General features: G+C 39.8%; 1 protein-coding gene across 4 annotated transcripts; it reads left to right on the top strand.

Annotated features, from left to right (window-relative positions):
* Nucleotides 1-10,697: 10,697 nt before the first annotated feature.
* Nucleotides 10,698-78,541, top strand: CEP120 (centrosomal protein 120). Of its 4 annotated transcripts, XM_037509450.2 has the most exons (21): nucleotides 10,698-10,756; nucleotides 11,012-11,089; nucleotides 14,972-15,128; nucleotides 16,988-17,102; nucleotides 19,708-19,849; nucleotides 26,575-26,723; nucleotides 34,728-34,925; nucleotides 43,035-43,262; nucleotides 44,235-44,451; nucleotides 45,487-45,664; nucleotides 48,807-48,956; nucleotides 49,475-49,657; nucleotides 51,392-51,488; nucleotides 51,583-51,735; nucleotides 52,294-52,383; nucleotides 57,711-57,803; nucleotides 58,604-58,765; nucleotides 59,598-59,720; nucleotides 66,835-66,933; nucleotides 74,804-74,949; nucleotides 77,719-78,541. In XM_037509450.2, the coding sequence occupies exons 2-21, from the start codon at nucleotides 11,041-11,043 to the stop codon at nucleotides 77,951-77,953; spliced, it is 2,964 nt and encodes a 987-aa protein (XP_037365347.1). In that variant the 5' UTR covers nucleotides 10,698-10,756; nucleotides 11,012-11,040; the 3' UTR covers nucleotides 77,954-78,541. The 4 variants fall into 4 exon arrangements, with proteins under 4 accessions (XP_037365347.1, XP_037365349.1, XP_037365350.1 ...); XM_037509452.2 differs by lacking the exons at nucleotides 74,804-74,949; nucleotides 77,719-78,541 and adding an exon at nucleotides 69,051-74,472; XM_037509453.1 differs by lacking the exons at nucleotides 74,804-74,949; nucleotides 77,719-78,541 and adding an exon at nucleotides 68,194-69,044.
* The last annotated feature ends 65,638 nt before the right edge of the window (nucleotides 78,542-144,179 follow it).

A 144,179-nucleotide genomic window follows, 5' to 3' on the forward strand; every position in this document is an offset into this window, starting at 1 on the left:
TACAATGCATGTTAAAAAAGGGTTCTCTTATTCAAATGTTTCCAAGATGAAGTTTATACCTTCTGAAATAGTGACCACTGCTGACCATAGCTCTGTGAGAATTGTCTATTCTCTGCCACTGAGACAGGGACAGTAGTGCTGTAGTTCATCCTGAATGAATTGTTCTCTACCAAGAGTCATGGTTTTAGGTGAAGTTCAGAACCAACAAAACACACTAGGTTTGGCTGATTTCCTTAGCAATAGAAGAGATGCAATCTTTCTTTTTCCTTGAAGAGATTAAAAAAAGACAATATTTATTACAGCGTTTGTGAACACAAAACGTAAACTGAAGAGAGACTGACACCAATAGCCAGAGACAGTGCTCTATTCCTATATAAGCATTTATCATGGCTCCTCACATTCTAAAGTTTTTTTCTGTAGCAGATATTCTCCATCTTTTTAATTCCATCATCCATTAGCTCCAACATAGTTGCTAAGAGTAATTAATTTCAAACATAGGAGCAAATCAGTAAGGGGAGGGAAATTTAAAAATAGACAAATATGCTTCTAGATGCTTTAGATATCCCACCACTTTGATAATTACTGCTCTATAATATGTTATTACCTCCTATTGAATATTCAAAACAGCATGACAGGCAGCTACATATGTATCTATATATGTGTGCATATTATATGTGTATATATGTGTTTCTATCTGTATATAAACTTGAGCTATAGTCTATTAAACATTGTTAGCACTACCGGCCTCCATTGTCCCTTCTCCTTTTCTAACTAAATCTTAACTTACTTTTGTGTCTCAAAATACACATGCTAGAGGGAAAGAAAGTTGACTTCATATCCCATCTCAGAGCAAGGTCTGGTAGGTTTAAGGGTGACCTTAACCCCTTGCAGCAGTGACTAGTTTAGGAATTGGCTCTTGGAAAGTCAGCTGGCATTCCCCTCACCAGAGGCTTGTTCAGAAATGAGCATGAGGGCTGAAATGAGCCAACTGCTTGGAAAGAAATATCCTTGCTGTTAGGAAAAAGCCCCCAAAAGAGACTTTCTCTTTCTCTATAAGTCATTATGTGCAGTTATGAAGACTGGGATGGCTTCAGTCTCTCCCTAGTGAGGAAAGCTGGGCTGAGAAGGAAACAACTCAAATTAGAGAGACACATGAGGTACTCGAAGGCACTACACCAACTGTGGATTCCCCCACTTCTAAAGTACCAAGTGCGGGGCCCCCCTGGTGGAGCAAGAGGTTAAGATGCAACCTATAAAACTACCACAGCCACTGCAGCACAAGTTGATCCCCGGCCAGGGAGCTACCCACATGCCGTGGCAGACCTCTCCTGTCTCACCCACTGCTCCCCTCAGCAGTGTATTTCAGTAGATCTGCCTGTTCTGGTCCCCACTCTGTCTCTAGTGAATCCTCTCACCCTCCCACACATCTGGCCTGTACCCCAGTTCTTGTATGCATAAATAATCTCTTTTTTTAAAAAAAGATTTATTTATTTATACATACAAAAACTGGGGTATAGGCCAGAGATGTGGGGGGGGGGAGAAGATTCACCAGAGACAGAGTGGGGAACAGAACCGGCAGAATAACTGAAACACACTGCTGAGGGGAGCAGTGGGCGAGATAGGAGAGGTCTGCCGCGCCATGTGGGTAGCTCCCTGGCTGGGGATCAAACTCGTGTGGCAATGATTGCGGACAGCTTCATAGGTTGCGTCTTAACCCCTTGCACCACCAGGGAGGCCCCATAAATAATCTTTAAAAAAAAGAAAATAAAGTACCGTGTGTACACATCCTTATTGTGCAATCCACTTGGGGGTAGGTTTTCAGTTGCTTAGCTGAAAGCATACTAATACTATACAGCCCCAGTAATATTGAAGAATAGCTCAACATACAGGTATATCATCTCATCACAGTTAATTCTAATTTCAGTGTGAACTGAGTTTCACTTCATAACTTGAAATGAATAGGGAAAGAAAAGTTGCTTAATTGCTGTAACTATTGATTTAAGTTAATCATCTGAAATAGCATCTAAAATATTAATTCTAAAAGTGTCCATTAAATACAACATAATATGGTCAGGTTATAAGAAGGCTTTTAGCAATCACAAAATGCCAATGGTCTTATAGCAAATCTCAATAATAGGATTTGTGCTTAAACTCTGTTTTACCTGAGGTGTCCTTGAGATATGATCTTAAAATATCAATGCTGATAAGAAATGATTAAAATACATTTCTCTGTGAATAATTTATATATCACATCATCAAGTTGAGGAATTACATTGAAGAGAGATTTCAGTAACTATAGTCTCATAAAAATAATACTTATGCTTTTAAAAGTGGCACCTTTTTAGATCATTCATTCCTTTAAATTTATTGAAATATTCTTTTTTTTTAAAGATTTATTTATTTATGCATACAAGAGCTGGGGTACAGGCCAGAGATGGTGGGGGGCTGTGAGAGGATTCAGAGACAGAGTGGGGAACAGAACAGGCAGAATGACCAAAGTACACTGCTGAGAGGAGCAGCGGAAGAGTCAAGAGAGTCTGTTGTGCCTTGCGGGTAGCTCCCTGGCCAGCTGGGGATCGAACTTGTGCTGCGAACAGCTTCATGGATTGTGTCTTAAGCCATTGCATCACCAGGGAGGCCCTATTGAAATATTCTTAAATAAAAACGTTAATACTATAAAAGCAAAAGCAGATCAGCTTAAAAAAAAATCTATTTTGGGCCTCCCCTGTGGCGCAGCGGTTGAGCGCTGGGTTGCGAAGCTGCCCGCACCCTCTGCAGCTCCGGTTCGATCCCGGGCTGCTCCCCGGCTACCGAAGGAGGGTCCCACATGGCGCGCAGACCTCTCCTGCTTCCCGCTGCTCCCCTCAGCAGTGTACTTCGGTCCTTCTGCCTGCTCTGCTTCCCTGCTCTGGATCTGGTGAATTCGCTCACCCTCCCGCGCTTCTGACTGTACCCAGTGCTTGTATAAATAAATAAATAAATCTTAAAAGAGAAAATCTATTTTTGTTCCATAACTCTTATGTCTATGAAATCAGTACTTTTAATGGTATGGGGAGAAGCAGAGGTGGTTTAAAAAAAGAAAAGAAACAGATGGGAGGAAATCCATGTGAGGATTTTCTAGAAATTAACCACATTGAAAGTTTATGTTTTGAAGGCTAGTTAGGTAGTGATCTTCAGAAGGATATATTTCAATGGAAAATCTTCAAAGGTGCTTGTTTGGGGATTTCCATTTTCTCTCCATTGAACTCAACAGTATTTCTTTTGCGGCCCACAGTTCTATGGGTACTTTGCCATCCATCCTCCATTACTTGCTTATATTTACCTTGCCAGATTCATACATTCCTATACATTATAATAGCATGTGGCCACAGAGGAAATAAAGAATTCAGGCTAGCTGAATATTGATCATCTATTTTTAAATTTATTTCTGTTTTGCTGACACAAGAAAGTAGGTGAAAGAAATAAGTCCACTAAAAGAGCAGGCTCATAAATTAAGAGACAACATATTAAATTGACTCTATTTTATGTGTGTGTAATAATGGTTGAGATTTTAGAATGAGTTGTATTTGCTTTTTTTTAAGGATTTATTTATTTATGCATACAAGACTGGGGTACAGGTCAGAGGTGCGGGGGCTGAGAGGATTCACCAGAGAGAATGGGGAACAGAACAAGTGGATTGACTGAAAAACACTGCTGAGGGCAGCAGCAGGCAAGTCAGGAGAGGTCTGCAGCACCAAGTGGGTATCTCCCTGGCTGGGGATCAAACTCGTGCTGCAGAGGCTACAGATAGTTTCACAGTGCTGTGCTTAAGCCTTGTGCCACCAGGGAGCCCCTGACTTGTTATTTTAAAAAGGATTTGGGTGTACTGTGTCCAAACTGTTGAAATTCCCAGCAAGAAAATAATAACAAATAAGTGTGTCTTTTTAACTTTACCCTGCAGAGTACTCATCCTGTTGTTATGTCCATATAGTTTCATAGCAATAACAAAAATTAATTGTTTTAGTAAACCACTGCCTGGATGGAGGACAAAACTATAAAATCCCATGTATTGGTATAATGCAAGTGATATTTAAATAGGAATTATCAGAACAGGGTGACAACTACATATTTTAAAAAATGTATGTAGAACATGCCACTCTTTTTTTTAAAGATTTATTTATTTATTTAATTATACAAGAACTGGGGTACAGGCCAGAGGAGCGGGAGGGTGAGAGGATTCGCCAGAGCTGGAGTGGGGAACAGAACAGGCAGACTGACGAAATACACTGCTGAGGGGAGCAGCGGGCGCTACAGGAGAGGTCTGCCGCGCCATGTGGGACCCTCACCGGCCTGCCAGGATCAAACTGGTGCTGCAGAGGCTGCAGACAGCTTCACAGCACGGCGCTCAACTACCTGTGCCACCAGGGAAGGTAAACCACTGATTTTTTTTTCTGTGAATTCTGCTGAAGTCTAGATTTGCATCTAGTTCTTTCTTTCAGTACCCTTGTCACTCATTAAAGTAATAATTCTCTTTATAGGTCAAGTTTCTGTGGCACTGCCAATGAAAACACTAATTCAGCATAGATGTTTAATATCCTATCTCTCTTTTCCTTTTAACTTCTAGCTTCCTCCCTCTCATCATAACACTTGTAGAATAATTGTATGTTTCACGGTTAACCCACTCACTTTCATTGCTGACATCCCAGCTAAAGCACCTGCTTACAATTTATCTTAATCTTTGAGAAAATTATCAAACCATCATAGTGACTATTTCTTTTCTTCTCCAGTCCAATAAATCATTTTTTATATTGTGAAAAGATTTCTGACACAAATAGATTATAAAATGTTTCTTAGCATACCAGAGAATCGTGGGTCCCCTCAGCACAAGAGAATCTCACAGCAATATGTCTTGATCTGGACAAAATGATGTCATCTTCTTTGCCTTGTGCATGTTACAATTAGCTCTCTATTGCCCTCTATCACCAGTGCGGGTAGAATTCTACCACTGTGTGAATTTAGATTTATTTATTTAACAAGAATTTATTGAGCCTCTACTATAAATGTGCTCAAGATTGTCTTCCAAGCACTTAATACAGGGTGCTGCATAAAAATAGACCCCTTCTCCAATTTATTGGGATTACATGTACTGATTTTTGAAAGATTAGTTATTTCGGGTTAATATTTGGATAGGCCAATCAGTATTGACATGGATAATCTTAGCCAAAAATCTTTTTTGGTAAATCCGTTCTTCCTCCGGAGTCAACTTTTATGTGAGACACTAATCTTTTTTTTTATTAAAAAGTAATTCACATCTATAACAATTTATAGAGCTTGCTAACATTCTATTATCATTCTCCTAAGAGGACCTCTCAGCTAAACATCCAGCCATTTTAATAATGTCAGCTTCCCTAAAAACTTCATTCATTGTAGTAAAAGTACAATGATGTCAGCATATAAATAGGTTAACTTTATTATTTTTTTATTTTTATTTTTTATTTTTTTTATAGAGGCATGTTTTATTTATTTATTTATTTGTTTGTTTGTTTATACATGCACTGGGTACAGTCAGAAGGTGGGAGGGTGAGAGAATTCACCAGAGCCAGAGCGGGGAGCAGAGCAGGCAGAAGGACCGAAGTACACTGCTGAGGGGAGCAGCGGGCGGCAGGAGAGGTCTGCTTCGTCATGTGGGATTCTCGCCTGCCAGCCGGGATCAAACCCATGCTGCAGAGGCTGCGGACAGCTTCACAGTGCAGCACTCAACCTCCTGCACCACCAGGGAGGCCCGCAAGGACTTTTTTAAAAGGTTTACCAAGTGACCCCTTCACTGGAGCATGTGGGCGGGGAGAGGGGGGGCTGGTTGAAGGGTGAACATGTAGTCCAAAATAAATGTCTTTGAAGTGTCAGTCTTTATCTTTAGAAATCACACAGAATGTTTATTGTATCAATGTAGTCTCACTTTTTTTTAGTATAAAAACAATGTTTTCATTTATTACCATTGACTAACACTGTTGCTTCACAGTATTACATAGGGGTTTCTATCCCAGGTTCCTGGCACAGCTTCTGTTCTCAACTAATAGTCTGTATTCCTATTTGAGAATAACTGGGGTTTTAACACACCAATCCTTTCCGTCATCTCTGGATACACTGTCAGTGGGTACCTTACTGACAGTAGTGGGTAACCCATGTGGTCACTTCTTACAAACCCCGGGAGAGGTGGCTGAGGGAGACATGGCATCTCTTTGTCATCCTCTGAGTCATGGGAGACACCTCCAAACAACAGACAATGTCCCCATTCAACATCCTGTTACTTGGTTACACATGTTAAAATCTGCTTGGAAATGTACACAGTGTGCAAAAGAAAGTATTATGTTGGCAGCACCTACCTCTAGTGCTTCCAGAAAGACAGTTTGTGATTTAAGTAACTGTGCAGAGATGAAAGCTCTGCTATACCACTGGGGACCTGGTGCTTCTGCGCTGTGGCTGGGGGAGCTGCTCGTGCTATTGTTTAGGGATGTGGGTGGGGCTTGGGGAGGCTTCTATTGTCTCTGAATCCAGACCCTATGTTTAGAAACTTTCCCTGAATTCAAGGGAGGGGTTTTTTTTGTTTGTTTGTTTGTTTTGGCTTGTTGTTACATCGCTGTTGCTATTCATTGTAACCCAGAGAGGTAGGGAAAAGTTTTCTACTCTTCAGGTGTACTTATAATATCAGCATTAAAGAGATCCCTTGTGCCAGAGATATCTTGCAATAAGGACTCTCTGTTACCATTTACTGGATCAGACTCCTGTGGGCCAAAATAATCATCCCAAAGCCTGGGGAATTTCTTTAGCAGACAGATGAGTAGATTGGCACCAGCAATTCCTCCACTATTGGCTTCAGGGTTTCCAAAGGAAGCTTTTTAGAGGAAAAAAATCGACAGACATCAGACATTACCTAATAGGTGAATCAAAGCCCCACAATGTCACATAGTGTTTCTCAATGTCACCACGTTGCAGTGGCAGGCCTTTTACCCCAGCATCTAAAATCTGCTCTCCCCTCTACCCCTAAAGGATGCCATTTCAAGTCTGCTGCCCCTAGAATATGAACAGGCTACCAGTGGCAGAGGTTTTCCAAAGCAAATCTGAGCACCATTTTCTTTGGTCTGCCGCCCTTCCCCACAGATCCAGATGTATTCTCTAGCTCTGTTCATTCTTTATGGAGTAGGGGCATATTTTCATCCTCTATACTTTGCCTTGGAGACATCTACTGTGACACCCACATGGCAGGGTGGATCAAAATTCATCCTAGCCTGAAGGAAGCCCATGAAGCTTGTGGTACAAAGAAACGAGTTCGAGAAATGTTGCTTTTCTGTAGACCCCTAAATTGAACATCAAACTCCTTCTGCCAGGCAGTGGGAAATTTAACCTCAGTCATCACTGGGGTTATCGTCTCCACACAGAATACCGTACAAAGGTTCTCCGGCATTTACAAATAAGACATTTGTAAAGTTTTTCCCTTGCTGCCACTGATAAGCTCTCCATCCAACCCTTCATGGTTACATGAAGCCTGATGAGCTTGCTGACCCTGTGAAGTCAGGGATGTAAGAACCTGTGCCAAATTGGGGCCCAAGGTCTCACTTCCTTAGGTACCCCATGGTACTCTTTCCATTGGAATCACATGGAATCATTGCTCTGGACGCCATTTGTCTGGAGTGTTTTAAACCTCTGATAACCTTTGTCTAAGCAGTGTTTTAAACCTCTGATAACCTTGTATTTTGCTTGTTATTATTGATTTGTTTGCAAATTTTCTTTCCCTGTTGTTACCGTGGACATGTGTATTAGACCTCTCAGCAGATAATATGGTAAATGACATCATTGGAATTGCATCCACAAAACTTAGACTGTGGTAAATTCTACAGGGTAAATGATCAGTTAAGTCAATGAAGTTCCAAGGCAAAAAAAAAAAAGGTAGGAGTGAGAACCTATGGGTTAAAAGAGGCCAGAGTCAGGCTCATTTAGGGCACTGTATTTTGCAATAAAATTATACTCAGGTATGGGTGTGTTTAGTGTGTGTGTGTGTGTGTGTATGTATACACATATACATGAAATCTTATATATAAATATTATGTATACATTTATATATATATAAATCATATATATATATATATATATAGCCACGGGGACAGACCTTAAGGCAATTATGCTAAATGAAATAAACCAGATAGAAAAAGATAAATACTGTATGATTTCACTTATATGTGGAAGATAAAGAAATGCAGAAATAGAACAACTCTTAGATTTTAAACGCAGAATGGGGGCCTCCCTATTCTGAATGGGTGGTGCAGGGGTTAAAGATAGCACTAACAAGCTATTGCCAGCCACTGCAGCACAAGTTTGATCCCTGGCCGGCCAGGGAGCAACACATATGGAGCAGCAGACCTCTCCTGTCTTGCCCACTGCTCCCCTCAGCAGTGTATTTCAGTCAATCTGCCTGTTCTGCTCCCCGCTCTGTCTCTGGTGAATCCTCTCACCTCCACACCTCTGGCCTGTACCCCAGCTCTTGTATGCATAAACAAATACATCTTTTCCCAAAAATCTTATCTATGTGATAAGGAGCATCGCTTCCCACAGGGCCTCAGCACTATCACCTCTGTGGTCTGAGTTCAGTCCTGGGCAAGGGAGCTGCCCACATGGCACAGCAGTCCTATCCTGTTTTGCCCGCTGCTCCCCTCAGCAGTGTATTTCAGTTAGTCTGCCTGTTCTGTTCCCCACTCTGTCTCTGGTGAATCCTCTCCCCCGCCACCTCTAGCCTGTACCCCAGTTCTTGTATGCATAAATAGATAACTCTTTCAAAAAATAAAACCAGAATGGCTGTTATCCAAGTGGAAGGGGATAGGAACACAGGTTGAAAGGATAAAGCGGACAGTTGCATGGTGTGTATAGAAACTAGACTTTTGGTGATGTTCATAATGTAGCACTTACAAGGGTTGATGAACCAAAGCACAGCTGAAACTTATGCAGTATATTAAACAACCCACATTACTGCAATAAAGAATTAAGAATACAGGGCCTCCCCGGTGGCGCAGCGGTTGAGCGCTGGCTTGCGAAGCTGCCCGCAGCCTCTGCGGCGCCGGTTCGATCCCCGGCTGCTCCCCGGCCACCGGCGGAGGATCCCACATGGCGCGCAGACTTCTCCTGCCACCCGCTGCTCCCCTCAGCAGTGTACTTCGGTCCTTCTGCCTGCTCTGCTCCCTGCTCTGGCTCTGGTGAATTCTCTCACCCTCCCGCGCTTCTGACTGTACCCAGTGCATGTATAAACAAAACAAACAAACAAAATAAATAAATAAAACATGCCTCTATAAAAAAAAAAAAAAAAAAAAGAATTAAGAATACAAATACATTATGTTGTGCAACTTGTTTGCATCCTGAATCAAATACTCCATCTAAAAAACAATTATTAGACAATCAGGGAACTTTGGCATGTATATTTCATTGAATTAAGGAATTATGATTAATTTTTTAGGTTTAATAATGGAATTGTGATGAAGTAATATTTCAAGATTTTTTAAAAAGGTTTTTATCTTTTGGAGGTACATATTGAAAGAGATGAATTGATACGCTATCAGGGATTTCCTTCAAGATAAAGCAAAGAAGATGACTGATCCTTGTTGACAATTCAAACTGTGTTCTGGGCACCTGCACGTTCATTATATTTAGTCTGCCTGCTTTCGAGTCTGTTCGACACTCCCACCAAAGAACGCATTGTTTCACGAAGAGCCCAAAGTTCACCACGCTGAACTTACATTGAATAATACTTCATTTCTGGAAGGCTTCCGAGGGGGCCTGAGAAGGTCTTAGAAGCAATCATTTCCAGTGCAACCTCTATACCCCCTTTCTTCTGGCCCCAAAGCAGGGAGGTAGGGAGTGCAATTGCTCTCTTTTTCTCTTCCTCCCGCGGCCCACCCCAGCTCAGTCCAGTTGCACGGTAGATCACCTCCCAAATCCAATGTCTCCTAAATAAAGTCTGAAGCTTAGAGGGGGGGTGTCAAAAAAAAAAGATCTGATGACAGGATGTAGATGCCTGGCCTTAATTTTTGGTCTTCATTTTGCAAATTACGTCCTTTGTAGTCGGGAGCTAAAGAACCTTTAATTCCCCTGCTCACGTGACAATGTTTTGTTTTAGAGTAATGTCTAATGTACAGGAAATTCTGGGGGCGTTCACGTCACTGTCAACAGTTACAGTAATTACCGTATTGACGCTAATAGATTCCGAAGAAATCCACTTGAGGGGCCGCGCGAGGATCATTTTGGGGGGATATTAGAGTTCTGATCTGAGTCACTATTTTCCTATGATTTGATTTTTGAACTGTTGACACAACGGGGCGGAACGGAGCTACGTTGCGTCGTTTGCATTCCTGCTGCAGCAGCTCCTGCGCATTAAGCGGAGCCTGCGCTACACCCGCTCCTGGTCGGGCGGTCAGGAAGCGTAGCCGGCGGTAGCGCGCCTGCGCAGTCGCTCCCTCCCGCTCGCCCGCCTTCCCCCGTCTGGCCGGCAGGGGGCGCTGTGGATTAGTGGCGTAGTCGCCTCCCTCGGGCTCTGGAGCGAAGCGTAAAAGGGCAGGAGGCGCCGCGGATGGAGGGGCGTTCTATCCTCCGCTCCCCTGGTCTCTATCACCCTTTGTCCTCCAGCCTTCCCCGGGCGCTGGGCCTGCGGGCCTGGTTGCTAGGCGGAAGCGGGGCGCGGCGGCGGCCGCTGCGGCTGCCCGGGCGTTTGAAAAAGCGGCTGAGCAGGCGGCAAAAGGTCCCCTGGCGGCGGGCTCGCCTCTCCCCGCGGACGGGCCCGGCCGGGTGGCGGCGCGGCTTTCACTCCGAGTCGGGGCGCGCGTCGGGCGGCTCTGGCGGCCCCGGGCAGGGGAGGCGGACGGGCTGCGGGCGCGGAGCCGCGGCGCGGGGTCCTGGCGGCCAGGGCCGTGGGCGGGCGCGGGGGGCCCCCCGGGGGTCCTGCCGGGGGCGCGGGCCGCCCGCGGCTCACCCCGGTCCCTCTTCCCCCCAGCAGACCCCGCCTGCGGGCCGCGCGTCGCGACCATGGTCTCCAAGTCCGACCAGCTGCTCATCGTCGTGTCCATCCTGGAAGGTGAGCGGCCCGGGGCTTGCTTTTGGGGGGCTGCTGCTCCCCGGATTTGAAGGGGGCCTGTGAGGCTGAAGCTTTGTTCACCCTGAGTGAGGACCCTGTCATCTCTGCTTTTCGGGTCCCCAAGGACTGGTGCAAAGTTGTGCGTAGAAAGGGCTGTTAGGCAATTGATTTAAACATTCCTCCAGGGAGGGTGAGAGCTATTAGGGATGGATGATATTTAGCACGACGAGCCGTGGCCCCAGAGAGGTGGAATAAAACGATTTCCCTCAGAAGCTGCAAGTCGATGAGAGAGAGCCTGGGAAGCACGTTTGCTTCAGGGAGGCCCAATAATAACCCCCCTCCCCTTTTTTTACATTCATTTTATTTTATTATATTATATTTTATTTTTTATATAATTCTTACATCATTGTATGGGGAATATAACCCAAATGAAAATGCATACATTGTGCAAAAATGAGAAATGGTGGTTATACCCTTTTTAAGAACTTTGCTTTCACGCAAATACATGTTTCCTGCAATTTTAAGATTTAGTGCGGAGACGCTCCCTTTGTCTTTTTTTTTAATTTAATCTTTATTTTTTTCATTTTTATTTTATGTATTTTTTGCATCATTTTTCATTTTTGCACAATGTATGCATTTTCATCTTGGTTATAGTCCCCCCATACAATTCCCACCTCCCTTATTTTGACCGTAATCGTTTTTGATCCGAGACCTAGAGGGCTGCGGTTGTGGTTGTCAAGGGGGCCTGTTGTACGCATCTTGAAGTTTGGTTGGTTGCACGACTGACGTTTGTTTATCAGGGACTTGGTGGCAGACACTGTTCTGGGAATCTAAGAATGAAACAAGTTCAGGTTCTATCAGCTGAAGGTGTAGCTTGACAAATGTAATAACCATTCGTAAGTGGGTGGTAAAGGGAATGACCGCTCTGTCAGGGCAAAATGGGGAAGGTTTCCCAAAAGAAGTGATACTTAATTTGGGTCCTTAAGAAATATTAGAAATTTATCAGGTGAAAAAAAGCAAGGAAAGACATTCCAGTTAAGGGAAGAACAAAGAGCTCTTAAAGTGTTTAAAAAAAAAAACAAAAAACACCAAGGACTCTTCTGCTATTACCTAATTCATTGTGCTCAAAGAGCAGAGAGTAGGATAGTGGAGGGCACGAATAAGGTGACAAAAAGGAGTTATCTTGAATGGGTCTGAGTGATAAATAGCGATTTGTTTTACCCCCATGGTAGCTAGTGGAGGCCTGGCTTTATTTGGTGGGCGAGAGGGAAGAAAACATTCTAAACCTAATTTTTGAGTTTGGAAACAATAGGCTGATCAGATGCCATAAAGAATTAGGGCAATTTTAACTGTTATGTTGCTGATTGTTTAAAGAAGGGACTGAAACCCACTTGTAATTTACTTAGCAAAAGCATTTGCTTTTGGAACAGCGTGGCCTGTGCAGTGAGGAAACACATACAGGCTCTTTTTCTCTTCAAAAATGTAGATCTACTTGCAAAAGTCAGTGTTCAACTCCTAGTATCTTGGCATTAATAAAGTAGTAAAAATAATTAAGGGGTTGAAAACACACTTTGGGGGTTGGGGGTGGGTATCATGACTGAATTGGCTTGCGTGGTAAGTAAGCTTTAAATAGTTCAGGATAGAAGAAAGTCATTCCAGGAAATTGGACACATCAATGTAAGTGTGAGCATGGAGGGTAGAACAGTGAAGAGGTCAGCAGGATGACCAGGAGAGAGGGGAAGAAATATTTAGAAATCATGGTGAGAATAAGCTTTTAGTAATTAAAATGAGTGGACCATGGAGGATCTTGAAAGCCAAGGAGTTTAGATTTATTGTGCAAAACAGTAGGTGGCCAAATATGTTCCTAAATAGGAGAATGTCTTCCATAAGTTTAATTTAGTAGCAGCATGCAGGCAGGAGAGCCTGGAGTTGGGAAGGTGCTTCAGGGGTCATGACCATAAACATCTAATACTAGCATGTGGTCCTAGTTTCAAACTAACTGATGGCTGTATTTCCATGCCAGGAACCTGTTATTCTCATCCTGAATTCCCTCTCCACCCCCTTTTCAAAATGGTCACCAAGCGTTGTTGATTTTATTTTTTAAATAATAGAAAGTGTGGGGCCTCCCTGGTGGTGCAGGGGGTTAAATTTCAGCACTATGAAGCTGTTGGGCAGCCACTGCAGCACGAGTTTGATCCCTTGCCAGCGAGCTAACCTGCATGGCTCAGCAGACCTCTCCTTTCTTGCCTGCTGCTCCCCTCAGCAGGGTATTGCAGTAGATCTGCCTGTTCTGCTCCACTCTGTCTCTGGTGAATCCTCTCACCGCCCCGCCCCCACCTGTAGCCTACACCCCAGCTCTTGTATGCATAAATAATCTTTAAAAAAAATAGGTGTAACGTAAAACTCTTAAGTGATTGCTTTAATTGTGAATGCCCTGGCCAAGGATCCTCATTATCTACTTCATCTGTTGTAATAATCTTTTCAGTAGTATGTTTCATATTACTATCTGGGGATAATCTTTCTGAAGTGCAAATCTAATTTTTTTTAAAGACTTCACCCTAAAGGCTGTACTTCTTCAAATAGCGTACTTAGCCTTTCATGGTCGACTACCTTTTTAGCCTCATCTCCCCTCCTGTGGTATCTTCGTAAGTTGTTTTGCAGTTTCCTCATGATGCCATACATGTCCTTTATTCAAAAGAAAATGATTGTGTTTGTACTATGAGCAAAATTTGGGCTACATAGTAATTTCTGAGGTTGAAAAAGACAGGGTTTCTGTTCAAGGTACTCATTGTCTGTGGTTATAGTAATGAGAGTCTGGCTGGAAATATAGCTTTTCTTGACATACATGAAATTCATTTGGGGAACCTAGTGATATTTTCGAACAGCTAAAAATGAGGTCCAGAGAGAGGCCTCGGGGAGTGCTAATTGGGAGAGCTTTGGCATATGTGTTAAGATTCCTAATAGGGAGCTTCAGATGAAAGCCTCAGGTTGAAACACAGGTTTGCAATCAAGATCTTTCTGACCTGCTTGATTCTTAATTTAGGCATTTGTGGGTAAAAGCAGGGATTTATTTAACCTTGGTGAGACTCACCAAGATCATGTCCACCACACCTATAAACAGCTTGATAACAGTATAAGATTCTCAGTGCTTTTTCCTTAGTTCTTGAGCTACCTCTATTGAGTTCGTTTTCCCCCCTAAACCCTCAATTCCTTTGAGGCATCGCACTGTCTGCCATGATGCTTAACTCTGAAGGTAGAGTGAAGGAACAGGTGGCACAAATGAAAAGTGATGTCGAGAGAATGTGCTAATATTTCTTGAGAATATACACTGTTGTCCTTGAAAATAGAACGAGGACAGGGAATTGAATGAATACATATTTTTCTTTGGCTTATTTGCAGACTTAATACCTGAGTTAACAGGTATGAACTTTGAAACTGAAAATTGATTTTGTTCTGTATTAACTACTAGTATGGTAATATCTAAAATTGGTGTAATTACATTTTGATCGCTAAATGTTAATGAGTTTTGCTACTCGAAGTGGGAACCACGCACAACATTGACATCACCTGAGAGCTTATTAAATATGCACTCACACCCTAGACCTACTTAACCAGAATCTATATTTTAAGGGATCCCCAGGCTATTCAGATGCGCTCTCTGGCTGAGAAGCATTAATATGTAAATCATTAGCTTTAAATTTCATTCACATTTCCTGTGAATCATGAAATTGAGTGTATGTGTACATGTGTGTTAATAAGGTAGTGTGTAGAATACATAAGTCATTGTCTTAATATATATCCATTTTTAATATACATGCTAAATGATCATATTTAACTTTTGTATACTTCTGATTAACCAGTAGCATTTTTTTTTTTTGCCAGGTCGCCATTTCCCCAAACGTCCAAAGCATATGCTTATAGTAGAAGCAAAATTCGATGGAGAACAATTGGCTACTGATCCTGTGGACCATACTGACCAGCCAGAATTTGCTACTGAGTTAGCCTGGGAAATTGACAGGAAAGCACTTCATCAGCACAGGTGACTGTAGTTTTCAATTCTATCCTTTTGGGGGGCTGTTATAAATAAATAGATCAATTTATATCCCTTACTGTGGCAATAAAAATATTTGTTGAGCATTTGTTTTAATGTGCCAGGAAATTTTCAGAGTACTTTGCAACAACTTTATTTATACAGCAGAGCAATCCTATGAAGTAGGTATTATTTCTCCTGTATTATAGATGGGAAAACTGAAGTCTAAGAGGTAAAGTAACTTGCCTAAGTCAATGGAAGAATCTGAACTCCAACTCGAGCCTGAACTTTGAAACTTTAAACTAGTTTTCTTTTTTTTCCTTGCTAATTTGGGAGAATAGACAATCTGGAATTGCCATAATCATGCCTGCCCAATAATTAATGAGCTAGAATTCATTGAAACTTTAATTATTTTATTGTATATTGTATCTACAGTGTCCAGGTTATATAGAGGTATTCAGTGAAAAGTTATGAAAGCAATTATATAAGAAACTCTTACCTTTGCTTTTCGACATTGAAATACTTTATTAGTACATAAAATAAAGTTATTGCCTCATATTTTATGATCTCACAACCAGAAGGAAATAAGAACAGTAATTTTTTTTTTAAAAAAGCATTCCTGGGCCTCCCCTGGTGATGCAGGCGGTTGAGCACCATGCTGTGAAGTGCTTGTTTGCTGCTGGCCAGCATCGAGGGTCCCACATGGTGCAGCAGACCTCTCCTGTGGCGCCTGCTACTCCCCTTACTCCCCTCAGTGTATTTCATCAGTCTGCCAGTTCTGTTCCCTGCTCTGTCTCTGGTGAATCCTCTCACCCTCCCGCGCATCTGGCCTGTACCCCGGTTCTTGTATAAATAAATAAATAAATCTTTAAAAAAAAAGCATTCCTTAAAAAAGGACTAGAAGACATATAATCATGTCATACTTGCTCTTTCTAGTATTAAATCTAATCAGAACGCAAAGTTCAAAAAATTAAAGCGAGACATTTCTTTTATTGCTACAAAAATCTACCACCACATGGATTTATTTGAAGGGGTGTTAAATTCTCAGATATCAAAATTGTGTATTTTCTTTCACTGACTTCTGGGATATATGTTTATAGACAGAGTCTTGATATGAGATAGTAATGCCTGCATTAGTGGTTGTGTTTCCAATTGTTTTAGTGCTAGTGGTAATACTCGGATTATCCTAGACTGAGAAAATAACAGGGATAAGCTGAATATATAAATGATCATTTTGTGGCCAGGTTACATTTGATAGTCATCCCACTAGGTAAAATTGATGGCAATATCTGATCCACTTATGGTGTGAGCCAGTGTAGAGATTCCAGATGCAAAAGGAGCTCATGTCACACCAGTGAATGCCACACTTATAGGACATTGTTGTGTGCTGCCTTACATTGTTGTTCATCTAATTTTAGTTATTTATGACTTGTGGGTATTTAATTCTTAAGTTTATTTTGTGGGTTTTGGTTTTTTTTTTAGCTGTAATAAGCTATAAACATGTATACTTGTGGCTTTATGTGTGTGTGATACTATAAGAAAAACAGTTCTAACTCAATGTTGAGATTTCATGATAATTGTTTAATTTAAAAGAGATCTTTATATTACAGAAACATTGACCTAAATGAGCCTCTGACATGAGGGAAACTATAGTTTTTAACATGATTTGTATATCACTTAGTTGGTGATCAATAATTAGACATAATTAACAGTTCTTGCCAATTGAAGAATGTTTTAGATGTACAGAATAGATATAGGTAATTCAACAAAATTATCATTGTCTTGATTGTAAGCAGCTTTATCAGGGGTAATAGAAAATCAATTTGATGTTCAGCAAAAGCTATCTTACACTTCAATTGTTGTTACAGGTTGCAGCGTACTCCTATCAAACTTCAGTGTTTTGCCTTGGATCCTTTATCCTCTGCCAAAGAAACTATAGGTTACATTGTTCTAGACTTAAGAACCGCTCAAGAAACAAAGCAGGTACAGTCCTTTCATTGTTTTGTTATGACTATATTGATTTGAGTGTCAGATTGATGGAAAATACTGGACCTCACAGATCAGGGACTTGAGTCCATATGGCAGTTCTTATGTTTTCATTCGTGAATGGTTTAAAAATCCTGACCGTTTAGTCATGCCTTTGCTCTAGAACCAGCTTTCGGAAAGAAACTACCTTAGTTTAACATATTCAGTTCCTGAGCTTTGCTTTCAAAGGTGAGGTCCTTGCTTCACGGAATGGTCAACACTCTCCGTTTAGCTGTGCAAGCTAGAAATACAGAAGTCTTTACACCTTCCCTATCCAGTTGTTTTCTTTTTTTCCTCCTGATCTTTTCCCTATTCTGAATTTCCACTGCTGCTCCCCAACCTAAGCCGCCATCATTTCTTACCTGGGCTGTCATAGTAGTCTAGTTACTTTTCCTGCTTCTCACTCCTTGTGTTCCTTACATAATGGAGTAAGTGAACGTACCAAAACACATTTATGTTCTATGTAAACAGTATACACACACACACACACTAAACAGAAAAAAGGAAAGCACAAATGCAGGGTTTTGATTCCTGTGTCTCTGCTTCTTGTACTTCAAAATGTTTAAGTCATTTTATCTTTCAACTTTTTTTGTCCAGGATTCACTTTAGAAATGCTTACTTTCACTTATCTTAATGCCTATTTTGTCACAATTTTCTTAAGAAAAAAACTAAAAAAAACTTTCACTTTTTATTTTCCTATATTCTTGATTTGACTTGTGAAAAAAAATTTGTTAATTACTATCATTATTGCTATCATAATTGCAATGACATTTGCAAATTAGCCAGGTCCAAATATGGACTCGTTCAAAACAAATAGCAGTTTTCAAAATACTTTAAAAGAGTACATCTTCCCCTTCATCCTTGGGTGCTCATCATCTCTCTCTTTCTCTAGCCCTAGGTCCAGAAAATGGTTTCCTTTCTTTAGTCCTAAACCAGGGTCCCTGATTATGCCTCTCATGTTTCTCTTATCGACCCATTCTGCTGCACCTTGCATGTGACTGGTAGGCGCTTCTGCAGTCACTTCGTTACAAAGAAGGAAAATCCTCATAGGCTGACATCTGAGATGAGCTTATGTCTCTGAACATTTTGGCACTTCTTTTTCCCCTTGCCTAAGTGTTCAGGACCCTTCATCATCATTGTGTGATTAAAGTTTAGGAAGAATGTTTCAAAATAATGTGAATTTTAGTAAAACCGAACGTCTTACTTTCTTCAGTTTGCCAGCAGAAATATTTGAAATTAGCCAGTAGAAAAATAGATTTTCTATAAAAGATTATACATGTAGAAAAAGCCAGAATTATTTTTCTGAGATACATAACAGACATCCATAAATTCTTCAAGTAGCTATAAATCTTTTCCAGCTTATACTTGATACTAGAAAATAGCTTTCACAAGAAATGCAGCCACAAAGTATAGTTTGAATTTCTGTCTTTAAAAAAATTTGGTTGTGGATTTTTCGGAAATCTGTTACCTAACTATCCTATTTTACCTGTCAGACATAACTTGAATATAAAATAGAAGTTTTTGTTTTGAGCAGTATAAACATATATACTACTTTGCTTTAATTTAACAGTAATCAGAGTAAGAACAGCATTCTTACTTGGCACTGTAATACTAAGCATTGAGGTGGTGTCCCTGCTGACCAGTGGTTCTATACTATTGATAGAGGAAGTCAAGGACCATGAGATTTGGCAGGCGTCTTTGGGTACTAGAATTTCTGAGGGGGGATCAGTCAGGTAATTTAGGATATTTTATTTTGGTAGAAGAACTCTGTATTTCCCACTGAAGTAGGTACGTGGTTCATGACCCCAAATTCTATCATTTGGTTTTATTTTAGTATTTTCTTAGTTGCTTTTTTTTTTTTCCCAGTAACTGGGATATAGGCCAGAGATGTGGGAGGGTGAGAGGATTCACCAGAGGCAGAATGGGGAGCAAAACAGGCAGACTGACTGACATATACTGCTTAGGGGAGCAGTGGGTGAGACAGGGAAGGTCTTCTGAGGCATGTGGGTTGTTCCCTGGCCGGCCGGGGATCGAACCCGTGCTGCAGAGGCTATGGATAGCTTCACAGCGCTGCGCTCAACCGCCTGCACCACCAGGGAGGCCCTTCTTAGTGTTTTTATTCACACTGAAGTTTTCTTTTCCTTATTTGATATAAATACAACATAGCAGAGAAGTGGCAGGCAAAAATACTTAACATAAAAAGTAAAAAAAATAGGAATTGGGGAAAAAACCGGTGGTCTTTTTTGTTGTTTAAGAGGTGAGTTTGGGACATAAGAGGAAAAGTAAAAGGAAATATATTGTTTTCTTCCCATTTACATGTGAAAGGTAATGGAAGTAAGGCAGACAATCTAAACTTTTCCTTACTGCTTTCAAGGGAAAATTCAGATGCCTTCTAGGGAAAATTAATATCCTTTGAGGAAAATGAAGAAAAAGAATGTTGAGAGGAAAAAAACATTGAGAAAGTACAGGAAATATATTTAGACCCTTATAGAACATTTCCCACTGTTTATTTTCCAATAACAATTAAGGTGTTATGTTGTTTTGTTTTGTTGTTACTCTGTAGGCACCAAAATGGTACCAGCTGCTGAGTAATAAATACACCAAGTTCAAGTCTGAAATACAGATAAGCATTGCTTTGGAAACAGATACAAAGGCGCCAGTGGATAGTTTTAAAGCAAAGGGAGCTCCCCCTCGTGATGGAAAAGGTTTGTGCATCATCTCTAAGGGTATTCTTTGAAAAATTCCATTTTTGGACTAGAACTTTAGGAAGGGGGAGAGTATTGTAGGCAGATAGATACAGGAGTGTCAACTGATTGTGTTCTACTGCATGGGACAAATGACGTGACGTTACATTAGCAACATTTGTTCACAAAACTTAGAAATAGGGAAAAGATTTTTTTTTTTTTTAGTTTGGTGTATATCAGAACAAACTAGAATTTTGTCTATTTTTTTTAGTTATTTTTTAATTTTATATATTTTTTACATTGTATGCTTTCTCATCTCTGTTATAGTTCCCATGAAATTCCCACCACCAATTCACCTGTGTCCCATCACCATAGTCCCTTGTGCTCTTCCCACCCCTGGTGGTTTGATCCTATTCCCGTCTTCCCCCCCTGCAAAATACCTATGGTTTATAGTTGCTTGTTGATTTTGATTTTCGCTTTATTATAATAACTTTTTTTTTAATCCCCTGATCCCTTATTTGGATCCTTAACATTTTTCCTATAAGTGAAATCATCCAGTATTTTTCTTTTTCTTTCTGGTTTATTTCAGTGAGCATGATCCCTTCAATGGGATGAGTTTATCTTTTTCGATTGCTGAGTAATACTCCATTGTGTGTACATACCAGAATTTTGTATTTTCAAAAAAAAAAGCGGCTTAGGAAAATTTTCTTCCTAGGAAGAGTTCCGGAAAGCCAGAAATGATTATGCTGTTCTCTGTTAACTCAACTATAACTTAACAAAAACTTCATGTTTGTTTCTTTTTTAATCAGTAAACTTTATTTTTAGGGCAATTTTAGGTTGACAGCAAAATGGAGTAGAAAGTATAGTTTCCACATAACCTGTAGCCTCCCCCACCTTTTCTCCTTGCCACCAAAACCTCACTCACTGTCAGCTTCCCTCACCATGGTAGTACGTTTGTTTCAAGTGATGAATCTACACTGACATTTCATTATCACCCAAAGTCCATAGTTTACATTAGGGTTCACTGTTGGTGCTGTACCTTACCTTGGCAATGCATGGTGTTAGTATCCTACACGGTAGATTTGGTTTCAATGCCCTAAAAGTCCTCCTGCTGTCCTGCTTCAGCCCTTCCTCCCCTCTAACCTTTGGCAGCCACTAATCTTTTACTATTTCCCTAGTTTTGCCTTTTCTAGAATGTTCCTATAGTTGGAATCATAGTACATTGCTTTTATAGATTACCTTCTTTCACTTAGTAATGAGCTTTTCATATCTCTCTATGTCTTTTCATGCCTTGATATCCTCATTTCTTTTTAGCACTAAATAATACTCAGTTCTCTGGATTTACTATATTTGATTTTCCGCTCATTGACTGAAAGGCATGTTGGTTATTTCTAAGTTTTGGCAATTAGAAATAAAGCTGTTAACATTCCTGTGCTTATTTTTGTGTGGTCATTAGTTTTTAGTTCATTTGAATAAATATTGAATGTGATCACTAGCTCTTCTGGTAGAAATATGTTTAGTTTTATAGGATACTGCCAAACTGTTTCAAAGTAAATGTACCATTTTGCATTTCCACCAGTAATGAGTGAGAGTTCCTGTTGCTCCACTTCATTGTCAGCACTCGATTATGTCAGTGTTAGAGGTTGACTAATGTAATATATATGTCCTGGTATCTTGCTGTTGTTTCAGTGTTTATTCCCCTAATGATATATGGTATTAACATCTTTTCATATTCTTCCTTGCCATCTGTGTGTCTTTGTTGGTGAGCTTTCTGGTCAGGTCTTTTCCTATTTTTAATCAGTAGCTTATTTTCTATTTATTGAGTTTTAAGAGTTTTTGAATACATTGAATACGTTTTGAATAATAGTTTTTAGCAGATTTGTCTTTTGCAGATGTTTTTTCCAAGTCTGTCTGTTTTGCCATCCTCTTGATAATATCTTTTATTAGCAAGCTTCTAAATTTTTGTCAAGACCAGCTTATCAATTCTTCCACAGATCATGGCTCTGGTACTCTATCTAAGAAGTCATCATCATACCCAAGGTCATCTATGACTTTTCTAGATAATCTTTTCTGTTAACTTCTTGGAATTCACACTTAGTTCTGTGATCCATTTTGAGTCGGTGCATTTTGAGTTGATTTTTGTGAAGGGTGTAAGGCCTGTGTTTAGAGTATGTTTTGTACATGTTGATCTCCAGTATTAGCACCATTTGTTGAAATGACTGCTCCATTGTATTACCTTTGCCTTTTTTTGTAAAGATTTATTTTTTATTTATTTATGCATACAAGAACTGGGTGTAGTCCAGAGGTTCAGGGGTGGGGTCTGTGAGAGGATTCACTAGAGACAGAGTGGGTAGCAGTCTACTGAAATACACTGCTGAGGGGAGCAGCATGTAAGACAGAAGAGGTCTGCTGAACCATGTGGGTTAACTCCTTGGCCAGGGATCGAGCTCATGGTGCTGCTGTAACTGAGACTTTAACCCCTGATATTAGTCAAATACTTGTGTCAGAGAATATGTTAGGAGATATTCCCTCTGCTTCTATCTTCTGCAAAAGATTGTAGAGATTGGTATAATACCTTTCTTGCATGTTTGGTAGAATTCATCAGTAAACCCAGTCTGGTCCTGATGCTTTCTATTTTGAAAAGTTATTATTGATACAATTAAATGGTACAAGGCTATTCAGATTATTTCTTATGTTGGTAGATTTTTGTCTTTAAAGGAATTGATTCATCCATTTCTTCTAGCTTCTCGAATTTGTGGGGAAAAATTGTTCCTAGTATTTACTTATTCTGTTAATGTCTGTGGACATCTGTAGTGATGTCACCTTTTATTTCTGATATTCATACCATGTGTCTTCTCACTTTTTTCGCTTATGTACTGGCTAGAGAGTTACTAATTTTCTTCCTGTCTTTAGAGAACAAGTTTTTGTTTTTTAGATTTCCTGTGGTGATTTTCTATTTTAATTTAATTGATTTCTGAGTTTTTTCCACTGAAGTAATATTGTATTATGTTAAGTTTCAGGTGTGCATCATTAAATATCATACTGTGTACATAATACATAAAGCTCACCACTAAAAGTCCCATTCTGTTTTTCGCCGTACAATTGTCCCCTTTTCCTTGACTTTCCCACTTCTTTTCCTTCTAGTAACCACTAACTTTTCATGTAGTATAAAACTTTGTTTTGTTTAGTTCATCCATTTGTCTTGTCTATATACCACATATAAGTAAAATCATACTGTGTTTCTCTTTCTCTGAGTTATTTTACTAAGTATAATACACTTTAGGTTCATCATGTTTTTGCAAATGACAGAATTGCATCTTTATATAAATATATTTATATATATAAATAGTAATAAAATATGTATTTATAAATATATATGTATATCTGAATAGTATTCCATTGTGTAGATTATAGTTCTTGGCTAATGTTGCAATACACATGGATATTTGTAGACTGCAACCCATTCTTAAGCTTTAAGTATGTAAAATTGTAGAATTTCCACTATACATGTGAAAATATAAATCATACAGTATTAATATTCACTTAGTGTTACTTTAAATAGCAATAAATACAAGCTGTTATACTGTATAATGTGACGCTTTGTACTAAGTAAAGCACAGTATCTGATTGCTTTTTCCTTTTCTGTTTTTTATACTTTCCACCAAACTACTCATGCTACTCAAACTACTCATGCTCATACCCCCTCTATTTTCCTCCCTCATTCTTTCCCTCCCCACTCCCATTCCCTCTGGTAACCATTATATTCTCTTTTTGTTGGGTTCAAGATTCATTTCCAATAGTTTTTTTTTTTTAAAGATTTATTTATTTTTATACAAGAACTGGGGTACAGGCCAGATGCACGGGAGGGTGAGAGGATTCACCAGAGACAGAGCAGGGAACAGAACAGGCAGACCGAAGAAATACACTGCTGAGGGGAGCAGCGGGCGTGGCAGGAGAGGTCTGCTGCACCATGTGGGATTCTCGCCGGCGGACCAGGATTGAACCCGTGCTGCAGAGGCTGCAGACAGCTTCACAGTGCGGCGCTCAACCGCCTGCGCCACCAGGGAGGCCCCATTTCCAATAGTTTTTGAGTCTGAGTATTTCTTGGGTATTTATAGTCCTCAGAGAAGTGAAATCATCCGATATCTGTGTTTCACTTTTTGACTTATTTCACTCCACATAATGTTCTGGACTGGTGGGGAAGGAGAGTATGTTCTAGAGCACTTTCTGTGTTGTCTTCCTTGTAGCACACTGGCTCATTGGCTGCTGGCTTCTTCTTCACCAACAGCGTTTGTGTCCATTCTCTCTCCATGGTCTCCTGTGCTGGGTCAGCTGCCCTGCTCCTGTGTCCTTTGCCCTGGAGCCACGGGTAGTCTACTGGTCTCTGAGGTGTTTGTCTTACGTGATACTGTGTGATTCTTTGAATTGTGTCTCTTTCTGTCTCCTTGTTAATTATTCCTTTTGGGAGGAAAGGAATGTCCTCTGTCACCATCTTGGTGATGTGACTTTCCTATACTGCCTCAGTTGTAGTTTTTATTATTTCTTCTGCATACTTTAAATTTAATTTCTTTCTTTTGTTTTCCTAAGATGGCAAGTTAGAGTATTGCTTTCTTGTCAGTGTTTTTTGTTGTTGTTGTTTCCTTTTTGTCACTTAGTATACCCTGATTTTTTTTTTTTTAAAGGTGGCTGTGATATACCTGGCAAAAGGAAATTAAGCCTTTAGTAATGGAGTGGTAAAGTGCATGGGAGAAGAAACACTCCATAGTCCTATAATTAGGTTTCAGTTATTGGGGAGCCTGTGCCTTTGTCCTGTTGGGGTTTTTCTGATAGTAGATTGAGGTTCTACATCTTTGGCAGGAGCAGCGTAGAAGTGATAGTCCTCTCATTGCATCTCATCAGGTGGTGCACAGTTCTTATTTGTTCAATGACTGATGATGTTCACTTAGAGAGCTTAATTAAGGTGGGGCATGTCTGTTCTCAACTGTGAGCTCTTTCTTTTCATTTACAAATAATAAATACTTGGAGAGACAGAATTATAATGAAAATATTCATTTCTCATTTAGGCTTCAGTGGATTCATTCACTCACTTTGTGTAAGTGTGGACTTAGGTTTTCTCTATGTAGTGGGTTCAAATCTTTAACTCAATCATTGTTTGTTCCAGATGTGAGCAGTGGGAGTTCCTATAAAGTGCTTCTTTTTCCTTTGGACTGTCTCCATAATTCTTTAATTGTTTTCTTGTTTTCTTGCATAAGATGTTCCATGCTCATGTTAACCTTTCTCTGCTTGAGCCTTCGATTTGCTGCTTAAGGAACCTCGTTTTCTTCTAGTAAATGATGTTTAGTAGTGAGGACCCAGGTGCTAGGAATGCCAACTGCTACCATATCCCTGTTCCCAGTTTTAGGGGAAAAAATTAGGGAATTTGTGCATGTCTTTTCATATACTTGCACACACATGCGAGTATATATCTATACATACACCTTTATATCTCTTTTTATACATGCATATTGAATAACATACACGCACATTATACCTTCAGCCCATCTAATCCTGAGCAAGATTTACTAGTTTCCCCTTTCCATACCTTTAACTCTTCCCTCACAGTAAGAGACCTGTCACAGTTACTAAGTTCACATCTAAGCTCTGCAAACCTTACTATTTAATAGGCTGCCTTTTTAGTAAATTGTCAGAGACTATGCTAAGTGCTTTACTTTTGTTATTTAATTCATCTTCTCAACACTGGAAAAGTATTATAGAAGGAAAATGGAAATTAAAGGAGATTTTATAGTTTCCCCGTAAATTGTAAATGGCAGAGCAGTGATTGGAACCTTGGTCTGTGTGACGTGTCTGTGCTCTTTACCACTATGCTATTTCAGCCAGTGTTGCAGTAAGTATATTTCTTCAGATTAACTGCTAAAAGAAGATTGCTTGTTTATAGGGTATACATATATAAAATATGATGAGCCCTGATGTATTGCCCCCCAAAATGTACTAGTCTATACCTACCAACGTGGAGAATGCTCACTTCCCTACTTTATCCTGAATACTGACTATTGTCTTATTTTAGTTGCATTTAGTGGGTTTTTTTGTTTGTTCATTTCCAGCAATTTGAAAAAGCCATCCCTCTTTTGTCTCTTCATATTAAAGTCAATTATTCTGGTTCTCTCCTCAAAATTGTTTCATAGTTTTCTCTTATAATATTCCAGTGTTTCAGAATGGCACTTGGGGAGGTCATTTATGATGTGGCCTCTGCTCATCCTCCAACATCAGCTCTTTCTGTGTCAGTTCTCATGTCTGTGACTCAGCGCACCAGGCCTAATTCACTTTCCTAACAACCTGCTTTCTTGCTTCTGAGTCATTGTACATATTGTTCCTTCCTCCTGGAACACTATTTTTCCATTCCTTCATTCTCTATTTTGTCACCTTTCTCTTTTTAGCAAATTTTTTTTTCAGTTCCCAGTTTAGATTTACATCCTTCAAGAAACCTATAATGCCTTTTCTATTTGACTTACTCAGTCGAAATTTTAAAAATGTAATCTTCTTTTAAAATACGGCTTTTATGTGCAGAAAGGGAGTTGGGGGTTAAATAAGATTGCTTTGGAGAATGCCTGAAAAAATCAAAGGAAACCTTGTTGCGCTCTACCCATGACAACTTTCGGCATATTACGAAAGCATTGCTAGCTTTCAGAATTTTATAATGATTTATGGCAAGCTGTCATGTAGTTTAATTATGTTTTTTCTCCATAAAGTACCTGCCAGCCTGTCTGGACTTGACCCCAAGGACATAGTGGCCGTGCTGAATGAGGAGGAAGGTTACCATCAAATCGGACCAGCACAGTGTTGTACTGACTCCTTCATTATGTCTGTGACCATCGCATTTGCCACCCAGCTGGAGCAGGTAAGACTTTCTCTGAGATTTCTCTGAGATTTGGTAATCCCATGGAAGCTCCAATGTATGAAGAACTTGAAATACTTAATTTTTATTTATATTTTTTTAATTAATTTTTTTATTATTTTATGTATTATTTACATCAGTCTTCATTTTTATACAATGTGTGCTTGCTCATCTCTGGCATAGTCCCCGTGAAATTCCCACCACCCATTCACCCATGTACCATCACCATGATCTCTTGTACTCTTCCCACCTCTATTTTGATCCTACTCCTTCCTCCCCACTGCAGAATGTCTCTGGTTTATAGTTGCCTGTTGATTATGATTTTTACTTTATTATAATTACTTTTTTTTTCCTGATCCCTTTTCGGATCCTCTACATTCCTCCTTAAAGTGAAATCATCTGGTATTTTTCTTTTTCTTTCTGCCTTATTTCACCGGGCATGATCCCTTCCAGCTCCATCCATGTTTCTGTGAATGGCAAGAGTTTATCTTTTTTGATTGCTGAGTAATACTCCATTGTGTATATGTATCATTTTTGCACAGTGTATGCATTTTCATCTTGGTTATAGTCCCTGTACAATTCCCACGCCCCTTGTTTTAATCTTACCCCTCCTCCCCCCCATAGTGTTTCTGTGATTTATAGTTGCTTGTTGATTTTGATTTTTACTTTATTATAATTAGGTTTTTTCCTGGTTCCTTATTTAGGTTTTCTAAATTCCTGCTATGAGTGAGACCATCCGGTATTTTTCTTTTTCTTTCTGGCTTATTTCGCTGAGCATGATCCCTTCCAGTGCCATCCATGTTGCTGCAAATTGCATGAGTTTATCTTTTTTGATTGCTGAGTAATATTCCATTGTGTATATGTACCACATCTTCTTGATCCAGATCTGTTTTGGGGCATTTATGTTGTTTCCATAGCTTACCTATTGTAAATAGTGCTGCTATTATCATAGGGGTGCAAGTGTCCTTTTGATTTAATGTTTTTGTGTCCTTTGGGTAGATATGTGGGAGTAGAATTGCTGGATCCCATGGAAGCTCCATTTTTAGCAGTTTGAGGGACCCCCCCTACAGCTTTCCATACTGGGTGGGCCAATTTGCACTCCCACCAGCAGTGTAGGAGAGTTCCTTTTTCTCCACATTCTCGCCAACATTTGCTGTTGCTAGTTTTTTTAATATGTGCCATTCTCACTGGTGAAAGATGGTAGCTCATTGTGGTTTTGATCCGCAGTTCCCTGATTAAAAGTGATGTTGAACATTTTTTCATATGCCTGTTGGCCATTTGCATTTCCTCTTTGGAGAAGTGTCTTTTTAGCTCTTGTGCCCATTTTTTAAAAAAATATTTATTTATGCATACAAGAACTGGGGTACAGGCCAGAGGTGTGGGGGGTGAGAGGATTCACCAGAGACAGAGTGGGTAACAGAACAGGTAGACTGACTGAAATACACTGCTGAGGGGAGCAGTAGGCAAGACTGGAGAGGTCTGCTGCACCATGTGGGTAGCTCCCTGGCAGGCTGGGGATCAAACTTGTGCTTCAATGGCTGCGGATTGCTTCATAGGTTGCGTCTTAACCCTTGCGCCGCCAGGGAGACCCCTCTTGTGCCCATTTTTTGACTAGGTTGTTTACTTTGTTTTTGTTGAGTTTTATCAGCTCTTTGTGGATCTTTGTGATCAGTGTCCCCATTATCAATAGTATTGCGTGCAAAAATTTTCTCCCAATTAGTAGGGTGTCTTCTTTGTCTTGGTGAATGTCTCTTTTGCTGTACAGAAGCTCTTTTTTTTTTTTTTTAGATTTATTTATTTATTCAAGCACTGGGTACAGTCAAAAGCGTGGGAGGGTGAGAGAATTCACCAGAGCGGGGAACAGAACAGGCAGACTGACGAAATACACTGCTGAGGGGAGCAGCGGGCGCAGCAGGAGAGGTCTGCGTGCCATGTGGGACCCTCCCCGGTGGCTAGGGATCAAATCGGTGCTGCAGAGGCTGTGGGCAGCTTTGCAGCCCAGCGCTCAATCGTTGTGCCACCGGGGAGGCCCTGTACAGAAGCTGTTTAATTTGATGTTGTCCCAGCTGTTTATCTTTTCCTTCACTGTCTTTGCTTTGGGTGATGTGTCTTTGAAAATGTTACTGAGTGTATGTCATGGAAAGTTTCACCTATATTTTCTTCTGTACATTTTATGGTTTCAGGTCTTATGTCTAGTTCTGTAATCCATTTTGACTTGGTTTTGTGCCTGGTGTGAGGTAGTTGTCTAGCTTCATTCTTTTGCATGTAACAACTCAGTGTTCCCAGCACCATGTATTGAACAAACTTTCTTTGTTCCATTGCAGAAATATTTAATTTTAAGTCAACTCTTTAGATAGCAAAAGATTTACAAGATTTTTTTTTACTTTTTAAAAAGAATTTTTTAAAAAGTTTTTCATATAAGCAATTTTGCTTCAGGAAAAGAATAAATTTAGAAGTTCTTGGTAGTAATAGAATAAATGTCAGGATTTATAAGGAAGATGGACATGCATTGTTTTCTGTTGTACTAGGCGGTATTTAAGGATAAATGAAAGGATTTTTTCTAACTAGGGAGTAACCTAGTGTTTGAAGAAACGTGCAGTGTTTGGAACACTGTTCAGTTATACCTTAAGTGCTGTCAAGTCTAGGATTAGATGACACATTATTCAGAAGCTACCAGAAGAAGGTGCTTAGGTCAGAGACCAAAGATTATTGCTCTCAGCACAGCAAGTGACATGAATAGGAGTGTGTTTTATATTAAATTTTTTTCCTGAGGTATCCTTGGGTTACAGTGTATATGTTTTAGGGTTCACAACTCCTCAAATGTATGTTAGCACTTCCCATCAACCTCCAAGGTATCAGTACTTCTTCACCAGAGTTCATGGGGCCCATCTTCCCTTTGCTCACTACACCCTTACTCATTTTTGTATACATGCAAAGGAACTTCACTAACAAAAGTTACGGTTTTTTAAAGTGACATCTCAGATTCATTCAAAAGGAATTTATGGGACTATCAGTTGCATTTTCCAAGCTAAGCCTACATTGAGTCATTAAAAGTGTGATGCACCCCTGTTCGTGATTTACATTGTAAATAACCTGAAAGTTAGGAGTAAAGAGTTAGTGAGATGCTTTCCTTAGTCAATTTAGCTGATTCGGTGCATCTGGCCCTGGAGACGCTGTCTTTAGTCCCTGGTGATCCTTATTCGCCTCAGGGTCTATCTCCAGCTTCTGAAGAGATATTCTTGACTCTGCAGTTTGCAGCTTCCCGGGTGGCCTAGGGGTCCAGGGAGCTACCCCTCATAGGGCATAGCAGGCCTCCCCTGCCTGCTGCCCCTCCAAGGTGTTTCAGTGTGTGTGAGAGTGTTTGTGTGTATGAGTGCGTGTGTGTGTGTCTCAGCACACATTTCCTTCAGTCTCTCTTACCCAAGCTGGCAATGGCAGGGGGCCCAAGGTGATTGCTTTTCAACACAGTGGGTTCGCACCATAGCGGGGCAATGTTACCAGCTGCCTCATAATACAGCCCTGAGAAAAGGCCATGGAAGTGCACATTGGGGCAGAAATGTGCAGAGACAAAGGGCCCATGGCAGGTTGCCTCTTCCAAAGGTGGCTCAACTCAAAATTAGCTGTTTGTCCACTTGTCCCCAGGAACAAACCCAGAGTTTCTTAACATTGTCTTGGTCTCTGACAACTAAAATAAATCATATCAATATTTTTATATATAAAAATGTGGCTTATACTCTAAAGTTTGAATCAGCTAGTTGCCTGAGAGGTACAAACTTCCTATATAGTCCCCTTCACAGCTGAAGTAGGCGGTTACCACATATTGCAAGATTTATCAGGTCAAGAGTTTTCTTAGTGTTTAAAATTTGCTTTACTGAATTCTCTACTACAAAAAGCACTTTTATATAGGAATTCTTTGAGCTTCACTCTTTGACGTCTATTTTGGTACTGTCATTTCTTCCTTGGCACTTTATGTGTGGGTTTGCTTTTCTCCATCAGTTTCCTTCTTTTTCTTCTCTTCATGAAGATCTGCTGTAAGTACCCCAGGTTACTATGCCACTCTGATTTGGGGCATGGCCAAATCCTCTCCTTATTACCACATCACAGTCCATGTTAGATAACAAGTCTCCTGAATTTTTACTGCTGTTAAATATATGTAAACATTTTAAATGATCACTTTCTTTTTAATATTTTTCAACTCCCTAGGGAGGCATAATTGTAATTTTTACCAATTATTATGTGTTATGTTCTGTAAAATAGGTATTATGCTAACTACTTTGTCTTTGGTCCTATCACAAATGTAGGGGATTGTTACTATTTTAGAGATGGGTCTTAAGAAGTAAATGGTTAAGCTTTCTAAACAACATGGTCACTTTACATATTCTTTGTTATTTTATGCTTTCTTGCCTCTTTGGGGGTTTTGGAGTAAGATGGATTTGAGTTGAAATCCTATTCTCAGGACTAACTTAGTTAAGTTAGGTAACTTATTTATCCTGAGGCTTGAATTCTGTCAGTTGTATAGTGATGTTACTGCCAGCCATACAGATGTGCATGAAGAATGAGATACTCAACACATAGTTTGTATGTGAGAAGCTGTTTGATAAAAGGTAGATATGGATAAATGACTTATTAAAATCACAGCTTGAACAAATGCAGTTCTTAGTAGTACAAAGTAACTTATTGGAACAAGCATTCTTTTGGTTTATTTATTTTTTTTTTTAAGATTTTATGCGTACAAAAACTGAGGTATAGCCAGAGGGGTGGGGGTGAGAGGAATCATCAGAGACAGAGTGGAGAACAGAACTGGCGGATTGACTGAAATACACTGCTGAGGGGAGTAGTGTGCAAGACAGAAGAGGTCTGCTGTGCCATGTGGGTCAGCTCCCTGGCCGGGGATCAAACTTGTGCTGCAGTGGCAGTGGATAGCTTCATAGTGCTGAGATTTAATGCCTTGTGCCACCAGGGAGGCACCATGGTTTGGTTTTTTAAAGCACAGACTGAAATCTGGCTAGCTGCTGGCTTTCTTTATTGAAAATTAAGCCAAATTGGTTCTTCAAAATATTGAACATTTACCACAAGACCCAGCATTTCATTCCTAGAATTTTACCAAAATAATTTGGAACAGATGTTCAAATAAAAACTTGCAAACAAGTGTTCACAATGGCACTGTTCATATTAGTCAAATGGCAGAAACAACTCATGTCCTTCCATGAATGAATGAATAACCAACATGTATATACATGTATATACTTTGACTGTAAAACATGTATATACTTTGACTGTAAAAGTAATGAGGTACTGATACATGCTACAGCATGGGAGCGTGTTGAAAAAATGCTGAGTGAAAGCAGCCAAACACAGAGGCCACATATTGTATGATTCCACTCATATAAAATATCCAGAACAGGCAAATATGTAGCGACAGGAAGCTGACTTGTGACTTCAGGGGCTTGGAATCGGGGAAATATGTTCGTGTTTTTTTTTGGGGGGGGGCCAGTATTGTTGAACTTGGCATTGTTGATAGTTACTCAATATTGTGAATTAAATTTCACTGAGTGTTTACTGTACGTGTATCTTATAATAATTTAAAAACACAAAAATCAAGCGCAATATGTTATTCATCCCATGGTGCTGTTTAATATATTTGATCTGCCCATTTAAATCTTTATACATAAGCCAAATATTTAAAAATTTCAACCACTTAGATTTTTCTTCTTAAACTAGTCCAAGGCACAATGTGAAACCATCTAACAATGTACTAATAAACATACCAATTCAGATGTAAGTTAGTGCCTTAGAACATTATTCTGTAAAGTTGCAGTAGAAGGGTGGAACAAGTTTGGAGTAGGAAGACTCTGTAGTGATAATCTTGTTTCCTTTCATTAAATACTGAAAGGTAAGGGTAAAAACATAGTCTCTAAGACCAAGGATAATTAAAGATTTTAAAAAGAATATTCTTTTAGTGGGATTTAGACTAAAATGTACTATGAAATATATAAGGGGCCATCTTTATTTCTAAAAATTTTTCCTGAAAAAGAAAACAAAACAAAATTCTCCTTTAATCTCCCCGAAAATAATCACTAAGGGTAATGCATTTTTTCCCTCATTTTACATTCACATAACAATAACCAAGTGTGTGCTAGCCCAGTGGTAGACCTGAACATGTACTCTTTTAATCCTTTTCACCATCCAGGATTTCATAGCAAGTCATTGACAGAGGCTGGCTTAGGGTTTGGGATCTGATCCCAGAAGTTGGAATACTAACCATCTCAGGGATTAATATTTTTATTCTCACAGATTCAAATTGTCCTGTAACTTTGTATTTACCTAACAGTGCATTTCAAATCATTTTCATGTCAATTTGTCATGATTTAGGGACCACATTTTTTTAACTATCATGTATTTTAAGACATGTCCTGTTGATGAGCCTGTCAGTTGTTTAGCATACTGTTATTTTTTTTCTTTACTATTTTTTTAATTTTTATATTCCCCATACAATTGTACCCCCCTTATTTTGGCCCTAATCTCTCCTTTCCCCGCCCCCTCCCCCATAGTGTGTCTCTGGTTTATAGTTGTTTGTTGATTTTGATTTTTTCTTTCTTATAGTTACTCTTTTTCCTGGTCCCTTATTTAGGTTTTCTAGATTCCTGCTATGAGTGAGACCATCCGGTATTTTTCTTTTTCTTTCTGGCTTATTTCGCTGAGCATGATCCCTTCCAGCGCCATCCATGTTGCTGCAAATTGCATGAGTTTATCTTTTTTGATTGCTGAGTAGTATTCCATTGTGTATATGTACCACATCTTCTTGATCCAGTCATCTATTTTTGGGCATTTGGGTTGTTTCCAAAGCTTAGCTATTACTACTTAGCAAAACTACAATGAGATACCATCTTACACCAGTGAGAATGGCACATATTAAAAAAACAAGCAACAGCAAATGTTGGCGAGGATGTGGAGAAAAAGGAACTTTCCTGCACTGCTGGTGGGAGTGCAAACTGGTCCAACCACTATGGAAAGCTGTGTGGAGATTCCTCAACCTACTAAAGATAGAGCTTGCATATGATCCAGCAACTCTACTCCTAGGTATTTACCCAAAGGACACAGAAACATTAATTCCAAAGGGCACCTGCACCCCTGTGTTTATAGCAGTATTATTTACAATAGCATACTGTTATTTTTAACAATGTTCTAGTGAACTTTAAGGATTTTTAAAAATTTTTTTATTTTATTTTTTTAAGATTTATTTATTTATTTATACAAGCACTGGGTACAGTCAGAAGCGCGGGAGGGTGAGAGAATTCACCAGAGCCAGAGCAGGGAACAGAGCAGGCAGAAGGACCGAAGTACACTGCTGAGGGGAGCAGCGGGCGGCAGGAGAGTTCAGCGCACCATGTGGGACACTCCTCCGGTGGCCAGGGAGCAGCCGGGGATCGAACCGGCGCTGCAGAGGCTGCGGGCAGCTTCGCAACCCAGCGCTCAACCGCTGCGCCACCGGGGAGGCCCGAACTTTAAGGATTTTAAGAAAAGAGTCAACTGACAGTTTTCATAGGTATCCAAATTTTGACAGAATGGCAAACAAACTTTTATCAAAAGCTCCAAGATGTTGTTAAGTAGCCCATATTGAGATTATTGAAAACACTTATTTATGAAGTAAAAGATGGAGTAAAGAAAAATGAAATAAGATATGTGAAAATAGGGGAAGCACAATATAAAATATTTGACCTTTTTCTTAAAAGAGCATTCACATTCATTCATGAATCAATTTAAAGAAATGTATTACTTTAAAACAACAAATATATAAAAATATTTTCATTTCTTTGTGCTTTTTGTAAGATCTGTGTGCCTTTAAAATTAAGCAAATTAGTTGTTTGCTGATAATTTCACAAAGATTACATTCTGAGTGGTTAATTTGAAGACTTGAAAGAAATCAAAATTTTAGCATCCATTTTTGGAAAGCATATCTTAATGTTTCATAAAGTAATACTCTTTTCTTTTTCTTTATATGTGTAGTTAATTCCATGTACCATGAAACTTCCAGAGAGACAGCCTGAGTTTTTCTTTTACTATTCTTTATTGGGAAATGATGTTACAAATGAACCCTTCAATGATTTGATCAATCCAAACTTTGAGCCGGAGAGAGCATCTGTTCGAATACGTAGCAGTATAGAAATTCTTCGAGTTTACCTGGCTCTTCAGTCAAAACTACAGGTAAGTACTGCAGACAAATACTGGGTGGTGTATGAAGGCAAGTTTAAAAACTAATCCTTGAGGAGAGGGGCGGAGCAACATGGCGGCGAGGAGACGCTGCAAGTAAGATCTCCCATTAAAAAAAAGTTAATAGGGAGGAAAAGCGGCAGGTCCCAGTGAGAACTGGGACACGGAAGATAAACGGACGACTCCAGCAAACTGCCCGAAGAAGAAAGTTGCCATAAAAGAGGACCAGAAGGCAGGGAAGCGCAGAACCCTGCTCCCCTCCCCCGCCCACAGAGGCGGCACTCTCCGACCGGCAGAGAGGAGGAAAACGACAAACTAAAACTGCCAACAAGAACAAAGGACGCAGCAAGCGGGACTGTGAGTGGAAAGGAACTATTGCAGCCACCACACCCCGTGAACGGGAGCTGTGGAGAACCCCCGCAGGATCCGCCGCGGAGGTGAGCTCCGGGCGCCATTGAAGAGAGCCCCGCCCAGGAGGAGGCCAGCACCAGCCCACAGCCCCGGCCAACCGGTAAGCCTGCGCGGAAGCGGCGCACCAGAAAAACAGACGCGGAGCGGGATTGCGCGGGGAAAGCGGCGCGGATTGCGCGGATCGGATCGCAGCTGCCCAGGTCCCCGCGCCTGCGACCTAGGCTTGCCGGAAGACGACCTAGGCTTGCGGGGAGACGCGCGGAGGCCCTCCCGGAGTGAGCAGGAACCAGGCGCCCAGGCAGGGGAGCGGGATTCAAAAGGCGCCATTCCCGCGCCACTGAACTGGGCTACAGCCCGCGTCCTGGAACTGAGGGCTTTGGAACTGAGACCCGGGGCACGAAATTAGGGGCGTGGGTTCCGCACGACGGTGGGGCACAAGGCAGACACAGCACCCCAAAGCCGTTGAGGTGTACCCTACCATCCCCGCTCTGCTCCCTGTCCCACGGGGTGGAAAATCAGCTCCCCAAGGGCTCTAGGAGAGATCTCTGGCGCCACCTAGCGACTTGTAGCCAGCACAGGCTCCTGAAGGAGATAGTGGCCAGCTGGGGAGTTAGCCCACGCCTGGCCCCTTCCGACCAGTAGTCTGAGCCCACAGGGGGAGCGAGCGCCCACAGCCGGGGCAGACCAGGCACGCAGAAGAGTGTGCCTGACACCGTACGTGCAGGGAGTGTGTCCCACATCACCATTTTAGAACAGGGACATTTCTTCAGTAAAGACTACCTGCAGAAGGCTTCCTCAGGAGCCAGAGGTGAGCGGGGGAAGTTCGCCCACGCCAGACCCCCTCTGGCCTGCAGTCCAAGCCCAGTGGGGGAGCAGGAACCCACCGCCGGGGCAGACCAGGCGCACAGGGGAGTGTGTCCCCACATCGACATTTTAGGACAGGGACCTTTCTCCAATAAAGACTGCTTGAAACTGACAGATGACTCCTGGAGGAACCAGAGGGGAGCAGAGAAGCTCACCCAAGATGCCGGCCAGTCCCAACTACACAGTGTCCCAACGCATACGGCAAATTAGAAAACAGACAGTAGGGAGGAGAAGAACCACACGCAACCTAGCAACTCTCCAGAAAAAAAGCACACCACAAAAAGAAAACCAGCCCTCAGATTGCAACGACAGTAACTTGGAAGAACTTCTGAGCCTTCCAGAAAGAGAATTTAAAATTGCCGTGATTAAAAAACTGACAGAAGTCATAAAGGAAAACAATGATAAGGGAAAAATAATCAACGATCAGAAGAATGAAATTGAGTCCCTAAAGAGGGAAGTAAAAGAAATGCAGGAGATCAAAGAATTAGTGGAAGAACTAAAGAATTCTGGGAAAAGCAATGAAAGCAGAATTGATGAAATGGAAGAACGAATAAGTGCTCTTGAAGACACAGAAATAAAAAGAACCAAAACAGAAAAGGAAAGAGAAGTACGAAGGAAAAAGAATGAAGAAAGACTTCGGGAACTATCTGACTCCATGAGGAAAGGAAATATAAGAGTTATAGGAATACCAGAAGGAGAGGAGAGAGAAGTAGGAACAGAGAAAATATTCAAAGAGATAATTGAAGAGAACTTCCCAAATGTGAAGAAGGAGCTGAAAATTGATATACAAGAAGCAAGAAGAACACCAAACTTCCACGACGAAAGAAAAAATACAGCAAGACACATAATAGTAAAGCTCCCAAGAATCCAGGACAAGGAAAAAATAATGAAGCTGGCAAGAGGGAAGAAACAGATAACATTCAAAGGAAAGCCAATCAGGCTGACATCAGACTTCTCCGAAGAAACACTACGGGCAAGGAGAGAGTGGAGGGACATAGTCAACAGACTCCAAGAAAACAGATGCCAACCAAGAATACTCTATCCCGCAAAGCTCTCCTTCCTCTTTGAAGAAAGAATATGGACCTTCCCAGACAAACAGAAACTCCGGAATTTCATTGCAACTAAACCCCCACTCCAAAAAATACTACAAGGAGTCCTAAAGCCAGAACCTCAGAGGGACGAATAACAATGAAAGAAGGCCAAAAAAAAAAAAAAGTTATTAAAAGAATAAATAAATAAAATCAAAGGAAAGACAAACACAATGGCAAATACAGATGTTAACATATCAATATTAACTCTAAATGTAAATGGACTAAACTCTTCAATAAAAAGACACAGAGTTGCAGCCTGGATTAAGAAACAAAACCCAACCTTTTGCTGTCTACAGGAAACACATTTAGCTACAAAAGATAAAAATAGGCTCAAAGTTAAAGGATGGAAAACAATCCTACAAGCAAATGGGCCAAAAAAGAAAGCAGGAACAGCTATACTTATATCAGATAAAACAGATTTCAAACTCAAAAAGATAAAAAGAGACCCCAATGGTCACTACATTATGATCAAGGGGACAATATTTCAAGAAGAAATAACACTCATTAACATATATGCACCAAACGAAGGAGCACCAAAATATATCAGACAACTGTTGTCCTCTCTGAAAACAGACATCAGAGAAAACACATATGTAGTGGGAGACTTCAACACACCACTATCAACAATGGATAGATCAACAAGACAAAAAATAAGTAAAGAAACCAAAGCTCTAAATAAGGACCTAGAGCAATTGGGCTTAACAGACATCTATAGAACACTAAACCCCAAAAAACGGAGTACACATTTTTCTCAAGCGCACACGGATCATTCTCCAGGATCGATCACATACTGGGGCACAAGACAAACATCAACAGATACACCAAGATTAAAATCATATCAACCATCTTTTCTGACCATGAAGGCATCAAACTAGAAATAAACCATAAAAAGAAGGCAAGGAACTTTCCTACCTCATGGAGATTAAAAACCACACTACTGGAAGACCACTGGACTAATGAGGAGATCAAAGAGGAAATTAAAAAATTTTTTGAATTGAACGACAAGGAGGACACCAATATCCTAAACGTATGGGATGCAGCAAAAGCAGTAATAAGAGGAAAATATATAGCAATAGAAGCTCACATCAAGAAACAAGAAAGAACTCAAAGAAACAACCTAATCTCGAAGCTCAAAGATCTAGAAAAAGAACAACAAAAAAACCCCAAAACCAGTAGAAGAAAAGAAATAATAAAAACCAAAGCAGAAATAAATGAAATTGAAACTAAAAAAACAATCCAAAAGATCAATGAAACCAAGAGCTGGTTCTTTGAAAAAATCAATAAAATAGACAAACCCCTAGCCAGGCTCACAAAGGAAAAAAGGGAGAAAGCACAAATAAACAGGATCATCAATGAAAGAGGAGAAATCACAACGGACACAGCAGAAATCAAAAGAATAATCAGTAACTACTATGAACAGTTATATGGAAACAAGTTTAACAATCTAGAGGAGATGGACAAATTCCTACAACTCTACAATCACCCAAAGCTAGATAAAGAAGAAATAGAACACCTAAACAGACCAATTACAATTAGCGAAATTGAAATGGTAATTAAAAACCTCCCCAAAAACAAAAGCCCAGGACCTGATGGATTTACAAATGAATTCTACCAAACATTCAGAGATGAATTAGTGCCTATCCTTCACAAACTCTTCCAAAAAATTGAGAAGGAAGGGACAATACCAAACACGTTCTATGAAGCCAACATTACACTAATACCAAAACCGAACAAGGACAACACAAAAAAGGAAAACTACAGGCCAATCTCCCTAATGAACACTGATGCAAAAATCCTCAATAAAATTTTAGCCATCAGAATCCAACAATGTATCCATAAGATAATTCACCATGACCAAGTAGGATTCATTCCAGGGGCACAAGGATGGTTTAACATCCGAAAATCAATCAACGTTATCCAACACATCAACAAAAAGAAACATAAAAACCATATGATAATATCAATAGATGCTGAGAAAGCTTTCGACAAAGTGCAACACCCATTCATGATAAAAGCCCTTGAAATTCTTGGGATACAAGGAACATACCTCAACATCATAAAGGCCATCTATGACAAGCCAACAGCCAGTATCATTCTCAATGGTGAAAAGCTGAAAGCAATTCCATTAAGATCTGGAACAAGACAAGGATGTCCACTCTCACCACTGCTTTTCAATATAATACTGGAAGTCCTAGCCAGGGCAATAAGACAAGAGAAAGACATCCAAGGAATCCAAATAGGAAAAGAAGAAGTCAAACTATCACTATTTGCAGACGATATGATATTATACATAGAGAACCCCAAAAACTCCACAGAAAAGCTAATTCAACTCATCAATCAGTTCAGTAAAGTGGCAGGATACAAAATCAACACGCAAAAGTCAGTAGCCTTCCTATACACAAACAATAAATCTGAAGAAGAAGAAATCAAAAAAACCATCCCTTTTGTTATTGAAACAAAAAAAATCAAATATTTGGGAATCAATCTAACAAAAGAGGTAAAGGACCTATACAAAGAAAACTATAAAACACTGTTAAAAGAAATAGAAGAAGACACAAAGAAATGGAGAGACATCCCCTGCTCGTGGATTGGAAGAATAAACATTATTAAAATGGCCATCCTTCCAAAAGCAATATACAGATTCAATGCTATTCCAATCAAAATTTCAATGTCATTCTTCAAAGAAATAGAACAATTATTGATGAAATTCATATGGAATCACAAAAAACCCCGAATAGCCAAAGCTCTCCTGAAAAAAAAAGAAGGGAATGGAGGCATTACACTCCCAGACTTCAAACTCTACTACAAAGCCATAATCATCAAAACTGCATGGTATTGGAACAAGAACAGACATACAGACCAATGGAATCGAATAGAAAATCCAGAAATAAACCCACAGATTTATGGTCAACTAATCTTTGACAAAGGAGCAAAGACTATGCATTGGAGCAAAGAAAGTTTGTTCAATAAATGGTGCTGGGAAAACTGGGTCGCTACATGCAAAAGAATGAAGCTTGACCACTACCTCACACCATACACAAAAATCAACTCAAAATGGATTAAAGAACTAGACATAAGACCTGAAACCATAAAATATATAGAAGGAAATATAGGCGAAACACTACGTGATTTGCACATCAAAGACATCTTTACAAACACATCACCCAAAGCAGTGATAGTGAAGGCAAAGATAAACAGCTGGGACTACATCAAATTAAAGAGCTTCTGCACAGCAAAAGAGACAATAACAAAAACAAAGAGAAACCCCACCAACTGGGAGAACATTTTTGCACCCAACACTAATGATAAAGGACTGATCACAAAAATCTGCAAAGAGCTGATGAGACTCAACAACAACAAAGAAAATAATCCAGTCAAAAAATGGGCAGAAGAGCTAAAAAGAAACTTCTCTCAAGAGGAAATGCAAATGGCCAACAGGCATATGAAAAAATGTTCAACATCACTTGCCATCAGGGAAATGCAAATCAAAACTACCATGAGATACCATCTTACACCAGTGAGAATGGCACATATTAAAAAAACTAGCAACAACAAATGCTGGCGAGGGTGTGGAGAAAAAGGAACTCTTCTACACTGTTGGTGGGAGTGCAAACTGGTCCAACCACTGTGGAAAGCTGTGTGGAGATTTCTGGACCTACTAAACATAGAGCTTCCATATGATCCAGCAATTCCACTCCTAGGTATTTACCCAAAGGACACAGAAACATCAATTCCAAAGAACACCTGCACCCCTATGTTTATAGCAGCACTGTTTACAATAGCTAAGCTTTGGAAACAACCCAAATGCCCAAAAATAGATGACTGGATCAAGAAGATGTGGTCCATATATACCATGGAATATTACTCAGCATTCAAAAAAGATAAACACATGCAATTTGCAGCAACATGGATGGCGCTGGAAGGGATCATGCTCAGCGAAATAAGCCAAAAAGAAAAAGAAAAATACCGGATGGTCTCACTCATAGCAGGAATCTAGAAAACTTAAATAAGGGACCAGGAAAACGAATAACTATAAGAAAGTGAAAATCAAAATCAACAAAAAACTATGAACCAGAGACACTTTTAGGGGGGTGGGGGCGGGAGGGGAGGGATTGGGGTCAGAATGGGGGGGCTGCAATTGTATGGGGAATACAACAATAAAATTTATTATTAAAAAAAAAAAAAAAAAAAAATAAAAACTAATCCTTGAAAACTGACTATAGAACAATTTTTTTTATTAGCAATGTTTTTTTTTTTAAGTGTTAGATAGGTACTTACACTCTCTAATTTCAGTAGTAGAGGTCATGTCACTGCTACCTCTTTTAAATGTTAGGAATTTTCCTGATAATTTTAGGAGCTTACTGAGAAAAGTGGTGTATCTGTTCTTTATAATAAAAACCTGGAGCCCAGAGTTGGGAACTTAGCAAAGTTTCATTATTGTTAGTGGAGATAGTAGGCAGATCAAACTAGACTTCAGAATTTATATATGTTTTACTGCTATGAAAAGCAAGGAGACCAGTGCTTTCTAAAACCTGCCTCTGACTTGAGTATTTTTTTGGTAAGTTATATTTAAATTGAACTCTATTTAAAAGTGAACCTTGTGAAAATTACTGTTCCATCTTTTATGATTACTTTTAATAGGACTGAGTTGTAGTAGTGAAATGTAGGGTTAGATAGTCATTTGTTTACTGTGATGAGTCATTAGACTGCTTATATTTTGGGGTAGGATGTGAAGAGAAGCATTAAGAAATATTAACGGAGCTAAATTTTAGGGGTGGTTCTGATAAATCCCAGACACTGAGAAAACAAGATTATTTAAAATAATAAAATGCAGGAAAAAAGCACTTTTTACTTTTATTCTATAATATATCATTCCTGTATCTCACAAATCAAGCCTTAAGAAAAACATTGATCTTTATTAGTTTGATTCTCATGGATATTTAATAAAGTCATAAAAATCCTTTCTCTCCAACCCATTATTGCACCTACCATTAAGAATAAGTTACAGGTAAGTGGGGAGAAGATGGGGGAAAAAAATAAGTTTTAAGTCATTGCTGATGGTAGAACTAAGAGTATTTTCATGTAGTGATAGCTAATTGGTCACGTCAATGCTAAGTTTGTCAAAGCTTCAATATAGTAAGGGAAAAGAATAATTCTGGGATAGTTAAAGGAATAGTTAAGGGAAAAGAATAGTAAATGTCAAACTTTTGATAAACTATTAAAGTCTTAAAGCCAAGAAAAGAGACCAAAGAAATTCTTAACGTGTTTTGTGTATGAATAAGACACGTTGAGATTCTGTAATTTCCAAGTAGGGCTGGGTCTACTAATTTATATGCGTTTAATGTTAAAATGGAAATAGAAAAAAGTGTTTGTGGTATTTTTTTTTAACTTAACCCAATGTATTTATAACACAATCTGCATATGGAAAGTAGCATAATAGAATCTTAGAGTAACCACAGGTCACCAAGTAACAGACAAAAGGGCCGTAACATTTGAGTATATACTACACTGAAAGAACAAATGAAAAAGATATAATACCATTATTGTTGAGTTCTTGGCAAGCTCTGTGTTTCATCAACAGTTTAACAGTTGTGGGAGAATGTATTACTTGGTCGCTTCAGGTCAGTAAGGTAACTTCCATTATACTTGCTGCCTGGGACTCATAAACTTTTTGTTAAATTTAATATGCTTAGGAGAAAAGTATAAAGCCCAATTTTGATTATTCTTTTCATTTTAGATCCATCTCTGCTGTGGCGATCAGTCACTTGGCAGTACAGAAATACCTTTAACTGGATTGCTGAAAAAGGGTAGTACAGAAATCAACCAGCGCCCAGTTACAGTTGAGGGTGCTTTTACCCTTGAACCTCCAAACCGAGCCAAGCAAAAGCTGGCACCTGTTCCTGTGGAGCTAGCCCCAACTGTGGGAGTTTCTGTGGCTCTGCAGAGAGAAGGCGTTGATGCCCAGGCAAGTAGTGATCCTCCTTCCCTTCCTCCACTACCTCTCCTGATTACTCACAAAGGTTGAACTTGAGAACAGTCCTTTAGTATAAGAAAGTATTGATGACTCTTAATTAGTGATCTACATTATATAGTACCTCCTTTCTGGAAAGATCTTTCTGAAAAGCACTGTGGCTTCCATGGCTGGTTTGTAAGTGACCTTGCAGCACTTTTCAGGACCGCCTTCCCATGCACAGTGGAAACTGTTCCCCGCACCTTCACCCCACCCCCCAACTCATAATCAGTGACTAATGGCAGAAAAGGAACTCCCCTGAAAGGAAATCATTTTTTAGGCCTAGTTGCTGGGAATCTGCATTAATGGTAGTTATTCTGGTTGACTCAGCCTGAGCTAAGATAAGGTTCTTGATTTGTTAATAATGCCTTACAGCCCTCATACTCTTCTTGGGCAACTGAGATGGGCATTTGTTTGAATGCATGTTTTCTTTGTTATATCTCCAGAGTCAGTATTAGATTCCTGTTCTTTCAGAGAACCGATCTTTATATAGGTTTGTGAATTAAAGATAGAAAGCTGAAATGGGAGTTCAAAAGCTATATATGCATTTATTTTTAGAGGCAATAGAGAGGAGAAATAACATAGTAGCCTTTTTTTTTTTTTTTTAAAGGAATATAGGCCTCTTTTGTATTGTGTTACAAGCATTTCCACAGATACTATATCTGACCTCTTTGATCAAATATCCCTTCTTACCTATTAATATGTATTTTGGTACTCAGCTCTGGATATCATATTTCCTTCCTATTCATCTTCCTTTTTCTGGTCCTAGATGCTATAAGAAAATTTGCAAATTATGAAGAAAAGTAGACTAGGAATATCCAAACTGGGAAAGGAAGCTTGTATTTCTAAAAAACAACGTCAAGTTTTTTGCTTAATTATGAAGGAAAGTTCTTTGCAAATTATACTTTATTTAAAAATTGTTTTTAGTCTTTAATTGAATTAAAGACCCAGAATGAACATGAGCCACAGCATTCAAAGAAGAAAGTTTTAACCCCCATAAAGGAGAAGACACTTACTGGGCCCAAATCTCCAAGCGTGTCCCCTGTTCTGCCTCCCAGCCAGTCACCTCCCACAAAAGATGACGCAACAGAAAGTGAAGTGGAAAGCTTGCAGTTTGATAAGGACCCAAAACCGAATCCAAAGGGTAAGATGTTCTTTTTGCAGAGCTTTTAGGTATTTGATCGTTGTTTATTAGATGACTGTAAAATCTGAGTTTTTTTGGTTCTAAGTAGCATTTGAGTTTTGTAAAGAACTAATAATGTGTGATGGTATAAAAAAACTTAATGTAATTACAGTATCTTAAACTAGAAATGATAGCCTATTCAAACAAAATGAAAGACAGTTCTCTCAAATAGATCTTTAATAAGCTATCAAATGTCTTACATCCATTGGAATTTTAGGGAAAAAACTACTTTGTACAGTTAAGTCATCACTTTTTATCCTACAGTTGAGAGTCTAAACATGCATATTTATCCAGTTGGATAAACATTTTCCGTCCATTGCATAAGGATCTACAGTTACATTTAGTAATTAAAAGTAATACTGGTGGATTAGGAGTTAAAAATGATGGGTGCAAGTTATAGCTCTGTCACTCAGTAGCTGTAAGACTCATTCAACATCTCTGCTCCATGATAGAATTGGACTAGATACCTCTCTCTTCAAGTCTTAGCTCTCTGTTAGATGATGTCATATATACCTGAAGTAGCCAAAAAACTTAAAAAGTGATGTAATTTCATTTGCCTCAAGTCTCAGATACAGCCCTCTGAATGCTAACTTATGTTCAGCTACCTCTTGGAAATGTAGTGCCTGCCAGACTGCTGTCATCCTAGTAATGTATGTATCAGTGCCTGTGCTTTTAGGTTTTGTAATTTTATATTGATCGTAAGCCCCCCCCCTTTTTTACGTAGTTCTATGATGAAAATTAAAGCCTATATATTGTGTTGTTGCAAAAATCATGACACGTTTGCATAGAAAATAAAGAAAAAATACATCATGACTTTTCTGACAACCCAATAACTTGGAGCTCATCACTGTTAGAGATTGATTTATTATTCATATGTTTATTAAACCTAATATATCCCTTGCTTCAATGTGTAAATGTAAATGAGATAATATCTTTAAATTATCTGAATAATTTAGTGGAATTGTTTTTTCTTTGTTATTTTTATGTTTCTTTTAGCCATCAATTCTTCTGTACCTGCCTCACTGGTCCAGCCAGTGACTACGTCCATTGCTTCAGAAATAGTTTCAGGACAGAAAATTGCTGTTCCAGCAACATCACATCATTTTTGCTTTTCAATAGACTTAAGGAGTATCCATGACTTGGAAGTTGGTTTTCCCATCAACTGTATTTTAAGGTGTGATTTGAACTTGTTTCAAAGTATTATTTTCTGGGGTGAAATGCCTTGCGTCTGTTTGGGGAGTTGCAAAGACAGAAATGTCACCAAATAACACTTATTAAATCAATGGACTAGAAGTAAGATTGTATTCTAATAACTTTGAACTGAAACCAGAATGGCATTGGTGCTTTGAAAACTAATAGTCTTACCTGTTCTGGTGGAATAATTCTAGATACTTAAAATAATTTATTAATGCTGCTGTTTAAAATATAGCAACTCTTAAAATGAGCTGTTTAGTGGAAAAGATGCCACAGGTCAAAAATAGTAGTGGTATCTGATTTTTCCATAAAACTATTACTATTGGAGGTTGTATTTCTAGTATTTGCATTTTATAGCTATAAATCTAAAAAACATTCTTAATGGACTGTAAGTGGAATGTCTACATTTTTTTATATAAAGAATTGAAAAACATATTTCAGTGAAATGACTACACAACAGTCTGTTTTTAATATATTTTCACAGTCTTGTGGCTGAGATATAAGTTAAATGTAATACAGTAATGTGTTTTAGTTTAGAGTATTTAGTGTCTCCTCATAAATTCTTTTGGAGTAAACATTAGCATTTGCAATAGATTTGTGGTTCCTTATGTGACTACAGTGACAGAACCTTTCTGCCATCTTGGATTGCCCTTCTCGGGAGTGTCAGTGACTGCACATTGTTTCCTGCTATTAATGAGGCAGACCCGCCTTTCACGTGCCTAAATCAGTTCATCCATGCATCTGAATTTTAAATTCTCTGAATCCTTATCAGATTATTTCCAATCTTCTTCAAGCTTTGGTGTAAATAATGGACAGAATCAAAGGATGAGTGTAATTGTGAATTCATAGAATGGAAGTCTTCTACGACCACTTACCTTGGATATTTTACCTCATACTAGAGGTTGAAAATCATAACTATATTAGTTCAAAAATCAAAGACTAGAAAAAGGTTTTCTCATAGTTTTTTTTCAGTTTGTATGACTTCTAAAACTTATTTCTAAAAATAAGTTTCATTACTTATTCTTTAGTTTATCTTTTTTCCATCTGCTCCTTTAACTGAGATCTCTCTTCTGCTGCTCAAGAATCTGCTCTTAAGATATCTCTTAAGATGATGTGACCTTATTATAGAAGCATGTGAGGTGGAAGCCTGCACAAGCCACTTAGAAAGCACTAACGGTGATTTCTGTGTTTCCTTCTTGCCTTAAGGGCCATGGTTTTAATCATTAAAAGATTGTATTATGCCTGTAGTATGCCTGATATTAGGGGTGCAGGGGTCATATAAAAAAAAGAGATCAGCTGAATCAAGAAGACAGATTCAGAAACCAGTCAGTGTGTGAGAGAGGCTAGTAGTTACTTGGCAGAGGGGAAAGGATATTCTAAACCAAGGAAATAGTTATGATCCTCTATATAGTATTCACCTGATATGGACTACTGCTAAATTTCTGTCTGCGTCATTTTATGGCACTTTAAAAAATGCTAGCCATTTAACTTTGTATTGAATAAATTATGTGTTGTTTTGCTCTGCGTTGGAATGAAGTTGTAATTTGAAACTATATAATGGAATTTGTGAGGCAACACAGGTTTTTGAAAGTTTAACCTGCAATAATTACCTTTACTGTGTTTTCTTTTTCTTTTAAAGCAGTACATCCTGTAGTGGAGAAATAGGGGACTTAATTTCAGTGAGCATGTAATTATATAGTAATAGAGGGGATGCATAGGATTCTTCTTGCAGGAAAAGCAATTTATACTAGTAGGATTCACACTCTAGTTGTATATGGATGAAATTAAACTATTATATCTTTATATTTGACTGTAAATACAAAATAAGTTCACCATAGCTAGGTATTCTTCCATTTAATCTGATGGGATTTTTAAGATGAAAGGAACAAATTCTGTTATGTTGTTCTTTAGCTGTCCTCTCTGCCTGCCTGTGATTATGCAGCTGTCTCTTTTCCTTTCTCTGTTTCCTGATAAACCTGTCTGCTTAAAATGTTAAGGTTATGAAAGTATAAGCTTAGAAATTAAATTCAGCAATATCTTCTTGATTTATTACTATATGGTGGGAACTGCTTGTTTGTTCCTGGGAGGACAGACTTGGTGAAGACAGCACCCACTCCCTCAGGAAACTCCTAAGCCCCTGGCAGCTTAGTCTCTGTATAATGGTCTTCTTATTTTTTACTAAATCTTTGTCTTTTTATAGTGTATCAAAATGCCTGTCATTTCCTTATTTGGTGTGTTATCTTCAAAACACCAGAATTTTCCTTTTCTACCTTAGGAGATAATTGAAAGATTACCTATAAAGCAACTTGGGGAAGTAGTGCTATTCAAATAATACATTTTCTCTAGAATTTCAAATTTTTATAGCAGTGCTGAAAATATCATGTTTTAAAATTATGCAAATAAGAATAAAACCGGGCCTCCCTGGTGGCACAAGGGGTTATGATGCAATCTGTAAAGTTGTCCGTAGCCACTGCAGTGCGGGTTCGATTCCCGGCTGGCCAGGGAGCAACCCACATGGCGCAGCAGACCTCTCCTGCCTCGCCCGCTGCTCCCCTCAGCAGTGTATTTCAGTTGGTCCGCCTGTCTGTTCCCCACTCTGTCTCTGGTGACTCCTCTCTCCCGCCCCCAACACCTCTGACCTGTACCCCCGCTCTTGTATGCATAAAAAAATAAATAAATCTTAAAAAAAAAACAACATAATGTATTCGTACCCTTTTTTTTTTTTAAAGATTTATTTATTTATTTATACAAGCACTGGGTACAGTCAGAGGTGCCAGAGGGTGAGAGAATTCACCAGAGCCAGAGCAGGGAGCAGAACAGGCGGACTGACGGAGTACACTGCTGAGGGGAGCAGTGGGCGGCAGGAGAGATCTGCGCGCCATGAGGGACCCTCGCCCGGCGGCCGGGGATCAAACCGGTGCTGCAGAGGCTGCGGGCAGCTTCGCAACCCAGCGCTCAACCACTGCGCCACTGGGGAGGCCCTGTTCGTACCATTTTTAATTAGAAAAAATTGATTTGCTTTAAAAAGAAGCATAATATGAATATTACCAACAAACTATAAATCTCATCTGTAAGCTGTAGTGTTGTAGTGTAAAATTTTGTATTTTTTTTTTTAATTCTAGGTACTCATATCCGTTTTTTGGAAGTGCCGCTCCTATTATGACGAATCCTCCTGTGGAAGTTAGGAAAAACATGGAAGTTTTTCTTCCCCAGTCTTACTGTGCATTTGATTTTGCAACTATGCCTTATCAGTTGCAAGATACCTTCTTAAGGTATTGTATACATTGTGTATATAGTATGGTTTTCCCAAGTTAATCCTGAAAATACACATTTTAAAGAGGAATTCCTAGAGGGTTAAATCCACAGCAGTTTTTGTCTGAGGGTTCCTAGAGGGTTAAATTTCTAGAGGGTTAAATCCACAGCAGCTTTTGTTTTAACTTTGTTAAAACACTGAGTAATGAAGTAGCTTTAAAAAGTAGTCTTAGCTTTTTCTAATATGTGATGATAAATAGTAAATATTTTGTTTTTAATCATTGGTTCATTAAATGACTGTAGGAAGCCTGAAGGGTCACCCAGAATGATCTTATTTGTCGGAAGAAAAGTATGTGATGGGTTTTATTACATGGAAAGGTATAGAAATTTAATGGCATTTCCCATTAGTTACCTGTGGAATTGAGCCTTTACATTCCAAGTGACAAAATCTTTGCTTACATTAAGGAGATTCAAAAGGAATCAGGAAAGGCTAATTCAAAGTTCACAGCTGACGAACTGCTCTTTCTCTCTTCCCTAGAGTTCCATTGCTGGTTGAATTATGGCACAAGGATAAAATGAGTAAAGATTCACTTCTGGGAATTGCCCGAATCCAGCTTTCCAACGTCTTATCTTCAGAAAAATCTCGCTTTCTAGGCTCTAATGGTGAACAGTGTTGGCGTCAAACTTACAGTGAAAGTGTGCCCGTTATAGCAGCGCAAGGGTAATGCGTTCGGCAAATTGATCTTTGCCTTTTTTATTCATGTTAATGACGCTGATAAGCTATCTACAATTTCATCTTTTCAAAACCTCTTTTTTCTGATCTTCTTGACCTCTGGGGGCTACATCCCACTTTGCTTTTCAGTTCCTGACACTCGTACCAAACCCTTACTCAGACTATTAGGTTACCCCTCTTCTCTTTAGCCTGAAAAGTTTAAATTTTTAGACTATGCTTTTTTTAGTAATTCAAGGTCAAATTTATGATGCATGCCTACATTTTTTGCATTGGAGATGTCTGGGGCTATTTTTCTATTTGTATTTTAACTTTTGCCGCAAATGTAAAAACTGAGAATGTTATGGTTCCCATTTTTTAAAATGATTTATTATTTACAGTGAAATTTATTGCCACCTTAATTCACATATTTTAGAGAAAATAATATTTGTTGAATGATCTTTTTAAATTTGACACTAGAAATTTAAATTGGATTGAACATATATCACATACTTTTTTATTGAAGTATAACTGACACATTGTATATAAATATCAAATCAGTATATTGTTACTAGGAAAAAAGGACTTTTAGGATTTACGTAGAAGGAAATCAGGGTTAGTAAGAAACTGAAATCTAAAAGTATTGAAATTTCTTCTCTAGCCACAGTCACTTCTGGAGAGCAAAGGTTTTAGTAAAACTTTTATTCACTTTTAAAATCTGGGAATGGGTATTCCAGAAAATCACATAGTCTGGTTAATTTCTTTGTGTTTCAACTCCTGTTCATTGAAATTCTTTATTCTCAATGTATTCTTCTGGCAAAAGAATCATTACTAGAAGTTATTTTAGTGCTTTTTTTAGTTATAAATATTCGCTTTTATTGCTGTGCGCTATAGATGGAGAAATTTTAGGAAAGCTACCTAAAATATATAATATTTCAGTTTAGTTTATTCCTTCTTCTAAAATCTGATACGAGCCAAAGTGGGAAAAGTTGGTTAATCAAGAGTTCTAATTTTGTAGCATACATTTATTGAATGTTTTGTTTTTATTTAATGATAAAGCTTTGTGCAGTTCTGTGACAGAGAGAAGTACTCACCATGTTAGGATAATTCCTAAAGTAAGAGATTTATCTGAGGCAATGCTCATATTCAATAAGATTTATATACAAATGTTGTCATCCTAGCAAATAATATACACATAGAGAGCAGGGGTTGTTTTTTTTTTTTTTTTTAAAGATTTATTTATTTATACAAGCACTGGGTACAGTCAGCGCGGGAGGGTGAGAGAATTCACCGGAGCCAGAGGGGAGAACAGAACAGGCAGAGTGATGAAATTCACTGCTGAGGGGAGCAGTGGGAGCGGCAGGACGTGTCTGCGCGCCACGTGGGACCCTTACTGGTGTCCGGGGATCAAACCGGCGCTGCACAGGCTGCGGGCAGCCTCGCAGCTCAGTGCTTAACCGCTGCGCCACCAGGGGAGGCCCCAAGGGGTTGGTTTTTTATTTTGCTTCACAAATTCATTACTACATTTTACATTATGTTTTTGAATGACTATTTCACGTGAGATAATACTCCTAATGTAAATATTTATGATCAAATAAAGTCATATACACGGCAGCTCTAGAAGGCTATAGAAGCTGCTGCAATTTCAGTAGCAAGTACTGTCAGGTGCAAGAACTGTTGCCTACTCAGTGCTATACCATTGGGGAAATGAACTGAATTTTAAGATATTTCTGATTTCAATTGTAGGTCAAACAACAGGATAATAGATCTTTCTTACACAGTGACTCTAGAAGATTATGGATTAGTGAAGATGCGTGAGATTTTTGTCTCTGATTCATCTCAGGTAAGTAGCATCGAATGTTAACAAATTATTCTTTAGTATTGCATCTCTGCAAATGCTTTATGTTTCCAATTATTTTTTACAATTCAAATCGTAGGGTTTATCTGCTGCACAACAGAAGCCATCTTCTCTTCCTCCAGCACCTTGTCCTTCAGAAATCCAGACAGAGCCACGTGAAACCTTAGAATACAAAGCAGCACTTGAGTTAGAAATGTGGAAAGAGATGCAAGAAGACATTTTTGAAAATCAGGTTACTTTTTAAATGTTACTAAGAACTATTTTTGTTCACCTTCTCCATAACAGGTTTTTCTATGTTCCATGGATATCCTATCTAGTCCTTTTGAAAAAAAAAATCCTTAAAGAAATACTGAAGATGTGAGCTTTACAAAGCCACACTGAAGGATTTGAATCCCCTAAACTTTGTCTTTGATTTTTTTTTTAAAGATTTATTTTATTTATACAAGCACTGGGTACAGTCAGAAGCGCGAGAGGGTGAGAGAATTCTCCAGAGCCAGAGTGGGGAACAGAACAGGCAGACTGATGAATTACACTGCAGAGGGGAGCAGCGGGCGGCAGGAGAGGTCTTTTGCACCATGTGGGGCCCTCGCTGGTGGCCAGGGATCGAACCGGCACTGCAGAGGCTACGGGCAGCCTAGCAGCCCAGCTCTCAACTGCTGCGCCACCAGGGGAGGCCCTGTCTTTGATTCGTAACCTTCTTTTCTACTTTTACTGAAGTATGAAACAGAGTGTATGTAACTGTTTTAAATATTTAGGGTTTTTCTGAATTTTTTTTTTTTTTTTTTGGTAGTTAAAGCAGAAAGAACTGGCTCATATGAAAGCTCTTGCAGAGGAATGGAAGAAAAGGGATCGAGAGAGAGAATCACTAGTGAAGAAAAAGGTAATCACTTGCTTAGAAATTGAAAGAAGAAAGTGCCTATATATTGGCCTGGATGTGGTGAATGAATGGGTCATGGGGTGTGGCTGAAGAAAGCTTTCTCTGTGTAAGGTGTTTTGTGCTTTTTGGATTTTGCTGTGATTTTGGATCCACCAATCTTTTCATCTAATGGGTCTACTTTGCCATTAATACATTTTAGAATAATTTTTGAATTCATATGCTATATTCATCCTTTTTTTTTTTTAAACTTTTTTTTTTTAAGATTTATTTATCTATTTATACAAGCACTGGGTACAGTCAGAAGCACGGGAGGGTGAGAGAATTCACCAGAGCCAGAGCAGAGAGCAGAACAGGCAGACTGACAAAGTACACTGCTGAGGGGAGCAGCGGGCAGCAGGAGAGGTCTGTGCGTCATGTGGGACCCTCGCTGGCGGCCGGGGATCGAACCAGCGATGCAGAGGCTGCAGGCAGCTTCGCAGCCCAGCACTCAACCGCTGCGCCAGCTATATTCCATCTTTAACACTCCACTTTTTATCATATTCATTTTTTTCTTTACATTCTTGAGTAATATCTTCTGGAATATATTTGCAACAGCCTTACTGCTAATTCCAGCATCTCTTATCATTTTGATACATATTGATTTCACAGGTGTCTCTTCCCTTGGTTACATTTTTCTACTTCTTTCTATGCCTGGTATTTATTTTTTTTTTAAGATTTATTTATTTATTTATACAAGCACTGGGCACAGTCAGAAGCGTGGGAGGGTGAGAGAATTCACCAGAGCCAGAGCGGGGAGCAGAACAGGCAGACTGACGAAACACACTGCTGAGGGGAGCAGCAGGTGGCAGGAGAGGTCTGCTCGCCCTGTGGGACCCTCGCCCAGCGTCCAGGGATCAAACCGGCACTGCAGAGGCTGTGGGCAGGTTCGCAGCCCAGCGCTCAACTGCTGTGCCACCAGGGAGGCCCTGCCTGGTGATTTTTTATTAGATGATAGATATTGTGAATTTTACAATGCTGGCAGCAGATTTTCGTGGTGTTCCTTTATGCAATGAAGTTACTTGGTATTTCAGTCCCTTTACACTTTGTTACGTTGCAGCCAGAGCCCCCCTTAGTGGTGGGCTACTTAGAAAAATGCTGTCCTGTGGACTGTACTTGATGCCTAGTGTGTCCAGTCCTCCAGAGGGAATGCTGACTCTTCTCAGTCTTGCTGAACTCTGAGACTTGTTCAACCAGTTGCTTTCCTGTGTCCCTCTTACAAATTCTAGTTCCCTTGGACTTTCTAATCTGCCTCAACTCAGCAAGATTGTTAGACTGTTTGGCATCCCCTTCCGGCGGCACACTCTAGAAACTGCCTCCAGGTGGTCTTACAGACTTTCGTTTGTTTCTGTCTCTCAGGGATCAGAGTCATGTGCTGCCTGTTGTTCAGTGTCTGAAAACAGTTGTTTCATATGATGTTCAATTTGTCTTTATAGAGGAGGACAGTTAGTGTTTTCTAAGAGGACATAGAAGTCCCCAAGACCTTAGGCAAAGTTAACCATTATTTTGAAGTCAAATTTAATTTTCAGCTATTAAAAACGTGAAAGACCAGTGAGCTTTAGTAAACTGGAAAAAGATAAGAGATAGCAAGCCTCTATTAAGAAGAAATGTCAAAATAATCAAAACTGTAATAACTAGAATCCTAAGCACATAAACATACAAGTAGTACTATATCTTAATTGAATCTGAATGGAGAGCTAAGGAAAAATCTCCATTTTTTAATTGAGTTTTTAAGACGAGATTTGTGAAACTCAAATCATGAAAAAGTATGAAAAGTTAATATGACAAATAGTCAAACTTTCTATTGCAGGATAAAACCCTCACCATTAATTTTTTGTTGTCATTTTGGTAGTAAAGATTGTTTCATTTTTTAGTTGCCGTGTATATATACCATTTCTTGCCCCATTTCAGCTTGAATTGATGAGTCCCTGATCAGTGACCAAGCTGTTTGAATTAGTTATGTTCAAAAGGTAGATTTCAGTTTGCTGTTTTCTTTCAACTAAAATGCATTTTGAGAGTTAACAAGTCATTTTTCTTAATATGCCCTACCCTGAAAGAATATTGTGAACTAGGATGTGCTAGCATGGGATTCATTTTCTAACTTTTGACTCATAAAATTTCCTCAATGTGGAAGAAAAAGCAACTTTTTATCAATATGAGGAAATCTTTTAAATGTTCAGACTACAAACATAAAAAATATGATATTGATAATGTATTTACCTTTTAAAATTTTTTGCCTGACATTTTTAATGTAGTGCATAACTTCTTCAGTATTTTGAAAGTTTACCTGAAGGAGTCTATGTGATTTTGGTGGAACATTATGTAATCATTTATTTTTGCTATTCTGTCCAAAATTAGGAGCTTATTCTCCAGTTCATCTTGAATTGCTCGGCAATAAGTATCTACAGTAAATAAAATACATTAAGTAAGAACCAAACTATATTAGTACTTCCTAATAGTGAATGACTATGTCATGCATATTATCTGCACATAAAGAACATATTGTGGTAATTCATCTGCTTTTTTAATCTAGAACTTACTTTTTTTTGGTTTTTGAGGCCATTTCGGAGGGAGCATTTTGTTACCTGAAAAAGAGCACATTGTTATTGTGGTGATTTTTCCCTTTCTTCAGTTACACATAAACTTTCCCCCAAATAAAATATAACACTTGATTGGAGACTGTGGAGTCACGTAAAATATTTTCAACTATACCAAACTTGTTTCCAGAGGCCAACACGTTTGTCATTCTTGTCCTCCCTGCACAATTCACCTTTTACTATGAATCTACCATTATCACAGAACCCAGTCGATGATGGTTAGCTGATGAATTTGTCTTCAACTAATTTATGATTACAACTTTCTGGGCCTGCCCTGCCCTCCCTCTTGTATGTGACTTCCTATCACAACTGTTTGCCCACGCCCTTTCCTAGTTTTCCGATTTTCATGTTAGGTTCTCTTTATCCCAACTTCTGTTGGCTTTATTGGCAGCCTAGGTCCCAGTCTTGAGTCTCTACACTCACTCCTCAGATGCTTTCATCCATTTTCTTCTTGTTATATACAGGTTATTACCTTTTGCGTGTTTCGTATGTTTATTTACTTGCTTACTGTGCTTCTTCCCTGGATCCTACACTTAACTATTCAGCTGTGTACGTTTCACTGCCAGGTAATTGTCTAATATGGAAGTCGAATTTAATGTGTCTGAAAGTAAACTCTTTATCCTGTGTAAATTCGTTCTTACTAGTCCCCATCTTAGGGTACAAACCAAGTCATCTGTGACTCATGCCACATCTGGTTCATTAGTAAATTGTCTAGGCTCCATATTTAGAATGTATCCTGGAAATTAACTACTTTCATCCACCTCGGACATTACTCTTTGAGCAATCACGATCTCTCAGATTGTTATCGTTCCTTTTTGATATCCCTTCCAACATTCTTTGCCCCTCTTTGGAACTCTACTAAACCCCCTTCCCATCCTCAGGATCTACAGATTGTTTTTCAGGGATACTTTCTGGTCTCTGCCCTAAGTGACTTGATTGAGGCCTTCTAGAACCACCATATCCCAAACAGTGACAGCTCCCCCTGTCCCCATGCGCTTACTATTCACTCATCTTGCTTTTTCTTTATGGCATTTGCCTATTATTGCATCAAATATCCACTTATATGTTTTCCCTCATAATGTAGGTGTCATAGGACTTTGTGTTTTGCCCCATGTTTGGTAGGTACGCAACAAATATTAAAGTTAAAAGGATTATGATTTCAGGTACTTATACATTTTTGAGTTTGAGCTAAATGGGGAACACTGGCATGTTCCTCAGCTATTTGGGTGTAGATATCTGAAAACTTGAGAGGAAGTTTGACTTTGCTTTATAAACCTGACAGTTCTTGGTGTATGGTACATGAGCTCACACAAGGAGGTTATGTAGTACGTGAGGAGATGGCATCCGAAGCCAAACCTCGCGAAGACCAGTGTTCACTTTCTGTTTTCATAAGTCTTTTGATGTGTGACACTCAGGATTTGGCAATTATTAGTGATTTAGTTAAAAATGGAAGGCATGCATAACACGTTTTTGTAGATGAACCAGTAGAAGGTGTTAGAGTTAACAGAGTATATAAATGATTATTTGGTATGCTATGCCTAAGTCATCAAAGTTTAACTAGGGCAAATGGCAATTTCTACAGACTAAAACAACCACTTGTACAATGGGTATAATTACATATTTACTATATGTAATCAAAAACCTTGGTGATTTGCCTTAACATTAACAATGTGACTAGGCTCCCCAAACATAAATGTACTTTTTATACTAAGTGAAATCACATCTGGTTACCACTCTTTTGAAGGAACTTGGATTTAATCTGCAGTCTAGATTCTAGACTAAGATATTCGCAATATGGAAATAATATATAAGTTGAAACTTTTGTTTATCTTGGATAAGAAAAAAGAGGTAGAAACAAGATTAAAGGTTGGGTTTCTAAAAAACATGAAACCAGGACTTTTTTGACAGGAGTAAAGAGATCAGGATGGGTCTTGGGATCTAGAAACCAGCTGGTGACAAGGACGGAGAAATTGGTTCAGAAAGTCCTATTAAGAATGATCAGTCGCTGGGCCTCCCCGGTGGCGCAGCGGTTGAGCGCTGGGTTGCGAAGCTGCGCGCGGCCTCTGCGGCGCCGGTTCGATCCCCAGCTGCTCCCCGGCCACCAGAGGAGGGTCCCACATGGTGCGCAGACCTCTCCTGCCGCCCGCTGCTCCCCTCAGCAGTGTACTTTGGTCCTTCTGTCTGTTCTGCTCCCTGCTCTGGCTCTGGTGAATTCTCTCGCCCTCCCGCGCTTCTGACTGTACCCAGTGCATGTATAAACAAAACAAACAAACAAACCAGCAAACAAATAAATAAAGCATGCCTCTATTAAAAAAAAAAAAAAAAAAAAAAAAAAGAATGATCAGTCGGGATGTAAAAGATAGAAGCCAAAGTATGTGGTGAGCAGGTAAGAGCACTTATCCTGAATGGGACTCAATTTGTAAGAACAGAGCAGGGCAGGCCTTTATGCCTATAAAAATTGGGGGGCTGGGCTAGGCGCCAAGCAGGGATTCTGGCTGCAGAAGCAGTCTGGAGACTGAATGCCACTAAAGATATCCAAGCAGAAGCTGGCTGGGCCTCCTGCCTTAAAGTACAATGAAAGGATTTCTGGTTTGCATTGGTAGATCTAATTCATGCTTTTCCTCTTCTCAGCTCCTGTTTCAGTAAAATAATATTTGCCATTTTGAATTTGGGAGAAAGTAACCTATTGTATTTTAGGTGACTGAATATACGATTCTAGAAGGAAAGCTTCAAAAAACCCTGATTGACTTAGAGAAGCGCGAGCAGCAGCTTGCCAGTGCGGAATCAGAGGTACTGTATTCATGTGGCATTTAGCTTTATTTTGCACAGTTCATGGAAATTGCCTTTCAGACATTTTGGAGAAAACTGCTCTTCAAGTGATAAAAGCATATCGTCCATGTTAGAATATGAAAAATTGGAGAATATTCTTCATTACCTGAAATGCTTCACTGTTACTCAGCCACCTTTAACTGACTTTAGCAATAGTGGAGATTTTTGCTTAACTGTACCGTTATATGAGGGAATGGATAATTGCACCTAGAGAAGAAAGGAAATGTAGCCCACGTTCAGGAGCCTAGGAGTCTTATTTTGTTTTCAGGAAGAAGGTGATTATCCCTCTTCCTGATCCATTAAAGGTCAGATCCCAGGAACAGAGGAAAAATTAGGTTAATAGTATTGCTAGTTTTGATCTGTCAGGTCTTACTAAATTTTACTCACCAAAATACTTAGATTTCTGTAAAGGCTGTTTCAAAATATTTTCTTCTAGAATCCTAAATTTATGCTTCTTAAAATTGTCTTAGCATAGCACCCTAATTTTACCTTTTAGCAACTAAACTGATCGAGAAATCTTAGAAAATCTATAAAAATTTTGTCATATAATGAATACTTGTTCCCAATACTAAGACTAATTAAAGATGTTTCTAAAGAAGAAATTTGGACGTTGATGTAATTTCAGTCTTTTCAGTAACTAAACGTGAAATATTAATACCACAAAGGATATGAATTCTGGACATTTTACTATAGATGATGCTATTGAACAGTACAGTGCAGCTGGTAACAAGCCAGGCTCTTAAAGATGCACTTGTTTTAAGCTTCAAAGAGAACGAAAGGAACTGAAGTCCGAACGTGAGCGGAACCTGCAGGAGCTTCAGGACTCCATCCGGAGGGCCAGAGAAGATTGCACTCACCAGGTAGAACTAGAGAGACTGAAGATCAAGCAGCTAGAGGAGGATAAACACCGACTTCAGCAACAGGTTGGATCAAGTACCTTGTATACCTTTACACTGAGTGAGTTTATTTGTATTCTGGAAATTAAGGGTTTTTAAAGAACTGTTTCTGTTAAGTTAGTTACATGTTCTTTTCCTAATTTCCGGGTAAGGACTACATTCACTTTCCTTCCCTTACAATTATAGTGCTTGAGACTGCACTATATTTTAGGTAACTCTCCATTGAGAATCTCTCTGATAAACATGCAGGAGTTGGCCAAATAATCTTTAAAATAGCTTGTAGTGCTATGTAGATTGTGCTATGGTGCTATGTAGTTGTAGTGCTATGTAGTGCACTACATAGTTATAGTGCTATGTAGATTGTGAAATTCATATGGTATCAAATTATAAGGCCAATAGATAATACATTAAAGTTACACTTAGGTGAGGGATGAAAACAGTCATATCAGGCCTATCTGTAATGCTCAGTTGTTTATACTTGACATGTCATATGTAATAAAGTATCACTATTTTTTAGGGTGACTTTTTCATTTGCTACTGAATGAAAATGTTTTCATGACACTTGTAAAATATATATGAATAAATAGCAAATATAAATTTCTTACATCCTTGTTCATAAGATTCAAACTTTTTTGTTTGTTTTAAAAAGTTTAATCTTTTTAATCAGTTGATTTAGTAGATTTTTAGATTGCTAATTAAATAAATTTACTCAGGTTAGTAATAATTCTCCTAGTTTCTAAATTTCCTACTGTGAACATGTCTTAGAGAATTTAGTTTAACAGTGACATTTATTTCCTAATATTAAACTTTGCATATTGTTTTTATCATATAGCTATAATGCCTTTTTATGTTAATACAGCTTAATGATGCTGAAAATAAGTATAAAATTTTGGAGAAGGAATTCCATCAATTCAAGGATCAACAAAACAACAAACCAGAAATCCGTCTACAGTCTGAAATAAATCTTCTCACCTTGGAAAAGGTACCAATGTCAATTTTTGGTAACATGATTTGTCCAAATGATCACTTTATAAAATCAAATGATATGTGCATATGCAGTGTCATAACATCACTCTAGCATTCTAAACTCAAATAAGAACACATCAGAGGCTCAAGACATACGCTTATGTCAGTTACAGCTTACCAGAGTCGTTGGTTGCAAACAGAGGAACTAAGTAGGAGGAAAGGAATTCACAGATGAGGGAAGGAACTGAGGGAAGCAAGGGATGGCCTGGACTGTCATAGAAGTGTCTGCTCCTTGGTACCGATGGTGCTGTCACTGCCATGGTGCTTGATTCAGGGCTCCCGACTCTGGTGTCGTACTGTGGAACTCAGCTTTGCAGAAGCCATTTTGAATTCTCTCTCTGCATATTACTGTGTTTTAGACTCAATGTTCCAGACAGAAGCATTCATGAAATCATAGGCCTACACTCAGCCTTCCTTTCATTTTTCATGGTGGAAAGCCAGTCCTGCCTCTCATTACATGGGGAGTCCCACAAACAAAAATAATGTTTAGGGTCTAGGCATTGAAAAGGTGTAATACTCAGAATAACAACTTAAGTTTCATAGTAAGTGCTCTTGTGTTTTATGCTTTGATAGTTTCTAGACAATAAAATTGTGTCTGCCATTGCCTGCCTTATCCCACTGAAGGTCTCCTTGCCTTTTCTCTTCTGTAGATGCAATTAGTAGGGGGCACTATCAGAAAAGTGGTACATTGCATTTGGGAAGTTGACTGGATATTTCTTCCTTCGCTGCTTACCCTTATTTTCTGTGGCTCTCCTTCCAGCAATCTTCACTGTAGTTGTAGCTCACTAGGCAATCCTAGTTCTGGGTTCCTTGTCAGTTACCACTAAACTTCCTGGTCCTTCTTTTTATAGTTTCTCCTGCATTGCAAAGGTAGGGGCTTCCCACTCCTGCCAATGACTGCGTTGTCTTACCATATCCTCTTTAATATTTCTGCTCTTCCAATTTCTGTATAACCAGCTTCCGGTATTAAATTACCTCTATTTGAAAGACCCAGAGTGATTTCGGGTGTCCTGGCAGGATGGTGATTGATCCAGTGAATTTTTCATTCTCTGCAATAGTGTGTGCTATTTATGATACAATGCTAAATGCATTATGAATGATTAAAAACTGTTCAGTATAGAGTCAAGTAAATAGCAAGTTACAAAAGGAGACAAGGAATTTGCCCAAATAATTATAGTGAAAGCAAAATGATAGCAGTTGCTTCTACTGAAATGTGCACATTAACTATAATGAAGTGAGATTAAATATGAAACCTATGAGTTAAACTTTAAACAGATAAATATGTGGATGAGGATGTTCCGAAATATTGTACAGAAGTATAGGGGGAAAAGACCTTAGAAACTAAGTTAAACAATTTGTATTTCATCTGGTAGGAAAAGTCAGAGATGACTCCCAAGCTTATGATTGACTTAGTGCTGTTAATGGAAATGAAGATTTTTGAGAAGAACTTTTTGGATCGGTGGAAGTTGAGAACTGTGATTTTAGACATTACATTTGTCATGCTAGCCAAGTAATCTAAGTGGAGAAGTAGCTAAGGTTGAGAAAATTTGAGGGAACGTTCAGCTTCATGGACAAAAAAGTAAGGCAAGGAGGCTAAGAAGATTTAAAGAAGAAATAAAGCCAGTCTAGTGCAGTCAGTGCCCAAAAAGAGAGGAGTTTCCAGAATGAGGAAGCAAAAATAATCTCATGAGGGAAAAGTCTTGTGTTTGGCAGTTAAGAAGTTACTGACTTTGAAGAAGTCAAATTACAGAGTGCTAGAGAAAATTTGGCATACAAAATAAAGAAAAACAAAGGCCAACAGCCTACTGTTGAGAAAAGTGTATTTAGTGTAGGAAAATTTGAGAGTACTTTTAGATTGAGGGTAAGAGATTGATACCAAAGAGAAACTAGCTCTAAGATGAGGGGATGGCTGGAGCATAGATAGAAGAGTTAGTCTTTAAACAGTGTTACTTCTTTCAAAGGGTGAATGGACAGAAGATTCGAATGCTAAAAAAATTAGTTAAAACTATAAGGCCCTTTTAAGATCTCTGCTAAGAGCCAGGAGTTAGAGGGCTTTGATCATACCCGACTATTTGCTAAGGTGAAGGAAGTAGAGGTAAAGTTGAGTGCTGACCAGTGTTCATTGTGGAAGTGACTGTAGCAACTGCCAAGGGGAATTCTTCAGCATTATTGATGGAAAAAGGATTGCAGTTGAGGTTAATTACGTATTTATGAAAAAAATTTTATCAGTCCCGTTCTAACAAAGTTTAGAATAGTTTCTTTCCTTTCCCCAGTGAATACAAGCTGGCAAAGGTGCCCTGGGCTTAGAGACTGGTACAATGAAAACCAAAGAATCTAAGCTTGGAGAAGGGCCGCATTTGAAATAATACTTGGTCTGTGTTGGGAGTAGGACAGGACAAAGATCAAGGACCACAGAGGTTACTGAAACTAAAAGTGTATAAAGGCAAAGATAAAAGGTCAGATCATGAAGGGGATGAGCTAGATTTTAAGATCTGGGAGACGAGCCTAGATAGTGAGAAGTGCGAACCTAGCACTAAAATTATCAAGGAAAGTGGGGAACGTATTCAAGAATGGCGGTTTTCAAACTTGGGTTCATAGCCCCTCTGAGGATCACTGTGTCAGATTGTATTCTAGAACCTGTCACCTACTCTGTCAATCAGAGCACTTGTGCTTTTATTGGCTTCTGCTTCCTTCTTGAGACAGCTACATCTTGAGAAAGCTTTTTCCTGCCGCCACCACCACCATTTAGAAACCAAAAAATAGGGCCTCCCCGGTGGCACAGCAGGTTGAGCGCAGCGCTGTGAAGCTGTCTGCAGCCTCTGCAGCGCCAGTTTGATTCCGGGCTGGTCAGGGAGAGTCCCACGTGGCGGGACAGGCCTCCTGTCTCGCCCGCTGCTCCCCTCAGCAGTTATCTCATCCGTCTGCCTGTTCTGTTCCCCACTCTGTCTCTGGTGACTCCTCTCACCCTCCCGCACCTCTGGCCTGTACCCCGGTTCTTGTATAGAGATAAGTAAATCTTTAAAAAAAACCAAAACTTGAAAACCTCTAACTCTGGAACTCAAAGATGATAGTGAAGAGTACGTACAAGTGAGCAGACTAGGTGGTTGTGAAGAATAGTGTGTGTGACTAAACCAGATTTTGAAGTTCACCTTTGTGGAAAGGTCACAGTAGAATAGTAATCAGAACATGGCAAGACAGACCTAGAGCTTTGGACACTGGAACCTTTTCACCTTGGTTTGAATCCTGATTCTTCCACTGACTAGCCTGTTGCCTTGGGCAACTTTCTTTGCTTCTACCTATTTCCATGTCTTTTAAATGGGAATTATACAGTTGATTACAAATATCAGCATATTTCATCTGTTAAGGGCTTAGCACCAAATCTGGGAACATAATTGGAAGAATAACATCTTTACATTAAAAAACAAAACCAAACCATTCAGCTAGTGTGTATGAGATGTGTATAGAGACAAGTCCTGTCTCTTCAGCTGAAGGCCCATATAGTCAACTATTTATTCACTATCTTTTCGTGAATGTCTCAGGAGTTGTCACTCTTTTTTGACTCAGGATGCCTTCACATTCTTAAAAGTACTTTATAACTATTTGCTATTGCTGTATTAGAATTTAAAACTGGAAATATTTTTAAGTACCTATTAATTCATTTTTGAGATAAGCATACTTTTTAAGTGAGTTATTTTGTAAAACAAAAATTGCAAGGAGAGTGTCATTGTTTTACTTTTCTGCAGATCTCTAATATCTGGGTTAGTAGACTGCTGAATTCTACTAGAAGCATTCGGTCTGCTGTACTGTGATACAGATAAAATCTCCAGAAGAGTACCGTACACGCCTAAGAATGGCATATCTCAGAAATGTAAAAAGCTAATAAAATCATCTCTCCTGCACCTGATTTCTTGCAGTGTTTGCCTCACAGTTTCTGCAGCCTGTCAACTGCCATGCTGTCTTGTGTTCCTCATCTTGTCCTCCATTCTATCTAATTGCAAGGGCTTGCTGATTCTGAGTCTTCCATGTCTGGACAATATCATCCTTTCTCTACCAGCAAACTTGAGTCCAGATAGATGGTATTTCTGTGTTTGTAAATGAGTTCTGTGATACCTGCCAGAAATTTTTGGAGCACTCATCAGACAATATCTTGACTCTCACAAGCTCTCTTAAATAGTGTAGCCTATAATATAAATAACCCCATAGGAAAAAATTCATGATTATAAATTCCTTCCTCTTCCATCTGCACTTCTACCAAAAGAATAAAATTCACTAAGCATGGAAAGTATCAGTACTACTATGAAATTGTTGAAAGAGAAAATCAAAAGCCATAAAGAGTCCAGTCTTTAGGCTGTACTGGTTGTAGATAGAACAGGTTTGAAGTCAAGATAAGAGGTGAGAAAATTCCAAACTAAGGATAAATGAACTCGCAGACCTAATGGATTTAGCCAGCATGTTTTAGTGTTAGTAAAATGAGCCTTCTCTTTTAAAAGTTCTTTGTAAATGTTTGGGGAGCCAGAAGAGGGCAGAATCTTATTTCTCAACTACAAAATGAGAGCTTTTTTCATTTCTGATGGCCTGCTCCCTTCAAGTAACAATTATTCCCGTTTTCACTGCAACAGTCTAAAATTAAGTTAACATTAAGCCATACTTTGGTTAAATGTAGTTCTGGATTCCCTTTTATGAAAAAAATTAGTGATAGCTTTTGATTTTCTTGTAGCCAGGAAATACCTTTTAGAGAGTATAAAAATAACTGGGACTTTTGAAAGCAAAATTAGGGAAACAGAATTTAGTAGAACATACAGAGATTGAAAAGACAAGCTAAAATTTATGTAATTATTTGAGTATGACCATGTGCCCATGCTTACATTAGGGGAAAATGAGACAAAGAAATGATAACAAGAGAAAGAGTTCATTATCCTTTGGTGAACCTTACTTTTTAAAGGGTCGGTAATGTAATCGAGGGGTACTGTAGTGTCGTAAATGACTGTATAATCATATGCTAGGGAATGTACTAGAAACTGTGCCAAATCAGGACAAAGAAATCATTTGTACACTAAACAAGGAGGATGCAGACTATGCATACTATATTTTTCAGTAGCTTGAAGCCTAGGCAACAGTCAGCCTCTACACTGTACAGTAAGGAAATAGAGTGAACTGCTCAAATGGTTTATAGGATTTGTAGACAGAACAAATTTGAGGCCACGATGACAAGATCCCACAGTAAGGTAACAGTTCTTTGTTGCAGATTAGCTCTGGGAGAAGGGACTAGAGACCAAGACAATGCCATTTTCTAGTAGAGAAGTTTCAGGTCTACTCACAGTAAGGACTCTGTTCACCCAGAGTCCTTTAATGTCCTGAAATTATGTCAAAATTTTGCTGTGTGTTTTTTTTCCTGAGAATTGGGTCCGTATATTTCTTTCGAATCACAGAGGCATCTGTGTGCTTTAAAAAAAAAAAAAAAAAAAAAAAACCCAACAATTTAGGAAATAGTGATTTGGTTATAGGAATGAATTAAGACAGTGAGGTTTATGTCTCAGATTTGCTGACTACAGTTTTTTTTTTATTTATTACTGACTATAGATGTTTTAAATTAAGTGTGCGTAACTATGCACGTGTGCATTATTTTCATAGTCATGCTAAAACTAATCTAACTTACCCAAACAGGTTTTTCTGATGGACTCTGTCCATTGTGTATGAACAATCTCAGATTCATCCCTGTCTAGTCCTTGTCTCTGGGCCTATCCCAGACCTCTAGACATTGATTGCTTTTGTAATGAATACTAGTCTTTCATCTCATAGCTATAAAGAGATTTTTGCTATTCCTCTGATATATGTCCCATTGTTAAAATACCAAGTAACATGTATCAATCTTTGGGGTGTAAGTGGAAGAGATCGTCTTTGATAATCTGAGTATTATTCAATTTAAGACATATGAGTCTAGCTGTGAAATGTCAACACATTTAAATCCAGGCACTAGGGATTTATAAAGCACAAAGACCTTGACTTCATGAACTCATATATTACTGTAGAGAATGTTCTGGTCCTTGTGTGAAGGAAATTTGGCAATTTGCTCTTCATTTTATTTTCATATGAGTTTTCTCAAGTTTGAATTTTTATGTTGTGTTGTTGCTTTTATTTTCCTGCAAAACATTAGGAATTGTGTGTATGGGGAAAATGGCTTTTTTTTTAATATCAATTAGAGCAGTTTAGAAAACAGCATTTTACTGTAACTCTTGCACATTATTACATTATCACTTAAATAGTAAATCTATCTGTTGGCTGCATGAATTTGTTTGGTCCTTTGTTTGAAGCATTGAGAGAGTACATTCCTAATCATAGCCAAGTTGGCTGGAGTTCATGCACAACAGATTGCCTGCTGCAAGTATAAATAACCTTATTTTTTTTTAATTGAACCACTTTGTTGTTTTTCTTTATATATTTGACGAATAATGGAAAATAAAAGTTAGATGAGTGTTATTAAGGAGCATTATTTTTCTTATTCTTGGGTTTACTTTCACATTCTTAAAATATTTCTGACTTTGTACTCTCTTCGTAAAGTGCTTTCTGATAAAACATTTCACTATTTTCAGCATTCTATGATTTTTGCCAAAATATGGTCATGAAAGTATCCCTGCTAGCTTGCTTCACTCGAAGAGAAAATTCAACATAATGATAGGCCTCCAGAAAGAACAATTTGGTTTCTAAGACTTAGACTGTTAGCTAAATTGGAATGCTGTTAGAACTGTTTTTTGTAAAAAATGTATTTTCCACTCTGATCTTTATGTAATATACAGGTTTTAGATACATTTATAGTAACTGTCTGGAGGTTTAAGACTAATACAGTTCTCTTTCGTATAGACTGTTAGGCAATAAAAATACAACTATATTTTAAACAAGAAAATGTTCATGTGCCATAATATTTATAGTAAATTATGTAACAGCTTTAGATGATGTCGTACGTTACACTACATAAACTCTTTTCTTAAGCCAGACTCTTTGTATATATTATCTTTCAGTGATTGTACACAGTGGTATAGTGTTTCACTTGATATGATTTTAATCACTGTTAGGTTGAACTTGAAAGAAAGTTGGAATCTGCAACTAAGTCTAAACTACATTACAAGCAGCAGTGGGGACGAGCTTTGAAAGAACTTGCCAGACTTAAGCAGGTATGTAGTAAATAGCTAATGATGGATTATCCTATCTTTTCCACTTGATTCTTTATAAGTTTGCATATTTGGCAATAACTGTTATGTTCACATGGCTGCATTTGAATCTTCATGTGCTGTATATTTGAGATTAGGGAAGATTCTCTTATTTCATAAAAACTTCTAGGCCCCCCCCCCCACCTTTTCTAATTGCCTACTATCCTCTTCCTCTGAGGAAATTAAGAATAATTTATTTTATTTACTATACTACCTTTTTCCTGAATATTAAATTTTTTTTCATTGGGATTATGTTTCTGGGGAGAAATCTAGGGATAACTTAAAAAATTAACTTGTCCTGAAATTTAAAAACCATTAAGAAAAGAAATCACAGGAAATTTTTGCATAATTTTACAAGCATTTAAAAGTGATAGTTTACCAGATTGTTCTTTTTTCCCTCTTTCCTGCCACAACATAACAAACAGTGTTAATGAGAGATTAGATTCAAAATAAAGTTAAGATTACTTTACCGGCTTTAGCCTGAATGAAATTTGGCACATAGGGTATTTCAAATTTCTATTTTTCTTAAAGTGTCTCTGTAACTCTCAAATACTATTAAACTTTTTTTTTGTGGTGTGGTATACTATATGTTTACCACCTTCATTATGAAGTATGTACTAGACTGAGAAGTAAAAAGTACTATAGTTGCCTTAATACAACTAAAAATTTCAGCTTGTTCTAAGTGTATGTAGAATAATGTTACATAAAGAACATTTTATACATGCATACAGGACTAAGGATAAATGAGTGAAAATCATATAGTACTGAGGGCCTCCTATATCCAACACATTGCCCTAGATTTATAGTTATAAGCAGAACAGAGACCTTTCCCTCAGGGAGCTTGCACTTTAGAAACAGTAAATATTACATTTATGGTTATTTCTTCCCTGACTAATCATAAGAACCCTGAAAACAAACAGTTCTGTGGAGGGAAGGGAGAGTACATGTATCATAGGATGAGGAGGTATGTGAGATGGTTCTCTGGAGAACTGGTTATGATTTAGGAAAGCAGTGGGGGAAATGGAAACATAATGAATAGCATGATTATAGCAAAGCGGTAGGAGCTCAGGAATCACAGACTTTGCTGGGAGACCAAAGGAGGGCCCATTTTAGAGGTCAATTCAGGTGATAAGGATAAGAACTTACTGTTTGTAACTTCTTGCTTAGTGGAAGAAACTGGAACCTGACAAGGAGAGTGTTTTAAAAGACATATGCTTTTGGTAGATTCTATGGAGCACTATACACCTGATTGGAACATCAGGCTAGAACAGCAGAGATGATGCCAAGGGTTCACGCTTCCGTGTCTGGAAAGTTGCCAGTATCGATAGTACTGTTATCGTAAGAAATTGAGTAAACAATTAGAAATATGGATCTGAGGTTGGCCTTAAAAACACAAATGAAGGAACCCTTTGCAGAGGTAAGAATTCTCTCTGCCAGAGCCTTGATGATCACATTTAAGAAGAAGGAAGACTGGAAGGAACAGAGAGTAGATGGGGAAGCAGAAGAGAGTGCTGCCACTGAAGAAGGCGTATGGTGCAGGAGAGGGGCTAATGCTGTTGGTATTCATTTTAATGCATTATCAAAATCAGTAATAAAAAGAGAAAAGTGCTAGCTGTTGATTAGGACTTTGCCTTTGGAGAAGTAAGTAATATTATACTTGCTGTGCTTCTTACAAGTCTCCATGCAAGAACTTTTTTGAGTAAGTTGATCTTTAACTTATAATCATATGTGTATATTGGCAGGTGACAGTTGTTTTCATTTTGAGGTGATTTTTAAAACAAACAATGTGCTGAACAGAAAGAACCCTCCAAGTTCACAGTTATTAGTGAGATACTAGGGTGGTCTTCTTTAAAAGTAGATTCAGTGCAAAATGCTGCCACCCAAGGACCCTGCCTTCCTAACACAGGCATCTTGGGACACTGTGGCTGTTTTTTAGCTCCTTCCCTTTAATCCATCATTTTCTGTTTACCCTTTCTTTGTATTTTGTATCCTCTTGCTCAAAAATCATTATGAGTTCAGTGATCCTTGCTTTCTCATTGTAGACCAATTTTATTCCTTATCCCACAAACTTTCTGCTTTAGAAACACTGTAAACAAATTTCAAGGTCACTGGGAATCATTGATGTTCTACAGACCACATTTGAGATGCAACACTTCAAGAGGTAATATAATAGACCTTGGGATCACCACAGCGAATTGTGCTCTGTGATGGCTTTCGGAAGATTAAAATTAACTTCATCAAATTGGCACAATTCATATGTGTAAAAATTCAGTTTCTTCTACCACTTTTTATTAAAAACACATTTATTGTGTTTGAATATAAAATTGGAATGCTCTATCTACTTTTGTTCAGAGGATTGTTTGTGCAACTTCTTGTTTAAATTGGATTAGTACCATGTTAATTTTACATTGCCTCTGGTGAATAGCCACGGGGCTATAATCTCTGCCAGTAATTTGTCACAGCAAAACCCTCTGGAGGGCCATACAAAACATTTGTGTAGTAGGGATTAAACTGCAAAAGCCGTATCTTAGATTGTTAATAAATGTTAATGACAAAACCCAGCTGGTGAAGCTTGGAAATAAGATCTAATGCTTGGTGCCTATTGCCAGAAGAATGTTTAAACAGAGATTTCCATTACTCAAAGGTGACCTAGTACAGTCAATTTGTGAATTAAAAATCATAATCTTCTAATTAGTTAGGAAAAACTCTTTTCTTCTGATTCACAACCATAAAAGTCTGTGTTTTCCAGTTGTAAACATTTTGTTATTTTATAACTGTCGCCTACCCAATTATAAAACAAGTTAAGCGTCACACAAAAATGGGCCCTAGCTTAGAACACTGGGAAGCGATAGCCATACATTTGGGATTTGGTATCATTGGTACAATGCCTAACACTGACTTTATAAAGTTCTAGTTGTTAGACATTTAAGGGGCAATTAAGATTGCCGCTTTGCTCCTGCTATTCTAAACAACATTTCTTGACAACTGAGAGTAGGAAGAGAGCCACTGCTTTTTAAAAATAAATGAATCATCACTAAAAAAAAAAAGCATACATTTGTCGTAGAAATTTTCACACTTTTACTATGTCACATATATTAAAACTAGGTATGCATGTTCCCAGGACAGAAAACAGAACTAAGATTTTGGGTAGGATGTGGGTCCCTTACCATATTTGTGCACAGTAGAGCTGTTTAAAACTAAGCTGATATATTTAGTTAAAACAACACAGACTTCATTGGCTGACATCAACACTATCTTGTCCAGCCTCCTGCTTATCCACTCAGAGTAATTAATTTGATTAATTTATAAGTAATTTAGCCAAGGATGGGATGTAAATCTTTGTTTAAGAAAACAGTTGGAGGTCCAAGTCTTGGTTAAAAACTGTGTCTTGAAACCATCCAGGCCCTCCTACTGACTTGTCAGCTCTGGGTTATTTTCAGAAAACTTTACTTGAGTTCCTTATAAGTTTGTTCCCACAGACTTCCATGGTGTGTGTGAGTGGGAGAGTAAGTTGTGGCCACTTTTTAGCCATTGTTTAGTCTAGTATATGTGTGTTTACATCTCCTCTCTGGATTTATAGGCAGCCAAGGCAAAATAAAGATTATACTCACTTGATTAAGGAGCCTTTAACCCAGAGCACCTGGCAGCAGAGAGGATGTCTTTCACTAGCCTCTAGTTTTGTGTGTGCATGTGATTATTATTAATGCTGGATACTTGGTTAAAAATGCAAGGCATCGAAGGGGTTTTCTGATGTTTTAGAGCTGAAATACTTCATCTTTCTTAAATGTTCTATTTCACCAAGTAACCTAAAATCAAATAATTGACTAGGTGTAAAATGAGATATTTCAAAGCAACAACAGACTATTCTTTCATAAACTGAAAGGTGGGGGCTGGACTACGTAAGAGTACTGTCGTTTCTTTGGAAGTCCTCTGTGAGTGCCTTTTCTCAGCTGCATCCTGTCCAGAGGAAGCTACTTTCTCATCCTGATATTTGTTATTAATTTGTTTACTGATAAACACTTTAATTGATGTGTTTCTTAACCTTATGTATATGGAATCTTTCTTTGTTCTTCTGACTCAATTACTTGAGATTTTAGCTGTTTTGATGCAACTACATAGAATTCATCTTTGTTGCTTTTTAAAACTTAGACATAATGTATGTACCAAAATTAATTTATTTAATCCTCTAGTGGACATGCCTTTCCCAGCTGTCTTATTTTGTATGTGTAAGGCACATAAGAGTTTATAGCTATTATATCTTAGTGGTAGGGTTGCCCATTTCTTCAGTTTCACTAAATATTGCCAAAACACTTTCCAGAGTGGTTGTTCTCTACTACTGACGAAGCATATTTTGGTGTTTATTGTCACTTGCAGGTCTTATCTGTGCCTTTTTATGTCTTTGGCTTAATAGGAATAAATTAGGCTTTTTAGATTTTGAAGATATCACTCACAAACTTTGATATAACTACTGTCACTATGTTCTAGAAGTGGTTATCTGATAGTGAAAGAAATGTATTAAAGCCATGGAGTCTTTTGAACTGTGTAGAAGTTCTGAAGCTGAAATTTAAGAATTCAGTAGCTGAACTACACTGACTACCTTTTGTGTAATAATACCTGTCTTAGTTCATCTGGGTTGCTGTAACAAAGTACCACAGACTGGGTGATTTATCAACCAAAATTGTGCTTCTCACTGTTGGGGAGACTGGAAGTCTTAAGATCAGGGTGCACGCGTGGTCACGTTATGTGTCTCCTGTCACCCTGCTTCACATATTAAACGGCCGTCTTTTTGCTCTGCCCTCAAGTGGCAGAAGGGGCTACAGAGCTCTGTCAGGCCGCTTACAGAAGGACACTTTAATCCCATTCATAGGACTTGCCCTTATGATGTAATCACCTCCCAAAGGACGGGCCTACCTCCTACCACCATCACACTGGGACTTTCTTTGGCTGTAACGTAAGTTTTCAAGAGATAAAACATTCAGCCTATGACAACTGCTCAAGAGAAAACAGTGTAGGGAAGAAAGCATTATTTGAACATGTACTGACTGAAAATTTTATAAAAGTGAAAAAGATGTATTTCCCAGATTCAATGAACTATAAACAGGATAAATAGAAACCATAGGTAGATACATAGTATACTAAAATTATCAAAAAATACAAAGGAAACATTAAAGGCTGCAGAGTTGTGTTTCGAGAGTGAAGTAATTCTTGAAATAATAACTTAAGGATGTTATTCTACTAAGAAGGTTAACAACGTAAAATGCTATATCCAGTGAAAATGTTCTCCTTAAATGCAAGTGACATGAGACTTTTCAGGTTTACAAAAGTTGGGAGGATTTCCGGTGGCAAACCAGAAGTTGAATGAATACTTCAAGGTGTTTTTCAGTCAAAGGGAAAATGACCACAAATGAAATCATGAGAAAATGGAGCAATAGAAGGAAATAGGAGTAAATATAAGTAGATGTCGATTGTAGGAAAACAATAATCACATCACAGTGTTTGTAGTTATTTTTTTTAGTACAGGGAACACAGAATATGTTCTCTGACCACGATAAGTGAAATAAATATTTTGAACTGAAAACAGTGAACATATCACAGCATATACTTAAAGCTGTGCTTAATGGAAATGTATAGCCTCAAGTATGCTTAGAAAGTAAGTATAAAATCTATCCTCTAAATATCCCTTTCAACTAGAAAAGCAGAAAATGGAAAGGAAATAGTCAAAATGAATAGAAATGCATGAAGTAGGAAAATAAAGACTCCAAAAGTTTGTTTCAAAAGGAACCACTCCCCTCTCCCCCCCCCCCAGATCTTGTCAAAGCCTATTCAAGGACAAAAGAGTACAGGTGCAGACTCAGTGTCAGGTATTAAAGGAGGGCAGAGGGTGGGGCTCAGAACTACAGATCCCAGAGACATGTAAATGCTCTACATATAATGACTTCAACTTGGGATTTTTAGAAAATGTTTTAGGAAAAAACATTAATCTAATTTCATACAACCTGGTCTTGAAACTGAGAGCAAAAAACTCTTCTCACAGTTTTAAATCAAGCCAGTATAACCTTGATCCTAAAATATGACAAGACTTATAAGAATGAAATTGGCCAATCTGTCTCTTGAACATAGATATCTGCAAACAAAGGTAAAGGAATATTTTTTCCACCTTGAGAGAATAAAAGAGCAAAACAAATCAGGTGATCATATCACTAGATTCCAATACCTAGTCATAATTCTTAGCCAACTGAAAATGAACAGCAAAGGACCCTAATATTTACAGATGCACTAGTGCCCTATGAGCAGCAGTGTGAATTCTTAGTATATACCCAGTAGAAACGCCTGCAAATATGTGCCAAAGGACATATACATGAATGTTCACATCAGCTTCAAAATACCAAAGTGGAAACTAACCCAAATGTCCCTCAGCAGTGCAATGAATTGTACTTTAGTCAATGAAATGCCAGATAGTCAAATGAGTCATCAGCTACACATTGTACGAACCTGAAAATGTCATGAAAGCAGCCTGACAGAGTAATGCGTGCTGTCCAGTACGGTTTACATGAAGTTCCAAAGAGTCAAAACTTATTTGCAGAGTTAGAAATCAGGGAAATAGTTATTTCTGGAATAGACACAGTGGTTAGTTACTGGTAGGTAACAGACTTCTGGGGTTCTGAAAATCTTTGGCTTCTTAATCTGAATGGTGGTTATGTGAGTAGTTCACTTTGTAAAACCTTATCAAAATGTACACTTGTGATTTTTGTGTTATTTAAGAAATGTTTAGTTTCAAAAAGATGACACGTACCTATTGACCCAGCTATCCCCTTGTGACGGTCTGTCCTAAAGAATGAAGAGCACCTATCCCTAGGGAAATATGTACAAAGCTTGGGGGACTTAGGCTGTTAGAGGATAGGTGGACCACGGCATTCCGTGTGGGGCCCAACTTGCCTGTTCTTAAGAGTGGTGAATACATCACAGAATGTTCTGTGAAACGTCACATTTTAAAGAAGTTTTATGTGCAGATTTTTTTTATGAACCCAGAGAAAAGAGTGGGAAGACATTAGTACCTGAGGTAAGAGTTGGATTAATGACCACAGCAAGGACAAATATTAAAATTCTCTTTGTACATCTTTGTACGATTAACCATTTCTTCGTGGCTGCTCTTCCCACTGGTTCTTGAGTGAACTCCTATTGTTGACAGCTGACTCTTGCCATCAGTCAGTCACTCATTGGGCCATGAGTACTTGTAGCTTATAATGAGGAAGTAATAGAGTTTTTAAAGAGGGGGGCCCTCCCTGGTGGCACAGGGGGTTAAGACGCAACCTAGGAAGCTATCCGTAGCCACTGCAGCACGAGTTCGATCCCCGGCTGGCCAGGGAGCAACCCACATGGCGCGGCAGACTTCTCCTGACTTGCCCGCTGCTCCCCTCAGCAGTGTATTTCAGTCAATGTGCCTGTTCTGTTCCCCACTCTGTCTCTGGTGAATCTTCTTACCCCCTCCCTCCACCTCTGGTCTATACCCCAGTTCTTGTATTCATAAATAAATAAATCTTAAAAAAGTTTTTAAAGAGAACCTGGGCTTGGGCCTCCCCTGGTGGCGCAGCGGTTGAGCACTGGGCTGCAAGGCTGCCCGCAGCCTCTGCAGCGCTGGTTCATTCCCCGGCCACCGGCGAGGGTCCCACCAAAAAAAAAAAAAGAGAGAGAACCCAGGCTTTTCTACATAATATGTGACTCATAGAATTAACAATGCCTGGCTTTATCATGGTTGCTGTCAAACAGAATTCTGTGAGGGTCACGTGAAATACATTTACTCCACGCATTTGAGATCTGACTTGTTTCTTTGAAGAGGGAACAAGAAAGCCAAATGGCTCGTCTTAAAAAGCAGCAAGAAGAATTGGAGCAGATGAGACTACGTTACCTGGCTGCTGAGGAAAAAGATACAGTGAAGACTGAACGACAGGAGTTGCTGGATATAAGGAATGAATTGAACAGGTACAGGGACTAAAACATTTTTCATATAAACATGACATTTCAAATAGGGCAATCTTCTCATTCATCATTGGTACAGGGAAAGCGGAACATCAAGTCTTTTAAGATTAAAGTAAGTGAATACAGTTGCTTGTAAAATAGACAATGCCAAAGGCCACTGCCCTCTAGGTTGTTGGTTTTTTTTTTTGCAACAAAAGTAGCTAGATTAAATCTTACTAGCTTAGTTATTTCCATTCCGTAGCATTAGTACTAAAAGTTACATAACTTTTGTGACTACTGTAAGATAATTGCTACTATTTCAAGGTAATTGAATATTCTGAATTTTAATTGCTTAAAGTATCACACATTTCTAATGTAGTTACTCTTAATATTAATAGAATCCCTTACATATTGAACCCTTGCTATATTCCAGGAGCTATTTTAACTGCCTCATTTTTTTCAGTTTTCACAAAACTTTTTGATGAAGATATTTTACCCACTTTAAAGATTCAGTACCCTTTTCATGGTCACACAGCTGGTAAATCAAGAGATGAGAATGTAAATCTGACTCCAGAGGTTGCATTTTTAACTTCTCTGCTTCCATGGCCTTCTCTCTAGTTTTGTGTTCATCATAGTTCTTGCCACTGTAGTTAGGGACATTCACAGAAGTTATGTTCCAACTCAGCCACTGACAAAATCAGCTCTGAAGTGTTCTTATCAATGTGTAAAAACACTTTAATGGAAATCACCTCCTAGAGACTTCCCGGTGGAATGTGACCAAGAAGTGGTTAGCAAAGTGAGAGATAATAGACCGGAAGAGAAGATCTTGGACAAAGTACTACATTGCCATTTTCAAATATCTGGAGGCCTTCTGCATTAAAAAAAGTAAAGACGTTATCCTCCTGAGCAGGAGCATCGCCAGTTATTGCAAAGTGTAAGGACACATACTGAGTTCACTGTAAGAAATAATTTCTAATGGGTCTATAAAGCAGAGGGTTCCTCGCGACAGGAAGTGTGAGTGGAATGCAGATACAGCATTTGTGAGGGAGAAAAACTTCCTTGATAACTTTATGGGCTTCAATGGCAAGGTTCTAAAATCTTAGTATGATCCTAATTGATGATATGCATTTTAGTCTAGATTTGATAGGGACACACATGAACAAGGAAATGGTTGAACTTTCAGGTCCAGAGTTTGCCATTATTTGTCATTAATTTGCTGAGAGGACCTTTTCCTCCCATGAGCTCTAAAAGATAAGGGTGCAGGCCAGAGCTAGATAGAAATCTTCCCTTATCCTTCCACATCAGCTGCTAAATTTGATGTTAGTATCCCATTAATAATTTGATTTCCACCCTAGTCCCAAGACATTGCTGTCACTATTTAGACTTTCACCCTTAGAATGAATGGAGATATTTGGCCGCCACCTCAGACTGCATACTTCAGCTTCCTGTTCTTTTGTGGGAAATCTGAGGTTAATTCTGCATCATCTGAACAGACTACTCTCTGCTACCAGCGGTCCCTTTCTGGGGCCCAGTCTTCTTATGTGGCAAAGCCTCCCTACCTGCTCCTCCACCCCTGATGTAAATTCAGAAGCTGGTCTTCAGAGTAAATAAGCCAGTGAGATCTAAACCATCAAGAAGCAGGGTCTTACACTCAACTGCTGGATCTTATTTAGGAAACACAAAGTTTAGAAGTAGTTGCAAATTAAACCAGCCAACTGCACAGAAGAGTATAGTGATATCTTAACATTGTAAATTAAATTCAAACATAGTCCGTGTCCAAACTTAGCCTTGTTATCACTCAGTGATTATACTAAGTGTACTCTCCATATTCAAGGCAGTGTGAATAATGACATCCCATGGGAAATACTCAAATGCCAGGCTGGATGGAATCATCACACTTGACTCACACTTCCCGTCACGAGGAATATTCTGCTTTGTAGACCCATTAGAAATGGATCTAATACTGAACTGAAGTTCTTGTACTGAGCTCAGTATGTGTCCTACTACTTTCCAATAACTGGCGATGATTCTGCACAGGATAATCTTTTTTTTTTGGGGGGGGGGGATACAGAAGGCCTCCAGATAATTGAAAACGGCAATCTAGTACTTTGTCCAATTAAAGACATTAATGCAAGGTCTTAAAATGTACATGCCCTTTGAACTAGACATGCACATTTACAGAATTTCGTTTTTTACAAACAAGTAGTGATATGAATTCCACAGTAGTAAAGACTTTTCTTTTTGATTCCCTGCAATATCCCGCAAACCTAGTAGTGTTTGGTACAAATGAGTATTTGACTGACTTCAGAAGAAAAACTCTTCTTCAACAGCAGCGGGTTTAATAACACCCTAAATGTCAAGAGTGAAGGCTGACGGGATCATGGCACGAGTGATGCAATGTCATGAAGCCATTTAGGAGAACACTTTATGATACAGGGAAATATTAATTAGCTTCAACTATTTTAAAAATATACAGTATTCTAGACTAGCTTCTCAGAAGAATACCTATTTAAAGTGTATTTTAATTAAGAGAATTAGGGGAAAAATGTTCCAGCTCTGCGGTTGTCATGTATTCTATAATTAGAAAAACAGGTATTGTTTTTCAAACTCCCTTTTCTCAGTGCGTGCCAACTCTGAGGAGCCAAGGGGAACACTGGTTTTTGTTTTCCTTCTGCAAATATTACTAAAAACGTATTTTACCATTAATCCTTTTTTCTTTCCAACTGGTATTGTTAGGAAAACCAAAACAGTATCGGTTGCCAGCTAGAGTGGCATTTGTTCTCGACTTCTCAGGTTAAGACAACAAGAACAAAAGCAGTTCCCGGATTCCAAAGAGATTGCAAGTGGAAAAGTGGATCGCCCACATGGCAGTGCACTGGAGGAAGGTTTGGATGATTATTTGACCCGCTTAATAGAAGAAAGGGATACTTTGATGAGGACGGGGGTGTATAATCACGAGGATCGAATAATAAGTGAACTCGACCGACAGATCAGAGAGGTTTTGGCAAAAAACAATGCTGGTAATTAATAACATTTGGACCATCTTTACAGAGACTCTACGTCAAAATTTTAATTTCATTGACATACCCACAAAAGAAAGGGAAAATAGGTGTTTTAAGATGCAAATTTCAGGTTTTTATGAACAAATTTTTGTATGTTGTTGTATAGTATTTATTTGCTTTTATTTACGCTACCTCTCCTGTTTTGGTTTTATTTGTAATTGCATTTTATATACTCAAAGACTTTTTAGTGTTTCCTCATAATTTATAGTTTCATGGCTAACTTTCAAAGCCGCTTTTCACTAATTTTTTTCAAGGAGAAATGACTGCAATAATTTCCAGTTATGTAATTCTTCCTTTTGAGCCAAAAGAGTATATTTTGCACTTTAAAATGCTGTGTCCTATTCACATGAACGTAGGTATCTTAAAAGTTGAGACCACTAGTAAATGATGTAACCAGTTTTATTTAATTCATTTTTAAATGATCTGTCTGTTTAACTTGTGACATTTGCAAGTGACACCTTTGAAAACAGAAAGCAGGATCAATGCAGAAAAGCCATGTGATACGCTGAATGACAAACAGTCATTTATTTAAATAAAGTTAATAAAGATTAAAATTGTTTCAAGAAGTATTGAATTTTCAAAATTTAACTTTTAAGAATAGACAAAAATAGCTTAATAAGGTCTTTTCTGTCTCCTGCTCAAGATTGTTATTTTTAATAGAAATACTACTTAACTCATACCCTCGGTAACATAACATGACCACAGACAACAGAGACTTTTAGCTAAGACAGTAGAGTGAAAAACTCCCCCTAATTTTAATCAATCTTTTTCAGAAGTGCATGAGATTAAATCAGTGCATTGATGTAGTGCCATATCTGTATAAACTTTAAGAATTCCTTTCAGAGCCAACATTTGCCCTCAGAGTAATGCTATTCAGAAGGTTTATTAAAACATTCACAGAATTGGTGGCTCCCAAAATATATGTAGATTTCAGAATTTCTGATTCCCAAATATAAAGTACATACTTTAGAGAGTATACCTTCCATAAAAGCAACGTAGGCTATTGGGTAACAAATTAATTTTCTGTTATTTTCAAGAAGGGGTTATTTCTTGTCTTGGAAGTTAAGCGTCCCTACCTACATTCTGTTTTCTCCCCTTGTTAGCAAAGTATTAATCTTCTAAAAACAACTCAGCAGAGTAAATAACAGAGAAAGAAAGTATTGAATGAGAGTATAATGAATATGTGAATCATAGCAGGAATTTGAAACATTAATTGTGGTTAGACATTTTCTCTCATTGATTTTCGTGCCATGTAAGCGGAACAGGATTCTTTTACCGTCCGAACAAAAAGACTGTGCCTTAGATCGCTTTGTGTGCCGCGTGTGACTGTTTCAAACACTAGAGGGGGCCTTAGAATTAAGGAAACAAAAAGGACTTTTCCAAAATGGATGCATGGTTTATTTTGCCTTCTGTCAAATGACCTATTGGCTATGCAGTTTTACCAATAAAATCATCATTTTCTGCATCTTTGATTCCCGAGCATTCTGTTCTTCAGTTTCTAAAGAGAGTGGCCAAGGGCTTGGCCCTTCCCTTCCCGAGTCCCTGGCAGGTCTGGTTTCAGTGCTTACGTTGCAGATTCTTTTGTGTCTTGAAATTGGAGAGTCTGAAATTTTAACACCTTTATGTAGCCCTTCCACAACAGCCACTTCATTTGTAAGTGACGTTTAACATTATTTCACTAATCAACCCACTAAATTACTGTCTGCCTGTGAGTTGCAAATGACCACATAAGTCATTCACTCATTTGTTTGTTCATCCAAGTTTTCTCACCACTACACAGAACAGCAGACCTTTCATAGGAAATTTACCTTTTCAAATTTTTGCCATGTCTTTTCCTAGAGAAAGTCTAGTTGCGACATCTAAGGCTGGCACAAACCACGAGGTGACCTGGGCTTGTGTGGATGTGAGAGCTGATTCAAGGATTTACAGGGCACTGCACAAGCAACTTTAAGGGTAAAAAATTGTAGTGAGACCAGCTGCCTTTCTCATCCACTCACTGCCCGGTCTAGATCTGCAGAGGTGAATCTCGGTGCACAGAAGCCTCACTGCATACTGTTTTCCTCAGCTCCCCGGGATGGATGGTCCTGGTTCTTATGTGATGGGCCCTTTGGCCTCTCATCACCATCGTGTTTAGCGTCACTCACTTTGTTTTTATTGAAAGCATAAAATTCACCGTGGTAAATTATGCAATTCAGTGGTTTTCAATAGACTCACAAAGTCACACAACCATCATTACTGTGTAAAGCTGGAACATTTCCATCATCCCCAAAAGAAAGCCCTGTACCTCTTTAGGTAGCCAACATAAAGGTATGACATTCATGAATGAGCCCTTATGCTGTATGTACATCACTGGTTAAAAAAATTGCAATGTAAAGGAGAAAATGTTCTACTCTAATATCTCCGAGCAAGTCTGTGGTGGAAATGGATGACAGCACATTTTGCCCCATGTTTTACAGGATTTGGGTTAACAGGAAGCAGAGTTAACCAGCATATAAGGTCCATGAAGACAGAGCAGATCTGACTTTCTCCACAAGTCAGGACTAAAGTGATGTCTGCTACAAGGAGACACTCAATACCTGCTACCTTCATAAAGAGGATGAAAAGAGATTATTTTAATTTAAGTCCAATTAAAGATTTTTAAGTCTACTTAAAAATTACTGACACATTAGGTGCTCAGAAAATAGGCTCTGCTAACCCTACTACCGCTCAATTCTTTCTACCCAGTGTTTTCATGCTAAATATTTTCTGCACATGAAAATTGTGGTCAAACTATCCTCAAACAATCAACCTTCTCATTCCTTGTCTGAAGAATGGATCTGATACTGCATTAAACATTAATAGCAACTCTGTAAACAAAATCTGACATTAGTGAAGATTTGGTGTTCCTGATCTTTAATGTTTGTTCTAAAATCCTTGAAACTTCTAAAACACAAAGGCATTACAACTTCAAGATTAAGGTATTATCCTTTCTTAAAAAATGACAGAAACAAACCACTGGTTGTTGAAGATCAGCAGTTCAGGCCACAGATATAGACTGGAGAGAGAACATTTCATAATGGATTACTAGTTCCCTAACTAGGTAAAGTAGCTTTTTGCTGGTAGGTCTCTGGTTGGTTGGGGGTCTTAATGCATAAAGTGATTTGTAGGGGAGTGCTGAATCAGGACTGGTTGAATAATTTTTGCTATGTACAACTTGAAAATTTAAATCCATCTTTGATATGTGAGTCTTGGCAACTGTCAGAGGCCTGAGAGTCCAGATACTTCAATGGACACTTTTTTGGACACCTGCTCTGAAGCAAAATTATGCTTCTTCGTATCCAACAGGAGACATAGATGTAACTCTTCTATCTTGTAAATGGGGAAATACAGAGATGGTTAAACACCTACATTTTTCACAGAAACCAAAAGAATTAGAGTTCTCACTGATTCTGTTATATAACCTCTATTTGGCATCAAATTAGAATCTACTGTTGTTAGGAATGTAACTGTAGACAGGCTGTTATATACTTAAATCTCATTTTATTTGCTTCTCTAGGGGTTGTCTTTGTGTTTTCATTAGAAATGTTTTCACAGATGTAAGCTCTTCACATATAAAGTTGCTGAGGTGGACACTCAGAAGTTTAGCTTTCAAATTGAAAGGGGATAGAAATCTGTTTAGAAAGATTAATTTATAGATAAATGATTTACTAACTCTGATACGTTAATGTACAGTAATCCCTAGAGGCTTTTAAAGATGTTGTCATTATGTTCTTAAGGTTTCTAAGAATGTTAAACCTGTCATTCATAATAGGAAAGAACGAAAATAGGGCCCATTTATAATTTTTTCTTGGAAACATTTCATCTACAAATTCACAGACAAGTTTTTTCCCTTTTCCAAATAACTTATCTAATAGTTGGAAAGCATAGCCTTTTTCTTGATTAACAAGTTAACTAGTCCAAAGCATGCAAATACATGGGATGAGTGCTGAATTTTCCTTAATATTTTAGATTAAAACTTGGCTAGAGCAAACAAAATATTATTTCAAAACCCTACTTTGACATCATAGTAAATTTTAGTGAATACCAACCCAATAGTGAGAGTCTGCCTAGTAGATTTGTAATGTTACTCAATTCTTCAGCAAATGCTCATACTGAGCAGAATTAAAAGCATTATTAAAGGGCTATTTTCATTTCTACTTCTTATAAAACAATTAGTTACTAAAATATTCATGTTTTCTTGAGAAAACTCAAGAATTTCAGGCAAAACTATTATTACATGCATAACGTAATGCCCTCAGAAAAATATGTAAAATCAAGAAATTCAAGGATTAATATCCAGCATATAACTTTCATCACTCTGTTTAGACTTGATGAGATAGAAGAGCAGATTTTTATAGTTATATCTGGAGACAAATAGAAATGAAAATAACACATGCTCTTTGGAGTGGAGCAAGTGGGACAATTACAGCAACACAAGCCTATTTCAAGAAACAAAAATCTCAATCTTATATCCAAAGGAACTCAAAAAAAAGTACAAGAAAATAATGCAAAGAAAGGAGAAGGAAGGAAATAATAAAAATTACAATAAACAAAATGAACATATACAAAAGATCAGTGAAATGAAAAGTTGGACTCTTGACAGGCCTTTGGTTAGACTCATTAGTAATAAAAAAAAAAAAAAATCCCAAAGAAAATGAGACAGGAGAGAGGACCACAGGCATACCAGTGAATTGGACAAGCTAGTAGAAATGGATAAATTCCTTGAATCATAATATCCAAAGACTGAATCATGGCGATACAGGAAATCTCAACAGACCAAAGACAAGAAATTGAAGGAGTAACAATTAAAAACCTTCCTCAAAGCCAAAGGCCAGGAGCAGATGGCTTCATTGTTGAATTTTACAATACTCAAGATAATCTAACGTCCCTACTTCTTAAATTCTTCCAAAAAAAAAAAAAAATAGGAAGTATTTTTCTCATCTGTTGTGAGTCAGCATAACACTGATATCAAAAACAGGAAAGAACAACACACAATTTAAAAAGCCAACACACAATTTAAAAAACCAACACCCAGCACAATGCTGTGAAGCTGTCTGCAGCCTCTACAGCATGGGTTCGATTCTCAGCTGGCCAGGGAGATACCCACATGGTGTGGCAGACCTCTCCTGTCACACCCGCTACTCCCCTCAGCAGTGTATTGCAGTTAATCTGCCTGTTCTGCTCCCCTCTCTGGTGAATCCTCTCACCGCCCCCTCTGCCCCGTACATCCGGCCTGTATCCCAGTTCTTGCATAAATAAATCTTTAAAAAAATAAAAAAAACCCAACACCCACATAACTCTTGCCCACAGGAAAATCACTTTAGCTTTAGGGACATACACCAACTGAAAATGAAGGCATATAAAAAAGATAATTCATGCAAATAAACCAATAACAAGGAGGAGGGAGTTAACAAGGTCTATGGTGGTGAGACTGTGGGTTCTCTGGTGGTGGACACACTGGCAACACTGCCTGAAGGGGGGGTCCCTACACTTCCATAGTGACGACAAATATGTCAACCAGTGTCAATTCACTAAAATTTTTTTAAAGCAAGGTAACTACACATATATCAGAAATCAGACAAAACAGATCACTAAATAGTGATAAAGGGGTCAATGTACCTCGAGGATATAAAAATACTCAATACCCAACATCAGAACACCTAAATATAATAAGCAAATATTAACAGATCTGAAGGCAGAAACAGCAATAAGATATGAAGAAAACCCAGTACCCCACTTTAAACAAATAATAGATTGCCCAGAAAAAAAATTAACATAGAGTGGAACTTCAACTATGCTGCAGTTAAATGAATCTAGCAGACATAAAGAGAATATATTAGGGTCATAAAATAAGTCCTAATAAATTAAAGATGAAACCCTATCACATCTTTTCCAACTCCAATGGTGTGTATGAAATTAGAAGTAATAAAGCAGGAAACTTGGAAAATTCACAAATATGTGGAAGCTACAGAACACACGATCAACGGGCCAAACAGAAACGAGAAGTAAAACAAATATGACACAATGAAAATGTAAACAACATATCAAGACCAATACTTCCAGAATGCAGCAAAAATAGTCTAAAGGGATATTTATAGCAATAAATGGATATTTATACCTACATTGAAAAGAAGGATCTCAACTTATACCTCAAGGAAAAAGAATTAACTAGGCCCAACATTAGCACAGGGAAGGCAATAACAGATCAGCGGGGGGAAAAATTGAGAACAAAAAAAAAAAAAAAAAAATAGAAATGACCAAGAAAAAAAGAACCGGTTTACTGAAAATAGAAATTGACAAAAAACTGACAAAACCTTAGCTAGACTGGGGCCTCTCTGGTGGCGCAGGTGGTTGAGTGCAGCGCTGTGAAGCTGTCCACAGCCTCTGCAGCGCAGGTTCGATCCCCAATGGCCACGGAGATACCCATACAGCGGGGTAGACCTCTCCTGTCTTGCCCACTGCTCCCCTTAACAGTGTATTTCGGTCAGTCTGCCTATTCTGTTCCCCACTCTGTCTCTGGTGAGTCCTCTCACCCTTCTGCGCCTCTGGCCTGTACCCTGGTTCTTGTATAAATAAATAAATCTTTTAAAAATAAAAAGAAGCCCCCAAATCAGCAATTAGAGAGGAGACATTATACATGACACTAGGAATACAAAGGATCCTAAGACACTGATATAAACAATTATATAGCAACGAACTGGGTAATCTGGAAGAAACTGACAAATTCCTAGAAACAAATAACCTACCAAGATTGAATCCTGAACAAATGGAAAATCTGAATATACCAAGACTAGAAAGGAGATAGAATCAGGAATCAAGAATGTCCCAACAAAATTCCAAGACGAGGGGACTTCACTCTAATGGATTCTACCAAACATTTAAAGAAGAATTAACACCTCTAACGAAAAATAATGAGAGGCAACACTTCCAAACTCATTTTATGAGGTTAGCACTGTACCAATACCATAGCCAGAAAGGACATGAGAAGAGAAGAGAAGAAAATTACAGGTCAATATACCTGATGAACAAGAATGTAAAATTTCTCCACAAAATACCCACTTCAACAGAATGTATATTTATTTAACGGCAGCAAAAATTCAGGAGACTCATTATCTAATATAGACTGTGATGTGATAATAAAAAGAGAGAGGATTTGGCCATCCCCCAAATCAGAGTGGCATAGTAACCTGGGGTACTTACAGCAGATCTTCATGAAAAGAAAAAGAAGGAAACAGATGTAGAAAAGCAAACCCACACATAAAGTACCAAGGAAGAAATGACAGCACCAAACTAGATGTCAAAGTAGCGGAGCTCAAAGAATACCTATATAAAAGTGCTTTTTCTTGCAGAAATATGTGGTCACTAACTGTGTATCTCAACTGTGAAGGGGACTATGTAAGAATTTTGCACCTCTAGGGAAGTCAACTAGCTGATCCAAACTTTAGAATAATAAACCACATTTTTATTTATTTAAAACATTCATTCATTTATTCAAGCACTGGGAAATGTCAGAAGTGCAGGAGGGTGAGAGAATTTGCCAGAGCCAGAGCAGGGAACAGAACAGGCAGACTGACGAAATACACTGTTGAGGGGAGAAGCGGGCAGCAGGAGAGGTCTGCACACCATGTGGGACCGTCACCTGGCGGTCGGGGATTGAACCAGCGCTGCAGAGGCTGCGGGCAGCTTTGCAGCCCAGCGCTCACCCTCTGTGCCACCAGGGGAGGCCCAAACCACATTTTTATTTTATATTTGAGTTGCCAGAGACCTGAGGTCAGTGGGGGAAAACAGCTAATTTTGAGTTGCACCACTGTCAGAAGAGGCAACCTGCCATGGGTCCTTTGTCTCTGCACGTTGCTGCCCCATGTGCACTTTACTCAGGGCTGTTTATGCGGCATCTGGTAACATCCCCTATTATGGTGCTGGTGCAAACCCACTGTGTGTGCAGTGCAATCACCTTAGGCACCCTGCCATCACCTGCATAGGGCTTGGGTAAGAGAAACTGAAGGAAATGTGTGCTGACACACACACACACACACACACACACTCTCTCACACACACACGCGCATTCATACACACAAACACTCTCACACACACACTGAAACACCTCGGAGGGGCAGCAGGCAGGGGAGGCCTGCTATGCCCTATGAGGGGTAGCTCCCTGGCCGGGGACCGAACTCAGGCCGTGATGGTGATAGCGCTGAAGCTTAACCCCTAGGCCACCCGGGAAGCCGCAAACTACAGGTCAGGATTACCTATTCAGGAGCTGGAGATAGAGCCTGAAGCGAATAAGGATTACCAGGGCCAGATGCACCGAATACAGCTAAATTGACTAAGGAAGCATCTCACTAACCCTTTACTTCCAACTTTCAGGTTATTTAGAAGGTAAAACACAAACAGGGGTGCATCACACTTTTAATGACTCAATGTAGGCTTAGCTTGGAAAATGCAACTGCTAGTCCCACAAATTCCTTTTGAATGAATCTGAGATGCCACTTATAAATACCCTAACTTTTATGAAATGAAGATTCTTACTCTTTTCTGCATACATGCAAAGCATGTAGTGAGCAAAGGGAAGCTGGGCCCCATGAACTCTGGTGAAGAATGACTGACGCCTTGGAGTGCTAACATACAGTTGAGGAGGTGTGAACCTATAACCCTAAAATGTATACTCTGTAACCCAAAAATACCTCAAGAAAATATTTAATGTAAAACACACACACACACACACACACACACACATACACATTCATGTCACTTGCTGTGCTGAGAGCAGTAATCTTTGGTCTCTGACCTAAGCACCTTCTATCTTGTGGTAGCTCTGAATAATGTGTAATCCAATCCTAGACTTGACAGCGTTTAAGGTTATCACTGAACAGTGTTCCAAACACTGCACGTTTCTTCAAATACTGGCTTACTCCCTAGTTAGAAAAAATCCTTTCATTTGTCTTTCAATACCACCTAGTACAACAGAAAACAATGCATGATCTGTCTCCTTATAAATCCTGAGATTTAATTTATTACTACCAAGAACTTCTAAATGTATTCTTCTCCTAAAGCAAAATTGCTTTATGATATGAAAAATTTTTTTCAAATTTCTTTTTAAAAAGTAAAAAAAAAAAAAATCTTGTAAATTTTTTTGCTACCTAAAGAGTTGACTTAAAAATTAAATATTTCTGGGTCTCCCTGGTGGCACAAGGGGTAAGACACAACGTATGCAGCTATCTACAGCCACTGCAGCATGAGTTCGATCCCTGGCCAGGGAGCTACCCACATGGCACAGCAGACCTTTCCTGACTTGCCCACTGCTCCCCTCAGCAGTGTATTTCAGTAGATCTGCCTGTTCTGTTCCCCACTCTGTCTCTGGTGAATCTGCTCACTGCTCACATCTCTGGCCTGTACCCCAGGTCTTGTGTGTATAAAAAAAATCTTTAAAAAAAATTCTTTTTAAAAAGTAAAAAAAAAATAAAATTTGTAAATCTTTTTAATACTTAAACAGTTGACTTAAACATTTTTGTAATGGAACAAAGAAAATATGCTCAATACATGGTGCTGGGAAAACTGAGTTGCTACATGCAAAAGAATGAAGCTAGATGACTACCTCACACCATGCACAAAAACTAACTCAAAATGGATTAAAGAACTAGACATAAGACCTGAAACCATAAAATATATAGAAGGAAATATAGGTGAAACACTCCATGACATACACCTCAGTAATATCTTCAAAGACTCATCACCCAAAAATAGTGAAGGAAAAGATAAACAGCTGGGACAACATCAAATTAAAGAGCTTATGTAAGAAAAAGAGACATTAAGCAAAACAAAGAAACACCCCACTGATTGGGTGGTGAAGAAAATATCTGCACACCATACTTCTGACAATGGATGGCTATCCCAAATCTACAAAGAAGTCGCACAACTCAACAAAATAACTCAATCATAAAAATGGGCAGAAGAACCAAATAAGCAATTCTCCAAATAAAACTACAGATGGCCAACAGGCATGCGAAAAATGCTCATCACTTATCGTCGGGGAAAGGCAAATCAAACCACAATGAGATTATCACCTCATACCTGTGAGAATGGCCCATATCAAAAAGACCCAAAACAAAAAATGTTGGCAAGAAGGTGAAAAACAGGAACCCTTTTACAATGCTGGTGGGAAAGCTCTAGCCCATGTGGAAATTTCTCAAACAATTAAAAATGGATCTGCCACATGACCCAGCAATTCCACTCCTAGGTAGCTTCCTGATGATTGTGGACACTTAATTCAAAGGGATACCAGCACTCCTATGTTCACTGCAGCACTATTTACAATAGCCAAATTATGGAAGCAACCAAAGTGTCTCCTAATAGACGAGCGGACTAGGAAGTTAGGGTATATATACACAATGGAATACTACTTGACTATTAAAAAGATAAACTCTTGCCATTTGCAACAATGTGGAGGGGAAAGGCAAATACCAGATGGTATCACTCATATGTGGTAGTAACAGAAACTAGACAAAGGGTTGATAAAGCCAAGCTAGCAGCAAATCTGAGAAATCTGATTATTGAACTGAAGCTACCAAAAGGGGAACGGGAGAGGCAAAAATAAAGTGGGGAGGGAGCACAATGGATGACTGTGGTACACTCTGGAACCTTTGGTGCTGAGGTAGTAACACCACGTATAGGGGGCGATCCCATAGCTGTAAAACACAGATTAATGTTGTAAGCCAATCTTGGCTCAAAAAAAAGTATAAGTAACCAAAAAAAAAAAGTCCACTATAACATACTCCTTAGCTATTCAGCACTAGTATGTCCATCTTCTATCATCAACAGCACACTATCACCATCAAACTCAATAAAAATTACCCTCATGCAAATAAAAAGACTGGCTCTCTACCCAAAAGGGAGAAAATCTAAAAAACAATAAAAAAAAATGTATCCATGTACTGCTCAGAGTCTTAACTCTCTGAATAATGTCATGTGTAGGTCCACATGTGTGTCCTCACAGCCCAGTAAACCAAACACTACTCAATAAGGTGATTGCTTCCAATACTCTGAATATACAACAAAGAAGGCACTGGGATACAATAGCTACCGTAATTCAGGAAAGAAGAGAGAGGGAAATGAAACACTGCTGTGGTAGACAGAATTAAGATTTCCTGTCAAAACTTCCTATCAGAAGGGCTCTGCAAAGTATGCCTTCCCTGGGGGCCTCACAAAATGATCACAGTCCACTTCTACTTGGTCTGATTTTAAGGTTATGGGGTGCCCTTAGGTTTGAATAACCATTGACATATCTAGAGTATTTTCAGTACACTGTTGAACACAATTTTCTTTCGATTTCTTGTACCTATATAGCTTGTATGCAGAGAAACATACTGTTCTCTGTTTCAGACTGTTCATCACGGCTGTTTGTGTGTAGAACAGCCTTGGAAGATATAGTGTTACCCTCCAGAACAAATGACTAGTCTTCTTACAGTCCATAATAAAATATTTGGGTTCCTTAAGCTCAGATTCCTCTGCTGTAATGCACGGCCTTTCCACAGTCTCAAACTACCCTCATCCTTTGGGATTCTGCTGAAAGTGGCAAGAAATAATCAAGAAATATGGACACAAATTATATCTGCTTTTCCCACCTCACAACAACAAAATGCCAATGATTATGTTCAAAGAAATAAAAAGATAGCTTTTCATTGGTTATGCTTTGACATAATATAATAACGTTTGTGCTTTTTTTTTAACAAAATCTGTTTCTCATTGTCAAAGCCTTACTTCTTTTAGTAATCTGATACCATATTTTAAGTTCAAATAATTGAAGCACTCTACGAAGAGGAAGAAAGAAATGCATTAAGCGCATAAAATGATGCTCAACATCATCAGTGATTAGAATACACAAATGAAGACCGTAGTGAGATACTACACAGCAAGTAGACTAAACTAAGAAATAAAGCATGTGTCCCGCAAAGAACTGTAGAGGAATATTCATTGGAACTTTACTGTAGCCAACTGGAAACACTCCAGATGCTTCTCAGTGGAAGGATGGAGAAACTATGGAATATCCATACAATGCGATATTGCTCCACAGTGAAAAGGAATGAGTCATTGATATATGCAACAAGAATGAATCTCAAAATAATTACATCAAATATTTTTACTGAGTGAAAAATGCTCAACAAAGAGTATATATGATTGCATATAGAGGGAGTTCTAGAAAGTGAAAATCATTTTGCAGTGACAGAAAGCAGACCAATGGTTGGTTAAGTTTGGGGTGCAAAGGGATGGTGTGAAAGAATTACCAAGTGATACGAGAAAGCTTTTAGGGGTAATGGGTATGTTCATCATCCTTATCGATGGCTTCAATGGTTTATATACGTATGTACTACTTGGTATAGAAATAATATACTAAATATAAATACACTAAATATAGTATGTAAATATACTAAATGTAAGTCGTCTTTTTTATCTGTTACCAATTACCATTATGACATTTGCAGCAGAGGTAGAAAAGAACTGTATTTGAAGTTTTTTCACTGTATATACAGATTTTCTAGTTTTTTTACTCCAGGTATTTCAAACATTTAGCAAAATCATAATTCAAGATACAAAGAATAACTTAAGGAATCAAGACAAGGAAAAAACACGGACTGGCAAATACTAACATCAAGAAACATGTAAGGATATTGTCATAATCAAGACCCTTGTTTAAATGACAGACTCTAGTTTGAAATTGCCTGAAAATAAAAAATAATTTTCATGTAAAAATTCTGGCTGTAATGAAGAATGGGTGGAATAGGCTTTGAGACAAACACCATTGGGATAGTCTTTCTCTTTTTTTATATTTTATTTTATATATTTTTACATCATTTTTCATTTTTGCACGATATATGCATATTCATCTTGGTTATATTCCCACTACAATTCCCATCCCCCCCTTATTTTGACCCTAATCCCTCCTACTCTCCCCTCACCCCAGTAGTGTGTCTCTGGTTTATAGTTGCTTGTTGATTTTGATTTTTACTTTATTATAATTAGTCTTTTTCCTGGTCCCTTATTTAGGTTTTCTAAATTCCTGCTATGAGTGAGACCATCCGGCATTTTTTTCTTTCTGGCTTATTTTGCTGAGCATGATCCCTTCTAGGGATATTCTTTCTAAGCTCTTGTCTTCCTGGGTTTACAAGTCCCTTCTTTCGTAGTAATAGGAGAAAAAATATCAGGATGTGGAAGACCTACAACAATTTGTACTATGTCTTTTAAACCAGAAAATTAAACATTTATAAGCTTAGTTTCAAATATGCAAAAAACTGAATGTATGTTAAACCAGAGAAAGCATCATATCCTTAAAATATAGACAGTATGGTCTTTGATAAAATTAGAAATTAATACAAAAACAAGGTTATAAAAAGAACTTTCTCTTTAGAAATTATTAAAATATTCTCTTAACATCTGCATTAAAGAGAACAAAATCAGTACAAATTACATAACAAGACCTTTAGAAAATAAAATGATGAAAACAACACTTATCAAAATTTATGTTATAATGATTTAAGTAAGACGGTGGGCCAAGAAATTCTAGGGCCCTCATTCCCCACAGAAACACCCAGCAGAAAACAACAGAACGCCTAAAATAACCTCTTAGGAGCACTGTGAAGAATATGCAGCAATCTAGGAGACAGCCGCCTTTGGATCTGTTGCAAAGTCTGCAGCAGCAGCAAATCATATTAGAGAAATCACAACAATCCTGAAAGAGAAGAACCCAAGGACAGCTAGACAAGGCAATCTGTCCCTACTCCTTCCTCTCACACCTCTCTGAAACTCTGAGCTAGAGTCAGGAAGATGAAGGAGATGGAAGTTTCTAGAAAATGATCTGACCACACCCTAAGGAGCTATTGGGTGGGTAAGAATATCAGTGAAGGAGCAGAAAGTGTCTTCTTTCCACACAGAATTCCCCACTCACATGTCCAGTCTGAGCTGGGAGCAGAGCCAAGGTTTGTGGCTGAGTAATTGAGAGATTTTTAAATTTATTTTTTTCCCCAGTTGGTAACATATTTACTTGAACCAGCATTCAAAAGGAACAAAGTGTTAAGAGGAATAAAAAGTCTATCTCCCATGCCAGTGCCTCAGCCAAATAGGAACTCTCCAGTTCTCACCATATTCTTGCTCACCCTTCTAGAGATGTTCTGTGCAGATACAAGCAAATGTGACTGTTAAACATGTTGGCCTTTCTATTTAAAAATGTAGAAAATTATTACCATCATCAGGATACTTCTGTTCATCTACCAGAATGGACTGGAAAAACCAAAAAGGATTGACTCTACAAAGTGTTGACATAAATATGGTATCTGTAATCCTCATATATCACTAGTTGAAAGTGTAAAATGTGACAACTATTTTGAAAAAGTGTTTGGCAATTTATAACAAAGCTGAACACATACTACCCTATGACTCAGCTGTTTCACTCGTAGGCATCTACTTGAGGTAATTAAATCCAGATGTCCACAAAAATTTTGTTCGACTTGTTCATGACAGCTTTATTCCTAATAGCCCTAAATTAGAAACAACCCTGAACAGGAGGATGGACAAAGAGTGAATATTCACACAACAGAATACCACTCAGCAACACTAACGAGAAAAAGAATGAACTGCTGCTACATAAACAACATGAATGGATTTCAAAGCATTATATGAGAGAAAAAAGTGAAACTCCACACTGTATAATGCCATTCATAGGAACTGCAACAGACAAAATGAATCTATGACGACCGAAGTCAGCAGTGTCTAGCCTGTGGATGGAGGGTGACGATGGATACTGCTTCAGAAGGACAGAAGGGAAGTATCTGAGCGCGGTATGATTGTCCTGTTTTGGTCTCAGCAGTGGGCACAAGAGTGGATACATATGTACAAATTTATTTTTACACTTTATTGTCTACTTCACTGCACAGTGGAATTCTTAACACTCACAATATCATCTTAAGTAGAGGTCTTCATGTATAAATTATAGCTTTAAAAGGTGCTATAACATGTAAGAGCTAAAATTTAAATAGGATGAAGTTAGACTTTCAACCAAAAATTTTATTTTATTATTTTTTTAAAGATTTATTTATGCATGCAAGAACTGGGGTACAGGCCAGAGGTGTGTGGGGGAGGGTGAGAGGATTCACCAGAGAGAGAGTGGGGAACAGAACAGGCAGACTGACTGAAATACACTGCTAAAGGGAGCAGCGGGTGAGACAGGAGAGGTCTGCTGAGCCATGTGGGTATCTCCCTGGCCAGCAGGGGATTGATCTCATGCTGCAGAGCCTACGGATAGCGTTACAGTGCTGTGCTTAACCCCTTGCGCCACCAAAGAGGCCCTAACCAAAAATTTTAATAACCCGAAATGAGTGGAATGTAGTTAAGTATATAGGGGAGATGAAATAGAGTAAGAGTGAATGAAGAAAAATGAAATGCATTCACATTTCTGTCTTACTGAGTAGCAACTCGATAAACCAGGTACATTTCTATTATGGAACACTTGATCTCCACCTGAAATGCTGTCAAAGGATACTTATGGCACATGCTTACGCAGTGAATGTTTTTTCAAAAAACTGAACAGGAATGTAAACAGCAACATCAACATTGAGGACAATGTGCAGAAACAAAGGAAAAGGATCAGTGAAAATCAGGATCTCCAACTTTGTTTTCCTACAGAGTTGGAAAAAGATTAAAAAAATAATAAAAAAAAAAGATAAACGGGTTGATACTTTGTCGAAAGCTTTCTCAGCATCTATTGATATTATCATATGGTTTTTATATTTCTTTTTGTTGATGTGTTGGATAACATTGACTGATTTTCAGATGTTGAACCATCCTTGTATCCCTGGAATGAATCCTACTTGGTCGTGGTGAATTATCTTATGGATACAGGGAGGCAGGGAGAAGAAGGATTAGGGTCAAAATAAGAGGGGGGTACAATATATGGGGAATATAACCAAAATGAAAATGCATACATTGTGCAAAAATGAAAAATGATGTAATGATTATATAAAATATTAAAAAAGAAATAAAAAGATAAATATAATAAATTGCTGATACTTGTGAAAAGTCTGAAGGGTGACTATTTATTTATTTTTTTTAAAGACTTTATTTATTTATTTATTTATTTATTTATTTATTTATTTATTTATTTATTTATTTATACAAGCACTGGGTACAATCAGAAGCACGGGAGGATGAGAGAATTCACCAGAGCCAGAGCAGGGAGCAGAGCAGGCAGAAGGACCGAAGTACACTGCTGAGGGGAGCAGCGGGCAGCAGGAGAGGTCTGCACGCCATGCGGGACCCTCCTCCGGTGGCTGGGGAGCAGCCAGGGATCGAACCGGTGCTGCAGAGGCCGCGGGCAGCTTCGCAACCCAGCGCTCAACCGCTGCGCCACGGGGGAGGCCCTGAAGGGTGACTTTAAATGTTTAAGTAACCACTGTTCAAAAACTTCAGACATAAAGCTAAAAGGATATAGATCTTTATATAGTAATAAAAACTTATCTCCAGGATTTACTGAAAATCATCACAATGTTATAGCTTGCTCTTATTGGTGCTGTCAGGTTAAATGTGGGTTCATGGACAGGAACATTCTAGAATAGCCAAGAATCTGTCACCTTCATTGTCCCTGGGATGGAAGCACCTCAACTTTACTCTATAATCTTCAGTAATATTTGATTATATTATTTTGTTATTATTAATAACATAATTAGGGCCTCCCTGGTGACGCAGCAGGTTGAGCACAGCGCTGTGAAGCTGTCCACAGCCTCTGCAGCAAGGATTCAATTCCTGGCCGGCCAGGGAGCTACCTACATGGCACAGTAGACCTCTCCTGTCCCACCCGTTGCTCCCCTCAGCAATGCCTTTGGTCCATCTGCCTGTTCTGCTTCCTGCTCTGTCTCTGGTGAATCCTCTCACCCTCCTGCACCTCTGGCTTGTACCCCAGCTCTTGTATAAATAAAATAAATCTTTTACAAAAATAACATAATTAAATGAGTGGCTTATATAGTCTTTTCTGTTTCTAAAATGCTAGGCTATAATCATACAACTTTCTAAAACGAACTAATGTGAGATCAATTATAAAGGCACTGAAAATACATATACAAGATGTGGCCATTGCACTGGGTTATTTTAGATAGTTATTGGCCTTGGTAACAGAATCTCAAAATAATAGTGGAAAATATGTATTCATTTATTCACGGAACTTCAGATAGTTAAAACACAAATCCTGTTTCCACCATAACAGATGTAATATTCAGGTCTTAGATACATATAAAAAGTCTTACAAACTGTCCTTTCTATTTTAAAACTAGCTTTAAGCTAAACTTACTTTCTGGTTTGGCACACTTTGTATGTTAACTAGGTATTAACCCCAAATCCTTAAATTAATATGTGTTCCATCCACTCACTATTTAAATGTTGATTCCTTCTTATTCAACTTAACAGTTTGTGCTAAGGATGGTGACTAGCACAGGAATCCCAGCCTGAAGGGACATAATCCAAATAGTTACTCTACGAGAAACATTGTGGGATTAGAGCTAGAAGGGCTGTTAGCAACCACTATAATGGTGCTTAGAAAAAAAAAAATCTTATTTCCCTGTAAGAAGGTCTCAAAAGAGGTAGCATTTGAACAAGCCATGAAAGATGCAAAGCTTAAGAATGCCTTTCATTAGTTATTCCCTTTAATTACCATTTTTTTCCTTTTGGGGGAAATGTTCACAAGCTGTGATGTTATTTGTGATGCAACGACCAAAAATCCTCTAGCTACACTTTTTTTTTTTTAATGTATGTACTACTAAAAAAAATCATTATAATGAAGTCCTAAGGAATCACATTTATTGACATCATGTAATTTTATGTCTTCTCAAGAGACACATGAAACCAAAAAGTCCAAACTACGTAAGTCATTCACTAAAAGAGGGACTAGATTAAAGAACATCTATAATATTTCATATTCAGTACATGTAATAAATTATCAGATGGCCGAGATCATTCCAGAAATGGTAATTTAAAACATAATATATGAGTTGCCAGAGATGACCAGATAACTAACAAGTCATAATCCTGTAATACTGGGACGTTTGGATCCAACCTGTTTCCAAAGGGAAAATCTCCCGACTCCCCCTGTGGAGTTGAGGGGGAACACTGATGGCTGGGTCAGAATTCATGGTCTTCAGTCCCAGCTGCCCATCAACCGCCTCACACCTCTGCTTTCTCAACCATTCACGTGATACTAACCCAGACCCTGGCTCCTTCCATGGCTTGTGCTGTAAGTATCTCCTCAGCTGAATGAATGTGCTTCACAAAACACAAACCATCAGACATGCAGTTGTTACTCATCAGGCATGACTTAAACTAGCTGGCATTTTCCAAGCTTGTCCTTGAAAAGAGAAGTTATAGACACCCTCTCACGGGCCACTTAGAGCTTTCCCTCGTATTCTTACTTTTCCTTTTGCATTGATTAAGCTTTGCTGAGAAAGCTGAAGAGTGCTGTCTACACAATGAGCAGCTGCATGACCACTGTAAGGTCTTTTCCTACTCTGCAAAGCCTCCATTTCCTCATCTGCAAAGGAGGGATGATGATAGTTCCTCCCTTCTAGAGTACTGTGAACATTCAACAAATACCACAGGTGAAGCATTTGGTCCAACGCCTTGTGTGGCCAAGGGCCCACAAATGGCAACTCTTACTGTTTCCCCATATTCTCAGAGCAGTAAGAGAAGCAACTCCTCATGCGGACACCAACTTTCCACAGCCTGTAAATCTATCCATACAACTCCTAAGCTGCTATGAAAATGTGCTTTGAAACTTGGAGCTAAATTTCAACATTTTCTGGAGTTAGGCCTTTGTTCTTTCCCTGACAGATGTCACTGAAATTTTACAATGATATGAACTTGTGTCTTCTCCTTGAAACAATTATTGTCTGATTTTATTCCATCTGTTTCCTCTGCCCAAGTATTAGTACCTGGAATGTCAGAGCCCATGTTCACTGATGCATGTGACTTCAAGGAGGAGTCACATCGGTGCTAACTGACAGGTAACAAAATAAAGAGAAGAAAGTTCCCCAAACTGTAACTATTCCAAAAGAAATTAAAGCAATTCACTAAACGCCATGCCACAGACCAAAATGCATCCACTAGGGAAAAGAGTTAAAAAAAAAAATCCCCAAACCTCAGGGTGCTAAAGATCATTTCAAACACAAAGAAAGGCATAAAAGGAATCCCTTAAGGAAAGAATTGATAGATTTAGTTTCTTTAAGTCAAAGAACAACACAAATGGGATGAAAATGGTAATAACGAACTAGGGAAAACATTTGCAACATGACAGATTTATGTCTTTCTTATAAAAGGAAATATTAAAGGTTGTGTGCAAGGATTTTATAATAGTGATAAATTACAGAGTTTATAAAGTGGAGTTAGTTTATAGAATGGCCAAAAATGACTATTACAAGTTATTTACAATATTTGGCTGGAAAGGAATAATTTAAAACTTAAAATATGTATCTGTATATTTAAAAAGTATGAATTATGTTCTAACAGTTTGTTAAATCTGATACAAATGTTCAATGAGTATATTTTGAATAAAATACGATCAAGTCTGAAAGATGTGATTTTCAATAGGGTTTTTTTTCATTTTTATATTTTTTAAAATGTTAATGAGGTAAAATCTGTACAAATACTACTTTTAATAATTTTTTAAAAGATTTATTTATTTATTTATACAAGCACTGGGTACAGTCAGAAGCGCAGGAGGGTGAGAGAATTCACCAGAGCCAGAGCGGGGAACAGAACAGGCAGACTGACGAAATACACTGCTGAGGGGAACAGTGGGCGGCAGGAGAGGTCTTTGCGCCATATGGGACCCCCGCCCAGGGGCCGGGGATCGAACCGGCGCTGCAGAGGCTGTGAGCAGCTTTGCAACCCAGCGCTCAACTGCTGTGCCACCAGGGGAGGCCCAGTACAAATATTACTTTTAAAACATAAGAACATTCAGAATAAAAAATGAGTGTGAAAGCTATTGCAACATATTTAACAGAAAGTTAAAGCAAGAAAATTCTTGCCTGGAGGTTGCCTTCTCTGTTCTGAGCTAATCTTACTTCATACTATTTACTGTGATACCTGAACAGAGATGCCACAAGTGTTCTATGTAAGACTGCAAACCACAGAAAAAAATAAGTGGAATTGATAATAAATGAGCCACTACAGCATTAAAGTGTTCATTTATGAGACACAATGCTATACATCTTTTAAATAATCATGTTTTAGAGAATTTTCTGGTCAAAGCAAATTATATAAAAGAATTCCAATTACAACTTTGTTTGAGTAACATCTTTGTCAATATTCCCTTCCCTGGCCACTCCAATTAAAACCACCATCACTATCACTCTGTCCTGGTATTTCTAATCACTTTACCCAAACTGTACCATACCTAACACCATGTACCAGACTGCTTCACTTTCCTTTTATTATGATGATCGTTTATTATGTTTCTCCATGAAATGTTAGTAGGTACCAAAATTGTTGAGTGACTGAATGATTGGCTAATGGGCAAATTGCAAAAAATAGAAATACACCAAACGATGAACTGCAGCTCCTTTTAGATAGTGTGAGTACAGTGGTGGTGATGATTATTTTCTTTCTTTTACTTCCTTAAACTGTACAAATTTTCTACAATGAACAGCTTTAATAGTAAGGCAGATATTTGCATAAATGTCTTCATTTAAAGAATGTTGAACTCAATTAGGTAGATCTTTATCCCTGAATCATTGTAGAGAGTCTATGTTTCCAAAGACCTCCTGGGGAAACAATTTCACAACCTCTTTTTCATCAGCCTGGGTGAGGGTATAACATCGCTGAGAGTCAAGAAAAGAACTATTTCTTTCTGACTTAGTTCCACTTGCCATAGGCAAGGTTAAATGCTGACTATAGGCCTATTCTCAGATAGTAGGCATGTGCCGAAGACAAGAAAAAAGCGGGGGAAAGAGACTTTTGCAGTGGAATACACTTTATGTAAAGAAATACAAGCAGGAAGCACTATTTACAATAGCTAAGCTATGGAAACAACCCAAATGCCCCCAAATAGATGACTGGATCAAGAAGATGTGGTACATATACACCCTGGAATATTACTCAGCAATCAAAAAAGATAAACACATGCAATTTGCAGCAACATGGATGGCGCTGGAAGGGATCATGCTCAGCGAAATAAGCCAGAAAGAAAAAGAAAAATACTGGATGGTTTCACTTTTAGGAGGAATGTAGAGGATCCAAATAAGGGATCAGGGGAAAAAAAGTTTTTATAATAAAGTGAAAATCAAAATCAACAAGCAACTATAAGCCAGAGACATTCTGCAGTAGGGGAAGAAGGGAGTAGGATCAAAACAGGTGGGAAGAGCACAAGGGACTATGGTGATGGTGCATGGGTGAATGGGTGGTGGGGATTTCATGGGGACTATAACTGAGATGAGAAAGCATACATTGTGGAAAAAAAATAATGATGTAGAAAATATATAGATAAAATTTTTAAAAAGAAATATAAGAAGGAGAAACAAAAAGAGGAAGGAAATGACATTTTCAAGCTGCAAACTTTCACTAAGCCTGTTTCATGCGCTGACACTTTACGCTGGTACTGGTCCACAAAATAGTAGTTCCAACAGGGTTCCTGCCCTCAATTTGTTTGTAACATCGTGAGGGAGCTCCCTCCAAGTCTGATTTCACTTCTATCTCTTCCATAACCTCAGCACACATTTTGGGCTCTAGCAGCCTGTCTGTGAGCTGCCGCATGAAGTGGGTCTCTCCTGTCCTGGCTGTGATGGAGGCTGATCACAAAAACATCACGATGCTGTTTGGATGTTGTAGAAAGTGTTTGCTTTCAATTACCCTCTATGGATTACCCCCTTGATGGTATCTTTTTATCTCAATTCAATCCCTGATTAGATTTCCTTAGCACAATTGTGCCACATGCTTGGAAGACCTCCAAGTAACTTGAAGACTAGCCCAGGAGAAACATAGATAAATCTAGAATAGGAAAGAGAATCGCATTAGAGTTCCAGCGTCAAGCACATAAGATTTGGTGTTGTCTTCTTAAAGTACCCATCCCAGACCATCTCTTTTTCTCACCAAGAAGTGGAGAATTGTTTTCCAGGCTGGTGAAAAGCCTACCTTCTGGGAGAGCACAGAACTCAGCTGGTCATTTGCTGTCACACAAAGTTTTTGATCGTTTCTTTCAAATGAATGCAAATTCCTTTGACTTTCCATCACGAGTCTATTTCCAGCCCCATTATGTCCAGCAGGATTGCTTCTAAGTCTTCACGCACCCAGTCCTCAGTGCTCACAGGCCATGTTTGAATTCTGTTAGTTCTTACCCGTAATGAGGTCTTGGCTCCAATTTTGAATTGTACTTTGTTTTCACATCCAGCTAAAATACAGCTTCTTGAGCCTCAGTGTTACTATTGATTTCGGTCTTCTGCACCCTGTCCCTCCTGCCACACTCATGCCTGCCTCCCTCACGGCCCATCTTCTTTGTCCTCTGGGTTGTGAAATCATTGTAATTGGAAGAACTGCCACCAGGATGAAATGCAGAAACCTGGGTTGAGGTCCCAGACTTACTCCTTCCTGTCTATGCATCATTAAGTCTCTAAATTTAACTCTAATTCTGCCCTGGGTGGTTGTGTGCATTACACTAACATTCTCAATTCTGCGCTGGTAATAGTGCCAAGAGCTGGGTTCTCCCAGGAAGCAGACTGTGAACCAGAAACATTTTAAGTAGCACTCTTAGAATCATCACCTGAGAGGGACAGGGAAAAATTGGCCAGAGAGAGAAGATGGTCTGCAGTACAGGCTCTGTGGAAGTAGTAGCTGGATGCTTCTAGAGTCCCTGGAAAAAGCCATCCAGGGAAGCTATATAACCTGGAGTGATGCGTCTCTGTCTCCAGCAAAAACAACCCATGTAAGGGGCTGATGGCTGTAACAGCATCCCCAGCTGCTGGAGAACGTGCTTTCATTCATATAAAGGGTCTGAGCAGCGTCTCAAGGCATCCACCATGGATAGAAGCCACAGCCACTGTGTTAACCACATAAGCTGGATAGCTTCCTTTCCATTTTAGTCAACCAATTAAAAAAAAAAAATCAGAGAGTTACATGAAGGACTCCCATGTACTCAGTCCCAGCCTCAATCAGGGTCCACATTCTGCCATTCTTTTTTTTTTTTTTTTTAAGATTTATTTTTATTTATTTATGCATACAAGAACTGGAGCGCAGGCCAGAGGTGCGGGGTGTGAGAGGATTCACCAGGGACAGAGTAGGGAGCGGAACAGGCAGTTCGACTGAAATGCACTGCTGAGGGGAGCAGCGGGCGAGACGGGAGAGGTCTGCTGTGCCATGTGGGCAGCTCCCTGGCTGGGGATTGAACTTGTGCTGCAGTGGCTGCCAACAGCTTGAAAGTGCTGAGATTTAACCCCTTGCGCCACCAGGGAGGCCCACATTCTGCCATTCCTGGTTCATGCATTCCCCACTTGCATATTTTTCTTCCTCTGCTGGCGTATTTTAAAATAAAATCAAAATCTCACGATAATCACTTATGCTTGTATATAAAGAGCCTGTGGCTCTCATCTTGGTGGTTTTCCTTTTATTAGAAATTCTTTCAAATCACAGTAAGAATACAGCTTTGCCCCTCCCTCCTTCATGAGCCACACAAGACCTTCTGCTGGAGCCCTGAAAGTCATGACACCTTCAGGCCAAGGGGTCTTACCCAGCCCCTCCTTCATTCTGCAGCAGGAAACCAAATGTGTGGGCTTTTGACTGGGAGCAGTGGGCCCCATTTCCAGACAGGCTGATTAGGGGCCCGTCATCAGTAGAGCACTTTGTCACCTCTGTTCAGATGCACAGTGTTGAGCTGGGAAGCATTACTTGGTACATGAGGGTCTCGTGGCTCCCAAGGTCACAGGTCCAGAATAAAAAATAGTGTTTGCTTTTGCTATGTCCTCACTTTTCAAAAATTCTTCCCCATAATGGCCCTGTTCAATCATTCCCATTTCCAAACAACCATGTCCACTGACACTTCCAATAAAATAGAGGGTCTCCGTGCCATGGCCATAAAAGGACCCCACACCAGAAGGCACCTCTAACGCGATGAAAGGCTTCATTCTTCTCAACAGCCAGCTGCAGAGACATTGGTGGGAAGCTTGGATTGAAGGCCTCTTTTGAGCCAAGTCACCCCCGGAATACCCGTGAGTGACCCCCTTCTTAAGTGGTGGCCCAAGTAAGCATCCTGATCTCAGGGTCCTTCTCTCCCTTGTGGGAGGCCTGACTACAAAACCAGCCACACTGTGCAGAAGCTCTTTAATTTGATGTAGTCCCAGCTGTTTATCTTTGCCTTCACTATCACTGCTTTGGGTGATGTGTCTGTAAAGATGTCTTTGAGGTGCATATCACATAGTCTTTCGCCTATATTTCCTTCTATGTATTTTATGGTTTCAGGTCTTATGCCTAGGTCTTTAATTCATTTTGAGTTGGTTTTCGTGTATGGTGTGAGGTAGTGGTCAAGCTTCATTCTTTTGCATGTAGCGACCCAGTTTTCCCAGCACCATTTACTGAACAAACTTTCTTTGCTCAGTACATAGTCTTTGCTCCTTTGTCAAAGATTAGTTGCTCATTAATCTGTGGGTTTATTTCTGGATTTTCTATTCAGTTCCATTGGTCCGTGTGTCTGTTCTTGTTCCAATACCAGGCAGTATAGAAACAACCGAAATGCCCAAAAATAGTGACTGGATCAAAAAGATGTGGCACATATACACTATGGAATATTACTCTGCAATCAAAACAGATAAACTCATGCAATTTGCAGCAACATGGATGTAGCTAGAAGGGATCATGCTCAGTGAAATAAGCCAGAAAGAAAAAGAAAAACACCGGATGGTCTCACTCACAGCAGGAATTTAGAAAATCTAAATAAGGGACCAGGAAAAAGACTAATACAAAGTAAAAATCAAAATCAACAAGCAACTATAAACCAGAGACACACTACGGGGCGGGGGAGGGTGGGGAGAGGAAGGACTAGGGTCAAAATAGGGGGGGGTGCAATTGTATGGGGAATATAACCAAAATGAAAATGCATACATTGTGCAAAAATGAAAAATGATGTAAGAATTACATAAAATAAAATATAAAAAAAAAACAACCAGCCACACTTCTTAAGTGAGTGCTCAGAAGCACGAAGGCCCGAGACATTTGGCTCTACCCAGCCGCATGCTCTTCCTGTCTCCTCAATAACATGCCCAGAGGGGCACAGATTAAGGACCCTGGGCTCGGTGGCAAGCACAGCACCTACACAGCAGGGAAGGACAGAGAAGGCTAGAAAGGGCAGCACCTGTTCTACAAAAATCTAAGGCTCAACTCTCAGGAAAAACCAGAAAATGTGGCAATCAATGAATGGCTACTTGGAAGCACAAAAATTAAAGGTGCGTACTTTGTGGATGGGTGGAAAATTTGGAAGCCTTTTTAACTTAAGAATCAGGTGAAAATATTGTAATGCCATATTCCTACTTTATGCAGGCTAAGAAATTTAGAGTTTTTTTAAAATGCTGCTTAACAAGTTGCTCAAATAATGACTTCAGGGTTTAAAATCCAAGAGATGTAGATGACAACTAGAAAGTGAAATACTAGTTTTATATGGTACTTCCAGGATGATCACAGAAGATTTTTATTTGAAAGTATGTTTCAAGGATACACATGAAGTAAAATATACTTTTAAAAATTCTTCTAAGGTTCAGTATCATTGAGGCAGCATAAAGACTGAAAAACTTAATTTGTTCCTAAGAAACAAAAGACTTGGAACATTACATTGGGAAAAAAATATTAGTAACAGCAAATCCAACAATGTAAAATAGCCTCTATATCACTATCAAGCTTTTCCTAAACTGCAAGGTTAATTTGACATCAGAAAGTCAAGTACCAAAATTAATCACAGTCATAATATGTAATTATATCAATAATGAAAAGTGTTGGAAAAAATGTTTAACAAAAAATCTCTGATCAAAGAAGGAATAGAAGTATTCTTCATATATACTGATTCATGGTCTCTACTGCAAACATAGCACTTAATGTGAAATATTGAGGGCATTACTTTTATTTTTTTAATTTTTTTAATTTTTTACATCATTGTTCATTTTTTAAAAAAAGATTTATTTATTTATTTATACAAGCACTGGGTACAGTCAGAAACGTGGGAGGGTGAGAGAATCCACCAGAGCCAGAGCGGGGAGCAGAACAGGCAGACTGATGAAGTACACTGCTGAGGGGAGCAGCAGGTGGCAGGAGAGGTCTACACGCCATGTGGGACCCTTGCTGGTGGCCGGGGATCGAACCGGCGCTGCAGAGGCTGTGGGCAGCTTCGCAACCCAGTGCTCAACTGCTGCGCCACCGGGAGGCCCCATTGTTCATTTTTAAACAATATTTGCTTCCCCCCACCCCCCCTCAGGTGTAGTCCCCGTAGTTTCCTTCACCAATGCACTCGTGTACCATCACCTCAGTCCCCTGTGCTCCTCCCTCCCTCCCTCTGATGCCTCTCCCTCCTCCTTCTCTGCAGTATGTCTGATTTATAATTGTCCATTTTTGCTTTGTTGTGTTTTGTAGAGCATTACTTTCAAAATAGAAATAAGACAAAGTTGCCAATTATTATATCAAACTTTTCTCCAATGGAGATAAGGCAAGCAAAATAAATTAAAAGTGTAAGTACTATATAAATATAAGAATATAAAGTATAAAAATTTAAGAGTAATAAAACTATCTTTTATTATGTATATATAAATATATATTTTATATATATCTCCTCACGTGTGGAAGAAAATAATCTACAAGTTGCTAGATGGAAAAACCAATTCCATTTCTATATCCTGGCACTTAGAAGAAACTTAGAATTTTTTTAATTTAAAATTTTTTTTTTTTAAAAGATGCTGTATAAAAATCATCAAAAGTATAAAGTATGGGCCTCCCCAGTGGCGCACCAGGTTGAGCACAGCGTTGTGAAGCTGTCCTCAGCCTCTGCAGTGTGGATTCAATTCCCAGCCAGCCAGGGACCTACCCACATGGCATGGGAGACCTCTCCTGTTGTGCCTGCTACTCCCCTCATCAGTGCTTTTGGTCCATCTGCCTGTTCTGCTCCCCGCTCTGTCTCTGGTGAATCCTCTCTCCCTCCCACTCCTCTGGCCTGTGCCCCAGCTATTGTATAAATAAAAAATAAATCTTTTTTAAAAAGTATAAAGTAAAACATCCATGAAGAGAATGACATTACCTATAATATATAATTTATTATTGAAATATACTAGAGAAAGCTTAATCAAATCATGCATCGTGTTCTTGGATTCCAAAGTCCAGCATCATGAAAACATCATTGTTTTCTCAAAATTGAAGTGAGATTCATTATTATTCCAATAAAAATCCCAAGACTTTGTAAAAGAAGCTAACAAGCTAATTCTAATATTTATATGGAAAATCAAGGGGTCATTGGGGAATTTATTAAATAACACCACTTATAATAAAACTACAGAAATTAAGAATGGTATTACTTTAGACATAGGCCAATTGTTTAGAAGAACAGAATGGAGAGGCCAAAATACACCACAAGCACACTTACTTTATGATGGCAGACATTGCATTTCAGTTTCTTTCCAATAAATGGACAATTGGATATCCATATGGTAAAAAATGAAATTGGGTCTGTACCTTATCCCACATATGCAAATTGCTTGTGGATTAAAGAGGTAAGTTTGCAGGGTAAAATTTAAAAAACTCTTATGAGTCAATACATAAGACTGTCTTTGTAACCTAAGATTATGGAAGGGTTTCCTAAGACATATACAAATGCAAACCCACAAACCATAGAGACAGGGATTGATAAGTCAAATCATACTCAAACTGAGAACCTAAGTTCATCAAAATTTCCCACAGAGACATGAAAATTTCCCATGAAGACATAACATGAGAAGGAAACTAACCAAAGGAATCAGGCAATGAAAAACATCCTTCAGGGCCCCCCTGGTGGCGCAAGGAGTTAAGACGCAGCACTATGAAGCTATCTGCAGCCACTCCAGCACAGAGTTCAATCCCCAGCCAGGGGGGTACCCACAAGCCGCAACAGACCTCTCCTGTCTCACCCGCTGCTCCCCTCAGCAATATATTTCAGTCATTCTGCCTGTTCTGTTCCCCACTCTGTCTCTGGTGAATCCTCTCACCCCCCACATCTCTGGCCTGTACCTGTGTTCTTGTATGCATAAGTAAATCTTCAAAAAAAAAAAAAAAAAGAGAAGAAAAACACACTTCACAGGGAGGGGAAATCCAGAGGGTAACAAAAAGATGTGTCACCTCATTGAAAAAAATGTGGTTGGAAAAATGCAAGTGAAAATTACAATAATATCCATTTTGTTGCCATTAAATGGAAAAAATCCATATATCCAATATAGAAAACAATTTGGCATTACCAGTAAATAAAGATGCATATATCTATGGCCCAGGAATTGCACTCCCATCTATATGACCTATGCCTCCCGAAACTGTAGTGTACACATGGAGAAATGTATAAAAATATTTACAACAGCACTAACCATCATAGAAGAAATTGGAAATGATCCAAATATCCGCTAGCAACAGAATGGACGAAAACAGTAGTAAACTTGAATGAGTTATATATCACACTATATAGGCAGTAAAATTATGCTCCATGTAGCCAAAGGATGAGCCTCGGGAACATAATGTTATTTGAAAAAAACTTCAATGTGCCTAATACATAAACAGGATGTATATGACTTCAAAAACATACAGAATAAAAAACTCTTTTAGGGCCTCCCTGGTGGCACAGGGGGTTGAGCACAGCCTCTGCAGCATGGGTTCGATTCCCTGACAGGAAGATTCCAACATGGGGCAGCAGACCTCTCCTGCCGCACCCACTGCTCCCCTCAGCAGTGCTTTCAGTCAGTCTGCCTGTTCTGCTCCCCGCTCTGTCTCTGGTGAATCCTCTCATCCTCCCACGCCTCTGGCCTGTGCCCTAGTTATTGTATAAATAGATAAATCTTTTTTAAAAAAACCCTTTTAAAGATGGAAACATTTGGCAAAATTACTTACTAAGGCAGAAAAGGATGTTCATTGAAAATTCAGGATGAACAGGATGGGAATTAGGAAGGGCACTGGTTCAGGAGGAATTCAAACATCTTAAAAGGAAACAGCATTTTTACTTATTACTAAGTAATCACTATATCATTATTTCTTTAAATATTTGAAATGTTCTTCTGTATCAATTTAATAGACATTTGTAAAGAAGGGAAATACTGACCTGTAACCCTCTTTAATATTGACTAAATCTAATATGTACTTTTTAACAGAATACTTTCCTACAGAAATCATTTCCTGACATTAATATTGGAAGTAAATCAGTAAAAACTAAATCCTCATTATCCCAATAAACATGACAGAAAAACTTCAAAGAGGAACTTGAGTTAGAGGAGCAGAGAGAGAATAAAATAACCACCCGCCTGCTGAAGCCAAGGTCTACCTTGGAAAAGAAGCAAGTGAGACACACATCTCCCAGCCAACATCGCCTTTAATTCCTTGATAAGGCTGTAAATTCTCTTCCCTGGCCTGGAGTTTAGTGTAAACATTCCAAGAGCCTGAGGGACCACAGAGAGAGAGAAAGAAAGGTCTTGGCACTGGCTGCTTCTCCTCTAAGGGGAATGCTCACTATCAACTGTTGAATCACAAAACCCAACTCTGCATCTATGGAGGGCCTTGCACGCAGCAGTGGGAACGTCTGAGGAGGTGCTGGAGGGGGTCAGGCCCTAGGAGACCTGGGCAGTCCATGCACAGTGACCTCGGGTCCTGGGATTCTGGGCCTAGTTGCAGCTCTGCAGCGCGCCAGCCCAGCTCCAGACTCACTCCCCAGTACTGTTGCAGCTGCAAGATCCACAGCCACGGTGCCTCCTGCAACTTGCAAACTGCTTCATTTCAGGAGCTGGGACAGGTCCAGCGCACCTTCCTGCTGCTTCGTAAAAGGCAACTTAGATAACTTTCCACAACTGCCACCAGGACAAAGAAAAAGGCGCCCTGGGCATCAGGCTGATCCACACTTGCTTCCATCATGTTCATGCAGATTAAAGCATGTCCTGCAATTTATTTGGTCTCCTTGCAACCCATTACCAACAGGCGATCCACACCGCGCACCACAAGGACGGAGCACAGCTGCCTGCAGTTCAGCCAGCCCCAAACCTCTCAGATAGCAATCTGTAGTAACAGCTCAACCTGTCGGCCCTGGCACTTAAAGCTGATGGATATATATTATTTTTGTTTGGGAAAAAAAAAAATCCATTCTGCCATTAATGACTCCTGGAGTATTAGCCCAACTATTTTCTTTTTTATTAAAATAAAAGATGATTTGGAAAGGTTTCCCAGGGCTCCTCAGGGACTGATGCCAGGATATGTTTTTGAAATCAACTTTAGTGAGGTATAATTTCCATACAATAAGACCCACTCAATTTTAAGTATATGATTTTATGAGCTTCATTCCACAACTGCTACAATTAAGACAGAGAATAGTTTCAACATTCCGCACACAGCCCCTGCTCCTTCTCAGTCCACGCTCCTCTGCCCCTGCATCAAGGAACCAGGAACTCTCTGAGCTGCTTTCTATCACTACAGGTTGGTTTTGCCATTTCTAGAATTCCATTTCTAGATTTTCAAAGAAATGGCATTGGTCAGTACATATACACTACAATTTAATTCCAGGTTTCCGCCATCCTGATCAACTTCTATTTGCTTTTGATTCCCACTGCTCAAAATACCTAACTTCATTTTATTCTGCACCCCCTTTTCTGATTCTTCCAGTGTTAGTCTATGTGCCACCACCACAGGCGCTCCCGGGCTGTTTTCTAATGGAAAAACGAGAAAAATTGAAGCTTCCTAAGTTGAAGTGAAAATACCTCTGACTCAGAATGAGAGCAAAAAACCATCTCTCCTGCGTTTCCCCGGAGCTACCTGGGCGAGCCGCCCAGCCCCACAGCCATGGCAGCCGGCGAGGGTCAGCTTCTGGGGAGCGTGGCAGGGCTCACTCACTGTCACTGCAAATACAACCATGAAGAAAGTATCAGTAGAGCAGCCAAATAGCAAACAGTGACACATGAAAAGCTGCCAAATGCAATGACTTATGAAAATTTCCTTTCTGTCCGGGCACTGTGTGTGCCACAGAGAAAGAGGATTTCTTTTTCCTACATTTCTAAAATGCCTCCAAGAGACATGGGTGTGTAGGATGGTATCATTAAGTTCTACCGACTGCCAAATGTGCCCAGACCAGGCAGAGCCAACGTTTCTGTGCAGTGGGCATCTCTGGTCTTCCTGTCTGCACACTAAGCACAGGCTCCTGTGGGTCCCAGCCATGAACTTGGCTCCCAGCGTCATTTTCTTCTTTTTTTTTTTTTTTTTTTGAGTTCCCAAGAATTTCTTTAATATACTCCATAGAGGATGGGGATGGGAATGCTAAGATGAAAAATCTTAGGGAAATGTTTCAGGAGGTCATACCCTCTAGCACTTACAGGCAGCATGGCTAAGTCATTGGTCCAACAAACAATAAGCACGCCCCCAAACCCAGTAACTGTCAGACCAACAAGCTGGGTGGGATGGGAAGAGGTCTCCCACCTCTCGTCCCCTTGAGCAGAATGTTAAAAAAGTTGGCGCCATTTTTTAGCACTATTTATGACTCACTGTAGGACTGTAGGTAGGTTAGTTGCTTTGTTTTGTTTTTTTAATCATGGTATAATTAACCTATAACATGATATTAGTTTTAGGTATACAACATAATGATTCATTATTTTTATATGCTGCAAAATGATTGCCACAATAAATCTAGTTAATATTTGTCACCAGACCTTGTTCAAAAACAGTTTTTCTTGCAATGAGAGGTTTTAAGATCTTCTCTCTTAGCAACCTTCAATTATACACTATAATATTGTTTTTTTTTTGTTTTGTTTTTTTTCTTTTTTTTTAAATAATAAATTTTATTTTTATATTCCCCATACAATTGCAACCCCCCCATTTTGACCCCAATCCCTCCCCTCCCGCCCCCTGCCCCCCAAAAAGTGCCAGCGTCATTTTCAACTTGCTCCTCCATCTTCCTGGCCATCAGCTGTGGAGACACTGAGGGACTCCCAGTCACAGGACCACATAACCTCATCCACCATGCAGGAAAGGAGACTTCAGACTGTTTCCCTGCCTTCTATTTTTGTTACCCACCATATCTATTTTAATGGCAATTAAACTCTGGTGCCCTCGCTTATCTCTGCTGGCTAATGTATTTAATTCTACCACTCCCGAAGGGAATAATCCCAAATCTCAAGTCTGTGCTGTATTAAAGACCCGTGAATGCTTAATCAGAGCAAACAGAGGATTTGGTTTGTATAAACAGCGAAAGCTCATGTCTTTTATGTCCAGAGAGTGGGACCAAAAGAAGAAAATGACAATAAATCATTTCAAGAAACAGCATAATGTAAATGTTGTATGTTTATTTAAAACTTCATGCAATCATTTGTCTAGAGCTACAGCCGGCCTTCAGAAAGTGAGTTGCTGTAATGAGGTTCGGAGGCGCGCAGTGTTCAAGAGTCAAAAGATGTATTGCCTCCTCCCCAAACTGGCTTATGTGGAAAATGATAAGCTCTTAAGTAGAGCAAAGTATCCAAGAGGGTAACGCAACAGGAACACAAAGCTTTGATTTTTTAGAAATCAAAACAGTTCTTTGTTAAGCTGTTGGGCGACACAAAAACCTCAGTTGGTTTCAGAGAACAGAAGGATGGGATTTCTTTGTCAGAGTTGAAGTGGAAAATCCAAGTTGTTATCACCCATAAGTTTGCTTCCAGCAAGAAATAAGAAGAATGGTGTATATTTGGGGTGGGAGGTGGGATGGGTAAGTGCCTGCCAGTGCACTTCCTCTCCATTGTAGGTTTAAGGAAGAAGTTAGAGGATTTAGAGCTTGGGCAGGCTCCAGCTTCTGCCTGGCTTTGAATCCAGACTCTTGTCACTTCTCGGCCGAAAGGCCGGGGCATGGTGATAAAGGTTCAAACTGGAGAGAATTGTTACAAATAGTAAACAAATACGGGGCCTCCTTGGTGGCGCAAGGGGTTAAGATGTAGCCTATGAAGCTATCCACAGCCACTGCAGCACGAGTTCGAGTTCCATCCCTGGCCAGGGAGCTACCCACACGGCGCAGCAGACCTTTCCTGACTCGCCTGCATCTCCCCTCAGCAGTGTATTTCAGTCAATCTGCCTGTTCTGTTCCCCACTCTGTCTCTGGTGAATTCTCTTACCCCCCATACCTCTGGCCTACACTCCAGTTCTTGTATGCATAAATAAATAAATCTTTATAAAAAATAAACACGGGGGACTTTGCTAGTGCTTAAGGCCTTGCAAATGTGGGTACTGTGGTGGTGGGAGATATTGAAGAGAAATCCTATAGTGTGAAAAATTAACAAAATCCTATAGTTAGAAAAATTAACAAAATCCTATAGAGTGAGAAAATCAACAAGGATGTAAAACAATGGCACTTCATTACAAAAAAATAAATCGCATCTACAAAAAGATTAAAAAGGCAAACCAAGAAAAGCTCTGGAGTGGATTTGCTAGTAATCAGGGAAGGGTGGAGCCTGGCAAGACCAACTTCCTGCAAAGCGGGGGTGGAAATGATTCTCAAATTATTTCCAAGGGTAAATACAATTGTGACCCCACATTGCCTCAGGACCAGAGAAGTGAAGCTGGAGTAAACCCTCATTCCCCAGGTTTGTGCACTCTCTTATTTAGAAAATCATGGAAGTGGGGAGGCCACAGCACCTTCTAAATGCGCTATGGGTTGCCGTGACCACCCAAGGTCACAAAGAAAGGCCGAGTTCTGTCACGGACAGCACCACCAGCTCCAACCAGCTCACCATCTGACCTGCAGCAATATCTTAAAAGCAACATTAATCTGTTCACAATATACTGCTGACAGCTGACAGAGTGGACTTCTTTCCCTCATTGATTTATTTGATTGTGAAAGGTGGATTGCAGGGGACCCCTGATGAACGTTCAACCCTATAATAACCCACCAGTGGGCTTATAAAGTACTGATGTAAGAGTATGCTCTTTGGGCTCACCTTTTTTTTTTTTTTTTTTTTGCATAGAAGAACTGGGGTGTAGGCCAGAGATGTGGGGGTAAGAGGATTCACCAGAGACAGAGTGGGGAACAGAACAGACAGACTGACTGAAATACACCGCTGAGGGGAGCAGCGGGTGAGACAGGAGAGGTCTGCCGCACCATGTGGGTAGCTCCCTGGCCAGGGATCGAACTCAGGCTGAAGAGGTGATAACGCTGAGACTTAATCCCTAGGCCACTAGGGAGGCCCTGGGCTCATCTACTTCAACTGATACAAAGAATTCAAAGAAATAGTCTACAGAGAGAAAACACTGTTTATTAGTTGTTTTAAGAATGGACTCTTGGGAAGGAAATGGAGAATACATAATGCAAAAACAATTTTAAAATTCTGCAGTTTGGAAGACTGTTAATAAAAATTTCAACATCAGCCAAAGGGAAAGAGCTATGTGTTATCAATCTCACTGTCAGACAGGGCAGGCTACCAGAAGGCTAGGCTCTGGCACGTACAGTGCAGATTTTTTCTCATAATTTTCCCAGGAAAAGTCATAGCAGACACGTCTATGATGGTACACTTCTTGTCCAGATAAATAAGGACTAGTTTTTCCAAAAAGGCAATTATATCACTCAGTTGAGACTAAAGTCGAATTAGTGATACACTGATCTCACTCAGCACTTTCAGATCCTGTTTTTGAGACACTGAAGTCATAAAATCATGTTCCTGGCATCTTAGTTTTTCCATTTCATCTCAGTTTGACTGAATTAGAAGATGACGTTTTCTTACAAAAACCCAGCCGATATTTATATGTGATGAGGAAGCAAAGTCGTGAAGTCTACTTTTCTGAGGTTTCCAATGCAGGTCGGGAGGAAAGAAGCACAGGAAACATTTTACAAAACATAACTCACTTTAACAAAAATTTTAAACTGATTTCACTGTCTGTATATGATGCATTCTCCATGAAATTCACTATGGAAATATTTGCTCAAAAAACTTCAGAGGAAAAAAAAATCAACTACAAAGGAAAAGGGTGGCAGGAAGGTGCAAGAAAGTAGAAGTTTGCTTGCAGGAAGGTGAAGCAGGAGGAGAGAGGCAAGAGTCCATTCATGTACCCCATGAATATTTATTAAGTTGCTACCATGGGCCAGGCACCATGCTTATTTATAAGGTGCTTAGGATACAGGCAGAACACACAGGTCCAGTCTTGTCCTCTTAGAGCCTACAGGCAAACACTTTTTTTTTAAAAAAAAGATTTATTTTATTTATTTATGCATACTAGAGCTGGGTACAGGCCAGAGGTGTGGGGGGTGAGAGGATTCACCTGAGACAGAGTGGGGAACAGAACAGGTGGACTGACTGAAATACACTGCTGAGGGGCGCAGCGAGAGAGTCAGGAGAGGTCTGCTGCGCCACGTGGGTATCTCCCTGGCCAGGCATTGAACTCATGCTGCAGAGGCTGTGGACAGCTTCATAGGTTGCATCTTAACCCCTTGCACCAGCAGGGAGGCCCACAAATGCTTTTTAATAGAAATAAGGATTGCAACTTTTGTTAGCAGACTCATTTAAACTCCTGCTTCAGATGTGCCAAGTATGCAGATCCGTCTGCTTCACTTTCTTCCTCTGCTCCCTTGTCTTGGTCCCCACTCAGGAACACGCCCTGCTGGCCCTCCGCCTTCCTCCCTATTAAAAAGGTTTTCTTGAACTGGCTACACTGACATAAGTGACTGTGAACACCCAAGGGCTGTGTCCCTCAGGAGCTATGTCAGCAGGAGACACAGTCAGAGCTCACGGTGTAACACTCACAGGCAGCAGCAAGACTGCCCAGGAGTTGATTTTGGTGTGAGGAGGTGGGGGGCACGTGCAGAGGGGGCTTCCTCCCCATCTTTGTAATCATGGTAATCACATCCCCAGCAAACATACCCACAAGTAGAGAGTTTTCAAAGATCTAAGATTTCTTTAAAATTGCGCGAGTTTTCTTAATGTCTCAACTAACTTGTCCGTGTCAAGGTATTTCTCAAAAAGTCACTTCAGTGAATATAAACATCCCGATAACATCTTTGGAGTCACTTCACTCACATGTATCTCGATCTTGAGAATGTTTTCATATTCCTTGCTTCTCTGAATGAGTTTTTACATTTGGGGGAAAAAATTCTTTAAAATTAATTTTAAATATTTTCCAACCATAAGGACCCTGCTGGAGGGATCTTTGCTAGAGATTTCCAGGAGGAGGGTTGGGAATATGATCCCAGTGTGCAGGAGGCTGCGGTGAGGAAGGTAGGGCCCATGCAGCCATTATGTTCCCGGCCTTGTTTTGGGGGCTATAGCAGTGAAAGCAAGAGCCAGCTCTCATCAGAGTGTGTTCTAGGCAGGTAGCAAATAAATTCTTATTATGTCGGAGTGTGGCAACTGCTATGAAGAACAAAGCAGAGTGAAGCAGAGAGTGTACCTGGTTGAGGAGTGATGATGGTAAATGCAAAGCTAGCACAGTCCCTGGTATTTAAGCGGTGACCTGCTGGGAAGGTGGGAGGGTGAGCACCCACAGGAATGTCTGGAAGAAGACAAAGAGAGGCAGGCTGGGGTCAGCATTACAGGCTATGATCTAGGAATCCCAGAATTTGCTTTCTCTTTGCCACGCCCACTCTAGGTGTGTTCTGTCATTCTGGAATGTCCTATTCACTGTGCTTTAATTTCCTCAGTTATAAAATGTACATACTTTGGAACTTCTTGGACTGAAATGACCGAGTCTGAGATGCCTTTGCAGGGATAAGTGCCACAGTTGCATAGCCAAGCAAGGAGGTATCCCCTGGGCTGCTGGCTCCACCATCAATCCCCAGCTGTGGAAATCTGCACCAGCCAAGTAATTATTTACCATCAAGAGCCTTGCTAATTTTGGGACACAGCTCTCAACAACAGTCATCTTTTCCAGACTGTGAACCAGGAACCCCCTGGGCCATTCTGAACCCCAGTCTGCACTGAAGAAGGTGTGTTGAGTCACAAGGTGCCCCAGAAAAAAGTGTTCTTCAAACATGGCCAAACTACTGCTAGAAGGAAATGATTGATACGGGACAATTATGTCAAATAATTCCACAGCGGTAAAAACTATGATATGCAATCGATTCATAATCCAAGTGTGATGCTAGTAATGGCTTCCAAGAAAAGTCATTATCTGGCTCAATCACAAATATGTCAAATATTATTATCACCATCTACTACTAAGCCACGTATAAGCATCTTCAAGCACGAGGGAGTTCCTTTTAGCCAGAACATTACTCAGTACAGTCATCAATTATTGAGTTTTTTCCTATGCATCACAGCTTCTGTATTAGAACCTGCAACTTCAGAAAGGACTTCAAAAAGGGAGATCTTACAGTCATGCAACACATTTACCAGAAAGTGCTAGAAGTTTTCAGATATATTGGGGTGGACTAGGGAGACAGACCCAAGACTCAGGAAACAAGTGTTAGCATGTCATACACTTTAGTCTTTCCCACTACCCTCGGCAGCTTCATCAACAGCCTGCCAGGGTGCAGATTAGTAGACCTGGGCAAAAATGGATCAGGAGGTGGACAGAGAATCAAGGAGAAAAGGTGTCCCAGAATCAAGGAAGATGACTGAGAACTCTGTCCTGCTATAATCACAGCATGGCAAGCCCTGGTTCAAGCACTGCCTACTCAGATTCCTGGGTTATCCAAGTCCCTCCCAAGCAACAACCTGATGCAAGATGACAGGTGAGTCATCACCCCATGGGTAGCATGGGGTACAAGCATCCCAAAAGGCACCTAAGGGTGCCTTTCCTGTTCTATATGCTCCCTTTCTATATGCTCTCCCACCCCCTCAGTGAGCCACCTGCTTTCTCATTTGCTCATCCTCAGCCCTAAGTGACACGTTTCTCATGCCCAATCATTCACGTAATCACCAGCCCACCCAACGGCAGGCAAAGTCCCAGAGGGACGGCCTGGCTTCGGGCCAGCTGTCTTTGGCATCAGGTGAAGACATAGTTTCAACCTTCCCTCTAGCCTCTCAGGTGATCTTCCAGCTAAAAGGCGATGATGAGAAGATTCACACCCAAGTCCTTTTGGCTCCATAGCAGGACCCATTAACCACAATGCTGTGCCATAGCGTCCAACTATTTTGGTGTATCTAGTGTCAGTTCTTTAACCCAAAAGGACAAATGAGGAATTTGATCAGCAAATAGAGAAAAATCGCAGCTATTCCCACACATGGGCTGCTATAGAAGGATTTCCCTGTCAGTTCGAATGAAGGTCTAAACAAGGAGGGGGGCAGTCCCTCCAAGGAAATCCTAAAATTACAGTGTCAGAAAACTAGAAGCAGAATCTCCTTCTATGACCATGCGTCCATGTCACCCTGATGGGTGACATTCAAGGCTCTAGATAAATTGGTGAGAAATAACTTGAAATCAACCTTTTTTTTTTTTTTTCTGTTCCACACGATCAGTGCTCACTGTCAATTCCTTTTTATGGAAATGCTCCTCAAACGTCAGGCTTCTGCACTGCCCCGGGGCTAGAGGGTTAATGAAAGCACTCAGCGGATGTTTCAAGATTTGTAAGCACTGGTTTTTATGGACCACTTTATCAGGCTTCATGGCTGGGGCTTTATTTGAGTTTTCTTGAATGGTTTTTACACTGTGTTTGAAAATGTCTTTCCACGCACAGTGTAATGGAAAAAAATCCACACAAACAAGAAGTCCTGCTGGCAGGTGCTTTAACAGCTCTAAAATTATAAAGTCAAGAGCTAATTCTCATATCTTTAAAAATGACCAGGCCCTGTGGGCCCCCGTTATTGTTTTCTCAAGTCTATTAATAGACTTTCCTAGCTGGTGCCCAGCAATGTATAGCTCATGGCATGTTTTATGGAAACACTAACATAGACTATTTTGGAAGTTTTTTTTTTTTCCTTTCTTCCAGACTTGACATGACATGTTTGATCAGCAGTAATCATAATTTATACATTTTTTGGTACAAGCTCCTTGTTTTAGTTTCTCAAAGTGGGGAATGTCACTGCAGAGAAAGGTCTACTTGTAAGTTAAAATCCTTTGAAACACAGAGCACGTTTGATACTTGAAAACTGCTCCAAAAAGTCTCTTGGTTTCCCTCTTCAAAGTGGGCAAATGCAGGCTGAAAAGTTTTCCCGTGAAAAGCCCCTGGGTTTGCTCATCTCAGACCAGAGTAGAAAACTAGTAGCTCAGCTCTGAAGCATCACTGACAACCGCTCCAACCAGCCCAACTTCCAAGGAATTAATGAATTTAATTAATTTCCCAAAAAAGTAATCTAAACACACAGCTATCAATTCAAAGAGAACCAAAGGGTCTTCCTTAAAAGCAGATCTATCTTTTACTCTAATCTCTTGGTTTGTCAGTTTCCTCGTTTCTTATATATACTTATAATAATATTGCACACATATAAAACATTCGGTCACACACACCTCACACCTGTGTGGTAGATGGCCTAATCTAGATGCCATTTTAAAGCTTGCTTTCTTCACTGTACCATAGCTTTTGGAGATGGTGTTTTATTAGCACATACAGCTCTACAAAAATACTTTTAAAGACTGTTGAGTGTTTCATAATATAGTTACCAAGTTCCCTTTTGATGGAGCTGTGGGTCATTTCCAGGCTTCTGCTATTGGAAACAGTGCTTCCCTGAAACCTGAGTCCCAGAGGGGCAGCCCCCTGAAAGCAGGCCAGCACAGCAAAGAAGCAGCCCTGCTTCCAACAGCTTGGGAAGGGGAAGGTCTGCAAAGGGGAGGGCCGCTGGGCTGGCTGGGCACTGGCTACAGTATAGGGTTAAAGGAAGTTTTGTATACTATTGGGTTGTTGGAAAAGTCATGACGCATTTTTGCCTAAAAAACATATGTCATGACTTTTCTGACATCCCAACATCTGTGGGAATGTTCTAGCCCCTATGGAAAACAGTATGGAGGTTCCTCCAAATATTAAAAATAGATCCACTAGATGAGGCAGCCATCCCACCGCCACTAGTTCAAAGGGATGTATGCACTCCTGTGGTTACTGCAGCATGTTTTACAACAGCTAAGCTAAGGAAATAACCTAATGCCCAACATAAATTATATATATTATATATAATTTCTTTTATATATGTTTCTGAAAGAAAAATGATATCTTGCCATTTGCAACACTATGGCTGGAACTGGAGGGAACCACGCTAGTGAAAAATGTGAAAAAAAGGCAGGAGAGAATTACTGGGTAATTGTACTCAAGTGTGGAATCTAGAGAAACAAAGCAAAGAAACAGACAGAACTAACTTAAAACAAAGCCTAGAAATCTAACTGCAGAATTGGGGCTACCAGACAGGGAGGGTGGATGAGCAAAGTGGGGAGGGGCCTCATGGACCGTGGGGGAGGCATGAACCTGTCCTTAGTGTGGTAAGCACAGTGTTACAAACCAGTTACCTCAAAAAACACACAGACACAGATATTTATATGGAAAGAAAATTTAAAAATGGGAATAAATAAGTAAGTTAACTCTTGGGATCTTAAAATTGTATGACAGTGGTTCTGACCTCAGGAAGATCCTTTTCTGGACACATTTTTTTACTGAAGATGGTGACATTTGCATATTCTTCATTTCTCTCCTTTTGTTTCCTTGTCTTTTATTTCATGTTTTATATGAAAATAACTGTCTCTACTAGTTACCCAAGATGATATCTGTGTGTTATTCAGAGTATTTCAAATAGAAAATAAATCATTGATTACTTCACTACTTTTATTTATTTATTTATTTATTTTTAATTTTTTTTTTTTAATAGAGGCATGTTTTATTTATTTATTTTGTTTGTTTGTTTGTTTTGTTTATACATGCACTGGGTACAGTCAGAAGCGCGGGAGGGTGAGAGAATTCACCAGAGCCAGAGCGGGGAGCAGAGCAGGCAGAAGGACCGAAGTACACTGCTGAGGGGAGCAGCGGGCGGCAGGAGAGGTCCGCGCGCCATGTGGGATCCTCCTCCGGTGGCCGGGGAGCAGCCGGGGATTGAACCGGCTCCTCAGAGGCCGCGGGCAGCTTCGCAACCCAGCACTCAACCGCTGCGCCACCGGGGAGGCCCTACTTCACTATTTTTAAATTCAAAATGATGTTCCAAAATATTGAACCTGAATCAAATCAATTCTCTAAAGCTCGTTACCAAATTATGGTAAAAAAAAAAAAAAAAGGGACAGAGGAGGGAATTAAACTACACCATGAGGGAGTAATCAGCCTAATCAGAATGCTTTCCAGGCCAAACCAGCTTTTTCCATACTTAGTACCACAGAAAAAGGAAAAAACTGAGGTTTGTTCTAGACTAAAAGACTAGTCAGATAACCACCAAATGCACAAACTGGATTTAAATTTTGATTCAAACTATGCATAAACAAACAAATCTTCTCACAGGATTTGTTTTAGAACCGCTCCAGAAAACAGATAAACAAAACATAATTAGCAAACCATAGATAATTCTTAAAGCTGGGGGATTATACTCTTCCTTTTGGGGTGCCACAGTAGTTTACTAAGGCCCCCCAGAACTAAGCAACACAGGTGGCATCCACAAGTAAGTAGCCCAAACAACAGAAATTTATTTCCTTACCTTTCTGCAGGTAGAAGTCCAAGACTACGAGGTGAGTAGGGCGGTCTTCACGCTTAGGCCTCTCTCCTTAGAAGACGGTTTCCTGCCTTTGTCCTCACATGCCCTCTCCTCTCTGGCAGCTCTTCTCCACCAGAATCTTCTCTTTTTAGAAGCACACAGTCACATGGGATGAGAGCCCAGCCCAAGCACCTGATTTCACCTTCACTACCTCCTTAAAGGCCCCATCACCAAATCCAGCCACTTGGTGATGCACTGGGGCTTAAAACTTCCTCTCAGAGTTGGGGGCGGGGGTGCAGTGAGGGGGAAGGCACAATTCATCCTATAACACGTACCTCTGAAGACTTCCATAATAAAAAAAAAATCTTTTATAAATAAAAAACCCCTTAGTTTATGAGGAGCGTTTACTGTGGGCTGCTGTTCTGGTAATGAACAAAAAACACTGTCAGCTGAGCCTCCTCTGCTGCTCTGCCTTCCTCGCCAACAGAAGCAAAAGGTCACCGACCACTGCCCAAATCAGCCGAGCTGTTTCCCTTATTTGAAAAGTACAACACACCTCAAATTCTAGAAGCCCGCTTCAGAAGGATTATGTGTTTTATGAAGTGCAAAGATCCCTCCAAAGCTGGGGAATTTATATTCCAAGAGGAGCCAAGCGGTTCACAGAGTCCCAGGCCAGCGGTGTGCGATCTTGAAGGGCTTGGTTGTACCTGTTTTGCTCCCATTTTTCTCAAATAAACTATAGACTTCTTTTTTTTTTTTTAAAATAGAGGCATGTTTTTATTTATTTATTTATTTGTTTGTTTGTTTTGTTTATACATGCACTGGGTACAGTCAGAAGCGCAGGAGGGTGAGAGAATTCACCAGAGCCAGAGCGGGGAGCAGAGCAGGCAGAAGGACCAAAGTACACTGCTGAGGGGAGCAGCGGGCGGCAGGAGAGGTCTGCACACCATGTGGGACCCTCCTGTGGTGGCCGGGGAGCAGCCGGGGATCGAACCGGCGCCGCAGAAGCCACGGGCAGCTTCGCAACCCAGCGCTCAACCGCTGCGCCACCAGGGAGGCCCAACTATAGACTTCTTTAGTCATACCGCCAACTTCTTTTTTGCTTCCTGAACCTTTAGCCTCTCCCCATCTTACAAAGCACACTCCAAATCTGTTCATATAAATTTTATACTACAAATGACTCTCCTATGCCCCCCAATTCTTTTAGGTATATATCTAGGATTAGAATTGCTAGAGTGTATGATAAACTTTCTAAGGAACCACCATAGTGTCTTCTACAGCAGCTGCATTTTATATTCCCGCCTTCAATGCACAATGGTTCCAATTTTATCATGTCCCCCCAAACACTTGTTATTTTCTGTTTCTTTTTTTTAAAAGGGCAGTCTTCTAGAAACATACCCAATTTTCTTGGTTTTCTCACCAACTACTGGTGGGTTTTCTCGTTGTGAAATTATTGTGACAACGTATTACTGAGTCAGGATCTAGCACTCCCACTTCAAAAACAAATTATTGCCGCAACATGGAAAAGATTATTCATACAAAGGTGTTCATCATGGTGGTATTTGTGTTATCTAAAAACTGAAACCGCCACACACCGAATGCTCAAATAATTAAATTAGAATACATCTAAATGCTGGATGACTTTGCCACCATCAGGAGAGACTATATAAAGGAAAACCTTGAGATATTTCTTTACATGAATATTTTAAGTTCTGGGAGAGCGGGGGTAAACACAACAAAATCAGAACACAGACCAATCCAGACATTTCTGTGACATACTGTAGGGTAAGTAAAGCATCAGGCTTTTCTGCCCTCCGCCATCAGTGCTGATGATGGAGCCCTGCGGTCCTGAATGCATGCCTGATGGCGGCACCTGGAGTAGGGTGTGAGCATGCGTAAGTGGGTGCACCTGGGCTGAGAGACTGGGCTTATAAGGGCGGCGTCACGGGGACGCCAGCAGAATGGAACAGCAGAACCACTACAAGAACAAGCAACACAAGAACAAGCAAGAGACCACAAGAGAAGGCCGGAGAGCCCAAAAAGAGTGAAGATTCGCCAGGGGCTGGGAGGCCTGCCAGCCTCCCGGCCCCCCAGCACCCCTGCCTGCCATGTACCTGGTAAATCCCAATAAAAGCCTGGAAAAAGCCAGCGAGGGCACCCAGTCTGCTCTGATCATAGAGATCCTGCTCCCTCTCTTCCTGTCCCTACACATACACAAATGGCTAATTCTCTTAACCTACAGCAAACTCTTAGAAAGTAACCATTATCACTATAAAACCCAATGGTGCCAGAAAGAAGGAGCCAGGAGGATAAGCAATCGCAGAACATGAAAGAACTACAAATGGGTTCACACATGAAACAATGTCAAATGCATTCACGATGGAACAATCACTTTTAAAATTACAAGGAGATACTGGATTTCATTCATCTGGTGGCAAAGATCCCAAGACTGGGGGAGGGTTTGAAGAAAGAGGAATTGCTAGTAATAGTGTGAATGGATGCAGCTTTTAGGGAGCACAGATTGCAAATATGTCTCAGAGGAAACACATATGCTTCAAGGTATTCTTTCATTAACCCCTTCCAATCTCCACCATAATCAAACCCAACTGTCTTCTTAGACTTCCCCAGGAGGACACTCATGGGGATGCCTGTTATTCCTTTGCATCCTACTCAGAAGGGCTACCTCTGCCTCTTATAACATGGTCGCCTCCAAACCACAGCGCTCAGAGTAGATTCGTCTTCCAGCCCAGTGCTCTCTTTGGAGCTCCAGACCCATGTATCCCACAGCCCTCTTAAGAGTTCAGCTACTGGGATGTCTATTCAGCAGCTAAAACACAAGATATCCCAAGTTTGACCCTTCATTTTCTTTCTTATTTTTTTTAGAAATTGTAATTTTATGTTTCTCCTATTTTTTTATTTTATATACTTTTTACATCATTTTTCATTTTTGCACAATGCATGTATTTTCATCTTGGTTATAGTCTCCATACGTTTTCTTTCCAAAAAACCACTTCTTCTCTTCTAGTGCTTGCCATACTGGTAAAAGGATCTATTCATGTCAGAAACCTGGGCCCTCTCTGTACTTTCTTTTCCCTCACTCCCATATTCACAACATCATCAACTCTTCCACACTCTTGCCTGTTGAGTCCAGCCATCTGGATCATCTTCACCATCTCCATCAAAGTCACTCTCATATCACAAATAGACTACTGCAGTCACCTCTGCCTGAGCTCCCAGGACCTCCTCAGACCTCTTTCCCAGTCTCCACAAGCACTCCCACATGTGTGGTGTGGAGATCTGACGACATCTTCCTTGAAACCCCTCCAAAGGCATACCCTTGCTCACAGGATGAAGCCAAAACTCATCAATCAAGTCTATATGGGGCTTCCCTGGTGGCGCAAGGGGTTAGTTAAGACACCCCTATAAAGCTGTCCGCAGCCACTACAGTACGAGTTCAATCCCTGGCCAGGGAGCTACCCACATGGTGCAGCAGACCACTTTTGTCTCTCTGGCTGCTCCCCTCAGCAGTGTATTTCAGTAGATCCAACTGTTCTGCTCCCCACTCTGTCTCTGGTGAATCTTCTCACCCCTCACACTTCTGGCCTGTACCTCAGTTCTTGTATACATAAATAAATAAATCTTTTTTAAAAAATCATGTCTATATGGCTTTTCATCAACCATGTCATGAAGAGACCAAGACTGATATGGCACCTGCCTGCAGGGAAGAAGCAAGTAAACAGACTCAGCATGAGCACAGAAATGGTATGACTGAAATGAACAGGTTCCAAGACAGAGACTCAGCAGGTATAAAGAGCTGACCTGCCGGAGGTGGGGAGATCAGGAAAGGCCCCTGAGAAGAGGTGACAGTTACACTGATTCCAGAAGTATGAGCAGTATACGGGGCACTGAGAGAGCAGAAGGAAGAGTGTTTTAGCACCTGCCAAGTCCTGAGGCTAAAGTAAGTGTCATGGTAGACAAAGAGCAGGACACTGTGGCTGGGAGAGAAGTGAGTCAGGTGGAGTGACATGAGACGAGGCTGGGGACTTAGTCAGGGCTCAGCCATGATCAGGGAAGGAGCTGCGATTTTATTCAAGGACAGCGTGAAACAATGTTTCCGCAGAATACACCCCCGGTCCACAGGAGTGCTTCCATTTCTTTGAATGCTTCTCCATCCTTCTGCCTAAAGCCATTCAAATCTGATTTTCTCTTTGCTTGAAGAGTTTATTTCTTCATTTGTCCTCTGGCTGATGTCATCACTCAGGTCTCCACTGAAATGCAATTTCATCCCAGTGCCCTGGCTGGCCTCCTAGCTGAAGTCAGACCCCATCACACACCTGCTATCTCTTGCATGTTTCTTTGGTGACACTTAGCACTACATGTAACTGATTACACGTCTGTTTATCAACCACTCTATTCCAAGGACAGGACACAGCCAGAGACTTTAAAAACATTCTTTTTTTTTTTAAAAAAAAAAAAAAGCATAAAAGAATAAAATAATAAAACTGATGCAAGCTTAGAGTTGGTTTGGCCAAGACTGACAAGGACCACAGAAACGTTCAAGTTTTAGAGATTGGTAATTCATTTAAGCCAACCCCATTGGCTGATGGATGAAAGACGGCCTCGGCTCTGGAGAAACCAAAGTCCACAGTCACAGAGCTCACCAGCAGCACCTCCTTCTGACCTAAAGCTGGGCCCTCACTGTTTTCTCATTGAGCTCTGTGGCACTTGAACAAGATGCTGGGGAAGTGGATTCCTCAAGACAAACTTCTGACTAGGAAAAAGAGCGCAGGCAGCATTTGTGTTCTGCAGATGGATTTAGTCACACAGATGAAAGCATCAGCTTGGTAAGGCTCCAGGATGTTTCTGGCTTTCGAGTGAAGGTAAAGACATCCAGAGTTGGCTGGTTGGTGAGTTGGGTAGCTGCGTCCCCTGGGGGTCTCCCTCTCTCAAAACCTTGGCTCACTTTGTCACGGTAGGTCTGGCTGGCTCCGCAGAGGCCCTCAGCAACGAAGAATAACAGGGGTGTGCAGCTCAGGCTCGAGACCTGCTGGCACCAAAGTGTGGGAAAAGTTCTCACAAGGCCTGCCCACAGTCAGCCTGGTCCAGACCGAGGTTATTAATCTTTCATGTCCCCAAACACTCAAGTCACACAGTTCTGAAAAGTAAAAACAAAGTGGGATGGCAGGCAGGCAACGTGGTGGAGCAGAAAGAACAACAGAAGGTGACTTGGGAGCCTGGCTGCCTTGAACTTCTCAACCAAAATCAAGAGGGTCACACCCGGCCATGTCTAAGCTGTCTCCAAGTGTCAGGACTCAGTTCCAGGATTTTGAATTCTGTTCAAAGCTGACAGAGTTGAATACATTCTTGGGCAAAGGGGGTAGTGCTGGGGATCTTGGGATCAGAATGCCTACATCTGAATCCTGGCTTTACCACAGGTTAGCTGTTTGTGCTCAGCTTTTTTGTGCTTCAATTTTCTCATCTGTAAAATGGACCTTAGAGGGCTCGGTGGATGATGACAAGGGATGCTCATTAACTGCTCAGTAAATGCCAGTTATTACTATTATCTTCCAACACAGGAAAAGCACCTTAGGAAGGACATGGACAGAGAACCAAAGGCTACTGATCACTCACACAGAGCAGAAGAAAGAGAATTCCTCAGCTGCCATCTGTATTAAATGGCGTCACAGGGACTGGCGCTGAGGATATAAATAAATGAGCGGCGTCCATATCTGTTTAAACCTCAAGCTCATTTTTGCAACCCCCCCCATACTAAACCTCTAATGAGCATATGTGATGAGGCATGGGAAGGAGACCCAAAAAATAAAGTTAGTGGCGGCTGTCTCTGGGGAGAGATGATGAGACAGTCTGTGATGTCTATTTTCTATCTTATTTTTCACTTGGCTATTGTGAATTCACAATTTGTGCCGCAAACATGTACTGCTTTCTGAAAACTTTAAGGTTGAGGTCAAAGGGAAGGGAGAAGATACATCCATTTTTTTTGTCAATGGCTTTATTATAGTTATAGATTGTTCATCGTCCGGGACTCTAAGTCACGTTCATTTTGTACCTTCTCATCTGGCAGGTATTCTTACAACTGTTCGTTGACTTCCAGTTGCCAAACAAAACAAAATGAAAATTGAAGGATGATGTGTCAGGGAGAAACAGAAACAGGGAAAAGCTGCATGTGGTGATCACTTGTTCCCTGAGTGACTGACATGATGGAGCTGTAGATGGGATTGTAGATGGGATTGGTGGTCTAGTGGCGACCGAGAACAAACACGACTTTGTGTTGAGTCCTGTTTAGTCGTATCTTGTTGACCCAATCTATCTCTCTTTCTCTCTGAGATTCTCTAAGTCTTGTGAGCTTGTAGGTACAACTGGAATTATACGAATGGTCCTAATGCAGAGTCCTCTGGTGCTTGTCCCCACCTGCAGAACAGGAAGTCAGTGGAGAATGGAAAAGTAGAGACAAATTTTATACACACACGCATTGTGTCCTCTTTGAAGTGGTTTTTCTCTGTTGATTTCTATCATCTCCAGCCTCTCAAATCAATGTCGACATGTACTCTTTGGAAAGGCCATTACGTATTGGCCTCTTGGACATTTGCACGGGTGTGCACACGAGTTAGTTAGGCCTTCTGCCAGGAAAAGCACCCTAGGAAGGACATGGACAGAGAGCCAAAGGCCACTGGTCACTCACACAGAGCAGAAGAAAGAGAATTCCTCAGCTGCCATCTGTATTAAATGGTGTCACAGGGACTGGCGCTCAGGATATAAATAAATGAGCAGCGTCCTATCTGTTTCAACCTCAAGCTCATTTTTGCAAACCCCCATACTAAACCTCTAATGAGCATATGTGGTGAGGCATGGGAAGGAGATCCAAAAAATAAAGTTAGTCCCTTCCGGGAAGGGGATGGAGGTCTTAAATGTTTCCTATCCTCCATGGCGCATGCCACCTAGCCCACGATGCCTTTTTTTTAATTTGCAAAAAAAAGTTTCAAAATCTCTTGCTCTGTCTCCAAACACAGACAGGCATTTCACAATGTGGCTGGGTTTTTTTCTGTTAATACTGGGCAGTTTTCTTTCCTCTGCACAAAATATTAATTGAAACGGGGTCTAAGAGCAGCATCTGGGAATGGGCCCAATCATTTCTCTCACATACCCCCACCCTGCCCCTCCTTCCCCTCAGTAATCCAAGAAAGAGAGTGGATCACATTGAATTTAAAGATTTAATGAGTAAAAGAAGACAAATCCCAAAGCACTCCAGGCTTTCAACACCTCACCTCCTTCCTTCTGAAATATTTTAAATAGTGTTTTGGGGAAAAGAAGAGTGAAGATGGGAAAATGAATAGTTGAATTAAGTTCTTCTTTTCCTATTCATCTCAAGCGCTTCACTAGATTGCTGAAGCACATCCACTAACACCCAGAGATCCACAGGGCTTACTCTGTCTTGTGATCACTTCCTCTTTGCTTTCCTTCTGACCCTCCGGTGCCACTTATCCCAGGGAGAGACCCGCCTTAGTGCATTAATGAAATCACTAATGTCTAGCCTTCTACACCCTAATACCACTGTTTCTAGAATGACATTTATATTATGCTCAGCCTCCTGTATCTTTCATGAGGGAGTTTTTATGTGTCACTAAAAAATACTGGATAACACTCTTTATTAGCCCCATGATACCCCAGCCCATCAATACTTGTCCAGGCCTGATGAGATCATGCTTTGGTTCTTAATCAGAGTAAAAGAGAGCAAGAAATACCTTTATTAAAAAATCAATTAAAAACCAGTTGCCCCAGGTAAACAGAAAGCATCATCCCGGCATGAAAAGAGGATTAATGTTGAAATGAAGTGGCAGGAGGCCCTGCTCAGGAAAAGGCCTAGATATTACTGGTCACATCCAGTTTCCTTGCGTTAGAGATAAAACTCTTCCGTTTAAAAACAAAAATTCAGTCACTGATCATCCCGCTGTGTTCTGAGTGATTTTTCTAGGCGCAGAGATGGCTTTCTAGAGCACTGCCAATACACATCTGTTCTCTGTAACAAGCCACAGCCAACATAAGGCCTGGCTGACCTGGGCAGGGCCTGCTGGCCTTGGAGATCTACCTCAGCAGCAACGAGATTGATGGTATAAAGGCCAGACTTCAGGGCCCCACCCACAGAGTCCTGTTTAGTCATGCTGAGGAGAGCCCAGAAATCTATATTTTGAGCAAGCATTCCAGGTGAGTCTTATGTAAAAATAAAATCTGACAATCACCCTTGCAAGAGATGAGAGTCTAGGCTTGACCGACCCACTTACGGAAGAAAGTTTGCTGGAAAACCACAGATGCTTAGCTCTCGCTCTGGGGTGTATCCTGCACACCCTCCCAACCCGAATCTGGAACATTTTCTTTCCCTCAGAAAGAGTTCTCCAGCCCCACTGCATCCCGCCTCACCTCCTGCCCAGCAACTACTGATTTCATTCTTTTTTAAAAAAAAGATTTGTTTTATTTATGCACGCAGAACTGGGCTGCAGGCCAGCGGTGCAGTGGGTGAGAGGATTCACCAGAGAGAGTGGGGAACAGAACAGGCGGATCTACTGAAATGCACTGCTGGGGGAGCAGCAGGCGAGACCGGAGAGGTCTGCCGTGCCATGTGGGTCAGCTCCCTGGCTGGGGATTGAACTCATGCTGCAGTGGCTGCGGACAGCTTCCCTTGTGCCACTAGGGAGGCCCTGATCTGATTATCACCACAGCCTTGTTTGCCTAGTCTAAGACTTTGTACCAGGGCTGGAATCATGTTCCTTTGTGTCTTGCTTCTTTTGCACACTGTCACATCCACGAGATTTCACAACGCAACAGGTGGATCGTGCTTAGCCCAGTGCTGAGCTGTGAACACATACCAGCTACTGTCACCATCACCGTTATTAGCATCACTTCATCTTCTGAAGATTTACTGGTATTGTTCTCGTCTCCTTTGCTATTCAAAAGTAGTGGGGATGATACGGGGATCCGCAGTCTGCAAGAAGACTTCCTCTGAAGGCTATCACTTTCCACTGGAAGGTCCAAGGACGGCAAGCAGACCCCAAAAACGAACACAGAAGGAAGAGTCTCCTGCCTCTCATGCAGCTCCTACACAGACACTGATCGCTGGCTCGGGGACCAAGGACAGTCATTGATCACGGTCTTTGACACCATAGGGCACAGTTGCTTTATGAATATCCCTGATTTAAAAATGCTGATTCGGGGCCTCCCTGGTGGTGCAAGGGGCTAAGCACAGCACTGTGAAGCTATCCACGACTTCTGCAGCACAAGTTCCATCCCCAGGCAGGGAGCTACCCACATGGCGCAGCAGACCTCTCCTGTCTCGTCTGCACCTCTGGCCTGTACCCCAGTTCTTGTATGCATAAATAAATAAATTTTTTTTTTAAATGCTGTTTCATGAAGCTCAGGAGGCAGATTCCCTCCCATCCAGCAGGACACGTGACTGTGAGAACAGTCTCCTGGCATACTGACTTCTAGCAAGCTGATCCTGGGAGGGCTCCTGTCCTCAGTCATTGCTTTTCAGTTAGAATTGTGACAACACTTCCAACGCAGTTATTAGGAAAATGGGGATAGTATTTGTTTTGCAGGCCACAAGTAACACGCTTGCATTCACTTCTGGTTCAAATGCGGTTCTTTATATGGGCATGTAGAGAGCAGAGAAACTAGCTTTATTTTATTATTTATGCCTTTATTTTTGTCAAGAAAAGTTTCAAACTGAAGTCCCTCCAGAGCAGATTGGAAATTCTTTCCAGAAGAATTAAATCTAAGTCTAAAAAATATACAGCACTAAGCTCTATTTAGTAAGGTATTCCCCTGGTAGAAAGTCCAATATTAGACATGATGCCCTGCTTGGAAAAAATAACATTTATATTAGATTGTTTGCATTTGCAAGGAAAATGGGACAGCAGGAAAAAAAAAAAGGCAGAAATCCTGAAGAGGGACAGCAAAGTGGCTCATGGGGAAGACATGATGTTTCATTCCATGACCACCAAGGAGTCAGACCATGATGGAGCAGTCAGAAACCCATGGTGACGACTCTAAGAACTCTCTGAGACCCTGTCAGTTCAATTCACTCGTGGGTGGACTGCAAGATTCTCTTGGCTTTACTTTTAGTTCATCATTTTGTGGGCATTTGTATTCATTAGTCTGTTCGAGAAATATTTATTCAGTGCCTATTTTGTACTAAGTGTTAGGAGAGCTGCAAGCTTCTTCTGGCTCAATCATTTAAAAAAAAGAAAGTCTTTTTAATGTGGACTGGTAAACATTCTAATGCATGAAAATTTTGTTTGGGCTATATTTAATCTGTGGACTGATTCTTTCTTTACAACAGATAAAACCATATGGTTAGATCTGTCTAGTTGCTACATAGTGCTTATTACATTATATTCTGTGTATCTTAAGGGTCGTGCCTCCCTTCTTATTTGATCTCCTAGAAGCAGGGTTGGGTCTGATCATATTTGTCTCTCCAGGGGTTAGCACACATAGGGCCTGGGATCCAGAAATTACTCAACAATTTCTTGAACAGATGAGTGAATGGGAACAGAAAAGCTATTCTAATTCACCTCGGAAAAAAAATACTTTCAGAAATAAACATTTAATAGAAGGTGATTCAATTAAGAATCTCCTGGAGAGCTCATTTTACATGCTCATTCCTGGGGAGTCCCCGGGAAACCTTAATTAGGTATAGAGAGGGTCTTAAGAAAGCCAGTGTTATTAATAAGTTCCTGGGTGGTGCTTATCATCAGGCACACGTGGGAAACCCTGCTCCAAAGTACAACACAACACTCCAGATAGAAGATGAATTGGAAAATTAGGAATAATGTTTCAGTGGGAGAGCTTATTTGTGTAGACAATAATCACTGGCACCTAAAACACACTTTCAAAAAAAAAAAAAAAAGATAAACCCATGCTAGTGCTCATTTACACAGAAATTCTGTTTCAAAGCCAGACTTTCTCTCCACGGCAGCACATTGTGATTTGACTCTGCCCAGGGCTGGGAGCTCTGCAGCTCCCCTTTCTGAGGTGGTTGGAGTGGTGAGGTCCCATCGCTCCTACTTCTGTTTCCCTGTTTCAATTCCTGATGTAAATGAGGGCCATTCTCAGGTTGGCTGAGAGGCAAATTTACTGCCCATTGATTTTCACAAATCCAGTGGGTCCTGTGAAATCCTCTTAAATGAGTATGAGATACAGGAACAAAACTGGGAAATTGAATAGGCAACTCCATAGCTCAGGGTGAAATGCGAATGTTCATCTGTTCTGCTGAAACACACAGGCCCGGTGTGACCCGGCAGAAGCCCAGGCTGATGGTGGTAAACACATATTTTTAAAGAAAAGCCTCAGACATGCTCCAATTATTGTAGAGATGTCCAGGTTAGGGCAGGACAAATGGAGCAGTGACTCTAATTGGCTCCTTGGACAAATTCAAATTTTGAATAAGCCAGAGAAAGGGTTAGATTGTTGTAACATCATTTAGTGGGAACTCTTGCAAAAGCATTACTTAGCTGACATCCTAAAGTATAATTCAGCTCTTCTCAGAACTAGTCACAAAGTGCCATTCGCAAACTTAAGAAGCCACAGTGATGAGCAATGAAGTCTCTACCAGTGACAGGCTGGGAGGCTAAGTCAGTCACCATTTCTTCACCCCAGATGCAAACACAATAGACTTGCATGCAAATATACTATTTGCATTGCAGTGTAATTGAACACAATGTTTACCTACTCCATTAGTGTGTCCTCTGCTAGGTGCTAGAAGTATAAAGCAAAATGAGTCTTGATCTCAAACCATGCAGGGTTTACAAGCTGATAGAACAGTTGCCTAAAATAAATGACACCATAAGGCTAGACTATGCTATTTCCCAATCATGTTACACATCAGTGCTTCTTGAGGATTAGTATACATACAGATCAGGGGATCTTGTTATAATGCAGATGCTGGTTCAGTCAACCAAAGATGGAGCCCAAGTTCCCACAGGTCTAACAAGCTCCCAGTTAATAAAATAGTATTGCTCTTAGATTACACTTTGGATAATGAGGCATTGGACACCGGAGTACAGATGTCAGGTAGGCAGCCAGGTCTATACTTTTAGAGTTCAAGAGACGTGTATGAATATCTTTTAGGGACTTCCAGACATGTGGATGGCATTTAAAGCTGTGAAACGGACTGAGGGCACCAAGACAGAGTGTGGAGACATACGAGTAAGCCCTGGAGTGCTTATGATCCACTTCCTGCATGTAAACTTGCTGGGTCAAAAAGCTCCTTTTGAGTCAATGTCTCTTTACTAAGTGGTGATGGGAAAATTGGGCAGCCAAGTGCAAAAGAGTAAAACTAGACCACTACCTGACACCATACACAAAAAGTAATTTAAAAGGTTAAAGACTTGAATGTAAGACCTGAAACTATAAAATACATACATGACAAGTTCTTTGACATTGGCCCTTAGTGCTGTCTTTGGGGATTCAACTCCAATGGCAAGGGAAACTAAAGAAAAAACAAACTAAAGAAAAAGCAAAAGAAAGAGTATGGAGATTCTTCAAAAAACTAAGACTAGAAATGCACAGCAAAATAACCACCATCAAAATGAAAGGCAACCTATGAACTGGAAGAAAATACTCACAAATATGTCTAGCAAGATACGAATACCCATAGTATATAACGAACTCATACAACTCAACAACAAAAAGACAAATGACCCTATTAAAAATTGGACAGAGGATGCGAACTGCCCCAAGACGACTTACAGATGGCACAGGAAGAAAGAAAATGCAAATCAAAACCAGAGTGAGACACCACCGCACACCTGTGAGAATGGCTCACAAACAAAAGACAAGCAGCAGTAAGGAGATGAGGTGGAGAAGGGAGACCCTGAGAACTGATGGTGGGACTGCAGACTGGTGTAACCACAGTGGAAAGAGTGTGGAGGGGCCTCCCTGGTGGTGCAAGGGGTTAAGCACAGCACTATGAAGCAATCCACAGCCTCTGCATCACGAGTTCGATCCCCGGCCGGCCAAGGAGCAACCCACATGGCGCAGCAGACCTCTCCTGACTCGCCCGCTGCTCCCCTCAGCAGTGTATTTCAGTTAAACTGCCTGTTCTGCTCCCCACTCTGTCTCTGGTGAATCCATCACCCCCCACATCTCTGGCCTGTACCCCAGTTCTTATATGCATAAATAAATAAATCTTTAAAAAAAAAAAGAAAGAGTATGGAGATTCTTCAAAAAACTAAGAATAGAAATACTATATGACCCAGCTATTCCATCTCTGGGTATTTACCCAAATAATACGAAAACCTAACTTGAAAAGATATATGTACCCCCAGTTCATTGCAGCATTGTTTTTCATAGGCAAGAATTGGGGAAAAAAAAAACCTAAGTGCCCATTGACAGATGAGTGGATAAAGATGATGCAGCTTAGAGACACAATGGAATACTACGCAGCTGTTAAAAAGTGAAATCTTGCCATTTGAGACAACATGTTTGGACTTAGAGGAATGAAATAAGTCAGACAGAGAAAGATAAACACTGTATGGTTTCAGTCATATATAGAAGATAAAGAAACAAGGCAAGCAGACAAAGCAAAAGCAAAGTGTTAGACTAAAGAATAAAAAGATGGCTACCAGAAAGGTAGCAAAAAGGAGGGTGGGCAAATTGGGTACAGAGACCAGTTGTATAGTGATGGGTGGAATTCGACTTTGGGTGGTCAATATAATGTTGTATACACAGATAATTGAATTGTATTTCTGTACACCCAAAACATGCATCCTGCTATAAACCAATGTTATTCAAAAAAATTTTTTAAGGTCAAATAAATTACATCCATTCTTTTTTTTAAAAGATTTATTTATGCATACAAGAATGCGGGTGCAGGCCAGAGGTGTGGGGGGTGATGGATTCACCAGAGACAGAGCGGGGAGCAAAACAGACAGACGACCGAAATACACTGCTGAGGGGAGCAGCGGGCGAGATAGGAGAGGTCTGCCATGCCATGTGAGAATCTCCCTGGCCAGCCAGGAATCAAACCCGCGTTGCAGAGGCTGCGGATAGCTTCACAGCACTGTGCTCAACCCACTGCACTCAACCCGCTGCACCACCAGGGAGGCCCATCCATAAAGGAAAATTAGTCTCTCTTTGAGAGTAGTAAAAAGTAGGAGCTCCAAGTTGGGGTCTCATAAAGGCTGTCAAATGCCACTTAAAGGAATTTGGACTTGAAGAAACAATTCTTACCCTTGCTGGTCTCGGGGGAATCATGCAGTTAAGAAGTTGATGGCAAGATGACCTCAGACTCATGTAGTCACATCATTTGGTGCTTATACAGTGTCATAGAAAGCATGTTAGGTTAATATGTTACTTTGGGTTCTGACAGTTCCACAAAACCTTTAAGAAAGCAATTCTGAGTGACTTTCTTGATGCCGCAAGCAAGTTATTCCTGTAACCCAGTGCAGATCATAAATATGACACATCTCTGTTTGGTAATTGTGTGATTTTGGATTAAGATGAGCAATTTTCTTGTCAGAGCCAGGCATGCTGAAAGGGAGTGGGGACATTTGGACAGCTCAGGCAGTCTTTGCAATTTGAAAAGCCATCTACAGCTATTTTCTTTTAAATTAACATGGCAGATTTGGCCTGAGCCCCAAATTTGTTTTCTCTTGTGGTCTTTTCGGTTTGATACTGTTTAGAGCTCAAAGCTTTATTAATCCTGTTAAGTACAGACCTGTTGTGTCTTGTTATTTCACTCTAAACTGGACGGACTCTATTGCCAAAGTTCTGGTGGAAGTAGACGAGAAAATTGGGCAAACTAGGTGTTGGTAATGGGCACCTGGGTTTTCTAATCCTGATCACCCCAGCCATGAAGCCAGATGTGCACAGTCCCAGGATTGCAGTCAGCCCCATGTGAGCAGCTGGGCACCCAGTGTGCATGTGTCTCTGATGCCTCCGGGGGTGTGTGTGCTAATTCTGCCTTTCCTGGGACAGTAACTATCGTGGGACTTTTTCAGCGACAACAGTGACTACCTCATTCCATTTACTGAAGACAGCAGCCACAGTTTCCCCCAAATTTTAGCCTATTCTATCCTTTTCCAAATTGTTTTTGGAAGCAGTAGAGAGTTTCAGGAGAGACGAATAAAGGGGATTTTACCTTTACAAAGTTCTATTTTATTTGCCTATCAAATTAGATGAGAAAAAGACAGGATGTCAGCAGTTGTTAATTCTGGGTGACGACTATTCTAGAGCTTGTGACATGTGTTTTCTCTACTTTCTTAATATTTTAACTTTGACAAAAGTTCTGCTGAGGAGTCAGGAAACTAACCTCGAGATACAAAATATATTCCTCTGACTTGTCTTTCTTGCCTCCACTTGCCTTGAATAGGAAACCACATCAAGAGATTCAAAAAGTAATGAACTTTTGCACTTAAAACTGCTCCTGGTTAGGATGATTTTTTTATATTGAATTTTTCGCTAGTTTACAAGCACTAAAAGTGATCCTTCTGGACATATGGGGCCATGAATTTTGATGAAAGCAGAATAAGAAACTACTACCCCTGTCAAGATACACAGGCAGCAACTTGGCAATCAGCTCTTCCTCCACCTTAGTCCCTCCCCATCCCTGAACTCCTTATACCTCCAACTCCTTTCCCCATTCCTCAGCCCCTTCCTTCACCCCCAATCATTTTTTAAATATATTTTTCACATTGTTCTTCATTTTTGCACAAGGTATGCTTTCTCATCTTGGTTACAGTCTAGTCTCGTGAAATTCCCACCCCCCATTCACCTGTGCACCATCACCACAGTCCCTTGTGCTCTTCCCACCCATTTTGATCCTCCTGCAGAATGTCTCTGGTTTATAGTTGCCTCTTGATTTTGATTTTCACTTTATTATAATTACTTTTCCCCCCCTTCACCCTAATTTGGATCCTGTACATTTCTCCTAAAAGTGAGACCATCTGGTATTTTTCTTTTTCTTTCTGGCTTATTTCGCTGAGCATGATCCCTTCTAGCTCCATCCATGTTGCTGCAAATTGCATGTGTTTATCTTTTTTGAATGCTGAGTAATATTCCATGGTGTATATGTACCACATCTTCTTGATCCAGTCATCTATTTTTTGATATTTGGGTTGTTTTCATGGCTTAGCTATTGTAAATAGTGCTGCAGTAAACACAGGTCACCCCTCAATCTTTCCCTACCCCTCAACTCCTTTCCCCATCCTTTAAATTGCTTCCCTAAAATTTAACCCTTTTCTTCCCACCTCAGCCCCGTCCCCCTCTTCAGTCCCTTCCCCTCCTTGGTGCCTTCTCCCCATTCAACTCCTTTCCCCATACTCAACCTCTGGCATCATCAGTGTCTGTCCCTATACTTTTGCCTTTCTCAGAATATTAGTAGTTTTTAAATACAGTTACTTCCTTACTCAAAAATTTTATCTTCACATAATCCCTCTTTCCTAACTTCCAATTGTGAAAGGATATAGTAAGCAAAAACAATTATTTTTTCTTTTCTTTTTTAAAAATATTTATTTATTGGGCCTCCCCGGTGGTGCAGCGGTTGAGTGCTGTGTTGCGAAGCTGCCTGGAGCCTCTGCAGCGCCGGTTCGATCCCCGGCCGCAGGGCAAGAGTCCCACATGGCGTGCAGACCTCTCCTGCCGCCCGCTGCTCCCCTCAGCAGTATATTTCGTCAGTTTGCCTTTTCTGCTCTCCGCTCTAGCTCTGGTGAATTCTCTCACCCTCCCGCGCTTCTGACTGTACCCAGTGGTTGTATAAACAAACAAACAAACAAACAAATAAATCTTTAACCAAAATAAATAAATAAATAAATAAATAAAATACTTATTTACGCATACAAGAACTGGGGTACAGGCCAGAGGTGTTGGGGGGGTGAGAGGACTCACCAGAGACAGAGTGGGGAGCAGAACAGGCAGACTGACTGAAATACACCGCTGAGGGGAGCAACGGGCGAGACAGGAGAGGTCTGCTGTGCCATGCGGGTTGCTCCCTGGCTGGGGATCGAACTCATGCTGCAGAGGCTGCAGACAGCTTCATAGGTTGTGTCTTAACCCCTTGTGCCACCAGGAAGGCCCTATTTTTTATTTTCTAAATCACTTGAGAGTAAAGTAACTGGAGCACAGCTTCTATCACAGAGCTCTCACTTCATTTCTCAGGAGCAAAATATCCGAAGCAAATCTTCTGAAATTTACTTTCAATTTACAGATCCATTTGTCTAAGAGGATTTTACATGGCTTTCCCACAGAAAGCTAATCACAGTCCCATTCAATCATTAGACTCTCACATGCCGTTTCTGTCAGCTTCCTTGGGCAGGGTGTGGGACGGACCGACACCAAGTGTATTTCCTTCTCCAGGGCTACCCAAGTTGTCCTTTCTGGTTTCCACTTGGTGTCAGAGCTCACAGGAAGCTGCTGTGACATGCGCATGACAGGCTGCTTTTCTTCCCCTGTTCCATTTAATTATTTTTAGCAGACACATAAAGAAGTTTTAAAATTGCTTTCAGCACCTTCTTTTCAAATACTACATTCCAAGTTTAAGCTCAAACTTAAGCGTAATGAGCCTGTTATCAACACCCTGACAGAAAAGAGCACACTGAATGAATATGTTCAAACACCCTCTTGACAAGACCGCTTACGGCTCTCCTTATGAAAGCACAGTATAGATTTTTTCCCTCTACTTCTTATGCATATCATTTTCATAGTCTATCTTGGTGCTTTAGCCATAATACCAGGAGTTTCCATGAAAAACAGCTTCACTGCATAGACTGAGAGGAAAGTGACATGAGAGGTGGAAACAGTTTCCACCTCTGAGCTCACTGTGGGAAGCACCTTTGAGTTTCAATGTGGAGGATACATTTCAACTTGGGAAATAAACTATCAGTGGCAGTGGGGAAGCAAGCAGGATTCTTTTCCTTAGTTGTTTTTTTTTTTTAAAAAAAGACAGTACCGCATGCATTTTGTAAAAGACCGAGAGATTCAGAGACGGTATGACGCAGTGATCAGATAAAGCTAGGTGGCGAAACAGAAAAATACCACCTTGTAGAGACCTTCAATATTTTGACTTCCACTTTTAAAAAGTGCTTATGGTGATGGCGCATATTTTAATTTATCAAAATAATGAGATCAAGTCAACAGAAACTCACTGGTTTCCTACAGAAAGAACAAACCTAACACATATGCATCAAAACTAATTTTACAGCGTAAAATATCGAAAACACTAAAGCACTATCTGGTCTGTTGCCTTTTATTTTACTACTTAAAGCTTTGCATGATTTTTCAATATGAGACCTCCGATGTGAGAACTGTATATCTACATATTCTTTAGATAAAGCCAGGAACTGTTTAACATGTTTGACAGAATAGCAGCCAAAACAATCGGCTACTAATCTCAGTTCCCATTATAACACTTTGGACATTTTTAATTTACGCAGATGGTCTACTTGAATACGTAAGCAAATAAACCCCTGCAAAGAAAAGACAAATATTTATGTACAAATAAATAGTGTGTTAGTGACCAGGCACTCAGATGTGAGGCCTGATGTTTTATGACTTGACTCTTAGCCTCGGTAAAACATGCTCACAAAGCAGCATTTTTCTTTGAGGATAAGTCATAACTTTGCCAGGGAGGGCTATTAGGGGACCATTTACTGACATGGGACTGAACCTACAATTCCCACAGAGAAATGTTATTTAAAAAGGGAAGATGGATAGAGGGGATTTTCGGGAAAATCCCCCCAGGGGACCGAAAGTCCTCCTGCTGCTAGACAGACATGCAATGCAATTTTCCTTATGGAACAGAGAATGTCACACTGCAGCAACTGTTCCTAACTGAGCTATTGCACAGACACATTGCTCCTCCAGTTGAGAGAAGCAGGGGTTCACCCTAAAAGGAGAAGAACAACGTGCAATTGCAGGGCTGTATCTAGAAATCTTCCTAGTTGGCTCAAAAGAATTTGTTTTTCTAGCTATATAGGGAGAGACATGTCCTTTGAGGTCTAATAGTATGTCCTGGGGGTGGGGAAATGTCAGGCCCGGAGACCCAGTGGGACTGGGCTCTAACATGCACACGGATTTCATTGCAAAGCCACAACTTCAGGTCTCTAATGTTCTGGAGTGGTTGCAAGAAGTAGTCAGGGTCCCCTTTCCTCTGCCACAGGAGAGGAGGTGAAAACTGTATGCACATGTTCACCTGCAGGCAGCAGGCCCCTCCATGTCCCACATCCATGCTCCTGTCCTCCCCATACATGCAGTCAGGCCCTACGGAAGGTACCACTTTCTGCCAAAGGGTCAAAAGCAGTGTGGGGTACGGTGAAGCATTACTTGGATACTGCATTTAAGTCCTTCTGTGTCTTGATCTCCAGAAATACCTCTCTTGTGCAATGAAAATATCCAAAGCATAGATAAGCTAGAGTGGAGAATCAACTGCAACTGGAGCAGGTCCCAAAGCAAAGGCCCAGGTTGGGCATTTCCTTCATGCAAAGTGACCAGGTAAGAACAGGGGCAACAGTGGGCAGAACACCCATCCTTCAGTTTTTACAGCAGAGAGCAAGAAGAAATGAGCCAAAGTCAGAGTATGAAAATGTGGACTGCGGGGCCTCCCCTGGTGGCTCAGCGGTTGAGCGCTGGGCTGCAAAGGTCCCACAAAAAAAAAAAAAGAAAATGTGGACTGCATAGAACATGTAATTGAATAGTATCTTATATTTGCATGGAAGACTCAACTTTTCAAATTGCTTCCAAATTAGTTTCTTGCTTTAGTCATTCAGCAACCCGGTGTGGCAAAAGAGGGGGCTTATCATTACTACAAAGTTAAAAATTCACTAAGTTCTTAGCGTATTCATCTACTCATATGACTAACGCTCCAGGAAAAACAGCCAATGTTTTTGAGTGTTTACTATGTGAAAGGTGTTCTGCTTAGTGTTTATATGCACTTTATCTATTCAAAGCTATGAGCTATGCATAAGATGCATTGCATGTATTTTAACATGCATTGCATGTTAAAACATATTTGTATTTTTAACATTTATTTATCCCCAATGTCTGAGAAATGCATATGATGGCACAGAAGTGACAGGTGAGAAAAATGATGGACTTTGATGGCAAAAGCATTGGAGTTTGATGAAAATTCCATCTGCAGGTCAATTAGAAGTCTCCAGCAGCAAGTTTCCTGGAAGCCCATTCAGGTCTCCTAGTTCTCTGCCTTGGGCAAGTTGCTTAATCACTCTGCCTCTCCCTTTCCCCTTCAATTCCAATGGCAATAAAAACTCGCTGAGTTGTGAGTGGATTAAAAGTGCACTGGGGAAGGAAACTCTATGGGGACTACACCTTAGGGGGTGGGGGGAAGCAAATATTGTTTAAAAATGAACAATGACGGGGCCTCCCCTGTGGCACAGCAGATTGAGTGCCTCCCTGTGAAGCTGTCCGCAGCCTCTGCAGCACAGGTTCGATTGCCGGTTGGTTGGCCAGGGAGGAACCCACATGGCTCTGCAGACCTCTCCTGTCTCTCCCACTGCTCCCCTCATCAGTGTTTCCGTCAGTCTGCCTGTTCTGCTCCCCACTCTGTCTCTGGTGAATCCTCTCACCCTCCCGCGCCTCCGGCCTGTACCCCAGTTCTTGTATAAATAAATAAATCTTTAAAAAAAAAAGAACAATAATGTAAAATATAAAAAAATAATTAAAAACAAACAAAGAACTTGGTAGAGAAACCTGTCCTTTGGAGGGTGTCTAGCTTAACTTGTGAGTTTGCCTTTACCCCCTACTCTGCTTTTACCCCCTCTCCTGAGATCCACTCCTGAACTTCCTACCAATTTTGTATGGAATTAAGAGCCATTAATTCCTCAATTTATTGTGTGCACACATATTACTAAGTACTTCCTGTGTGCTAAGAGATGGGATACAGAGGACTTGAGGTATTGTGTCCTCACAGAGATTGCAGTTTGGAAATCATGACAGACAAGAAAACCAATGCCAAGCACACATTATCCTAAGTGCTGACACGGGCTTCAAAGCCCTTCCTCAGCTGGCAGAGGACAGAGAGGCCTCTGCACGAACACAAAAAAATTCATGGCCAATGTGTTCAAACTCTCTTTCCCTAAATACCTTTTAAAAAGGAAATTTATACCCATTTCAAGTGCTACACAATAAGGACAAAGACCAAGGGCCTCTCAAATAATTAATACTGGAACTCTATTAGTGTGGGGCTTGACCACAATCAACAACTGAAGACCTCACAACTACTTTAGTAGGGGGAAACCTGAATTTTCTGAACAGGCTTCAAAAACTAGAGTCTATGATCATTCTTCCATTAGGTACCTTCATAACTTGATAGCAACAGCCAGTAAGAGTCATGGAATCACAATAAATTTTTTTAACACCCTAGATATCCAGTCTTACCCAAGTGCATCTCAAACTCTTTTTAAAGTGTCACAAAAGAGAGCCCAGAGGGACCCCAAGCCTGGGTACTATTTGAGGCCCTCCACAAGCACATTGTTTTTTGAAGTTTCACATTTTACTTGGAAAATGAATGCAATTTTGCAGTCTTTTTTTTTAAGATTTATCTATCCATACAAGACCTGGGGTACAGGTCAGAGGCGCAGGAGGGCGAGAAAATTCACCAGAGACAGAGTGGGGAACAGAACAGGCAGAAGGACCGAAATACACTGCTGAGGGGAGCAGCGGGGGAGACAGGAGAGGTCTGTCATGCCATGTGGGTTTCTCCCTGGTTGGCCAGGAATCGAACTCATGCTGCAGAGGCTATGGACAGCTTCACAGTGCAGCACTCAACCCACTGCGCTACCGGGGAAGCCCCAATTTTGCAGTCTTAAGCCACATGCTAACTGTAACTTAAAGTCTGATTTTAAAAATATCTCATACTATATAATAAGATTATTTTCTTTTCAACTATTTGATTCATTGTTCAAGGTTTCTGGTTTTTTTTTTAATCATAAAAGCAATGTTATTGTAGGAGATTAGAAGAAACTACACCGAATTACAAATCAGAAAAATTTTGTTCACCTATAATTCCCACATTTGGTGCCTTCCCTTTTAGTTAGTATTATATATATAATCATATATAATATTTATGAAAATGATGTACAGTTATGAAAATAATATACATCATATTTATGAAAATACCATTACGTGGCTATAGACATACAATTTGAGGTCATGCTATATCAACATCTTGTGAGCCATAGCCTCCTTTTTTGTTCTGACTTAACAATAACCAGTTGATAAACACTGTTAGGTAATAGTTTTATGAGGGCAAAAGTTTTAAGTTGAGGATCTGTAGCCTGGGTTTAAATTTATAATCTTCTCACATCAGGGGGTGGAGGTAAAGATGAAAAAATTCAATACATGCGCTGTGCTTAGATACCCCTTGGCATGTAGTATGAACCTACAGAGAGGTTCAGTGCAACTTCTTCCCACTAATTTGAGAGACGACTTTTGTCATATACTGAATTCCTTATGCATATTCGTCTGGGAGCTCCTAAATCATCTCTTTTCTTACACTGAGAATAATCTTATTTATGTGCCCACACTACCTTATTTTACATGTAATCCTTACACAAAGAGGCCAACCTGGGTAGGATAATGCTGCTTTTTATACTTCTTTTTTGCACTATTTTTTCTTGTCCATTTTCCAAATGAATTCAGAAAAGCTTGCCTTGTTCAAATTGCTTTATTATTTGTTGAACATTTGAATAGATGACGCTTTAAAGTCCTTCTATAAATAGAAAGCTTTTCATTTTTATCACAGACTACTTTGTTTTTATCTTACTCTACTTTCTTCTACAGGATTTTTTTCCCTACCACAATCTTCCCATTCCTGTTAGTTACGGAGTTATTTTTAAATAATGTTATCTCAAACTAGACCTAAAAAGAGAAAAGGGAAATATTCTGGCATTGTGATACTGTCCACCCAGGTAGCATTGCCCAAGCATGCTCCCTGGGCACTGGTGTTACCGTGTGCTGCAGAGTTACATGCATTTCAGACCTTCTAAGCTGAATGGAATGAAATACAGCTTTATTGTACAAGAACTCATGGACTTCAACTTGGGAAATGTTCTTTCTGAATTTTCTCCAGAAAGAGATGTACACTTTACAGAAGTGCCCAAACTTGAACATGCGTCCTTTTCTAGAAGCACATCCCTCAGGAATGAAGTTCCTATAAGCGCTAGTTTGAGAAATGGTTGGATGGGTTGCTTCTGAGACTGTGGAGTTGGTACCCAGGGCGATTTCCACCTCCTTCCACAGGTACTATTCATGGAGATGGACTAGTCACTTAAAAAAAAAAATAAGAGAATAGGTCTTGAATCTAAAGGAAATTCCTCTTTGATTTGCCCTTTGGCTTGATGTCGAGTTCGACTTTTCCGGTGAGGGTGTGCATTTTACCTCTTCCAATTATTCATGCATATTTTAGTGAGAAGTAGGGAAACAGTTAAGCCAAATACCACTCTAAATGAGAACCTTGGTCCAATATTCTGAACAGTGAACTGACTCAACACTAAGAATTGTTGAGCAGCACAGACTAAGCGCTTCTTAAAATATGTTCTGAATTTATTTTTAAAATTCTTAATTTGGAAGAGAATAATTTTTCTCCTTCAGGAAATTTTTGCTATTTAAACAAACAACACCCTGTGCAAGCATTAGGCTGTGTACCAAAATAAAGGTTTGCTTCCCTTTTCTCCCCACCCCCTTTATTTTGGCAGGAGGGAAATAATTTTCTTGTAGGCATTTGTGGGACCTTGGGGTAAAATTATATTTCATAGTTCCCTTGTTCCCAGGCTATGGTAAAAAAGAGATTGATGTCTGAAATTTCAACTGTATTTGTCTTACAAATTTGTTTGATTCTCTTGAGAATAATTATCTCATATCACTTGAAGGTTAGTAATTCCTAAGGAATGACCTTTCTGGTATAATCTAGAGTGAGGGCACTTACATGCAGCTAGGAAAAGAGAAAGTAATGGACTTAGTCTCTGGCATTACTATTTTATTAAGCTGTTGCTCTTTGAAACAAATGGCAGGAGTCACAGGGACACTGCTCTGTTGTGTGATCATTTGTTTCTTTCATTTTCTAAGACCAAATAATGGTGAAAAAAATGGTAAAATTGGTAACATTCAGTAAGAAATATCCTTTCATACAATACTAACCCTAAATAAACAGGGAAAGGTACATCCAATAGCTGTTGAGAGGGATTTCTACTTTCTCAGTTTGCTACCCATAATTTTGTTACCCCCAAATATTAGATTGGAAACTTCCATGAAGCAGAAAAGAAGCTAGGAAGGAAAGAGTGAGCAAAGGAAGGAAGGGAGGGCAGGAGAGAAAAAGGGACATAAAAAAAGAAGACGAAAAATTTAATCCTATGAACGGGGAATTCAAAAGAGACAATAACCAAAACAAAGAGAAACCCCACCAACTGGG

The sequence above is a fragment of the Talpa occidentalis genome, unplaced genomic scaffold (assembly GCF_014898055.3).
Source record: "Talpa occidentalis isolate TD23 unplaced genomic scaffold, MPIMG_talOcc4v2.1 talOcc4.13, whole genome shotgun sequence".
NCBI lineage: Eukaryota > Metazoa > Chordata > Mammalia > Eulipotyphla > Talpidae > Talpa > Talpa occidentalis.

Bases quoted from the DNA above. Each gene is read 5' to 3' on its own strand.
- CEP120 (XM_037509450.2), top strand. From the start codon at position 11,041: ATGGTCTCCAAGTCCGACCAGCTGCTCATCGTCGTGTCCATCCTGGAA. The intron at 51,489-51,582 runs GTAAGTAGCATC...TTCAAATCGTAG, and splicing joins TTGTCTCTGATTCATCTCAG to GGTTTATCTGCTGCACAACA. The intron at 66,934-74,803 runs GTATGTAGTAAA...GTTTCTTTGAAG, and splicing joins AACTTGCCAGACTTAAGCAG to AGGGAACAAGAAAGCCAAAT.